This window comes from Eublepharis macularius, chromosome 11, assembly GCF_028583425.1.
Source record: "Eublepharis macularius isolate TG4126 chromosome 11, MPM_Emac_v1.0, whole genome shotgun sequence".
Classification (NCBI taxonomy): Eukaryota; Metazoa; Chordata; class Lepidosauria; order Squamata; family Eublepharidae; genus Eublepharis; species Eublepharis macularius.
The window spans coordinates 59,282,523-59,418,946 of NC_072800.1; the positions used below are offsets into that span (position 1 = coordinate 59,282,523).

At 40.9% G+C, this 136,424-nt stretch overlaps 3 protein-coding genes across 5 annotated transcripts; 1 reads left to right on the forward strand and 2 right to left on the reverse strand.

Annotated features, from left to right (window-relative positions):
- Window positions 1-28,719: 28,719 nt before the first annotated feature.
- On the reverse strand, window positions 28,720-97,483 carry UMAD1 (UBAP1-MVB12-associated (UMA) domain containing 1). Of its 2 annotated transcripts, none has more exons than XM_054991562.1 (4): window positions 97,397-97,483; window positions 93,646-93,727; window positions 54,332-54,408; window positions 28,720-33,774 (listed from the first exon to the last, which is right to left on the reverse strand). In XM_054991562.1, exons 2-4 carry the CDS (start codon window positions 93,725-93,727, stop codon window positions 33,517-33,519), a joined length of 417 nt encoding a protein of 138 aa, XP_054847537.1. In that variant the 5' UTR covers window positions 97,397-97,483; the 3' UTR covers window positions 28,720-33,516. The 2 variants fall into 2 exon arrangements, with proteins under 2 accessions (XP_054847537.1, XP_054847538.1); XM_054991563.1 differs by lacking the exon at window positions 97,397-97,483 and adding an exon at window positions 97,142-97,216.
- Window positions 97,484-97,563: 80 nt separating this feature from the next.
- Window positions 97,564-102,490, forward strand: RPA3 (replication protein A3). The gene is made up of 4 exons (XM_054991564.1): window positions 97,564-97,823; window positions 99,278-99,352; window positions 101,215-101,323; window positions 102,119-102,490. Exons 1-4 carry the CDS (start codon window positions 97,725-97,727, stop codon window positions 102,193-102,195), a joined length of 360 nt encoding a protein of 119 aa, XP_054847539.1. The 5' UTR covers window positions 97,564-97,724; the 3' UTR covers window positions 102,196-102,490.
- Window positions 102,491-110,958: 8,468 nt separating this feature from the next.
- On the reverse strand, window positions 110,959-131,343 carry MIOS (meiosis regulator for oocyte development). 2 transcript variants are annotated; one of them, XM_054991909.1, is made up of 11 exons: window positions 131,246-131,343; window positions 127,782-129,149; window positions 126,873-126,971; window positions 125,761-126,018; window positions 121,520-121,689; window positions 120,122-120,187; window positions 119,313-119,471; window positions 118,452-118,604; window positions 115,467-115,671; window positions 114,043-114,172; window positions 110,959-113,219 (listed from the first exon to the last, which is right to left on the reverse strand). In XM_054991909.1, the coding sequence occupies exons 2-11, from the start codon at window positions 129,073-129,075 to the stop codon at window positions 113,123-113,125; spliced, it is 2,631 nt and encodes an 876-aa protein (XP_054847884.1). In that variant the 5' UTR covers window positions 129,076-129,149; window positions 131,246-131,343; the 3' UTR covers window positions 110,959-113,122. The 2 variants fall into 2 exon arrangements, with proteins under 2 accessions (XP_054847884.1, XP_054847883.1); XM_054991908.1 differs by lacking the exon at window positions 131,246-131,343 and having other exon boundaries at window positions 127,782-129,210.
- Between the last annotated feature and the right edge of the window lie 5,081 nt (window positions 131,344-136,424).

The following is a 136,424-nucleotide window of genomic DNA, read 5'->3' on the forward strand; positions in this document are numbered from 1 at the left end:
GTATCAACTAAACAAGATAAGACATAGAAGTCACCGCTTACTGAATTGGGACTAGTAAATACATTAGGATCCACTTTATCCAGAATAAAATCTTCTAAAATGAAATCAGAACAAATGGTAAAACATTGGACTGGATCATGTCAAACAGGTCTGAAACAAAGTTATGTGACACTGTAGGAATAACCTCATTTATGGTTACATGAGCTTTCATAGGCAAGAATCTACTTTATCAGATACCAGGATAGTGTGGTAGTCTTTGTGTAAAGGGTTGTTCACTAGAATATCACATGCAACATAGTGGATGTCCCCTTTCCCCCACAATTGATATTTCATTCAACATAGTGATTATATCTTATTTCAGAGACTATAGTTTCTTATTTTAAAAATGATCTGGCAACTATGTTTTCTGTCTACCTGTTGCTTCAACTTAATGGAAACTATTTCCCTTTCCTTTAACTTTTTTTCCTCGGGTTCATGATTGAATGCCCTTAAACCATTAGAATAACTAGTACTGAGCTGAAAATGTAATGACTTTGAATTATATTTTAAGGGTAACACAGGGAGATTTGGTGAATGGGAAAGAGAGTTTAGGAATATTTACAAAATAATTTCTTGGTTGAAATTGACTGACAGCAAGCAAGGCTTAATCCTCACGCCGATGTCTACATACCTGTTGTGTTTCAGACACTGGGTAATAGTGTACCTTTAAGTGTACTTTTTAGTTTACCTTTTGCTGTAACATAACAATACAGATAAAAGAGCTAAATGTTTTTGTAAACTAATAACAGGGATGTATAAGAAAAATGTAATATCCATACCACCAAAATTTTGATATTTATAAAAGGAGGAACGCTTATGCACTGCTGTAGAATTTATAGCCCACCCTTAAACTAAATTAGATCCACCTAACTCTGCATAGAATTGCAATGTGAATGGTGATGTAAAAGTCCAATTCACATGTGCTACTTAAAGCATTTTGTGCTCCTCTCTCAGGATTTATGTGTATGTGTGAAAATCAGAGATAGTTAAACACACCTGTAACAGTTTCTTGAACCAACCGATAGCCATGCAAGAAAGGTTGAGATACAAATGCTTTCTAAGCTTGCTGAGTTTTACAATGCATGTTTGAGTTCTGCACAGGCCTATCTAAGAAAATAGCATAATTTAGGTCCTTTGGGTGTATATGGATAGCGGGAATGCTTTGATTTATCTTGGTGATTCATTATCAATTGCAGACAAATTTGAGGATTGGAAGGATGAAAAATTATTTTTAATGTAATTAATATTTTTATTTTCAGTTAAAAAATAAATAAATCCTTGATCCTGTTTCTCTTCCATCTTGCAAAAAGTCACTGTATGGTTTGCAAAAATTAATCATTCCTAACTATTCAGAATGATAGGAGGCATACAAGTGGAAGTTATAATGACTGTTGACTGTGTGTTTCATACATTCCACTTTACAGATTCAGTATAATCACTAATTAGCCATAATAGTTCATAATTGCATAAACAGAACATAATGGTTCTCTTATATAATTAATCCTGCCCTTAAGGAAAATTGTTTATAAGACACGTTCTGTGCTGCTCTTCCTGATTTTCCCTCAGCAGCTTATGGTTCTTGTGCAGTACTTGCCTACAGCACAATGGGCAAGTGATCTATAGATCTGATTCTTTATGCATAGCACTCGTTTGCAATGACTGTGTCACCTAATGCATTAAAAGTTTTGGGCAGTAGTCAGCTCTGGAGACCAATGTGATAGTTGGAGAACTAGGCTTGCACTTTGAAGACTAGTATTAATCTTTCTGCTCATTCGTGCTTCACCAGCAAAGCAAGACATAGTGCCCTATTTGTATTATTACTTTATTATTTTACAAGGTTGTTGTAAGATTGATAATTTCTGTGTGGAATACACAGATTATTTAATAACAACTTCAGAACAGCAAACAGAGCAGAAGGGCAGAGAGAAGGAATACAAGCACCCCCTTGTTGGAGAGGAACAAGACTCCACCTAATCCTGCATCTGTTTCACACAGTGGCCAGCCAGATGCTTCCAGAAAGCCAACTATCAGGACAGGAAGGCAACAGCACTCTCTTGCTCAGGCCCTCCCAGAATCTGGTATTCACTGGTAGGCTGTGTGGAGTATCTTAGCCCTTTCAGCTTGCCACACCAGGGAAGTGCTAACATTCAACCTCTCAGCTTCACTTTCCAGTTCCAGTTCCATTCAAGTCTCTTTCTGACATACCTTTGTGGTTAAAGTAAATTTTCCGTTGGTTGCATACCTTCTCTAAAGCCTCCTCTTCATACTTTACACTGTGTGAACCTGGCAGTTATATTTGGCTACCTTAAAATTACCTCCTCTTCCTCACCTACTCTTCAGCTAGCAAGTCCATCTTCCAGATATTTCCACAGAGTAGATAGTCTTATGGACCCAACAGTTACTTACTCAGGACCCACACACCCTGGAATTTTTCAAATTAGAAAGATAATGCATTAGGCCATGCGAAAGACCTCCACCTGAGATGCCAAAGCTGTTGCCAGTCAGAGTGGACAACCCTGACCTTGATAGACCTATGCTCTCATTCAATATAAGTGCCATGTGCTCGAGCAAATCAGTAGCAGATCCCTATATTAGTACCTTGCAAAGAGTGGTCAAAAAGAAGCTATTTGTTGGCTCAGAGGATTCACATAATGGCAACCAAAAATGCAGATCCGTGAACTTGAGAAACTGCAAACTAAACATTGTCCGAGCAGAAGTTCACTATACGGGCTTCCATATGTGTAACATCACTGGCCAATCAGATATGTCAGCATTATCAGAATAAGAAAGATCTGACAAATCTGTAAAAGAATCTGTGGCATGGCAAGGTATGATAAAGGAGAAAGAAAGACTGCCACCTTGTAATAGGAGGCATGCAGATTTACACTGCACACATTAACAGTGATGAGATTTTGTGCTTGCAAGAGGACCAGGATGTTAGTAGGAACTATTTAGTTCTGCTTGTGAATATGATTTTCTTGTTCAAATATATAACAAAACAAAAAAGCAGCTTTTCAACTTACCCCCCTCTTTTAAGGCTGTGGTTGAGTCATTAGTCATTAGGAAATCAGTGCTATAATAAGCAGTGGCATAATACTTACTTAAGTGTTCCTCAGCATTTGTGTGGGAGCTGATTAATAATGGAGGCAGCTGTCAAAAGAATTGTATTTTTTGTCTTGACTTATAAAAGGAAAAGGTGTGTTTAGATGAAGGACAAGGGGGCAATTTAAAAGTTTTAGTTTCAAAAGTAAGTGAACGTATAGCCACTTATCAAATTGCTCAACATTTTTGCTGGGATCATGCCCAACTTACTCAGATGTACAATTGTTGCATCAATTCCTCTCTGCTATTTCCAAATTACTACTCTTCAACGATAAACAGCATGTCTCTGTTACAAATATCTACTGCTAGACTCTCAGTAGACTATTGGAAGGTCACTAAGATAGTATTACTATTATTTCCCTTAGCCAGCTATTTTTCACATGTGTATTTTAATTTTGCAGATTTTCCTTGCAACGGAGAACACTTGGTAGGTTCTTCTCATCACCATGCTCTACAGCACGATTTTTCCACTTTCAAGAATCGTTAGTTTAGATCACACATGTCCTTTCTCCTTCTGAACAATCCCTCAAAACTGGGAAATATGACCAAACTTTGACTGAGGTTCCCTTTCAGCATTTCAGCAGTGGCATGGGAGATGCTTTTCCATGGGATCATAGAACTGCTCTTGTAAGAATGAAAGGCGTATCACAAGGCCAATCATGTGGTCATTATTCATTCAAAGCCTGGTCAGGATTTGGGGCAGGTTATTAGAACCTGTGGAATGGCGCCATCCAAGCGTTGGTGGAGCAAACAATTACTGCCTCAAACAATTACTGTAAAGTCTGTAGGACACACAAGACTAAGCATTAGAGCTTCAGTTTTCAGCTGGTCTAATTCATCCTTTATATTGCTCATTAGTGCTAACATTACAAAATTACCGAAGCACGGGTGACACTTAAATTACCTCCCTTTCCAGATCTTTCCTCTGTCAGGAATTAAGCTAATGGTAGCTTATACTACTGGCAACAACAGTATATATTATTAAGAACGACTGAGAACAAAGAGTTCTCAACATGCCAGAGATGGAATCAGAGAAAAAGAACTCAAAGACCTCAAATGTTGGACTCCACAGGAGCACCTCATGTGCATGAGATGATTTGCAGCCCAGCAGTAGTACAGCGAAGTCCCATCTGTGATAATTGGCGACTTACATGCGGTGCTACATTGCACAGTGGCAGCAATCCTTGCATGAGCCATCGTGATCATATACATTGAAGGGGTCATATCACCATGAAGTTGCCAGCTCTCAAAGACAGACTGGAATTTTCCAGGTGTTTCTTTTGCTCAATAATTGGGCAGTTGTTTCTCTATTGTGTAGCAGGCAGATAGCATTTCTATCGCAAGAAACTCAAACTAAAACATATTGTTGTAGGTAAATGTAACCACAACCACCAACACCCACTAGTGCATCAGTTACAATAGTAAGGGCTGTGCAGAATTGGGCTGTATGAATTTCATGGTAGGTGGTGGTCATGATGACATCACAGGTGACGCTTGCAACTGTTCTATTCCTGCATAAAGGCTTTACAAACGTTTATTCTTTTCTTAAAGCATGCACCTGCTATAGCACTGAAGCGTAGGAGCACTTACATATCACTTGAAAAGATCTTGAGTGGTGAACAATAGCAAACCCACACCTATTCCGCCCAGCAACGCTCTGCCATATCATGAGTCTTCAGCTTTGTTTCTTATTTCCTTTTAGTTCTTAGAATATTGAGCTCACCCGATCTCCAGCACTGCAGTACATCTCTCCTGATTTTTAAAAAGTCCAACAAATCAACACTGAAAAGCTTTATCACCGCCATAAGGAAAAGCTATCCATGATGTGGGTTTAGGAGGATCCTATGTTGGCTTGTGACCAGTGCAATGGTCACTCTAGAGGAAAAATCCATTTTTTCCTCCGGACCTCACTTGAAAATGCCATTTAGCCCCTCTTATGTCTCCTTATTTCATCCTCCCTTTAAAAAAAGCTTTAAACAAAAACACAGAATGAATTATTGAGTCTTGCCTTATTATAAATGAGTACTCCAGCAATCAACAGAAACCACTACTAGACTAATAGAAACAAATTGTCTATTTCTTCTTTGAGTCATATATGTTAATTTAGAGTATATTCAAAAACCTAGTTAACTTATTTGTCCTCTTGAGTTGTCTGTTACTGGCTCCCTCTTGGACTTCTGTCTTCCTGCCATGTTGGTCTCCTCTCCTGTTGAAGTTTATCAGTCTCAAGCTTTTTGAACAGTTGCAACTCAGTATGAGACATTGAACTGTGCTCATTTCTGCATATGGCAGTCAGCATGCACATGGGCTGACTCAAACAAAGAAAAAAACATGGTGACCATATGCTTAAACTGTTGTATCCCCAGAGGCCTCAAGGCTACGCTTGAAAGAAGAACTTACTTCCTCCTGCTGGGTGAGAGTTGCTTTCTTCTTGAGAAATAAAATAAAGCTTATTTTCTCCAAAATCACCTGAGGATTTGGCGGGGGAGGGGTAGTTTGTAAATATAATGTTAGTAATTTTTGTTAAACCTCTTGATGTCAAAAATGTGTAACTATTACACATCTAAATAACTAATAGCTTCTGTTGCTTGCTAACATATCCTTGTTAACAAAGGTCACACTTCCTGATTGCTCCTCCTGGATCTACCTGCAGTCTTTGATACAGTTAGGGTGGCCAGGTCCCCTTACCCTCTGGGCGGGAGACCTGGCTCTTACTTTATGCTCCTTTTCACATGTGTGCAAAGTGCGTGCCATGATGTCACTTCTGAGAAGTGATGTCATTGTGCAGGCTGAGTGATGCCCGGGGAGCACTCCTGTGCTCTGCAGTGGGCCAAATTGGGTCTCTTTCAGGCCAGACTGGGCTGCTGCAGAGCGCAGGAGAGCTGCCAAAAGGGGCACGGTGGGCCTGGAGTGCTCCTGCACTCGTGGACCAATTCAGCCCAAAACGGCATGATTTGGCCTGAATTGGGCCTGATTTGGTCCCAATTGGGCCGCTGCGGAACCTGGGAAAGCTGCTGGGGTAGTGCAATGGGACCTGGAGATCTCCTGCGCTCTGCAGTGGGCCGAATCGGTCCTGTTTTGGGACAAAATTGGCCTACTGGCACCAGGGTCGGCGCCAGCGTTTCTGGTGCCTGAAGCGAGAAACCTGTTCTGCGCGCACGTGCTCCAGGTGCGCGAGCTCCAGCCCTGCACGATGACATCACTTGCGACATCATCACACAGGGGCGTCACCCTCACCTGAGGTGGGTGGCAGCGACAAAGGGGCGGATAGGCGAGCGGGGACACAGCCTGTGTCCTCACTTGCCTCCCCACTCGCTGCCGCACCGCCGGGGCGCCTGATTTGCCGGGAGCCGAGCCGAGGCAGGCAGCAGCAACGAAGGGGTGGAGAGCCAAGTGAGGGCAGCCTGCTTCCCCACTCGCCTCCCCAATTGCTGCCACACTGCTGGGGCGCCCGGCTTACCGGGAGCCGAGGTGAGCAGCAGCAGCGAAGGGGCAGAGAGACGAGCAGGGCGGCCTGCTTCCTCACTCGCCTCCCCGCTTGTTGCTGCACTGCTGGGGCACCCAGGTTGCCCGGAGCCAAGCTGAGGCAGGCAACAGTAGCAAAGGGGCAGAGAGGCAAGCGGGGATGGCACCTCCTTCTAAGTTCAGCTCTTGAGGCAATTGCCCCCATCGCCTCAATTGACGCACCGGCCCTGACTGGCGCATGGGAGCATGCTGTGCCACCAGGGAGCGCAGCGAGGTAAGCAGGGGTGGGGTGGAGGATGGGAGTGGGGGATCCCTGCCCCCAGCGGGGGACTAGCAACCATAGATATAGTAGACCATGCCATTCTGTTGAAGCATTTGAAGGCAGAATTGGGTATCAAAGGATGTGGCTTGGACTGGTTTAAATCATTCCTCATGGAATGGAATCAAAGGGTTGCTGTTAGAGACCAGCTATATACAGAATGGGAATTATCTTGAGAGGTTCCTCAGGGCGCAATCTTATTCCCCTTGCTAGTCAAGCTCTATATAAAGCCTTTAGGAGAAATCATTTGCAGCTATGGAACGACATGCAGCTCTATCTCTCACTATCTGAATTACCAAGTGTTGCAATGGAGGTCTTGGGTCGCTGCCTGACCGTTATGGTCAAATGATTGAAAGGGAACAAATTGAGACTGAACACAGAAAAGTTGGAAGTGATGCTTGTTGGGAAGGTGCAGATCTTGAAGGACACTATGCCCTTCACTGTCAGTGGGTTTCACTTAACCCTTGCTGACTTTGTTAAGTGCCTAGGGGTTATACTGGATCCACTATTGCTGCTAGAGAAGCAAGTTAATGCAGCTGCAAAGAAGGTTTTCTTCCAACTCAGTCTAACCCAAAAGATGGCTCCCTACTTGGCTTAGCCGATCTAGCCACCTGGATCCACGCCATGCTAATGTCAACACTGGACCACTGTAATGCGCTGTACATAGGTCTCCCCTCTAAGTCAATTCAGAAACTCCAGTTGGTGCAGAACACCACTGTCAGGAAATAGGCAAAGCATGTATATTACTCCCATTCTGCAGTCACTCCATTGGCTACCTAACAGTTACCAGGCTCAATTCAAGTTATTCACTATCATATACAAAACCCTTCATGGTCTTGGTCCCTCATATCTGTAAGAACACCTATGGTACTCCACACCAGCTTCACTCATCTAAACAAGGCTTTTGTGGGTGCCGCCCAGCAAATGGGCAACATAAATAACTGCCCACACACATGCATTCTCTTTTGTGGCACTCACTTTTTGAAACAACCTGCCTGAAGAGGTCAGGCTACCTGGCTTTCCACCAAATATGCAAAGCTGAATTATTTAAGAGAGCTTTTTTATACAGGTAGGAAGATTGTACTGTAAGGAAATGATTCATAAATATTTTGGTTAAGGGACAAGGACTGTGGACTATACTTCTGTGTCTAATTGCTTATAGTTTGCTGCTTGCTTATGCTTTGTTTCATCATTTCAGCTCTGTATCAGATATCTGGGTGTATACAAATTTCTGCAATCTATACCCTACTGCATTGTTATTGTATGTTCAGCCATTGATTGTATTGACTAACACAGTGTTGTCTGCCTTGAGTCTCAGTGAGAAAGGCAAACTATAAATAACAAATTAAGTTAAAATAAATCCAAGTAGTGCAGGAGCAAGTCATACTGCATGTATGACTTGTAACCTGCATGTATAACTGTAATGCAACACTATTTTTTTTAAAAAGGTACATAAGGGAATTCAAAATACAGAACAGACTTGTTATAATGTGCTTATCAAACCACCGACTTCCTTTCCATAACCGCAGTACACACCTGCATATAGAGAAATAACTGTAAAGAAAGGGCATCCCTCTTTTCTTCAAGCACTTCAGCACTCAACATATCGGGCAGCTGAATTTTAGAAGATAATTTCCCTTTTTAAGGAGAAATCATGATTTGTGTAACATTAATTTTATTATATATATATATATATATATATATATTATATATAATATAATAATCAATCACACTGTCAAAGTAGATTTTTTTATGATCACACCAAAGGGGTTCCCATGAGTAAAACATAGACATGCATTCAATCAAGCAATGCGTCAGCATGTCTTAGAAATGATGAAAATATCTACAATCCTTTTTTTCCCTTTTTGCTGTAAACCTAAATATTCCTTTAGATAGCTATGTACTGAATTGTTTCTCTTTCTATCTCTGATAGGCAGGGAACCGTTTTTCCCTAAAGGAATCTGTTCTAAAGCTCATGTGAGAAGCAGAACATCAGGATCCAAGTGCTCCACTCAAGGCAAAGGAGACTGACATTAATTTTAAAAAATTACTAAGTTTGTGCTTTATTTCATTTACAGTAATCCTTGTTGTCGGCTCACAAAGATATTTGTGTAAAATTTCAACAGCTCAGTACTGTCTGAGGTTGCTTAGAAAGTCCTGCTGTATTCACTGGGCCTTGCTCACAGGTGTGTTCAGTTTTGCAGCATAAATATACAGTATGAGTACTAAATCAGAAGCTTAGCACTGGAAAGGATAGTGGGGATGGGCTTCATCTATAGCTGCAATTTCTCTTTCTGAACATGTAACATGAAACTTAAAAACAATGGGAGAAAAGAATAAAAAGCTACTCTCTCTGTGCGTAGGGACAGCCCATTTGTTGTGCAACCATTGTGATGGCAGTGATTACAGTGCTTCTTTCATGTGGCTATCTTAGAGGTGGTCTTGGAGACAATACAGTTGCCTTACCACTTGATACGTTTTTCAACCAAGTAGATGCTTCATTCTCTCTTTTAGGACAAGCATGGCAGAGTTTTTTTCTGCCATGTATACAGATTAAGTTAAAATAAATCCAAGTAGTGCAGGTGCAAGTCATACTGCATGTATGACTTGTAACCTGCATGTAAAACTGTAATGCAACGCTATTTTTTTTAAAAAGGTACATAAGGGAATTCAAAATACAGAACAGACTTGTTATAATGTGCTTATCAAACCACCGACTTCCTTTCCATAACCGCAGTATACACCTGCATATAGAGAAATAACTGTAAAGAAAGGGCATCCCTCTTTTCTTCAAGCACTTTAGCACTCAACATATCGGGCAGCTGAATTTTAGAAGATAATTTCCCTTTTTAAGGAGAAATCATGATTTGTGTAACATTAATCTTATATATATATATATATATATATATATATATATATATATATATATATATATATATATATATATCAAACATATGGCAAAAGTTGGTGAAATTGAGTAGGGAAGGTGATAAAGTGATTCATGATTATTACTGTCTTGTAAGGAACATCTTTCGTTCCCTGTTTTTCTTTCATAGCTTTCAGAATCCACAATAGACAGAGAAAGTGTGTGTGTACTTTGAAAGATGTCAAAACAGCAATGTTCAGGGGGTTTGGGATTTTAAAAAATCCATTAGGTTTCCTCTGAAGAAAGGCCCTTAGCCCTGGGGTGGTAAGGCTTGGAGCATTGGCTGAAGTTTGGGGCTAGAGGAGAAGTTTGGAAAGCAGAGCTTATGCCTGCTGGATCAGATGATCCATCAAGGCTGTCTGTCCAGGCCTCAGCCTAAATAGACTGAAAGGTAATTGACCCCAGCTGTACTGCAAGCAGGTGCTGGAGCACCTCAGTCTGCACTGTGCTTTGGCCAGGATCCTGCAAGAAAGTACTGCCATTGGTGCACTGTTCTAATTCAACAGTAGGGTTGAGTGCAGCCAGCCTAGCACTTCGCCTCCCCTGTGCCACTTTGGCCGGGTTTTCTGCCACCGCCATTCCTGTGGAATGGGAAAGTCAGGAGAGCTACAGGCATGGGTTTGAGTCATGCCCAGCAGAGCCTTGGCGAAGTTTCCTTTGCTGGCTCAGGCAGGATGACATCTGGCACTGATGATGCATTATCTGCAGGTGCCTCTGTAGTGCTGATCCTCTAGTCCTCCTCAGCCACTAACCTGAGCTCCTCGGGCTCTTCCTCCAAGTTGAAGTCATTGTGCTGGTTGTAGGGGATCCTGTCATTCACCAAGAAATGATTTTCTTTCATTGTGTGATGGGAGGGGGGTATGCACACAATGGAGATGCCATTATAAAAGTAGCAAAAACAATTTGAGCCACAATTGCATGTGGAAAGGTAAATTATACATAATAGAGATGTATTTTAATCTATCTAAACATCTATTTCTGAGTAGTGACAAAACACTGCAGCAATGCATGGAAGAACTGGTAGAACTAATGTCTTCACTCCAATGTAACAGAATGCATCAGTAGATAAGGACTGATCAAAAGGAACCACTATCAGCCACATTCAGTTTATGCAAATATTTTTAAAATTCTGTTTTATTTTTATTATCCCACCCTTCCTCCAAGGAGCTCAAGACAGCATACATAGAATTTCCATCTTCCATTTTATCCTCACATCATCTCTAAGGTAAGTTAGGAGAAATGGACTGTCCCAAGTTCACTCAGTGAACTTTATGGTGAACAGGAATTTGAGCCTAGGTCTCCCCAGGTCTAACCCAGCACTCTGACCATTACACCATTGGAAGGAATGGACTCATAAGCTCTCTCTGTTCCTTTGAGTTGGTCCCAAGGGGGCTGGAAAATTCCACAGCTGTCTCAAGTCTCCATTTAATTATGCCACCTTTCCCCCTCGCTCCCCGAGGGTGCCAAAAACAAACTAGATAACAGCTTTATCTCATGCTAACCAGGGTTGCATATCTACTCTGTATGTTGCCATTTAGAGGCTCCACCTAGTTATCATATTTTCCACTTTTCTCTTACAAGCTAGGATGGGGGAGATCTCACAACTTCGCAATTTTGAGCTATCATGCGCCAGTGATGTCCAGCCTACTCACTTCCCCTCCCTGTTGTTGCATTTTAGATAGTAAGACTGAATAGGCATGGTGTGTTTCCAGAGATCAAGCTTAGAGCATTCAAAATATAAGTTTAATAAATGAATAAATATATGGTCTGCATTCAAAGTGAGTAAGGGTAAAAAGAAAAGGTGAAAACATGGTGTACCTTTACCATACATTCGATGCTTATCCTAAATGACATTTAGCTAGAGCAGGCAAATATTTCTTGAAGTTGCAGTTGTGAAAAGTTCAGCATTACCTTAGTTCTTAGTGTTGGGACTTCTCCCCATTGTCCTTTGCCATGTGGACAAGATGGAGGAGTCTCTAGGTAAAAGCTTACACTGTGGACTACATTTCCCAGAAAGCTTGGTGGGCAGATTGACACCCCACCTAGGGTGGTGGAGCAAGCTGGCTGTGTTGTCCACAATTGGTGGTTGCCCTGCTGTGGAAGAAGCCGCTTGCTTCACCGTGGGGGTAAGCAGATGCCGACCCAGGAAGGGCTCTAGGGTAGGGATCAGAAAAATGGAGTGCTGCGGGTGCCGCTCAGGGTTTAATTTCCATGAGTATGTGTCAATTGGAGGTCACTATTGGAAGCTTTCAAATGTTCTTGTTTAAGGTCTGGTTGTGCTGGGAATGCATGCTCAGCTACACTTCCAGCTGTTCTGTTGCTTCACCAGTTGCATATATGAATGCAGGCAGAGATTAAGTCCCCTGAGCCAGATCAATCATTTTTCTCTCTCCAGTTAAGTGGATTTCTCATTGAATCTCTCATTCTTCTGAATGAGGGTGATAAACAATTTTAATACGTTTTAAAAATACACACCTTTTTTAAAGAGTTAAAAGATCAACAAATAATCAAACGTGCTTTTTACAAATATTATGCGAAATTATTTCAAAAGAAAGCAATAGCTCAAGAGAATATTGATCAATACCTACAGAGAACAGATTTACCAATTATACCAACGAATATGAAGGAGAGGTTAAATGCTCCAATAACAGAAGAAGAAATCAAACAAGCCATAGATGTGGCAAAGATTGGTAAAGCACCAGGACCGGATGGAATTACAGCTAAATTCTACAAAGTAATGAAGGAGGACCTTGTACCAATACTAAAAATTGTAATGAATGATATATTGCAAGGAAAAGGACTTCCAGATACGTGGAATGAAGCGACTATTGCCTTGAAACCGAAGGAATCACAGGAACTGACCGACGTTAAAAACTATAGACCAATTTCGTTGATAAATAATGACTACAAAATATTTGCAAGAATACTAGCAGACAGACTTAAAATATGGCTAATGGATTTTGTAGGAGAAGAACAGGCTAGATTTTTGCCTAATAGACAACTAAAAGACAACCTGAGGGTGGTCATAAACACCATTGAGTACTTTGACAAACGTCCAGACAAAGAAGTTGGGTTCTTCTTCGCAGATGCAGAGAAGGCCTTTGACAACTTGAATTGGGATTTTATGTTCGCATCGATGGAGAAGATGGATTTAGGAAAAGAATTTATAGAAGCAGTAAAGTCAATTTATAAGAAACAGACAGCGACAATCTGTGTCAATGACGACTTGACAGAGAAATTTGAAATAAGAAAAGGAACAAGACAAGGCTGTCTACTATCACTGTTACTGTTTGTTATGGTCTTAGAAATATTGTTAAGGCAGATTAGAGATGATGAAAATATAAAAGGAATTAAAATAAAGGGATCTTCATACAAGTTGAGAGCTTTTGCAGATGATGTGATGTTTATAGTAGAAGACCCAATACAGATTCTGCCAGGATTACTAGACAAGATTAAAGAATTTGGAGACTTGGCAGGTTTTTATATAAATAAAAAAGTCAAAAATAATAACTAAAAATATGACCAAGAAGAAGCAACAAGAATTGGGGGAAGTAACAGACTGTGAGGTGGTACACAAAACCAAGTATCTGGGAATAGAGCTGACAGCTAAAAATATTGACTTGTTTAAGAATAATTATGAAAAGCTTTGGACACAAATCAAAAGGGATATGATAAAATGGAACAAATTAAACTTACCATGGTTAGGTCGGATTGCCACAGTTAAAATGAATGTGCTGCCTAGAATTATGTTTTTGATGCAAACGATACCAATGATTAAAGACAAAAAACAATTTGAAAAATGGCAGAGGAAGATATCAGAATTTGTGTGGGCAGGAAGGAAACCTAGAGTTAAAATGAAAGTGCTCTGTGATGCGAAGGAAAGAGGAGGAATGCAGTTACCTGATCTTCGATTATACCATGAAGCAATATGTCTAGTATGGTTAAAAGAATGGGTGTCTTTATCCAATCATAAATTGTTAACGTTGGAAGGATATAACAAGCTTTTTGGATGGCATGCATATTTGTGGTATGATAAATATAAAATGGACGCAATGTTCCAGCACCATTATTTGAGAAGGAATTTGTTTCTAACCTGGCTAAAATATAAAAAGTTCATTGATCAAGAGAAACCACTATGGATTGTTCCAGCTGAAATAATCAACCCGAACTTAGAGTATAAGGGAAAAGAATGGCTTACCTTTAAAGAGCTTACAGAAATAGAAAATAATGAGTTGAAACTTAGGTTAAATGAGGAATTACCATTCAAATATGGCTGGCTACAATACCAACAGATCAAAGATTTATTTGAGTCAGATCAAAGAAGGACAGGTTTTAGAATTAAAAATTCAGAGTTAGAAGAACTATTGCTGGGGGATAATAACAAAGCAATTTCTAAAATATATAAATTGTTATTAAAATAGTATACAGAGGATGAGACAGTGAAAGTTCAAATGGTAAAGTGGGCGATAAATTGTAATAATGAAATTATGATGGAAGCTTGGGAGCAATTGTGGAAAAATACATTAAAAATTTCAACTTGTACCAGTATTAAAGAAAATGGCTATAAAATGATATATAGATGGTATTTAACACCGAAGAAGTTAGCCATTGCGAATAAACAGCTTTCTAACAAGTGTTGGAAATGTAAGGAACATGAAGTTTCTCTATTTCATATGAGGTGGACTTGTGGCAAGGCTAGAGACTTTTGGTCTAAAATATGTGCTGAAATGTCTTCAATACTCCAATATAATGTTGTCAAGAATCCAGAAATGTTATTATTATCCTTGCATTTAGAGGATGTTAATAGAAAAGACAGAGTACTATTGTATTATATGATAACAGTGGCAAGAACGTTGTATGCACAATATTGGAAGAGAGAAGAAATACCAGAAATTGAAGAATGGACACAAAAATTGTTGTACGTGGTGGAAATGGACAAATTAACAAGAAAACTGAGGAATCAAGATCCAAAGGGATACTTTGAGGATTGGGGGAAATTGAGAAAACATTTAGAGAAAAAATGGGATGTTAAAGGACAATTATGGTCTTTTGAAAGTTATTAAATAAGATATAGTTTAGATCTTTACCAGTAATAAAAAAGTGACAACTAGGATTTAGAAATAAGATTAGAAAACGGGGGGTTGGAGTGCTGTTGGAAGTCAGCACAGAAAAGGGGGAGGGGAGGGGGTGGGAAGCATATAACCATGGGAAACGAAGGAAAATGTAACTGTTATAATCTTAATTGTATGTTAACCCATCCAATAAAAAATATATTTAAAAAAATACATACCTTTTATTATGTAATAATATTAGACTGGAGTAACTCTGCTTAGGATTTCACTCTTAGGGAAGGAAAAAATACAAAGGCCAGTGTGCCATGAGCAAATGTGTGATTGTTTTCTGCTGGTTGTGCACAGTCCTCATATCTGTCATCCAGAATTTTCGGGGGAGGGGGCAATAGCTAGTAATCCCCTCATTAAGCCTCTGTTAAAAGGACAGGATATTTTTCTTCAGGCCTGTTGGCAACTCTGACCGGAATTAGGCATTTCCCATTCAAGCAAGCAGTAGTTTACTGTCAGAAAGAGCTCAATGACCAGTCTTTGAAAGGACTGTGAAAATGTGACTAGAAAATCCTCACTTTGCCTATAAGCATGCACTGAAATGGTGGGGGAGCTATCACGTGGAAGCCCCCTCCCAGTCTAAAACCAAAGAATAAATCCTTTGTGTCTTACCCCAAACCAATGACATTAGTTTTCTATGTAGTCCCCATACAAACCAGTAACCTTGCCCTTTATTTCAGAGAATCCTGTCTGTGTGTTTCTCCCCCATTTCCCTCTTGAGAGTTCCACCACCTCTTTTCCCAGAAAAAAAAGCCCTGGTTTTCAGGATTCTTTTTTGGAGTACTACTGTTGCTCTAATCTAATGGAATTATATTAAGAGCCTCACAGAATGTGAAGTACCTTGAATACAGTAAGCAGACTCCCGAAATAGAGCACTCCTAACAAGATTAGATTGCCACTTCTCAGTAGTATTTGTTCTTCTATACTTGGGGGAAAGCATTACTGGGTGATAACCAGTACACTTGTCTGACTCTACAGAAAAAATGATATATATCCTCAGAGTTTCATCCAGTTCATTCAAATGGCCTCCAGGTAAAGCTGTTGGTGAAGGGATAGTGCCAGGATGCTGAGGAGACTTCTTCTGACTGGGGAATGTGACCATCTCTTTCACGATAACCTGTATAAGAACAGTACAGTCTACAGCAGGAGCAGGCAATCTTTTTAGCCCCAAACACAAACACACAAAAGCATTGTCTACCAGAGAAGATGTTGGTGTGTTTGCAAACAAAACTGGGGAACGGGAAGAAATAAAGGTTGCATTTGGCCAGACACGCTTGGAGCAAGCCAAGCCCCAGGGGCAACTGCCAGCATCTCAGGAAAGTTTGTCTCCTTCCATGTGATAAAGCTGAATGTCAACATGTATGAGTCACTAATTCAGTTGTGACACATACATAACTGTGTGTCTGTCCACACAGTCAAACAATTTGGATTGAAGTTCTAGTGAATTTGAAAATGCAAAGACTCTCTAATTCAGCATGGTATAAGAATTAGCAACCACTATGACTCAGGAATTTGCTTTGAATCAGTATTGGCACCATGAAATTTAGCTTATGGCTATTGACTCAGAGCCTGATGTATCATGAGGCAAAACGGTTGCCTCAGGTATGGAATTGAAGAGCCACCTCCCATAATGCCCATTACCAGCCTCCCATCTTGCCCCCATCATTCCACTTACCTCCACCCAGAACCCTGAGAAGGTATTATTCCTTATTTTATTTACTTCCTCCCCAATGGGAATCCAAGGTGGGTTACATAATTCTCGCCTCCATTTTAACCCCCACAATAACCCTGTTGGGTAGGTTAGGCTGAGTGTGTGTGACTGTCACAAGATCACCCAGTGAGCCCCAGTGAGTGGGGGTTTGAACCTAGTTCTCCCAGATCTTAGTCCAATACTCTAACCACTCCACTTCGTTGGCTCTCCTTGTCTCTTCAATCCTGCAGCCTCTTTAAAAACTGTAACACAAGCCATATATGGCCTACAGAGTTGCCCCAACTCTTAGAAGGCTCCTTCCTCTTCACCCACCATTTTGGTTGCTTAAGCAGTTGTGTTTAGGCGAATCTAGATGATAGTTGGACTCCCAGAAGAGGAAACAACATTCTGAGAATTCAGGAAGTTCTATAGGGCATGTGTCGCTTGCCACTTTGTTTTTAAAGAGGACAGGAGGTGGGAAGACAGGGAAAGAATTAGCGCTATTCCTCCCAGGGGGAGACTGGGGCTGTGAGGTGCGGGAAATCTCAGGCAGCAAAATATCTTGAGCCAGCACTGCATTAACAGGCCTCTATCCTTCATGGAATTGTCCTATCCAGTACATTCTCAGAAACCAATTTCTATTATTACTGTAGATAAATATGCATCATGCACTTTTCCATTTCTGCTTTTGATATGTTTTTCATGGAGACCACACAGACCTTCCTGACCTTAAATGCATAAACGCATCATGCTGTGGTCTTTATACTCTGCCTATATCCAGCAATACAAGGTTCATTCTCATACCTTCTTCTACAGTGCAGTGTTACAAGATGCATCCAGGGTCTTGATCTGAGGGCAAAGAATGGCAAAACATATGTGGATCAGTGTGATGTCATTTCACAGTACTGACAATTGAAAACATTAAAGCTTTATGGTATTAATAAGTTGCAGAAGCTGGCCCCTAGGATGAGTTATTTCTTTTGCTAGAAAAAAAAATCCTTCTGCTATTATATTTAAAAAACCTTCCTTTTCAATGTACTTTGATGAGCACAATATACTTTGCCATAATGTAAAATCAATATTGCACTTAAGGAAAAAAACCCTCAGAAATTCTACTAGGAATTGCAATTAAGGTAAGTAATTATTCTCAACTGGAAATGCTAATTTAATCTCTTTGATCAACGGCAACAGATAAAATATAGAGAGACTCTTGTGTCCTAAAGCAGTCACCTGGGCTTCTGAACCCAAGGCAAATATTTTGGTTGGTGGCTGGACTATTCACCTGGGTTAAGAATTCTGCTCTGCTATTTATCTACATAGTACATTTTTATCACACTTTTCTCCATGATGCTCGGAGTAGAACTGAGATAGGTAAGGCTGAAAGTAATGGTCTCAAGATGATTCCATGAGCTTCACGGTAATGCAGATTGGAATCTGGGCCTCTTAGATTCTAAGGGCCAAACTAGATAATACAGGCATTTGGGCTTTTAAAAACAGAGTGTGGGATGGCGACAGGAGACCCATTCCCCCCAGTCAGGATCGGGCCCCCATAGTGTTTAGACAGTGAGGGAATTCGGACAGTAAAATGGCAGCAGTGTCCCTGGAGATACCATATCATCTAATTTATCCCTTAGCCACTGCATCTCACTGACTCAACCATGAGTTCATTGCCTTTAGGCATATCACTGATTCCCAGTCTTTAGAACAATAGTGGGTTGCCTAATGTGGATTTGGATCATCTTTACAATTTGGAAAATTGTGATATAAAGATTTTTTTTAAAAAAAATCAGAAGTTGAGTGATATTTGGATCCAGAAATTATAACAACTACATCTCTGTGTACAACAAGGTTTCTATTAAACCTTTCTTTTAGGCGTCAGGCCAGAGGGTTGATTTTTTAAACAGTACTTTACCCTGGAAACTGTTATTTTAAGCTGTCTATGGTCTGGTTTTATGATCTATGTTTTTGTGCTGGGCTGGGGCTTTTTAATGCTGGATTTTAATTAAGTATCTTTTAATTTTTTAAATTATTTTTATTTTGTAAGCTGCCTCAGGCAGGCTCCTAGAGTGGTGGCATAAAAATGTTCTAAATAAATAATAAATAAAATCAACGAACACAATGAAGTTTGGAAGATTCGAAGCCTGCTTTAATTTTTAGTGTGTGTGCCTTGAAAGAAAGCAGCTTTCATTTTTCCTTTCTATTTCAACTTATGTCAAGATCTGGTCCTTAAAGACCATCTAGATTTCCAAGGTATGAGCTTTCAAGAGTCAAAGCTCCCTTTGTCAGGTATTAACAAGGCACAATAAAACTGTCCATCTGTTGACTTAATCACATGAGGCAATTTGCACATTCCTTTAAATCACGTTAGAGAATGCTTTTGAGAAAGTTGAGGCCCAAAGTGTGATCCTAATAAGACAGAATAAGCAGTGCCATTAATGCAGATGAAACATACTTAACCGCTTGTGATATCTAAGTGGCACAGGCCAGAAACTCACATAGTTAACTCCATACTCACAGAGGGTAGCTTTTTTATCATCTACATGGGAAAGAAAAGTTCAGAAGGCAAACAATATTGTGAGAAATTACAGCTACCAGACATCTGAGTTCTTAAGAGCACAGGAGCGCACTTTTATAGCCAAGCATTTTCAGGCATTAGCATTTATATTGTGACTTCCAAGGAAGCTTTCAAATAGCTTCCAGTATTTCAATTTAGTACAATTTTGTAAAGTAGTCCAATATTATTGGTTCACATCCTACCACTCTACTCAGGGGCAGTCAATGAGCAACCACAGTGTCCTATGGTGCCCCAGGCACCATGCTAGGTGGAAGCCCCCAACCTGCCACAACCCTGAGGATGAGCAGACTCCTACAGCTGCCACTATTCATAGTGGCCCTATCTACAGCTTGGGCAGCCAGCTTATGGTAGTGGCAATGCTTCCCACCGGCCTTGCATAGGGTGAGGACCACCCCTTCATTGGCCCCAGTGGGGAGGTGGGAGGGATCAGGGCCCCAGGATCACTAAGACCTCCCCTGACTCCATGGATGTTGTTCTTGCAACAGAAAGAAGTGCACTCTTAGCTGATCTGAATAGCAGGATGCAACACCATTTGCTCCATAACACCAATGGTGGCATATAACTGAAATACAGTGGCTTGCCTACGGATAAGTTCTCACCTGGAACCAGGTTTGGGTTGACACATATCAAAACATTTTCGCAAAATGGGCTTCAAGATACTTGCACCTTAGCTTCAGGTTTTGTAATTATCAACTTAAGTACTAGCCCACTTATTTAAAATACAGTTGTACCATTTCAATAGGACTTCAGTACCCTCCCACCAACACCCATATTTAGAACCATGAATGTGTTTATCTTTGAATAACGTTTATTTTTTTGACAACAGTTCAAACATACAGAGAAGCCCACTGAGCATCGTACACCCAAGATATTTCCATTCTTCTACTGTGCCTTTGAATGGTGGGCATATTTTAGTAAACCACAAGGAATATATTTTCTTAAGGGTTTTGTGAGAGCACTAACCTATTTGCATGCGGCCTTTCTTGTTACTGTTGGGTGCAGACAAGTCTGTTCAGTTAGCAAATGTGAAAGAAAGCTGAAGACACAGTGCATTTCATGTCTTGTTTTTTATCCTTAACTGGCAATTTTGGTCCAGAAGACTGAAAGGAACCAAAAGGCTACCCAGATATAATCCCCTATCCTACAGCAAGATCTCCAACAAAGTACTCTGCAAACTGTATCAATTATCTTCCTGGAAACTACCTTTAACCTACATTCATAATGGGCCCGAGTTAATTTTTTGCACTGTATACATCTTTTCTTTTTCTAAATTTCTTCATTCCTGTTCCATTTTACACTCTTCTCTTTAAATACAAGAAAACAGAGGCGGCCCTGGTTGTGACCTATCTTACTGCAGTCCTGTAGTGTTCCCCACTAAAGTTGTTCTGCAAAAAAGACCAATTAGTAAATTTGATTAAAAAGGAAAGAATGGACAAATGATGCTCTTTTTAATGAAATGTATGTTATTTTGCCTGCTGGGTTAAACGTGGCATTTATGTACAAACAGAAATGGAAGAAGTGTGGGCATGAGTGAACCACTATTGAAGCCTCCATCAACATGGCTTTCTAATGCAAGGGAAAGGAATGCTCTACAAATCTTAATGGATATCCACTTATACAAGAAATTATAGGTAGGAGATCATTACAAACTTACCAAAGCAGTATTTGAACACTAAACATGCGATCCTAAACAGTTAACTCTTTTTATGCCCGCTGATGTCAATAGAAGTGTTAGGATTGCATTGTAGATCTTTTGAACCTTTTAATGTACTAAGCAGAGTATAGGTTGAATTCTATGAGTGCTTCATTTCTATATTAAGTCTTAACTGAATGTAAAAGTGCTAGTGTTGGTCTTCAACCCTTCTCCAAACTGTGTTTACCCAATAGTAAAGGAAAGGCCAACTTCAGGGGTTCATTTCCTTGTTGATACTTGAGATATTCCAGAGTGGGACATGCCATAACTCAGCAGTAGAACATATGCTTTTATGTGGAGATGTGTCAACTTCTGGTATATCCAGTTAGCTATTAATGGATTTCAGGTACTGACAAATGAGTCCTCTCTCTCTCTCTCTGCAAGATCAAGCCACTGTCAGTTGACAGTACTGATATATATGAATCTATGGTCTGATCTGCATAAAGCAGCTTCATATGTTCAACGTCTAAGGGCCAGTAAGCAAAGCAGAATCATCTTATATTAAACCAAAGGTGACTTCAAGTTATTTAAGCACCCATTTTAATCTCCCAGTACGTTGTTTTGTTTTATTCTGCTTTGCATTTGCTGGGACAGGGAAAAATCTTGTGTTCTATTATATAGATACACAAACAATGATAAATTTGCACAAACCAAGATCTTTCTCCAAGTTAGAATCCTAATTCTAACTGAAATTGGTGAACTGTAAGACACCTCTTTAACTTTCAGAATGATTAAGTACATTTGTCCAGAATTTTGGTCTTAATTATATGGCTGTCTCTAACATCAGATTTTGGCAGCAGACAGATAAATTCTTCTGAAATTCTCTAACCATGAAGTGTCATGGAACATTAAAAGTCCAGCATTTTTTTCTATCACATATTTTACATCTGCAGTCCAGCTACATCAGAAAGTATGTGCTTAACAGCAAGCAACTTCAGAACTGGAGCCCTCTATGTTCTAAAAATGATTGAAGAGATAAAAGAACAGTTAACTAAGAACAATCAGGGTACCATGTAATGAGACTTTCATATTAAATCAGAGAAAGAGACCTCCAAGGAAGTTGTAGGATGAAACAACTGAACCCAATGTCAAAGCAGTCTCTGAGACTTTTGGGAAGAGGAATGATATTTGCTGCACCGGAACAACATATGATTACAAGCAACTTTCTGGATTAAAGTGCACAGCTATGGCTATCATAACTATGACATCTGTGTGGCAACCTCATGCTTTGAATCTGGTTAGGGAACATCAAGGTGGTAGTATAGGAAAGGACACTTAACTTGCAGTCAGGGCTAGTGAGAAGAGGGCAGGAGGGCAATTTGGTCTGGGTCTCACACTCAAAGGGGACCTCCAATTTAGACACTTGTTTTTTGACATAAGTTTTGCAATTTGTTTTTATTAGCCATTTTGCTACCTTTTGTTTTCATGCGTCATCATTTTTAATGTTTGTTATGGCTTGGAGCCTCAAAACTTGGAGTGGCCTAGGCCTCTCTGGACCTCTGAGAGAGCCTGCTTGCTTGACAGCTGCTGTAGCACAGTGGTTAAGTGGTTAAATCAGCATTCTGCTGGTTTGAATCCCACTACTGCCATGACCTCAGCAGGTGGCCTTGGGTAAGCCACTCCTCTCAGCCCTAGCACCCCAGCTGGATTGTGGGGATGATAATAACATTGACTTTGCTCACCACTCTGAGCCGGGCACTAATCCTTCTAGAAGAGCAGTATATAAGCGCACTGTTATTATTATAAATAATCTTTGTCACCACAACCATCTGATGTTACACCATATGGTTATTTTAAATATGTTCTATTTGGTTTTTATCTGAAACAAAATGCACAGAATATGCACATGAAAACTTTTCACATAGAAAGAAATCAGATTATTTATTAAAAGCCTCTGGTGTGATTTTGAGTTTTGTATTTTTGCCATTTGCATCTCTATCTTTTTGTGTCCTTTGAATGAAGTATATGTTGCAAGTGACTTAGTAAGACAAGCTTGTAAATGGCATCTTTGATCTCAAGCATTTATTTTCACACAGCAACAAATAAAACTAAATGACATTGGGGCTGAACCAAGTCCTCTTTCATCTGCACTGCAGCTGCTGCCGACATCTAGGACGACATCTGAGCCCGTCTCTCTTAGCTGCCGCCCACATCTCCAGATGCTGTAATGATTTGCAAATAACCAGGCTTTTCAGGCTCTTCTGGAAATTAAATCTTCACATTATTAATCCTCTCAGACATTTTATATTGTGCTGTTCACCATCTTGCCTTTCCATACACAAAACCATCATATGAGTAGCCATCATAAATAATAGGATATCTACTTGTCCACTTGCTTCAGCTGTTACTAGGAGAAAATGGTATGGCACTCCAGAAAGAGAGTTCTTGTAATTAACAATACAAATTCTTTATGCTATAAGACAGTACAATCCAGAGGATTCATTTTTTGTACACTGATGGTCATCTAAAATTTTATATTCTTATTAGTTTTGTAATAATCTGAAGAAATTGACTCCCTTAAAAAGAAGTTGTGGCTTGAGGCTGCAATTTTATTTATTTAATACATTTTTTATCCCAACCTCCCTCTGACAAGCTCGGGGTGATAAAACATTGGTCTCTTCTGTTCTGTTTTACTTTCACAACTACCCTGTGAGGTAGGTTAAGATAAGAAAGAAAGATCAATCCAAGGTCCCCAATGAACTCTGGCAAAATGTGAATTTGAACATAGTCTAACATCCTCACCACTACACTATACTGGCTCTCCTAAGCATCCGTACATTGACACAAATCTAAATGAAATCAATTAGATATATTTTCAAGTCAATATAGGAGGAAAGAACCCTGCTTTACTTCCAAAGCAGACTCGAGGAAGACTACTTGAAAAGTCTTCATAAGGGATTTAAATATTTTTCTGACCATGGAGATGCAGCTGGCTTTGTTGAATGCCCTATGCTATCTTTTCATCAGTTTTCTTTACTTGGTTTTCACAGAATCACTCAATTACTTGAGTACAGCTGGGATGGCAAACAGAAGACTTGGCTGGGAGGTGCAGCTGTTGCCCCAGTTCAGCATGCCAATTTTTGTTGGGGACATGGCCTGAATGCTTACTGGATAGCTGAGGAAGTGTGGTGGCTAGAGCTTTGTGAGAAAGGAAAAATATATTTGTTTTTCCTATTATAAAACACAATGACTACACAAGCCTATTCAGACTATTCCTAGAAGCTTGTAAGCTTTTGTAGATTTCCCCAGGGCTCTAGCAAATTTGCAACACAGTCCAGATCTCCAGGTTAGACTTCCCATTCCAGTGAGTTTCCTTCTTATGCGAGGACACTGAACTCTTACAGACTTGCTCCCAGATAGTCTAATGAATGTTAGCTCATGACACAATTGTCTCTTCTCTTCTTTCCACACCCTTCTACCGGTGGTTTCTATTACAATTTCGAATACAAAGTTAACAAGGCTTACACAATGGACCCAAGCTCTATGGTGCTCAGAAGCATATTGTTCAAAACTTATTCTTTATCACACTGGCAGAGGATGTCATATCAATATAGGAGTATATTTTGGCATGGCTATATCCACAATTGTCACTATCTCCAGCACAGCAGCAGCAAACACAGTTGTTCCATGACACAGAAAGGAAGAGTGTTAGGTAGTGTTCTAACATATTTGGCCACCACACTGGGATATAATTAATCTTGTACAACATTATGGGCATGCCCACACTGCCAAACCAATTCTGTTCTCAGGACAGGCCATGGGGTGTGCTGCTATAGTTTATGTATATCTATAGGGTTGGGTTCTACAAGACTAGATGCATGGAAGCTCAAATGCAGGACTTAGCTTAACTGGGTGCAATAATAAATGCACTAGAAACAAACAGCAGCAGTGAGCATCTGATGCACTGAAAGATGACGATTAAAATTAGCCTTTCCCCAGCAAAGTCCCAAAACTTTCCTCATCACAGTCCAAAAACTATCACCAATTTCTTTTATAAAATGTTTTGTATTCAAACAGAAGAAAAGTCAAACAGCAGCAAGTAAATAAGACATTCAAGAGAACAAAGGATAGCTTTGCTTTGAACCTGACCTTGCAGAAGGACCATAGCTCAGAAGTAGGTCACATGTTCACAGATTCAATCAACAGCATCTCCAGTTAAAACACACACAACCGGAGCTAGACCTTCAAGACCTTGTAAAATGTGACCTCGCTATAATGTCATATTACATCCTCCCTGTTCTAAAGTTCTTTGCATGTGATTACGTTGAACAATTCCATCCTCAGCACACACAAAAAGACAACATCGAAAGAGACAAAAATTTTCAGTGGCAAATTGAAGTCAATCTGCAAGTTTAATTGAATGCAAATATTTGAACAAATTTTTAACATTCTTTTTTAAGATATGAGAGAAAATGAAACCCTACTCAACAATGTAGAGAAAGATGTGCATTTTCACTCTTAAATAGTAGGTCTTAAGAATGGAGAAGTGCTTATCATCTCTGTAATTTTGAATCAAGAGCAGACTTGACTTCTAGAGCAAAGAGCCTTTGAAGACTTCTTTATAGCCTTGGCAAAGATTATAGTTATTTTAATTTTTGCCAAATTGTGGCTGAACATTTCTCTGCTGGGCCATTTATTCCTTCTTTCCCCAAATCCCTGTGCTTAGGAAGATAGAATTAAGAGTATAAAACATTAAATTCCCTAGTGACAAATTTGGTTCCAGCCCTTAGTTGCACATAGATGGTGAAACACACCAAAGGATTATGAGACATGAAACACTGGCCAATATACATTTTCTGAGATAAAGATAGTTTTACTTCTACAAAAGGTCATTTGAAGCTTCTTCAGACTAGAGCCTTATAATTGATTGTATCTATTTACAGGCCACTGTACATTTGAACTGTACCATTTTTAACTGTGGTTTAATATATTCCATGGTACCTTTATAGGACACAAATCTATGAAGCAATAAGAAAGTCATGAAACACACACACAATACATGGAGGTCAGTACTAGATCATACTTTTCTAAATAACTCCCATTTCTATGGGATGTGAGCAAAAAGAGTAATCCTGGATACTTCAGGATTGCAGATGTAATATAGCATTTCTCAAACACAAACTCACATTTATGCTCACAATCTCCTACTCCTTGCTGGTATATATCAGATTTCATTAGGTTCTTTGTTGCTAATGGCTTGAAAACCAAGTGACAAAACTTCCTGATGTAGTTTTTGCAAATTTATCTTATACTGTGAGGAACCAGCTCGCTTTTTGTTTGTTTTAAGATTGTTTCAGAAACTTCTTTCAACAAATCTAAAGTCCACTTAAAAGGAAATGGGTGCTTTGTTGTGCTTATGATGTCAGAGTGAGACTGCCATACTCTACAGAAAACAAAATCCTCACAAATTATTTGGCTATATAATTTCACAGCCACACCTACACAAATGTAGCTCTAGTGTACTTTCACACTGCAAAGGAACAGTCCATAGAGGATGCAACACCCTCTACAAATCTTCCTTTTGTCATTCTAGTACTGAACCAGTCCTCCAAAAAATGTGCCTGAACATACCTTCAGAGCATATATAATTCTTCTTCAGCAACACTGCCTCTGCACAAAGCCATCCAGCAGTTTCTCTAAGTGGTGAAGATCTTCTCCATAAGAACTCTTGCAACGCAGATAATTGGGAAGTTCACTGTGACCTATTCATATGGCATTTCACAGATAAAGTTATTCATGTCTGTTCTAGCTTGGATACCACTACCTTCACAGGACAAGTGCAACTCAGCCTATTCATAGATGCTTGAATGAATTTCAGTTGTTGAGGTCTGAGAATGTGGACATACTGCTTGCAGAGTTACAACTTACAAGCCTGATACTTGATATTAACTCACTCTGGCTTGTAACAATTGCCACCGTTGGGTCTGCTGTGCTATTTTCTCTTTCCACTCTGCATATGGTTAGGATCAAACTATTCCTTATTATATAAATTTGCCACTGGGACTAGCAGCCCATACTGTACCTGCAAATTTCAAGTTGTAACTCCATTTAGAAGCACCACAGGGTCTGGATTCTGATTATGACCACGGCACAAGGGGAGGAGGAACTTCTGCCTCCCCCCTGCACCACCTTCCTGAGCTCAATTGTGCCAGTTTAGGGCCCCTATAGAGAAGCCACTGGAAACTCATGGCTGCAGTATAGCTGCTAATTCCCAAGGCAAACACTTGTAATTTATATTTTGTAATTCAGCACTTAGTGTGTTAGTATTTATTGCCTTTAACAGTTTAGAATAGGATCTTTTTTTCCCCTCAATGTGACTGACGATCTTATGGAGGGGAATTTTAACACAAATTGGGTTTTTTGGATGTAGATTTATATATAATTTATTATTTTACTGTTGGAAATCACCTCATGAACCTTAGTTAAAAGAAACTGTTATTATTTAAGTTATTTACAGTCTGCCTTTCATACTGAGACCCAAGGCAGATTACTCAGTGTCAGACAAATATGATCAACAGCTGGGATAGCCAATCAACAATGCAATTAAAAAATCTGAAAACAGAGAAAAAACAAGTGTAAGCATATTTATACATGATAAACAATGCAGAAGTTACATAGTGAGCGTACACTTACAGCAACAGACAGTATAAAATAGTACAATCTATAGTCTCTAAAAAAACAATTGGCCCACTATAGGTATAATTTAGAGACAATTTCACAGTATACGTATTTATTTTAAACACACATACTACTTTTCATTGTCCAAGACAAACTCAAAGCAGTTCACCACAAGCATCACAATCAAAATTGCAGTTCAAAGATCAACTGAAAACTTTCATTGCACCAAACATTGACATGGGTTTCACAGTAACAACATCTATCTCAAATACCAGATCTGGAAACATATCCTCTTGTCTGCACTTTATTCAACTACCAAAGGATTAAGAATAATTATTTTAATAACTAAATGGGGCTACATTTGAAAATGAACTGATCTCTATGCAATTAAATACATTGTATGTATATACTAGACTGTAAAACAGCAATTTCAAAGAGTGCAAAAGAGGCTCTATCTATGAAAGTTAAAATCAACAGCAATGTTGTTTTTGAACGAATCAAAATATAATCTCTCACACTCAAAGCCCTTCATGGCCTTGGCCCTTCATATCTGTGTGACTGCCTTGTCCCCTATGCTCCACCATGGCACCTTCACTCATCTGAATAGGATCTTCTGCAGATACAACCCTGCAGTTGGACAAAAGAAACAGCTACTTGTACTCATGCTTTCTCTGTGGTGGTCCCCACTTTATGGAATGATCTGCCTAAGGAGGTCAGGAAAGCTTCCACGCTCCCGGCTTTCCATACACTATGAAAAATGAAATTATTCAGGAAAGCTTTCTACGCAAAATATAGTGCTGTGTCATAAGAAATAGCTCAAAGAGATGCTTTGGTATGGACAGGGACTATATGCTACCCTATTGGACACTGTCTGCTGATGCAGATAAGCACTACCAGGGAGTTTCCATATTGCTTAACATGCTATGTAAATTAGTTATGCGCTGTTTCTGAAGATTTCATCTCTATGCTCGACTTTATGCTTATTTTCAAATTTCTTGCTACTGTACCATAAGTACCATCACTGAATAGCCTGTTGTTCATTATGGTACTTGCTCAGTAAATGTCCTAGCTGCTTATTATATGGTATCTCACTTACATTGCATAATCCACCTTAAATCTCAGTGAGAAAGGACTATAAAAGAATAAATAACAACAACAACAACAACAACACCTAATTTTAAAGTAAGCACAAAACCCAGTTTAATGCACAACAATGATTAGGGTTAATGTTCCAGCTTCCAGGAAATTCAGTAGACAAGAATTATAAGTACAGAACTAAAGCTGTTTATTTACTTCATCATGTATAAAAGGACAGCCTAAAATTTAGAATCCTATTTTGCTGCTGGGGTACATGCAATATTATGAAGAAATTAGTACAAATTAGATTAAGACTAATTATTAAATGTGAGCAGTCATCTATCATTTACAATTATACTTTTAAAAAACTTCCTAGTATCTCCTATGACATCAGGATAAACTTGGTTGTAAAGCAGCTGATATGGAAGAATAAGGTGTTACCATTTTTCCAATATCTAAAAGGACAGCATGTTTAACCATAGCTTTTATTTATCACATACACAGAGAAAAATATTTCAAGGCATGACATACATAGTTCTACCAAACTTATGAATAGGTGTTCCAATAAGTTCATGCACACATGAACCTTTTAATAAAGTTACCACTGACTAGACCTGTGAATCCATTCCACCAATAGCAGCACTTTTCCAGTGCTTTCTCCTTGTTCTGCCTCAGGCTTCCTGGTCTCCCTGAGAGCCATGACTAGAGGTGTGTGCTTTGGGTTTCAAATTTGAGTAAAATACCCAAATCCAGCCTGATTTGGTAAGATTCGGTATTTCCAAAGCAATTTGGGTCACTTCGGAAAGCTTCGAGAGCAGCCGTGGCAGCATTTTGCTAGCTGTTTGCATTTGCTGGCTGTTTGCATTTGCAAACAGCTGGCAAAGTTCTGCTGCAGTTTCAAGCTTCCCACTCATTTTTACAATAGAGGAGGGGGAGGAGTGAGTGACTCACTACAACCTCCTCCTTCCCCCTCCCATCTGGTAAAAAGGCAGGAAGCTTGAAATTGCACTTTTCTTGCTGTTTGCAAAGTTGCTTGCAAACAGCAAGAAAAGTACTGCTGTCAGAGATTCCCACCTATTTTTATGAATGACAGGGTAGTTAAGGAGGGATAGTAGTACAATGGGGAAGAGAGAGGGAGATCAGAGAAGGGAGGGGGGGAATTAGGAGTGTCCAATCCTGCTGCTGCATCCTCCTGCCACTGGTATGCATGTTGCTGTTGTTTATTGTTGTTAAATGTTGTTAAATGTTTTTAAAATGCTGTTAGATGCTGTTAAATATTTAATTCTCTTAAATGTTGTTAAATTCTGTTGTTGCTGTTAAATGTTATCAATGCTGTTAAATGTTGTTTTTGAAGGGGTGGGCGGGTGCCAGCTGATGATGAAAGCTAGTTTCCAACATTGCCTCATAAGCAATGTTCAGTCTGAAGCTGGCATGGGGGAGGGGGGATCCTTTGCAACTGTGGTCCATGAATGCTATTGTGTTGTGCTTGTGGCTTGGTACTATCTGGTTCTACTCTCTGGTGTTTCCCCACTGGCTGAACTCAGAGCCTTGCTGCAGGAAATGACAATGGTTCTGCTGGACTAAGTTGCAAGAGTGTCCCCTGGTTAGATTTGGTTCGGGTAGAATGGATGATGTGATTCTATGGTGAAAATCCAAGAAGCACATTTTTAAAGACACTTTTTTGTGTGTGCGATTCTCTGGTGTGATGTTATTTTTTTGGTTCAAACTGGACAGTATGTTGTGATTTGAATGTGCCACTAATGCTGTTACATGTCCGCAGCCCACTTGTGAGAAGGGAGGGGAAGGAATCGAAGAAATAAATTTTAAAAGAATTTTTTTTGGTGTGTTATTCTCTGGTGTGATGTTAGGTTTTGGTTCCACTAGACTGTATGTTGTGATTTGAATGTAATGTAATGTGATTATACTGCTGTAATGTAATGTAAATAACGCTGTAATGTGGGGAGGGAGGGCAAGAAATCCAAAAAATAAAATTTAAAAAAAATTATTTTTGTTGCGTGTGTGTTTCTTTGGTGTGATGGTGGGGGTTGTTTTAATCTAGGACTGTAAGTTGTGATTTAATAGTGATGATGTGAATTGTGATGTTTAATGCCATTATTAAGAAATAAAATTTTAAAAATTATTTTTGAGAGGTGTGTGTGTGTGTGATTCTCTGGTGCGAAGATAGGGAATGGAGAGTGGCTGGCCAGGAAGCTCTGGGGGTGATGGAGGATTTTGCGGTGCCTGTCTTTGATTCTGTTTTTCTTTCCCAGGGATGAGCTAGCAGCAGGGGTGCATACCTGTGCTGTGTGGCACCTACCCTGTGCATAAGTACCCCTGGGAGCAAAATCTAAAAAGTTCTCGCCATAGGGAGGAATGGAGAGTGGCTGGCCAGCCAGCTCTGGGGGTGATGGAGGATTTTGGGGTGCATATCTTTGATTCTGCTTTGCTTTCCCAGGGATGAGCTTGCATCAGGGGTGAATGCCTGTGCTGTATGGCACCCACCCTGTGTATAAGTGCCCCTGGGAACAAAGTTAAAAAAGTTCTCATCATAGGGAAGAATGGAAAGTAGCTGGCCAGCCAGCTCTGGGGGTAATGGAGGATTTTGGGGTGCATGTCTTTGCTTCTGTTGGGCTGTTGCGGGAGGTGGATTGTGAGTAGGATTGTGCCTGTGGCCACTGGCAGCAACAATCCATGTGTTTCTGCTGTGTGGGAGTTTTCCCCACAGTAGAAACATGGTGTGGGATAGAAACCACCTTTGGGTGGGAGGAGAGGTAGAAGCAGGTCCCCTGAAAACTGGGTGTGTTTTGCTTGCAAAATGCCACCCCATGCCACCTAGAAAGCCCCCTTGTTTTTCCCCACAGGGAATAATGAAGAGTGGAAGAGGACAGAGGCACCTTCTTTGGGGGGGCATAAAATGGCTTCCTGCTTTGGTAATTGCTTGATTCTGTATTTTTTTCCCAAATTGGGAAAACCGAATCGCCCTGGCACTGCACACCCCTAGCCATGACTTGCTGTACAGACTATCACTTAGCAGGGATTGGAGCAGGCAAGGTCCAGAACTGGAGCTGGCACACAAGAGTTGTGGCCTTGTGAACTAGGTGATCCAGTAGTGCTCCTTTGCTTGTCTTCAGCTTAAACAGACTGAGGAAGAGCAGCCCCAGCTGTTCAGGAGGCAGCCTCTAGAACTCTTCAGATGCAGTCTTAATTAGGCCAGAATTCTGCAGAGAACTAGGTCTAGTCTGGCTCCATAGCTACTGCACAGGATGCTAACCTAGCACCGTACCTCCTCTCAGCTGCCTCAACACACGCCCACTGCCACAGTGCTCCTACTGGATGGAGGCAGATCCTGGTAGGCACATGAGCAGGGTCCTGTTTTATACTTAGTTTCCCCAGCATATGGAGGGATAGAGGAAAGTTCCAGTGAAGGAGCCTCAACTGGAGGCTCTTCGGTGGCAGCTGAGTCGTCTACCTTCTGGGGGTCTCCCCGAGTTTTCTGTTCTCCCCAGGCCACATTTCTGACTTCCCAGGCTCCTCCTCTGAGGCTTCCGAGTCGGAGTCCAGGACAAATTCAGCTGGCATCAGACACTCCTTGTGCCAGGGAAAGTGCTGCTCTTAGCAGAATGAGTCCACAGGATCCAACCCATTGTAAGCAACATTTGTTTATAGAGTATTAATGTGGAAAACCCTTGTTTATGCCTTTTAGATATCTATACAGAACATTTCTTATGAGAAAGACTAATCTTTGGCACAGTATAGATGTACCCTCTCCTCTAGTCCCTCAAAATTAAAAATAAATCTTGTACGTAACAAATTATTCATACACATCACAATAATCACATAAGCAAGCAAAGAGAAATTTTGCTAGATTTTAACTAGAAGAACATAACCAGAACTTAAAATGAATACTTGGATAGTCTGATGTCTAATTTATTTGGACAAGACTGTTTGATCTTTCCCCAGAGCTAAACCCTATCAGTTTTTATATCTGATGCACAAACATTTAAAAAGTGGTGGTAAACCAGTAAGAAAGCATACACAGGAAAACACACACCCAGATTTCTCTCTCTAGTGGGTACAGAGGTCTGCAGTGGGAAAAAATCCCTGATAAACATTTAAACAAGAAACACATGTGGAAAAGAATACAACACAAGTGAAAAACTGCTGAACTCCTAGTTTATGAAAAACCCAAAATCTGAACCAATAATATGGCAGCAACCGTCCAACACTGTTGATGTGCAAAATCCATTGTGTACAGAGATAAAATAGAATTAGGCAACAAACATTTCTACAAATATATACAATGCTAGAGATTTTGGAGGTTGTGCCAGTAAAATTAACTGATTTAAATACTTTCATGTATATATTTTCCATTTACAAAATTAAAGGGCAAGTGTAACATAATGTTATATGTAATTCATCTACCATTGAAATAGCAAACTGAGAGTCTCTCTACACAAGACATCTTACACAAGTAGGATCAAGTGAAATATCTTACACTTGTTCTCCCACTGTGGATATACGTGCACTGCTAGGGAGAGAGTACACTTGAATATAAGACCACATAGAAAGTAAGTCACTTGAGCATCCCCGTGTAAGATGACTTGTGTAGAGAGACTCTCAGAAATAATATCAGCACCTGGATAATATGGAATTAAAGGATAACACAAACTCTGCTGGATTATTTTAAAGGAGTTTCATTTGTAGCCTGATTATTGTAACCGAATTTCCAGTTTTGGCTTAGCTGCTTCAATATATTTTAAGTAATTCCACAGGATGGAAATTATTAATTTTTAGCTTAACATTATTTAGATGATGCATCACACAGAGTTACATAACATACATTTACAATTTTACTTCAAGTGATCAAGGTACATATTTAAGTGACTCAATGACTAAGATTCACATAACACTGAATTTTCAAGAGTAAAATCATACCAAAATCTTGTTAGATTATCATTAACATCATAGGAGAGTAACTGCTGGGGGAAGTCACTACAGGCGTCTTGTGCAGCTAGCACATGTGGTGCAAGAGTGAAAGGTACATCACTGAGAAGTTCTGGCATAAAAGGACTGCTTTCCACATTGTGATTTTTCTCTGTCCCGACTGCAGTTCCTGCTTCAGTCAAATTTGACTGGCTGTCAGAATTATTCTGAGGAAACAAAAGAGAAAAAAAATGAACCATGCATTTGGAAAGGTTCATAGCAGCAGTAACTGAAACTGGCTGGAACAGCCCAAAACTGAAGTGAACAATTCATGACCATATGTCAAGCTAATCTTGAGCAATAATAGTAATAAAAATAAATATATCTCATTTATATTGAACAAATACGTTTGAGGAGGCAAGGAAAAATTGTGCAAAAGAGAACATGCAATCTTGCAGCTAAATGACATTATGTCACTGGTACTAGGTTTTAAATCGATGAATCTCTTTTAAAAAGCACCCACACATGCCATCTCTTTGAATAACACCTGATTCAAACTCTGCTATCCATTTGCAATGCCCAACTCTGTGAGAAGAACAGCAAGGCTTAAATCAGATAAACAGTATCATTCTATATGATCAGTTTACTGTTCAATAAGTGTGCCTTTGTTTAGCTTTGTGGTGCACAAACCATAAATTTTCACTCAAGATTGTGCTTGCATTATACAGCATTTAAAACATTTTCAAACTACAATATTTTGTGCCCAGACAGTCCATTCGTTAACATTGTGATTATTATGCCAGGTAAGACAGCCAAAAGGAAATAACTCAAAGTACAACTCTGGAAGAGTTAGGGCTAGTGCCACATTGGACCAATCTAGTTCAGCATCCCCCCCCCCAATAAAAATGAGACAGCATACATGCTGTCCTGCTTTACAGCACAAAAGACAATAAAATCCCCAGAGTCTTGTTTGTTTGCTAAATTACACTCCTGAGAGCACCTGTTTGTAGCTTAATTGAACACAAATGCAGGACTTCAAAAAAACCACCCTGATAATATATCATGTAGGGGAAAGAACTCTGAGTTTTAAAATTAACTATTCTTTGTAAAAAAAAAAAGGTGGAAAAATGCAAGCAACAGTATATATTTTTCTTTTTCCTCTATTCATTGCTTTCCTTTACAAATTGAATCCAGTAATTCTGAAGAAATGCTACAGTGACATGAAGTTAATATTTTATGCCTAAGCCACAGCAGCACTGCAAGTAACAATGATTTACAAAACACTATTCCAATCTTTAATACTTACAAACAAAAAGAGGAGTTTTTGTTTCTGAAACTCTATAAACATAAACTGATTATGTTCTGTTTGCTTTTATGTGCAATGTTGTTCTCTTATACTGGATAGGCTGCTGAAAGCAAGAAGTTGATGTGGGGAAAATTTTGAACTCTTCACGAAGGTGCTGGGTGCACAATGTGTGAAGAAATTAATTTGGATAAACAAGGACCAACATGCCAGCCACGAAAACAGTACATATACTGCAACTAAATTCTAACAAAGTCACAGACATTTTATAAGCAACCGAGCTCATCTACAAAAGCAGGAAATTAATTTACCAGAAAACTACTGCTAACAATGTAAGATTGTGTGTATATATGTGTAAAGTGCTGTCAAGTCACAGCTAACCTATGTTGATCGTGCAGGGTTTTCAAGGCAAGAGCTGAATAGAAGTAGTTTGCCATTGCCTGTCTCTATTTAGTGATCCTGGACTTTCCTGGTAGTCTCCAATCCCAGTGCTAACCAGGGCTGACGCTATTCAGCTTCTAAGAGCCAGCAAGACTGAGCTAGCCCAGGCCATCTGGTCCAGGCTTAAGGTTATAGGCACACTTAATTCAACCCACAAAAGCAAGGAAACATGAGTTAAACACAAGACAAATATTTGCTTCTGTACATGTTTTCTGGGGATACCTTACTCTATATCCCACTATCAGGCTGCCACATCTCTGAGCAGAGTCTTCTTGCTGGTAATGCCACATCTGTCTGAACTATCTCCTTGCTCAAATACTTAGAAGTGCTATTAGATTCACATATTTTTCAGAATATTATCGAGAAGTGTCTAAGATTTAATGAGCTAGTTTTTATACATCTATATTGGCTTGATTGTAATTTTAATGTACTTATTAGTATTTTGTAACTTGCGACGGGTTTATCTCATTTGGAGAAAGGAACAAGAACTTAAAAAAAACCCAGCCAGTTATTAGTTGTGAGATACAAACTATTATGGACACCACTGTACAGCAAGAAAGGAAGCTAACAGTGCTATTGGGTGGAAAACTAGTATCACACTTGTAACTTTAAGCAATGCAAGATTGCTGGCTTGCAAATCCATAGTACAACTCTGCATCTACAATTAAATTAAATAACTATTTTTCTTGATCTCTTCAGACTTGTTTTCTTTGTCTGAACATTTACAGTGTCCCCCAAAGGTGTGTAATATAGGGCTGTTTAACTGAAGCATTTGATAACCATATCATTAATTAAATTATGGACTTCTTGTAAGGAATCTTAATTATGTAGGCTGGCAATACATTGTGTCAAAGTTATGGCTGTGTTATGTTGAAATCTCTCTGCGCAACAGCATCAAGCATAAACCACAGGGACATTTAATGCTCTGGCTCAGCTTGCAATTTTAGCTTTTGAGGGTTTAGGTTTTGAAATGATCCATATAGGAAAATACACCAAACAGAAATTTGGGGTCAGCTATTACACACTGTAGTTATGTATTCATGTATGTGCATAAATTGACTGCAACTATACGAACTGTATTGGATTCCTATACTGACACAACCCTAGAATTGTACATAATTCGTTACTGCTGTATTACTGAGCCCCATCCCTTCTGTTTCACTATTTATTTTGTGTATATATGGATAGTCTTGCCTTTGTGACATTTTGTCCACAAGAGAGATGCATTTCTCTGCATGCTAGTGTCCTTCTTTTTCTTCGGCCTTTTGTTACTTATACAAGGAAATGAAGGGCAACATTACTATCACTGCTGGGTGTACATCCTTCTGCCCTAGTGATATTTCAGTTTGTTAAAACAGCAAAGCTCAATAACATAGGGGGGGAAGTTCTAGGGACACCATCCCATGGTGTTCAAAATGTTAAATAGGTATCATGGCTCTTTCCAGTTCAGCCTTTGTGGGTCTTGACTGGGCTAGGAAGGAGAGTATTGCTTTCCCCTATGGGACTTGCTTCTAGAAAAGCATTCTTAGGATTGCACTTACTGGCTCTTAGAGATGGATGAAATAAATTGTAGGGAGTGAAACAGCTGGAAATCTGTACTGAACCCAGTGCAGCACCTGTGAAGGAATGTACTCTCAAACCCCACTCCCTTGGGTCCTGGGAAGTCAGAAACCCCTCTGGCTTTCCCAGGTCTCCACTTGATCACTGCCTCTTTCTCCAATTCCTAAGGGGTATCAAAATCAAAGCTGACAGCAACTGCTGCCACCAGCAAATCTTGGAATATCTCCTGTTGGACAGATTTGCACATCCAGCACTCTGATCATGCACTGCCATTTAAAGGGCCTGCCTAGTGGGCACATCTCCTGCTTCTCTTCTACAAGCAACTGTGGGGATGATCAATTGCACTTTTGAATGTTCAAGCCAGAGCATTCAAGAGATTGCAAGCTTTACTTGCTGCCCCTCTCCTTTACCATACTTCAGATAGCTAGACCAAACAGGCATAGTGTGGTTATAGACTTCAGACTTAAGAATATTCAAAATACAAGCAAGTTTAATAAAAAAAAATAAAAGAATACTCTTGTCTCTTCAAGCATCAGGCTGAGTAAGGATACAAAGAAAAGGTGAGAACATGCATTCCTTTCATCCTACACTTGGTACTTATCCTAAACAATGATTAACTAGCAGAGGCTGGTAAAACTTGAAATTGTAGCATTTAGAAGTCCATCATTACCTTAGTTCTCAGAGATAGAGGACTTCTCCCCACTTGTCACTTAGACAAGATGGAGTCCTCAGGTAAAGATTTAATCCTTCACAGGTCTTTTCTGTATTGAACTTTTTTGTTGGTTCTGGCCCTATACTGCATCAATTTCTCACCAGAGCTCTCCATGCAAGGTCAAAATACTCCAATTCAGTCTCCAATTTCCCCCCGATTTTTTGGGGTTCTGCACAGTGAAAAGCTGCATCAGCTGCAGAGTCAATTTTTTCATTGAGGTTTCTCTCCGCACACATATCCCATTTTTTCCCCCAGTGAAGTCAAACCAGGGCCTTTTGAAGTGCAGAATGCTTTCTTTGGTGTGAGGCCTGGCCCTGCATTTCACCCTTCCCCTTTAATCCCCTGATCAGCTACCAATCCAGTTGTTTCTGTAAAAATTTAAACATTGGAATGTTGCAGCAGTTAAAAGAAAATGAACTTGCAAGTTTTCTAAGCTTATCAGCCGCAATATAGCTAAGAGAAATTTTAAGAATGGACTAAAAAGTGTGTTGAGTATGCACGCTAACCTTGGCAATAAAAAGTAAACTCCCCTTTTATTTTTTTAAACAGTGCTGCAAAGTTGCTGCATTTAAAAAAAAAAAACCAAACTTGCAAGTTTTCTCATCTAACCAACTGAGAAACTGACCTGTCCTCAGCAGATCAACTAAGGAAAACAGAAAGTCCACAGCAGAAATGGGGCATTTTTCTAGTGCAGAAAGAAATAAACAGACACCATTTCATTTTGACTCCCAAAGCAGATCCGATCCTTGTGAATCACATACCGAGAAAATTCCGTGTGTGCATGCAGAAAACACCATCCCTTGTGCATTCCTTTCCCCAAGCTGCAAAGAAGAGAGAACTTCTTCCCTGTTTCCTGAGAATTTTTAATCTCTTCTTTGAAAGCCACCCCCACCCCACCCCCGCCGATCATTCTGATCTTCCTGCCTCAACAGGAAAAAAATCACTATCCAGCCATCTGGCTGTGGGTGCGACATTCTAACACAGTGAAAAATAGTAAACCTATTGCTCTTCTTCAGCCAGAACCATTAGCATCTGTAAGCACTAAATTGCTCTGCGCTTGATGGCACAACCTCCAGTCCTCTCTTTTCTGCCAGCTGCAAATTCGCAGCCAGGTTCCGACTCATGAACAGAGTGTAGTTCGAATGGTTAAGCTAAGTCCTAACAGAGGGCATTTCTCCACATCTACCATTAAAATATTGTCACATCTTTATGCGTAATAGGCAAGGTGTGTAGAATGCAACTACTTCAGTGAGCTTTTAAAATTTGGTTGGCAGTCCAAATAATACTACTCACAATGTATGTGTACTTAAACTTCACAAAATTCAACAGGATACAAGCTGTGGGACTCTTGATACTCTCAGGTGACCCCCTAAGTACACATAATTATAAGTAAGTGCCATTGAAATTGATTACCAAAGAAATGAACAGATCCAATTTGAGATCAACGGAACTAGTTCTCTGTTTCTTGAACACTGCAAAAGTCAACTGAAACTGAGGTTAGTTGCAAAAGTAGTATGATACAGTAGTATGATAAAGACGTACAAAAGTCCCTTTGTGTGATCTGGAAACTAATCCACAAAAATTAGTTTCTGGGCATCAGAAAATCCATACTGGCCTCAAGATTTAGATCTCTAGGTCTTAGCACTTGCTTAATAATGTCTGTGACAGCCTTCCTGACCTCCTCAGCCACCTGAACAATGTCATGGGGGTGCAGGGGAAGTATAAACCACAGTAGTTTTTTTTTTTCTTGAAGTCCTTTTAAATTTCCAATGGAAAACTGAGAAATTTTGGGAAGCACTGAAGAAAAAACTGAAAATTTTCTTTTGGCATAAATGAAAAGTTTTTTGAAACACAAGGATTTGAGTTCAGTGGCACCTTAAAGACCAACAAGATTTTTACAGTATAAGCTTTCAACAGTCAACGCTTCTTCAGATACAAGGAGGAGAGGAGATCCTTTATATCCTAGTCAGGAGGTGGGACAGATGACGCAAAGAGGGAGTTAGGAGGTAAAGGTACAATGCAGCTTGATTAGAGCAGAAATTACCATCTGTGGTGAGATAAGAATCCCATGTCTCTATTTAGCCCCAAGGTTGTGCTTGACATTGTGAGAGTCCAGTGTTTTCAATGTTATAAAGGATAAATATATTGATCAGTATCCCAATGATCTAAAGCTGAGTCTAGATCAGGCTGTTTCCTTGGGAAACATAGAGGCTTCTGGAAGGTCTTAGTCACTTGAACATTTTAGAGTCATTTTGAATATCCAGTGCTTGCAACCGGATGTCTGAAAACCATGGATCTCTAAAATTTTGTACAAATGTTCAATTAAACAGAAATTCTTGGTCAACACTGCACAGGGGTGTGCTGTTTAAAATCCCAAGAGATGACTATAAACTCTTGAGCTAGCCTGCAGCAGGCCTATGAATCCAAGTCAAAAATTATTTACCACTGGAGTACTGAATGCCTGTAATTAAACACATTCAAAACAAAAACAAATCCACATAAATTAAGGGCTAAACAAGGTGATTAAAGCCCCAAACCCTAAAACTCAAAGCCACAACCTACACAGCAGCTCAAGCATATTTAAAAAAAATACAGTTCTGAATGAGTTTATCTAGGAAGGTAAATTAACTTTTACTTCCCAGTCCTATCCAGTCACTATGCTTTTTCAACCTCACTTTAAACAAACGGTATCAGTGACAAGTTTAAGTAAGTACAGTATCCATCAACCCTAAGATGTTATGCCAACTCTAGCAAACTGACTATGGAAACTTGTTATCAATCTGGTCCAAATATGCATATCTTAATAAACTGTATTGCACAATGTCAAGGTTATATTAAAAGGTTTATACTCCCATCTGTCTATCTTTCAAGCACATTATTTATAGCAGTACGTCTTGAGAATTTGATATTCTACATTAGGCATGCTGGCCTGTATCCCGCCATGCAGTTCTTCCAATGGAAGGGCATTGTCATTAGAGAAGTGGCAATTTTCACTGATTCCATCTTAACAACAACAACATTTGATTTATATACTGCCCTTCAGGACAACTTAATGCCCACTCAGAGCGGTTTACAAAGTATGTCATTATTATCCCCACAACAATAATCACCCTGTGAGGTGGGTGGGGCTGAAAGAGCTGTGACTGACCCAAGGTCACCCAGCTGGCTTCAAATGGAGGAGTGTGGAATCAAACCCAGTTCTCCAGATTAGAGTCCTGCGCTCTTAACCACTACACCAAACTTGCTCCTACTGCAGATCCACACTTTGCCCCTTATGCTGTTTGAGGGTCTATTGACCCACAGCAACAACATTTGAGGGAGCTCACTGGGCTGCAACAAAAGGAAGAAGTGGGAAAGTCCTCCTCTACAAAGTCCATGGATGGTTGAATATATGTTGTTGATTATATTTAACACTCTTCTTTATTTATCTAGCTCTCGCCACTGCTAAAATACAGCACATTGAAACCATATTCTTCAGAACACTACAAGGGCTTAACATAACTTCCTGATAACGTGGAATGTTAATTCAAATATTCTAGAAAATGGACTAAATTTTTAGATTTAAAATTCATAAGCCACAAATCAGTTAAATTTACAAGCAGTGATAAACATTTATCCACATAAACAAGCTTTTCTCACCTTTGCAATGACTACAGCACTCAAGTGTTTAAATGTTGTTTTAACAGACTCCAAAGAGATGTGCAACAGTACAGAAACCTACAATGACAGGCTTTTGAGTACAAACTGAACTACTGTAGAAGGTAGTGCTAATTATTTCTCAAACTTTCAAAAGTTGTACTGTTTTGTTATTCCACTGGGTTTAGGTACAAAAAAACTTGACTGAAATTCCTCTTCAATTAATGAAGTCAGTGGGTCAGGGGCTAGAACTAGGGATGTGCATCCCAAAAAGATTCAGGTTCGGAAATCCCAGAATTCCAAAGTGGCAAGCTGCTTTGGAATTCTGGTATTTACTCGCTTTGGTATGCTCCGTAAAGATTCGGAGCATACTGAAGTGAGGGGGAGCAACCCCCCACCTCCACCTCCCACCCACCCCCTGGGCAACCCCTCCACCCCCACTCTCTTACCTGGCTGGCAGGGAGAGGGGGAGGGTGATCAGCTGGGCGTTAGGCCGCTACTGCCACCACTGCGGCAGCGGCAGCACGCACAAGGCTGGGTCAGCCCGGAGCCAGCTCTGCCACTGCCGCCGCAGCCTGTGCAAGGCCGGGACGGCCCGGAGGCGCCTCCTCTGCCACCGCAGTGCCTCCTCCAGGCTTGCAGCGGCTCGTAAGGAGGTGAGGCAGGCCGGAGCCACCTCCTCTGGCCCTTCCTGCCCCTTTCTCCGCCTCCTCCACTGCCCCGCGACCCCGCAGGGCGGTGGGGAAGGCGGGAACCTCCTCCTCCAGCCCTTGCTGCCCCTCAAATGGCCACCGCGGCGGCCATTTGAGAGGCAGGAAGGGCTTTCTCTGCCTCCTTCGCTGCCCTGTGGCACCGTAGAGCAGCAGGGAGGGCCGGAGCTGACACTGCTGCCGACGCCGCCTCCACCACCACCAGCAGGGCCAAGGTAAGTGGAGGTGGGGGCTGGGGGATGTTTAAAGGGCCCTGCCGCTTGTAAGCAGCAGAAAAGGGGCCCTTTCAACTCAGCCCCGAAGCTTTCCGAAGCATTACGCTTCAGAAAGCTTTGATTCAGGATTTCCAAATGCTGGCCCCAATTCAGAAATCCCAAATCTTTACAGATCGGGTCCAATTCAGGTATTTTACCCGAATTGGAAACCCAAAGCACACACCCCTAATTAGGACAGTAAATGGGTATACTGTGAAATATATATTTCTTTGCTTTTACTTCTCACCTTTCTGCCTTCATGGATCTCAAAGCGGCTTACAGAATTCCCAGGTGGTCTCCCAAACACTTAGCTTCAGTCAGGTGATTTTATCAAGTGCCTTCTACCCATATACTGAAACCAGGGTATACCACAGTATACCGCAGTAAGTATTCTCCAGCCCAGAGCCTCAGCAATCACTTTATGGTGTTAGGGCTTGAGTTAGAGCTTGGAGCATCAATAAGCATTAGTTTGTTGACCAAGGAACAGTAGAAGAACAGATCTTTCTTGGTATATATGTACTTGACCTGACTAATCCAGAAGACTTATACTGCCTGTTAGTTATACCACTTACATTACATTATGTCTTATGTCACAAAAGCCTGGATAGCCTCAGACCATATGATTCCTGCTGCAAGCCTCTGATTTCCTGATAGGCACTGTGGCTTAGGCTCAGCCTAAATTTCTCCAACCATGATATTATAAGTATAAAAGAATATGTGCTGCTTTCAGATTCTTAGAGGGTAGAAAAAATGCAACTTGGAATGCTGATAAATGATCATAACTTAAATTGTTTCTATAAATGAATCTTTTATTTTTGTTTTGTATTTCCCCTTTCCTCTGGCCTGGAACCACGTGTAACATTATATGGCAAGCATAAATTACATGGCTTACAAGGAATACCAATCTAATATCACAGCATTTTCTTCTTAAGCAATCTGCATTACTGCAAGAAAGGAAACATTTAAAACACAGATGGCCTTGGGAAGATTTAATTTACATTTAGGTGAATCATGAGAATGGTTGCCCTTTCGGGAATCATGGAGTACAGTCAGCACTATACTTAAGAACCTCCTCTAGGAATGAATAAGCTGTTCCAATAGCAGTGCTATAGTGCCATGCTAATGGAGAAATACACTGAGGTCTCCAACATGATGCCCATCAATACTTTTCCTGATTCCTGCCCAAGTGATTTTAGACAGTGGCCAGGGCCAGGTGGGGCTTTTGCCTAGCAAGGCTTCTGATTGGCTGTGTAGATTTTTAAAAATGTTTGTTCTGGATGATTCTGGTCAGGCCTGATTTAGATATAGCATGCACTTAAGAAGTCCTAAGCATCTAGTTAGCTGTCCTATATCAAATCATTTAACTCCTAGCAAGAGATACACCTCATATAATGTTTTAGGTTCATTACTGGGTATGAAGCACAAGTAATATTATTACAGAATCTCTGCTTCCATTCTACACCTTTATAAAAACATGATTATTCAGGATTCTTAATGTTTGCTCAATCAACAGAAAACCATACTATCCATTATAACTACACAGATCATTAAAAGAGAGCAATTATATGAGTCCAAGAAAGTATCTTACTCAAAGATAACCAAGCCACAGGCAAGGAGCCCCTTCTAGGAAGAAACTCCCAATCAATTCAATTTCTCCTATTTATAGGATTTCAAAACAATCTTTTTAAAAATAACTATCCTGCTTGATTAAGGCTCACATTCTTAGCTAATTCTCTTATAACTTGAAACACCCTACAAGATTAACTATATTTGAAACATCTTTTTAAAAGTACATAAAAATTGTTAGTTCATTCTTGCTACTTTTTAGTTTATCAAAGTCTATGGAAAATTAGTGATTACAAGATTCTCACACATCTGAACATCTTTTGGCCTTCAATTAATACACCCAACTTTGAATCATATCTTCAATTTCTGTGAAGTTGGACATTCCTGTCATTCTCAGACGCTCTCTGTACCTGAGCCTTAATACTTAGTATTTATTGATATGGGTTATACTGCTTTTCTAATCTACACAAGGCCAAGCAACTGTGTTACTCCTTTATTTCACACCCTCTACAAAGTTGTTCTGTTCTGGGCCTCTGGACTTTCTTTCTAACGTGTATAATAGCTGCAGGGCCAGGCTAACCCCGTTTCTGTGTATAAAGTCATCTTCTATAATCTTGATCAAATCCAGCAACAGTTCTAACCACATCCATGATACATTGCTTAGGCATCAGTTGCCATTCACAACATAATGTAAGCTGCAGCAGCCATTCTGTGGCTAGTTCTACCTCCTGCAGCAGCCATTTTATGGCTGTACCTGCTACACTGTCAGAATTCCAAAGGTACTCACAGGATCAAAAAGATTGAGGACCCCTATACTACACTATATTCCATGTATCTATAGAGAAAGGGGTACAAGTCATTTTATTTTAAATCAGACACAAAGTTGGAAATACTGAATTGAATCCTGTAGGTCCAATTGCTCTTTCCTCTGATAGAAGAAGCCTTTCCCAAAGAAAGAGGCTTTTCCAGTGATGGAACAGCCTCTTGCATCAGTGGAAGGCTCCTTCTATCAGAGGAAAGAGCCCCTCACCAGAAGCCTCCAGCCCAAATAATGGCCCCCTAAGCTGCACTTCAAAAACAGAACAACTCTTCAAAAATTAGAAAGAACCCACTAAACAGCTGCAGATAGAACGAGCTACTGCAAAGAATGACTAGTTTGGACTGTTCTTAGCTCAAATATCTCAGTAGGGTCAGCAACAGGGAGCTCTAAGAACATAAAATTACTTTTAGAGACCATGAAATTCACCTCAAGAGTAAATCAATGAAAATGAAGTATATCTAGAAATTCCTGATGATGTTCACAAAATGATTGTTCCTCTAATTTCTCGCAATGGGTTTTTGTGGATACTTTGTGTATCTTCATTCAAATGTTATTTATTGGACAAAGCATGAGAAGAAGGTGTCCGAGATGCAGATCAGAGCTTAGCTTTAAAAGTCAGAAATAAGACAAGTTATAAAAATATTAGAATATTTAAAGGAGTATTAACTACTGGCCTTAATGGGTATAATGTATCTGAAACAAATATTAAGCAACATTTTTTCCAATACTTATGCCTCATTGATTGGCTACATGTCTCTCTCAATAACCTTGCAAGTACCAATGCTCTGGAGCTGGCCATAATTCATACCATAACTCAAAGTTAAGGATCCTTTCCAAGAGCAACATAAGCTTGCAAATTTTAGCAAACAGCAGCTTTTTTAGTTCCCAAAACTGAGTGTGCCATCACTTTTCTGGTCTATTTAGGGAACTGGAAAAACCAAATAAAGGCTGAAGTCATCGTCTGGTTACCAAATATTTGGAAAGGCTGTTGCCAAATGGGAAGACATTGTGATGACAGAAAGTCAAAGTGTTGGGGGAGATTACATGCTCAATCATTCCTCTGCTCCAGCTTAATTATTACTAGGAGGTAGGGGTCAGAAGAGGAAATGATAGGAACCTTTAACTATGTTGATTAAATGGCAGTAATTTTTTGTACCCTCTAATTCTTTAGCCTGGACTTACTCTGGCTGTGGCTAAGATTCCTTGCAACTCCTCCTAATCCCATACGTCAGCTATTCAAGAAGGAAGGTTCACCACACTGACCTCAATCCAAACTCAGCCTACCTCAATGCTCCACTAGCCTGTCAACAAATATGAGATGTACCTTTTTGAATAGTTCAGTGTACATGCAGCAGAAGCAGCTGCATACTCTTAGCTAACAAAGACAACACAAAAAGCATTGAAGCATGGGTGTAACATGCAATATCTTGAGAATCTCAATTTTATGACTGCAAAAGCAGGCTTCAAAATTCTGGAAGTCAGAGAAGGCCTTCAGTACAATTTTCAGTGACAAGGAGCAGGGCTTCAATTACTTGAATTAACCTGTGACCTGAAGGTATCTGAAGAGAGCTTTGACTCTAAAAAGCTTATCCCCTGAAAAATTCAGTTGGTCTCTAAGGTGCCACTGGACTCAAATCAAGCTGTTCTACTGCAGACCAAAATAGCTACCCACCTGAAATTAACTGAATTAATGCCTTGCTCCTTCTAGAGATAGGAAGAAGCAATTATGTGAAGTATGCACATTTGCTTAAATGGTAAAAGTCACCACATAGGGGTATGCACCAAAAAAATTCAGGTGATCCAGGTCCAGGTTTCAGGGATACAAAAAAAAAAAAAAAATTAGTATCCCTGAAATCCAGGTCAGTCTCTCTAATTCGGTTAGATAATTCTGAATTTATCCAACCATTATTCCCTATTCCTGAACCACTCTCCATGTTTCCTATGGGAAACACTTCCAAAGCTTTCTGGGCAAAGGAAACCTTAAGTAAAGGCAACCCCTGGCAAAAAGCAAGTCCCAAATGCAAGCCCCACTCCAAATTCAAGCTGAACCAATGAAGCCCAACAGAACCAAAATGAAGGGAACCAATGTCAAACCAGAGAATCCCCCAAACTGAAGAAAGGGTGGAGGCTCACTGTAGCCACAGAGTTTAAAAGACGGCTGCCAGTGGCTTAAAGGGCTATTTCGGAACTTGGGTGGGAGTGGAAGAGTGGGATGGGAATCCACTCTACCTGTTGCTTCCTGTCCCCTGCCACCTCGTATCATTCACATCCTACCTGCAAGCTTCGCTGCTCTCCTCCTGTATGCCAGATCTCCTGCCTGCCAGTCTTGCATTGTTCTCTTCCTGCCTGCCAGCTCTCCTGCCTCCAGCCTCGTGTCACTGTCCTCCTGTTCACCAGTCTCATGTTTCACTCCTCCTGCTTATCAACTCTCCTGCCCACTAGCCTTGCGCCATTCTACTGCGGCACAGAACTTCTCCCCACTTCACAAAATGAAGGCAAGCTCTGCACTGCTTGTTGCCCTTTCACTCAGTGCTGTTCTGTCTCTGCTGCAGCTACCTCTGCAGCCAAATAACTGGGCCCAGAATCAAAATTCCCAGAGCTGATCCAGGATTCTCCAGTTTATGCTGGATCAGCATAAATCCAGCTAATTTGTCGGATACCAAATCCTGGATTGCACACCCCTACATTCAGATCTTCTTGGCATACAATTCTGGTTCTGCATGGTAGAATTTTGATTTGATTACCACAGAATGCACATATCATTAGGGTGGGGAGACTGCAGCACCCTGGAACCACCAAGAAGAGAAATGCACAGTAAGTGAATCAAATTTTCCACTCTCTAGTGGTTCCTGGAGTGCTGCAGTCTTAACCAAAAGGATATATAAAAGCCGTCATTCCTAGGGAGGGACTACCATTTAGTCTCATTTATCATTTGTTTAAGAATCCTCCTGCTAAATGCAGCATCCAAAGACATCCGCTTGTCTATATGGCAGTAACAGGTGAACATATATACAAACTTCCAAATAAATCATTTCCAATGAAGTGAATGATAACCACAGAGGTGCCCTCCCTCAAAGAGTGAACAGATATGCCCTCCAGTGAGACTTTGCCTATGGCTTTGTTAATCAAACCTACCCAGTCCTTAATACAACGTTCTAGAGTGAAAAGTGAAACCCTAGCCACCAAGGATTTCCAGAAAAATACAAACAAGGCCTCAGACTTGTGCAACCCTTGGTCCAGTCCATATAGAAGCTAAAGGATTACTCAACATCCAAACAGTGCCATTCCCTCTCACGTTGGCAAGTCAGTTTTATGCAAGAAGACTAGGCTAGTTCCTTTGAACTATGGAAAGTGGAATTCACATTTGGAATAAAAGTTGGGTTTCTCCTAAAGACACCCCTATCCTCATGAAAAATATATATGTTCTTATTCATTAACAAGGCATGTCATTCTGAGATTCTACACAACGATGAAATGGCCAGAAAGAAAAATGGTATTGAGAGTCAGTTCTCAAAGAGGACACGTTCCCATCGGTTCAAATAGAATCTTAGTCAAAGTGCTAACCATTGTGTTCAAATTCCACATTGGAAATACGTGAACAGTCGGAAGATGTACCCCCTTCAGAAAATGCCTTATCAGACATCCTGTCTGATAAGCCAGTTAGGGTTGAACTGGGCTGGAACAGTGGCAGAAAAAAGTTCATGACACTGCCTGAATTCAGAAAAAGTTTTCCCAATAGCTAAGACTTTCACACCTCAAGAATCACTGGAGAAGTGATGGATTTTCTAGTACTCCATCCTCTTTTCTAAAAGATAATTTCAAGACAGACCAAGGTGGGTAGCTATGTTGGTCTGCAGTAAAACAGCAAGATTTGAGTCTACTGGCACCTTAGAGACAGATACTCTGAAGAAGGGAGCTCTGATTCTAAAAAGCTTATAGTGTGAATATCTTGTTGGTGTCTAAGGTGCCACTGGACTCAAATCCCAATATAACCGACGTACCCTCCTTCACTGTCCCCACTGTGAGGCCAAAATTCAGTCTCCCTGCTTTGACTGAGCTGCCTCAAATAGCTGGTTAATACTTGTGGTTTAGAAAGTCTGTTTGTCTCACCCTGACATGCAGATATAATTTTGGCTTTTAGCCCAGCCCAAGAACTTGATGGGGTAAAGCAGGAGCCCTATAATCTTTTGTGCCTGGAAACGGCACTAGAGACTATGTCACATTCAAAAAGAAATAACTTTATTTAACAAGCATGGATTGGGTAAATGTAGTCAGGGTATGGAAATGCAGAGGTAAAATTTGTTGGTATTACAGAATATACATTGTGTAACAAGAAAAATTGTATTTTTGCAGCTTATTTTCATATATTCTTGGTTCTTAACAGTGAGAGGTGTTTTACTATGAATTTAGTTACAGCAACAACGTTTCTTCAGGAAGTTTCCTATGACAGTTCAGATTTTCTGGAGTTAGTCACTTTCTTTATGCACCTAACTCACTCTTTTCTTGAAACTAGAGGGTATTTCTATCTCCTGAGTAGTTTAAACCCATTTTCCCTTTATAACAGACCCGGGGGCCTCCTCAGAGCCAAACTCCCTTCAAAACTGGGCAGGAATTAATCTTCTCAGAAGATAAAACCCTCTTCTTTTTGGCTTGAAAGGGAGTCTCGAGCCACTACCCAATCACTCTTTCACAAACACTTAGATTTTGAATTCTTAAATAGAAATCTTCCTCAGGACAGTAATACTACAGATAAGGCAAAGGAGCCTTCTTCCTTCACTCCAAAGGTGAACCTGTTTGACTTTTCTTGTCAGACTCCCTGACTCCAAATTCTGTCAGAAACCAACTGACTACTTTCAGACTGGTTCTAACTGACAGCAACTCTGGTATGGAATAAAAATAAAAAAATCCCACTCCTCAGCACTCGTTTGATCATATAGGGTCCCCCCCCCCAATCTGGCGCTGACCAGTCAGAGAAGAGGGAGCAGCCTATCACTCAAGCTTTCCATTCTAGGGAACAGTTAACCCTTCCCCTCCAAGGTCTCTGATTGTGCTGCACTACAGAAACCTGCTGTTTAGTGCAGTCCATCATAGCATTCTACAGACAGAACAAATATTTTGATTCTTGACCTAAGATAATTCTTATTGTATCATTTTATTCTTTAAAATTTCATTTTTGTGAAAATTTGAGTGTAAACTCCAGAAGCGAACAAAAGCCGTAAGAATCTCTAACATGCCATATATGCGTGATCATTAGCTAAATGCAGAGATGCATAGTTTCTTGCTGAATCTCATCGCAATACTTTTCTAGTGGCTTTGATTCAGCCAAATGAATTTATTTGTGCATTATGGAACTTTGTTCTTTAGTAATTAGAAATTACTACTTAGGAGAACTTGTTTATTGCCAGCTCCTAGTAAGAGAGCAATACTATCACCTTCTAAACCCAGGAAAATTACTATCTTAAAAATGTTAGTCCTTCCTACAGACAATAGAATGGAGATGGAAGCAGAAAGCTTTCTTAACACTTACAATGCAATCCTATGAAGAGTTACACCAGTCTAAGCCCATTGAAGTCAATGGGCTTAGACTGGAGTAACTCTCCATAGGATTGCACTGTTAGTGTATGAAGGTGACACAAATTAGTACATTTTGTGAGGACGGTTGCATATTTAATGTAATCCCATTATGTGTAGCAGATTTGTGCACGTTAAGAAAACATTTATAAATCTGTTAGGGTACAAAACTGGAAGTCCTGTGTGAATAATCTTGTGCAATATTTTTCAAAGAACTTCTTGACATGCAAATACACAAAGTATGTCTCAGTAGCAGTTATACTTTCCTGTTTATTCATAACCACACAAACATGTTGCCTCCTTTTCAATGCATAGCTGACAATACAAACATTTATTTTACAGTTTGTTCTTTATTTTTGTGCTTCTGGATCTGCAAGATTTAACCTCAGTCAGTGCCGCAAATTTTCCATAGAAAGTGATATATGTATATTTATGCCACCATCATAACATGCTGTTGCCTTATTCCTTATGCTTGACCATTTCACAAATAAAATGCATCTGTCATCTTTCTATCTCCACACCTTTAATGGCTATGGACTGACTTTCATTCTCACATGTGTGCGCATATATATATATATATATATATATATATATATATGGTATATAAAAATGGTATACAAATCTGTGTAAATTAATATTCTCTGAGCTGCATCAAAAGACTGTGCTAACAAAGGTTGAATTTCATGATGTAGAAGTTTGTCAAGTCTGAAAGCCAGAATTTTTTTTTTTAAGCACCACAATAGATCTGAGATTCTCTGGGTGCTGAGTCACCCCAAACCATTTTCTGTGTATTTTATTTATTTATTTATCCACTTTTCTCACTGACATCCAAGGCAGATTATAAAGTTTGAGTGAAAATACAATATAATCGACAGCTAGAACATCCACTAAGCAAAGTACAATAAAGAACAAAGTTAGGACATTTCAGGAAATGGACACAATAGAGAATGGTAGTGGAAAAATTAAAAGCATAAAGCCAAGTGTAGAAATGAAATTTATCTGAAACAAAGCATACTAATTTCCATGGCATGTCTGGCAGTGTAGAAATTCTCTAGAAGGCGCATATCTACAACTGCAGACAGTAACCAACAGCGTAGCGTTTTGTATATGTAGTAAGAATGTGGAATGGAAGAGTACACACAGCTTTTGCTCATAAATTTACAGCGCTATTTTAGGCAGAATTACTCTAGTATAAGTCTGCTGAAATTAACAGCCATGGGCTGGAGTAACTCTGCATAGAATAGCACAATTGCTGTGTTTATGTTTCTGGCATGGTCTTATGAGCAAGAGGTAGCAGAATCTGATATTTCTGGTCAGGGAAACCTCCCAGAAAAAACCACGTGAATAAAAGTCCTAAAATAATAATTTGCACATGTATTCTTCTGTGGGAATGTTTCCAAAAGCATCAACATGATGGCGTAACTATTATGTAGAAACTGGCCATCAGAATCAAGCAGTTCCGTTATCAATTATTCTTCTATTACCACTGCTGTCTGTCATCTTAATTTTTCTTTGTTTTGCATGAGCACAACAAATAAAACATTACAGTAGCAGCAAACAACTTGAGAGTTATTGTTGTCAAACAGCTGCAGTAGGATTTGAGTAACAGCAGCAGAAAAATGATCATATTCATTTATGAAGCTGGTTCTGTAATCTGGCTGTTTGAATATATTGAAGTCTTGCCTGAAGCTATGCCTACAACCTGAATTCTAGCAGTCTTCATCTACTCGTAATTCATTCAAGTTTTTTGCCTTCCTTGTTTTTCCTTTGTATGAAAACAGTTTTCTGAATGCAAAGCAATTCTTCCATGCTTCTAGGCATGATTTTTTCAGATCACCAACAAATTATCTGAGCTTTCTAATTTGTCTAGTTTGCTTTAATCATGTATCTAAAAGAGAGGTATTACCACCACCCCAATAAAGAAATTCACAAAGGTGGGGGAGGTGGACACCAAGAATAACCTATATGTTTGTGTAAACATATTTGTCAAAGTTTACAGAAAAATATCCAACTTTATTGTCGCATAAGCTTTCAAGAACCACAACATCAGATGCATCTGATATTTTTCTGTATCTGGAGCAGTTAGCTGTGTTAGTTGGTAGTTGCAAAATAGTAGAGTCCAGTAGCACCTTTAAGACTAACCAACTTTATTGTCGCATAAGCTTTCAAGAACCACAACATCAGATGCATCTGATGAGGTGATCTGGGATTCTTGAAAGCTTATGCGACAATAAAGTTGGTTAGTCTTAAAGGTCCTACTGGACTCTTTACTATTTTGCAACTACCAACTAACACAGCTAACTGCTCCAGATACAGAAAAATATCAGAGTTTATAAAAAGCAGCGGATTACACCCCACATAACCTGAAACAAAAGATAGGGAATGACTGAAGTGGATAAAATAGGCAACTGGCTGTGTTAAGAATTCAAGGAAGCAGGAGGCGGGGGAATGGGGTGATTTTACAGAGCAAGAGGGGAGGAAACAGGGGCCAGCAGAAGAGATGGGATTCCCTCTCCTCTGAGAGTTCCTAAGAGTCCCTTCTTCTTTGTTCTAATATTCTAATGACTTTTGACTGGACTAATTTTCCTAGGTGACTTTCAGAAATTGTCATTTTTTCTAGACATATTAACTTTAAAACTATTTAAGACTTATTTATTTACTAACAATGCTTACTAAAATTAAGGCCATCATATTTATTCAATTATATTCAATGGCACTATTTTCTTTGAAATATGTCTAACATTTTTTATCATCATCTCTCTAGGTGGTGGTTGAGGTGTTGGCAAACTGCCCGGTTGGTCTCTCTGCTGTGGCCTTTGCTCGCTTGTTTTACATTCTGGTGGCCTGCCTGCCCTACCTCCATAGTACTGGTGTGTGGAATGTATTATGGTTAACCATTACATGCTGCATCTTAGATTGTGATTTTAGCTTTTGTATCGGAATTGTGAAATTGTGTATTTTATATTTTATTGAGTATCATTGTTTTAATTTATTGCACTACTATATAATGTTGTAACCTGCCCTGTGCTTGTTTGTGGGAAGGGAGGGCAAGAAATCTAATAAATTAAATAAAATAATTATAATGTTGTTGATGCTCTAATCCTTCCCTGCTGTAATCCTTCACTGTGCTGAGGTGACATCACTTCTGGTTTTTCAGCTGGAAATGATGTTGTGGCATTGCACAGTGCCATTTCTGCCCATCCTTGCTGCTGGTGTCTCCCACTACTGGAGCCTCAAAGTCTGGCATCACTAATTCAGATTGGCAGCAGCTCTTCAGTGCCGCAGGGAGAGGGCCTTTCACATCACCTACTACTTGAGTCTTTCAGCTGGAGATGCTAGGATTCCTTGCTGAACGTTATGGTGCAATTTGTATGGAACATTTTGTAAATACTTAAATATGATGTACAATATATTTCGTCATATGACTGGAGCGCTCCTTCAATATTTAACATAGCTTTTCATTTTTTAACCGCAGAATTTTGGTTCCTGGAACCATCTTAACATCAGAAATCTCACCAATCACAATATCACTAAAATATTAACCATATTGAATAGCATTTCTCATTTAAAAGCAGATTAAAAATAACAGTCTTTTAAAGCATTTAAAACAAGCCTTCCCTGAATCTAGAAGTAGAACAATGGTTTGTATATAGCTGTTCTTTCATTTATTCCATTAAAGATTTATTCTCAATGCTTGGACTTAATTTACATATGGTAGATCTCATATTTTGGTCTGAAGCAGCTGCGATGCCAGTTTATAGTCATCTGCAACTGTCACATATTTTGGGCTCAATGTACAGAAGAAAATGGCTGGCAAAAGTAATAGTTCAGCGCGCGCACACCACAAAAACCCATTGCTCTTTATGCAAAGCAACAGAGTCATATGTAGTGGCTTAGGACTGCATGAACAAGTGGAGCTCCACCCTTTCATAGTAAAGTTAAGCCAGCTTTCCCAAGCATCATCCCCATAGTATGGGTAGAGCTACTGCTGAGATGCAGAAGTGTGGCTTCAGGCATAACTTACACCAGCTACCTCTCACTGTTTACAGTAAAGCCTTATCTTTCCCCTGAATGGCTTATAATATTGAAGAAGGAATTATGCTTTTGAGGCCTTTATATACACATTCATATCACTGGGTAATAATTCAGATTTAGCAGCCCCTGCTAACTGATATATTTTCTTGAAAAGGTTAACATGAAGACTTTCTGACCTGCAAAGTCTGGTCAAGCCCAGTGCTGCAAGACATTTTATCTTTAAATTCATTTCTTTCTTCATTGGTTGTATTGTCTAGAAGATATAATATAAAATCTGAGTTAATATTCCCTTTATGATTAGAATATTCCTTACCAGGTAAGAGTTATACACTTCTTTCTCAATTGTTTTTCCATCAACAAATGAAATGTTGTAATCAACAGTTAATGCAATCTGCCAAAGGAACATAGCTCAAGCAAAAAGTTATATTCTATGTACTTTCACCACTTTCCCTTTGATTTTTCCCTTGTAATGTTATCCATATAGTGGGTAAAGCATTAACAAATTCAATATTTGTTTAAAGCAGTTTTTTTAAAGGACCTATCGCATCAAATTTAAACAGGAAGCTTTTATATTTGCAAAATATAATACAAATATTGTTTTATATCATAATGAAAGTAATTTTCAAATAATGGGGAAGGAAGTAACAAGATAGGTCAAACAACCAATTTAGGGTATTTCACAGCTTATATTGAACTATATTCCTGAGTAAAGTTATTTCAGTTGAAGTTGCAAGGGGTTTGGCACTTCAGACACCTAGAAAAACAAGTCAAAAATCTCTTTTCTACTTTTAACGCTGTTTATAGTGTTAAATCATCTTTCTCCTCTCTGGCTTGAGACCAGTTTGCTGCCAAAACAAGACATTGTCTTCACAAATAAGTCTCAAATTATGGCTCAGCAGAAAAGTGTTTCCAAAATTTCACAATGACTCTTTCTCCAGCCTCTTGGTTTGCCATGACTATTAATGAGAACCTGCCCCAATTCTTCTGTTTCTATCCCTATCCAGAAACTAGCTGAGAGTAATTTAACAAGGGTCTAAACTGCATGATACATATGGCCAGATTCCCTACAGCTGATGACAGCTGAAGGGAATTTATCTTCTAAACATCGTAAAACCCAATTAGGATTGGGACTGTGGCATGGAGCGGCAGGGGGAGAGAAAGGGGATGCATGTGTAGCCTGCCATGAGGCTGTTTCAGGTTGGGAAAGAGCTTAGAAAATGTTAATTTTACTTATTCGAAATATTTTATCCCACTTTCCTACCCAACTTGGTCCCTCGATGTGTTAAACAGTTAAAAACATTAAAACCAACTTCAAAAACATACATACAATACATAAAAACAGTAAAAGATTTTCACCCACTGGCAGAAGATAATGACAAAGAGGGACACGAGAATTTCCCTGGGAAGGGGATTCCAAAGTTTTCATGTCACAACTGAGAATGCCCTTTCTTGGGTTGCCACCTGCCTATCCTTGAATGACCAGGGTACAAGGTCCTCAAAAGTGACCATAACGGTCTGGTGTATTCATATGGGAGAAAGTAATCCTTAAATTATGCTGGTCCCATGCTGTATAAGGCTTTAAAGACTCTAAAGACAAACACCAGCACCATGAATTGGGTCTGGAAGCATACTAGAATCCAGTGTACATGGAACAAGGTCCCTGCAGCTGCTGTCTGACTATGGAGCATGCAAGTCAGGTTACAGGAACCCTGACCAAATTCATGTCCAAATATTACATGTAGTTTGGACCTAGGTGATTTCCAGAAGCTTCATCTGATCTAATAATAGTAATTCATTTGTATACTGCTCTTCTAGACAGATTAGAGCCCACGGTGAGTGGTGAACAAAGTCAGTGTTATTATCCCCACAATGCAGCTGGGGAGCTGAGGCTGAGGAGTGGCTTACCCAAGGCCACCTGTTCATTGCAGTAGTGAGATTTAAACCAGCGAAGCGCTGGATCGCAGTCCAGTTACTTATCTAGCACACCACACCAGCTCTCTACAGTTATATAGTTATGTCTGTAAGATAAACTTAGCAACAAATTAAAAGGAGTTTGCGTGTAACTCAACAGATATAAATTACCACTGCTAACAAGTTTATTTTTATTTATATAGTTTATTTTTTCCACCAGCTATTATTTTGCTCTGCTTATACAACTTCATTGTATGGTTGAGAGCATGTACCAGACCTTTTTTTAACAATCACAAATTTATAAAAGAATAGCAAAATACTTTATTTGGCATTGTACTGACCCTATCAAAATCCCTAAATTTACTACAATAAACAAAATATCACTTCAGCATCAATACTCCTAAGAAGTTCTCAGCCTACAGACTGATCCAAGAGTCTCTCTCTAACTGAAACCAAATGTCTTGGGCTGCCTGAATAAAACCTCATTTGTATTCTGTGATTCAACAGGAAGTAGGGACAAAGACCTACAAAATAGTCTATAGTACCCTTTTAAATATTAAAAGTGACATTTTTGCTAATGGAACAACACTATCAAATAGATCTTCCAGTTCCCTTATGAGAGCTCTGAAAGGTATACTCAAAATGTTTCCATTGAGGCAGCACTTCTAACAATACACTGATGTAGAAACAGACTGTTACATACAGCATTTAAAATTTTAAAATTTGTTATTGTTGTGGTATCTCATTTTAAAAGCTAAGCTATATTGCCATGACTGTTCTGTCTCCATGCTGTGACCCTGTCTTTACTCCTTTCTTTATATTTAGATGGGTAGCCATGTTGGTCTGCAGTAGATATGTAACTAGCACCAGTTGACCTGTCCTGCCATTTAGCTAGCAAGTGTTTAAAAGTTGCTTGCTGAATCAGATGAGCCCCAGGTGGAATGTGTCTGTGCAAGACAAAGGAGACTAGAGTATCTGGGAGTTACAGGCAAGAGTAGAGTACTTTGCACAATTTGAAATCTGGGAATGATTCTCTGTTTACGACAGACCAGAAAATCCCAGATTTATTCAGACATTATTCCCTATGGTGGAAACATTTCCAAGCAGGCTGCCAGGAAGAAAGACACAGGGTCAAGGTTGCCAGTGGCCAAAGTCACACTCTCAAATGTAAGAGGAAGCTGAACAGAACCAAACTGAAGGAAGGGAATGAATGGAATCCCCCCAGAACCAAAGGGAATCAAGGAGACACTATCAAGCCAGAGAATCATGTCAAAACAGAGAATTCCACCCAAACCAAACTAAAGCAAGGGACACTGTTACAACTTAGCCCAACTAAACCAGTGTCACTCACAGAAGCCAGGCAGACAAGGAGAGCTGCCAAATGATTTGGCCACTCACTCCCCATTCCCTGCCTCATTCCCCCTCCTCACTCCTTTTTGTTGTTGTTGAAAAAAACAGAAGCCCAGGGGAACCAGCCAGAGGCCACATTTCCCAGTTTTACCTGGATGTATCTGTTGGTCTGGATAGAGGTTCCAGATTCCAGATTCTCTGATTTGATTCAGGAAAGCCAGATTGGAAAAAATCCAGTCTTTATCCTGAATACTGGATCTAGATTGCATACTCCTAGTTAAAAGTGTTGTGTAGAATAATCAGTATGGAATGTACTATGGCTTTCAGTTCGTAGTATGTTTCCAGGCACAATTCAAGGTGCTGATTCTGACATTTATGGCTAGGGACCACTTCCTTCCTTACAAACACATCCAATCACTAGTCATCTTCCAAAGCCCTGCATTGTGAGCCCCTGCTGTCTGAGATTAGGTGGGTGGCAAGCCAGGAGAGGGTCTTCTCCATCTTGGTACCAAAACTCTGGAACCCTCTCCCCAGGAAGACTCATCTGTCCCCTTTATCATGGCCCTTTGTCCCACAAGAGTGAAAGTCAAGAACAAAACTCAATACTGGGGTGTGTGTGTGTGCGTCAGTGTGTGTGTGAAAACTTCACCACCATGCATAATGGAAGCCATACCAGTTCCTCTTAACCGACTCTCAGCCGAGAGATCAAGGAACAAGGTTTCCGGTCTTACTAGGTGTTATCAAGAAGTCAGCCCTGCAAGGTAGGACATCAGCAGGTTGAGTGTCACCAAACAATTACTCAGTAGTTGCAGCCAAACAGGCCAAGGTACTAGATTTGGATTGAAGCCCAAAAATTCAAACATCACCACATAAGTATAATTAATAAGGTTTATTATGAAGAGTGCAAAAGATTACAAACATAGAAGCTGTATAAGACAAGAAAGAATATAACAAGACTACATGAACAATCTGAAGTATTATACAGGCTTTGGTCCTCTGACACAGATGTCACCTTATCAGACTAGAAGTACAAAAGTCCAAGTAGAACTTTAAAATCCAAAATCCAGAGGCAAGAGTCTTGGACTGACACCTATCCTGGCAGTCATGTCCAGAGCACAGAATGGTGTGTAAGCAGTCCAAACAGAAGCAAGACCCAAACTAGAACACAGCAACACTCAAACTAGAATCAAGATCCTTGCTTTATGCCAGGCTGCCTGCAGCCTGATCCTGCTTAACCAATTGATGGGTGTTACTAGGACATGTGACCACATTCCTTTGTAGCTGGAGTGTGTGTATTCATAATCAAAGCAACTTACTCTCAACCATGGTTCCCTGCACTAATAGGATCGAATGCAATTGCAAAACTCCCTTTTGGTCTCTGGCCTTGAAGCAATGTGATCCCATGATCTCATTTGCACCAGTGTGCTTTAGCTCCATCTTCTACCTTATCTCTCTGAAAACTGCAAAGTCATAGTGGCTGTACTTTTCCAGAGATGGGTCTTCTGTAGCCTAACCTGACCTAGAAACCTGAGAAAAAGATTTGAAAAGCCAAGGAACAGACTAGGAAAGGCCAGTTTCCCGTCCGTTTCTATCTTCTGCCAGCAGGTGAAGCCTTTTGTTTCAACTGGTGTTCCCTCAGTGATCCCCTCCTTCCTGCCCAATGTTTTGTTTTAATTGTTTTTCTGTTTCTGTATGTGTATTTTAGCTTGCTTTTGTTTTAATTACATGGTGTTTTTTTTTGTTTTCATGGTTTTTAATCTGTTAGTCACCTTGGTGGTCCTGATGAGGGTAGAAAGGCAGAGTAAATGAATTAAATACTGTAGCCATGTAAGACCTTTTCATTTGAATTAGATTAGGCAATAAGAAGCCTTGTCTTACAGTGACCCTGCCCACTTTCTGGAAAGCTCACCATGGTGCCAATAACTGGGGAATCCTTCTACAATGCATATGATGATAACACAGTACACTATTGGAAAGTCCAGTGTTTTTGGTGTTCTAAAGTTTAGCTTGATATTCAGATATGCCACTACTCTTATTTTGACTTTATTTTTCTTTGCAACTAATACATTCCCCATAGCTTCCTACAAAATTGGGATGTTCCATTTGCTTAACTCTCAGATGGCAAAAACTAGGACACGAGACAAGGTAGTATAAGGTGCAGCAGACTGCATTTCTTTTTTTCTTTTTTTTTCTTTTTAAAGTTTTTATTTAATTATGCACATTAATAGTTACAATATTAAGAGAAAGTCATTAAACATGGATAACTAAGAAATCTTCTGTTACATATTAATAATAATTTACATGCCCTTGAAACCATGAATTTTCTTACAAATGAGTATTTCAACTTGGATTTCCATTAAAGGTTGATATACTAAATGATAACAAATCTTAACCTTATTATAGAGGATTTATATCATAAACATAGACGATTGAACTACTTTGATAATTAGATTATGAATAAAAATATTGTTTAAGGAAGATATTTTCAATATATATAATGATTAAATAAGTATTATTATGAAGTCAAACCTTTTACCCATCGTTTACAGATATTAATAGAACCAACAATGATAATATATACTCATTCTTGTAACTCTTATAAACCTTACTAAATTAACCCCCTTTCCCCTCCCCTCTCCCTCTGTCCCCTCTTACTTTACTAAATAGTGCTATTTAAATTGGATTAATTAAGTTGCTTAATAACAGTTCTCTATAGCCCAAGAGTAACCCCCTATAGACTATTTGGCCTACTACTACCAACTTGGAGAACTGTAAATAACTGGGGGCCCTGTCTGTGAGCTCCATTCCCTCCCCACCATGCCTCTAATCTGATATTACATATATGCATTTTACAGTCATAACATTTTACAGGATATTTTAGTTTGCTATCAACTTGGATTTTAACATTTCAGTCTGTTTTTTCTTTCTTGTTAAATGTGTCTTGCTTGGGTCTTGTTTTCCTTAAAGGGTGATAACGAACTGAACATTTTTCTTTTCTGTGATGCTGTGACTGAAAAAGTCTCAATGCCAAGATCTTGCAGTAATGTCTTTCCAGCTTCCTGATCTAAAACTTGGTAGATTGTATCTTGTATTTTGACTTGAAGATGTGTACAATTAAGTCCATTTATATTTTATTTGGGCTTTTCTCAATGCTTCTGTTGTAGGTCTGAGTTCTTTTCTTTAATATTGTGGATGGCAAGTCTGTAAGTATTTGAATATTTGTCCCTTTGTAGGGGATTGATTCTTTATTTCTTGCTATTTCTAGTATTTTGCTCTTTGTCTTCCAGTCTGGGACTGTGGCTAATATATCTCTTGGTTTATTATACTTTGGATTATTTTGTGAGCCCAGGCAAAAAGCCTTGGTGATTATAGGAGTTGCTCCCTTTTCAAGTTGTAAATGCTGTGACAGCCATGATTCTAAAAAGGAGGGTAGATCTGCATTATCAGATATCTTCTCATCAAAATTTCTGAATTTAAGGTTAGATTGTTTTGTCTGGATTTCCAATTTTAATAGTCTTTCTTGTAGCTGTTTATTTTCTTGTTGTAAAATGGCTATTTCAGATCGCAGTGAATTGCTTAATATAAGGGCACGATTAGCCTTTTGTGCTACTTTGTCTATAGCTGATTTTATTTCAGCAAGTTGTTCCTCAAAGGGTTGAAGAATAGTTGAGACTTTATTCATAATTTTTTGCTCCAATTGAGCAAGCATTCTGGCTAGTATTGGATCTGCTGAGCTAGATAAGTTGGGTAGTTTATTCTTACCCTTGCTGTTTTCAGCAGCCATTTTGGATGTTGCACTTTTCTTCTCTGCTGCTTGCTGCAAGGCTGGGAAGAATTCCTGAAGCTTTTTTGAAGTGTTTGCCTTCATTTTTTCCTTCTCAAGGTTTTGTTTGCTCATATTTCTTTCTTTATTCACTTTTGAGTTCTGTTATGACATTTTATTTTGAGGCTTTAGGGTGGGGAGGGATGGAGCTAACTTTCCAAGCTTCCTTCTCCCTTGGAGCCGAAGCCACGGCCCCCAACAGATTGCATTTCTCTTTCTTTGTGTTACTGGATATATTCACAATGTTGCCTGTAAATATATCATACTGTCAAGTTTTTGATTCTCTAGTATAGATACATTTGTGCTGCTGAAGCAACAAAACAGGTTTAGGTTTGCTAAGTATGCACTGTATGTACTGCAATTTCTTCTGACAGACAAAACATACAACAGGGAAAAAAACTTGGTTCCCCCACCCTATGGGTTCAAAATTTCAAGAAATTTTACACCTTCATCCTAATTGGTGACTCATTGATGTCTGTGACAGGATCATATCAGTCACTGAAGAAAGCACTGAGGTGGCCATATATGCAGATAGAGACCTGAAGCAGATGGGCAGAAGCCAGGGAAGAATATGGGTTTTATTAATTAAAATATTTATACCTTGCTTTCCCTTGTGGCACAAGGCATCTAAAATAGCCTGTCTCTGCTAACCTCTCAAGGCATCTATATAGAAATAAACATAAATCTGAACAGATAATTTTGATTCAAATCCAAATTTTCTGCTTGCTAATTACTACTGGGAAAAGCACGATCTTGCTCTTTTAGATTATATTAAAAAGGGAATATTAATAGAATTCTGAGCACCAACTACTCTGCCTGAAGACTGAAAGAAACGATACATGAAAGAATTCCTAAAAGCCTTAAACATGAAGATACTGGCAGAAAGTTACACCATGAAAAAAGCAGGCGTAGCCCATAGGTGCCCATTGAACAGGAAAACTTGGGCCCCTCTCCCTGTGCTCAGCCCTGGCCCCACGGCCCGAATGGGGCATAGGATGGTGTCTACCAGGTGGACCAATCCACATGCACTTCTGGGGTGGGCGAGCCCCCTCCCTGTGCCCAATCACCTGCCCATGCACCCTACAAAACTGCACCACCCACGAACTCAGGTAAGTGGGCAGCGGCTGGAAGCTCTGGCCGACAGCGTCCTTCCATGGGAACTTTGTGCATGAGGCAAGAGAGTGGATACTCATGGTGGTGGGCCATGAGTGCACTGGAGGAACGTAGCAGGAAAACTGGGAGAACTTTGCACTCGCTCAAGGGAAGAAGAGCAAAGTCCAGAATGTCTGACTAACTAGCAATAACCACTCATGTCCCCTTGCAGGTTATCTGACTCTGGAGTTCCAGCTCGGTAAGGAGCAAGGGAGCACTGACAGGTAAGAAGGAGCTGGGGTGGCGGCTAACCTGGCTCGCTGATTTGTGCCAGCTGCCCCCCTCACCTGACTGCCAGCCTCTTTAGGTGAAACTAGGCAGTTGCCCAGAAAATTACTCATGACACAGCCAATTTTGGGAGGGCAGCTACCCATGTGGGTGCTCTGATCAGATTCCCTCAGCTGGGGCCCCTCCCAGCAGAGGAGGACATGCGGCCAGTGGTCAGGTTGACTGGGTATTCGTAACACCCTGTTGCTGGAGGGTGCTCAGCCACTTGATTTTCTTCCTCACAGGATAAGATCATCCCAAAGCAGAGCACTGTCTCGGCAGAGGTTCATGCATCATGTGGTTGCAAGCTGCACCTGTGGAGCTGCTGTCACAGCTCTCAACCAATGAACACCTTCCCAGACATTGCAGATTGGGCTTGGCCTTGGCCACATATCAGTCTGGATGATGAGCAACGTATGTGTCTTTTTCCTTGCAGGCAGATCGCCACTCATCCGGTAGACCAAGGATCATGGCTGTCTGAGCCCCCGTAAGCCTCTGCAAGTGCCATTCAGGCCCTGCCCTGGGAGCAGTTTACCAAGGCAGCCTGCGGCTCAGCCACATTGACAGGAAATACTTCCAGAGAACCTCTGCACCTTTTCCAGTTTAATAAAGTATGTGGTGAAAAACAAGAAACTGCTTTCTGTTCACTCACTCCCCTGACATTGACAGTAGCTGCTGCCGCCGCCCCCAACTCCCCATTGGGACATCTTCTCACACATCCCCACAAATTTTTCCTGACTTGGGGCTGGGGTCAATGGGGTGGGGTCTTCTGCCAGGAGGAGTAGGTGTCAAGTGGCGCCCTGTTCAGCTTCCCTGCCCCCTCCCCTCAATGTAACTTCAGGCAGTGGGGTGAGAATTGAAGTGTGGCCCATGAATGTCTGGCAGGGCAGGGGGAAAGTTCCACTGAGGACATTCATTCTCTGACAGATTGAGCTGCTGGCGTCAGATAAGCCAGGCAGAGGAGAAGGTGGAAGTTATTGCCAGAAGGTGGGGGATGTGGAGCAACATCTTAGGGTCTCTGGGGCTCCTCCTCTGGGAGGATGGACCACCCTCCATTTCGCTGTTTGCAGAAGCAGGGATGGACTTGGGAAATCTGGCATGGGAAAGGGGTGAATGGCGGCCCCCAGAGCAGTTTTTCTGCTCCTGCAGGCTGTCAGTCCACTGGGGGGGCATCACCCCTGGACTGGGGTGTGGCTCCCAAGGTCCAACTCATGTTCTCGCATCATTGTGATGCAGTGATGTGTTCAAATGGCATTGCCACAAATTGGTTGGCACTTTGCACTCCCTTCTGGCCTCTCACGTGGTTTCCAATGGGTATTCCTGTCACTCATTGAAGAACTCACCCCCCCCCCCTGCACCTGCCTCTCCGGATCCTGAGGGCTGCTCCCAAGTGCTGTAGGCTTTCTGGTCCCAATTTTCAGGGAGGGGGAACCTGTTTCTTGCAGTAGTGACGACAGTGGAGGGGATTTGCAGGTCCACCGAGCTGCGGCCACCAGCCTGGCCCTCATTGGAAATGGGGGCTGGAAGGGCAAGAGGGTGAGTGTTTGATCCAGACCTTCACTGTCACCTCTGCTCCCTTCCCTGGCAGGGATGCCTACTCCCTGATGGGGGAGGGGCTGTTGGTGGGCAGTGGGGATCATGGCATCCCCATTGGCTGCACCCCTGCTTGCCCCTTGCCGGCCTGTCAGGGGAGCGGTGTGGCCTTTGGCTGGTGTGAGTGGGGTTGTCAGGAGAACAGCAGGTGGGTGCTCCTGGCAGCGGCTGCGTCTTACTTTGCTGCACTTGGGCACCAGTGGGACTCTCCTGCACAAGACCATATGGAGCGGCAGACTGGCACCCCATTTACGTAGACGCACGAGCAGAGGTGTTGACTCGGGGCTTGGGAATGAGCTGCCTGTATCTATCCTTTCAATATTTTCAATTATAGAAGTTTTAGATAAATAAATTTTTTGAAAGGGGTAAATAACCTCCATTTTCCAAAAGTAAAGACATAGCAGCATATCATTTTCATGCTTGATTCAGCCATGTAAATGTCTTTAAGAATTCAACTGGGAACATTAAAGGTGACTTCACTTTTTCAGAAGTTTTTTTTTTTTTTTTTACAAATTATTTTAATTTTGCTGGCATGTATACTATCAATTATGCTACAGCTGCCTACTACTGTCCACTTCTGTCATGAAAAACTGTATTGGAGGACTGTGAAAGTCTTGATTAAAAAGCAAATGTTAATGTGAGACAAGCTAGACCGGGTGCAGCTGCTCCATTTCACTGAACAGGCACCTCTTCTCTATTCAGCTGTAAAGAATGGCACTGACTGTAAATTGTTCTCTGCCGATAGATTCCACAGTAAACACAACCACCCTATTTTCAATTTTGCAAAGCCATTTATAAAAGGGCTCTAATATATATGGGGCAAAGTGTTACGTTTTGTTGGTTCCCATCCTTCTGCCTCGATCCCTTCTATGCATACAAAGACACAGCCATGCAAATGACAGACAGCAACAGTTTGTGTTAATTTTCCAGATGCACGAGATGGAAATTATGCTTCCTAACTTGAAGCAAGAATACCATTTACCAGTTCCAGCCAACAATGAGATTAGTTATATTACTGCCTATAACTCTTGATGGAAAAGAATTTGTGGATATAGTTATAAGTACCACAAAATTAAGATTCTCCCTCTCCTTCTCTCAAATAATTAACTAAACAAAGATCTCCACTGCCCTAAAGCACTCATTCTGATTTACTGATCATAGTAGTGCCGCTCCAGTATAAGCAGCCATTGAATCATTTCCCATAGTGAAAAATGAGATGGATTCCATGTAAAATGCCAGAAGTGTTCTGCAACCACTGACAAATTAGGAACATCTTTTTTTCTAGAATTCTCATCACTGCTACCAATGGGCCCAAAAACATGCCACTGAAGAGAACTAACAAATTTTCAATAGCTGAAGTGAGACGCCTGCAACAGGTAACTTTAGAAAAATAACTTAGGCACACTATTTTAATCAAAAACTGGTACTAACTTTCAGATTATATTTATTATATTCTGCTCTTACATTGGTTTCTCAATTATCTCCTATCCAAGGAGTGGACTGGGTCCTCATACATTTTACCTCAGCATTTCTGCAGCATTAGACACTCCCAAACCATTCACAGATTACATATTCATTCAAAAGAATTTGTACAGTTTCACTGAAATCATGGTCTTCAAGACTAAATGAATGAACTTGATTAAATTCTAGGAGAGATTACTGAATGAAACAACTTTCTGAAAAGAGATTTTCATTATTTAATTCAAATGTGCTTTTGCATAGGGTCAAGAGGGATAAAAAAGTACTTGATATGGACTAAGATGTACATTACATGAAAACAACGAGCCTTTTCTAAAAAAGGGAATTGTTTACCTCAGTGATCACCAGCATGATGCCCACTTGCTTCTTCCTCAAAGAAGATAATCAAACCTGGCTTTTGTTCACTTCAGTATAATAGGAGGTATTTCAGATGACCACAGTAGCGAACATCCATTTGGAAACAGTTGCTTCCATCACAGGATGATGCTTGACTTGTTCCTCCAAACATTCTGTAATTGATTCCACTCCCACAGCAGACATTTTGCTGAGGTACTTACCTACCTGCTCTCAAAATTCCAAAAAATGCTCATAGGATCAACACACTTTTAGACATGAGGTTTATTCTATTCCAATCTCTCTCTTCATATATGGATTTCTTGATAATTCTAGTAGGTAGCCATTATATATACTTGCATATGTTTGTATATGTATGTTTGACCTCAGGAACGCACAAAACAGCAAAAATGTGTGTTATTTTCTGAAAGCACTTTAACTTTCCCAATTCCCATATAGGTTGGCTTTGATGATGATGGTTTAAGATTAGAGAAGTGCCAAATTTTAGATCTCAATACAGTTTTAAGGTGATACCAAAAGGCATCCCACCCCTTCCTTCTACTCTGTGATGTTTTCATGCCTATTTGAGGCTTTGGTGACTTTTAAATAACCCAACTAAACAGAGTTTCTTCTTCCCTCACAGTATGATTTAAGCCTGAATCATATAAGGAACATGATGTCACAGAAGGATCATGGTTCAGTGTTACAGCACTGTGCTTTGCAAGTAGAAAGCCCCAAGTTCAACCCCCAACAGTTAAAGGATCAGATAGTCTATGACCTGTATTGTAGACAACAGAGATTTGCAGCCAAACAGTATGCAGCTTGAGAGACTTATGGCCTTAATATGCAGCAGGCTCACGTGTTCACAACCAATCAGATTTAGTTACATAGTGACATTAGCGAAGGCCAACAAAACTACACTACCTTCATCTGACACATATTCAAGCACACACCCCACGGAGAACAACACAGCTTGGACATACAATGCAGCAAAATATGGAGCTCACATCTGATTGCAGATGCTTCTCCATGGACACTTGCATCACAAAATTTGGAGAGAGGCAAAACGTTCACAGAACTTGCTTCCCTTGAATGCCTCTGTTCTAATCAAAACAGCAGCTAGGACATTATCTGGGAATTTATGTACTGTAGGGTTGTAAAAGTAGTAGTAAGAAGGGTACATGCCAGAATACTAAAGAATCAGCAGGTCACAGAATCATATGCAGCTTACAGAGTTAGCAGGTCAAAGTGATAAACACAGCTAGGGATTTCAACAAAAGGCAATTTAGTGGTACAGTTGTGGATAGACATGGGCACAAATCAAAATATGAATCAAATTTTGTGACGAATCAGGCCAATTTGCACATCGATAAATGCATTTTGTGGGGCTGCATTTTTCATGAAATCCACAACTTTGGGGGCCAATTCATGAATGCTTTGTGATGCCAGATCCCCTAGGCAACATAGGCCCGGAATGTCTGCAGACCTTTTGTTGCCATGGAAACCCCAATCTTAGCCCACATAACCTTGATAGGCAGCTCTCCCTGCCAACCTGAGAGCTGAGCAATGTAGGTCTGTGCAAGTTTACCTGGAAACTGTAGTTGGAGACTCCTTCCCCTGTGTTTCCCTTCTCCATTTTTAAGAACGGGATGGTGGAGTAGCGGCGGTGGCAGCCTCAGCAGCTCCTTCTGCCGCTGCTTGCTGCTTGCCAGCTTCATGAACCCTTCCCTGACTTTTTACCTATCCTCCTGTTGCTGTGACATGCCCTCCCACCCACCCCTGCACCCAAGCTCCCCAGAGCTCTGCTCAGCTTTTCCTTTGAGAACTTGGAGGCGGGGGGGGGGGGGAGGGCATGTCAGAGCAGCAGGAGGACAGGAAGGAAAAGTTAGCAAAGAGAACCTGAAGAGAGGAAAACCCAAGCAGATCCACTCCATTTGACTTTTCTTCCAGCAGTGGCAGAAAACAGGAGGCCAGGAGGGAAAAGTCAGCAAAGACAGCCTGAAGAGAGCTACTTGGAGGGTGGCTGGAGGAGAGCCTGCTGAAGTCTCCCTGGGAGTTTGGCATCTCTGGGTATGGAGGCTGTTGAAGTACCCCAGGTTCTGACGAATCACAAAACTAACGAATCGTATCACGAAACAGGACAATTTTGTGGAAGTTCGTGTTCCGTGATTCGTGGAACGCGACAAAATGCGAAACTCTTATTTTATTTTTTTCCCATTTCGTGCCCATCTCTAGTTGTGGCATCTGCATGCCTCAAATACATGGACAAGAGAAATTATTGCAAACATGAGGTATATATGAGAAAGATCCCATTTTATTATTTTGCCAGGGTTGTATATGAATTTACACCTGCAATACGTGGCATTTCAGTAGCTGATACAATGCATTCTTTTGATGGTTGTGCACGTACAAGACTTGAGGAATATTTGTAGTTTTTTGTTCAAATGAGATTTGGGAAAACACAGAGTCACAGGTCAAGATTATAAAAGATTTCCTGTGAATCTGTGCAAAATTCAGTTATAATATTAGTAATAGTGGAAGAAAAGAATAAACAAAACATATCCCTCTGTAAATGATTAGTGACACATGGAGAGCAAGACAAGCCCTCAATATATCAGGAACCATTACACTGGGAGATAGCATTCCAATTTTTTTTCCTTTCCCAAACATAACAATATGAAATCAGTGCACGGACTAGAAGAAGACTCCCCCTTGACTATTAAAACACATACTCAGTGATCCATTTGAGTGTTCTTGATCTGGAGCAGTGGAATGCATGCAAACACTCTACTCCATTTCAAGGTCACCTAACTTTACATTATGAAGGGGAGAAAATACTGCCACCGTAACAGATTGTAATCTCAATGTAGTACATTCCAGAAATACTTACCCAAAAGGAGACTATATCATGTATAGTGCTACCAAGTCTCACTTAGGAGACCGAGTAGGAGAGGCTTTCACTAATGAATGAAAAATAACTACCCAACATTTACAAGTTAATTTTAAAAGTTGCCCTTTTCTGTTGTTTTCCGGATGTGAACGTGCGAGATTTATTCCTATTTACCTTTCTCTCACTTGTATTTGCACTTATTACACACAGAAACTATGTTCCTCCTTTTGCCACATACTGGCTGGGCTCAAAAAGGCTATTTTAGGTGCACTCTATGGCTTTGAAATGTCCAGTGGTATTTTTACTTCCTCTCCTTGAGTACCAGCCCCTCTCCCAAATATGAAATCAGAAACTGCTTCTGAAAGTCCTGATATTTTCTAATGTAGTTAAACAATTTGGCACATGGGACTGCTTTTTGAGAATCCTAGTGCCCTGACCTGGATGGCACAGGTTAGCCCAATCTCATCAGTTCTTGGATACTAAGCAGGGTTAGCTCTGGTTAGCACATGGAGGGAAGACCATCATGGAAGTCCAGGATCACTATACAGAGGCAGGCAATGGCAAATCATTTCTTTCACCTCTTGCCTTAGAAAGCTTATGGGATTGCCATAAGCAGGCTGCAACTTGGCAGCTCTTTACATACACATAAGCCAATAGTCTCCTTAGGCACACGTAACCAGTTGTGCTGTTCCTGGGTCCCAGTCATTACCTCTTGCAAAATATGTATTATTAGCTCCCGCCTTTCCAGGATTCTTTCTGAACATTATGAGTCCAAAAAAATTCAAACACTCACCAAGCAATAATTCTAGGTTGAGTAGGTGGTCTGTTTGCAAGTACAATAGGAGGTATTGAAAAACAGGTACAGGTACAAAATAAGCACAGCTGCTATGCTTTTGAAAGCTGGTCAGAATTTGGACACTGCAGTTATGGAAATTCCTGACAATGTTTTTGCGTCCAAAGACAGACTTACTTGGAATGGGATCCAAACTTGCACATTTTGGATCCAGAAAATCAACTGGAAAACATCTCCATTTAAATTTGTCTGCTACAGTGGTGCTTGTACTATTTTAGTCCTGCAGTCACTAACTAACCAAAACTCAAGAGCACTACTTATTTCAGGTACACACCAAAATACTGAGGAACTAAAAACAAAACCCTTGTATCCATGTGATTGGTACTGTCATTGGAATCTTACGAAGACTGCACACAATATCATCCTAGCATGTAAATTGTATATATGATGAAATGGAAATAAATGTTCATGCTACTTAAAAAATTATGCAGCTAATAATTATCAAATTAGCTTTGTTTAGCTCTGTCAAGATTAGCAACTGCATAAAAAAGAAGAAGAAGTAGAGCCCTGAAGGAAAGATCTGAAGAAACAGGTTGGGTTGGATCCATAGATTCTCCTTTATGGAGTGATTTTCTTTGAAATAAGACTTCCCCAAATGGAGAAAGACTTAGTGGAAAAGGGCACTTATATCCAAACCAATGAGCGGAACTCTTGAATAGCAGGGAAAAATACAGTCAGAGTAACTGAACAGCACACGGTATTCATTGGAAGAATGGCGTAATCTTTTTTCCTGGGCGATGCTAAGATGAGAACGCATTAACATTATTTAAAGCACAATTTCTTTCCTACTGGACTAGGGCTCACTACCAATCCTCAAGATGTGGCATTTCATCTTTGAAGGAATCATATCCCTATCTCTTTATTTAAATATTTTTATACTACTCAATCTCTGTACTTAAAGAGACTTGCAATAAATCTTTGCCTAGCTCCAACAGATAAGCCAGCAAGATCTAACAGCTTGGTGAAAAGAAGATGAAACCAAGATCAAAATACGCTGTTTTGGCTAGTTTTGCTGCTATGTAGCATAGACATTTTGCATTCACACAAAGGATGTAAATATACTGGGGCACAGAAATAAGTTTTGGGCTTGTGTGTTTTTGCTCACAAACTTCTGAGCAGGATCTACTCATCAATTTTTGCCAAAAAAGGGTAGACAGATTGCATAAACGAAGATTGTCCATTGGCAATTACTCCTGTGGACACTGGTTCCCACTGAAAGTTTTACATGGACTGGGGAAGAATATTGAAGTCCAAGGCTTTCTTCACTTCCATCCGGCTTAAATACAAAATTTAAAAACTCAGTTCACACAATGTTTCTTATGTATCAAATGAATTATAGCCTGTTTTCAAATACAAAATTAAGGCAGGAAATGATAATTTTAAAAAACAACAGAAAACCAAAAATAAATGACTCTAATGATTTTCTTTGTTTTATATCTTTTAAAACCTTTGTCTTTGGACCTTTAATCCAGCTCTTCCTTACTTTACCCTGAACTTATACCTCTATTCACACAAGAGCTTCAGGTGTTCTCTACTTTACTCAATTAGCACAAAATATAGAGCAACACGGTAAGTATAGCAGCAACAAAACACAATTTCCCGTGCAATAACAATGTCTCCCTATTTTATTTACAGTAGTTGCATAATTTAACAGAAAACTATACCACATGTAACCAGTCCTAGGAAAAATTATTTGGCAGGCGTCATATATGCTCCAAAGTCAATACATAAAGTGTCCAGTGCTTCAAGTGCTCTATTAATATTGCAACAGGTATTAAAGTGCAAATGCTTCCTAGCACCATGTACACACTAATTCTTTCATTCAAGCTCGCCTTATGTTCCAACTGGAATTGGGTATAGTCCAAGATTTAGTTCCAATAAACTGTGTAGTAGACCTTTGCGTGTATTCTTTAGGTGTACATTGATAATTCTGTGACATCAGTATTCTAACGGAAGGTCCAGATCACCATTGTATCTGTTTCCAAGCTCTTTCTCAAAGAACACAGTTGTCAGGGGTTCATGCAGCTACCACTCCATACTAGTCATCAATTTTCCAATTTTCACCATTTGGCAAATGGTGAACCAGTAATATGGGAAGGCTAGATGGTAGTTTCAAAGAACAGTCAGAGCATGAGGGTAGGTATGAGGTAAAAAAAAAGGATCTTTCTTTTTTTAAACAAAAGTAAAATTATTTATAAGTACATAAGTGTGATTGCTGCAAGAGGTTTTTTTTAGAAAATTTTTATTGGTGAGTATACTTTTCAAATTCAATACATACATTCCCTCAATATCTAATTAACCCTATCCCCCACCCTTTCCCTCCCCCCTCTCTATCGACTTCCAACAGCTTTCCAACCCTTACCCCCTCTTATTACTTGATAATTCCCTTAGTCTAAGCACATTCTAATTTTTTTTTCAGGTATTCTATCATATATATCAAATATCCTATCAATATAACATGCTTCTATCAATTATACTATCAAATATTCTATCAGTATAATATACATCTATCGATTATACTATCAATATAGTATAAATCTTATACCCCTCAATATAGCAGACCAGTATAATATAATATAATATAATATAATATAATATAATATAATATAATATAATATAATATAATATAATATAATATAATATAATATAATATAATATAATATTCTTTTAAACATATATTCTATCAAATATACTATTGTCATTATAATATGTATTAACACCCCTACTGTGCGCCCTGCCACCAATGTGGCACCGCACACAGCACCATACTGCACATTCATTATATAATATACAATCTGATCTACCAACATAATAGTATATATAGTATGCCCCATCAGTATATTTATTTAACTATTCCCTTATTCATATACTCTGAGAAAGGTATTACTTATCGTAACCTCCCTATCTTATTCTTTAAAAAATCAGTTCTAAATTTCACCCCTCTTCTGCTATGTTATAATCCAAGCTTAGATTAAAATAGATATAAATTCTTAATGGTAAAGTCACTTCTCTCTTCTGTTTAAAAAGTCTTATTTCAAAAGTTCTCAAACTGCCACAGTTCTCCTTTCACATCCCATTTTTTTTCCAAAAATTGTTTCAGTTTCGCCCAGTCCGCCAAATACTGTCCCGGATCCAGGTCTTTAAATTTTCTTGTCATTTTATCCATCTCTGCCATGTACAGCAATTTGTAAATCCAGTCCTCTACAGTAGGTACTTCTTGCACTTTCCATTTCTGCGCATACAGTAATCTTGCTGCAGCTGTCATATAAAATAACAATGTTCTATTTTGCACTGGAACATTCTCCATTCCCAAGTTTAGTAGCAGCAGTTCAGGGTTCTTATTTATTTGGGTTTGTAACACCTCATTAATTACTTCTATTATATCTCCCCAGTACTGCTTCGCTACTTCACAAGTCCACCACATATGGTATAATGATCCTTCGTGCTTTTTGCATTTCCAGCACTTATCTGACATTTTAGCATTCCCCAGCACAATTTTCTTCGGTGTTAGGTACCATCTGTATATCATCTTGTATACATTTTCTTTAATATTCGTACACGTTGTAATCTTAATTGTATTCTTCCACAAGTGCTCCCATGTCTCCATTGCTATTTCTTTATGAAAATTTATTGCCCACTTCACCATCTGTACTTTCACTGTTTCATCCTCAGTGTACCATTTTAAAAGTATCTTATAGATCTTTGAGATTTGTTTCTTGCCTTCTTGTAGCATTACTTCTTCCAATTCTGTATTTTCCATTCTTATTCCTCCCCTTGAACAGTCCGATTTGTAAAGATCCCTTATCTGTCTGTATTGAAACCAACTATAGCAAGGAGACAATTCTTCTTGTGACTTTATTCTTAATGTTGAATATTGTATTTGTGTTATCTCCTTGTAAGTTAAACGTTGCTGTTCGTTCTCGACAGTTCTCGGGTCTATTACTTCATACGGGACCACCCAAGAGGGGATTTGATCTTCCAGATACATCTTATATTTCTTCCAGATTGTGAAGAGGCTTCTTCTAATATAGTGATGCAGAAATAGAGAGTCCGCTTTTATTTTATCGTACCATAGGTATGCATGCCATCCAAATATTTTCTTATAACCTTCCAATGCCAGAAGCTTGCGATTTTTCAACGTTATCCAATCCTTTATCCATGTCAAACAAATTGCTTCATAATACAGTCTTAAGTTGGGCAGTTGCAAGCCACCTCTTTCTTTCGCATCCTGTAACACTTTCATTTTAACACGTGGTTTCTTGCCTGCCCACACAAAATTCGAAATTTTTCTTTGCCATTTTTCAAATTGTTTAGAGTCTCGGATAATTGGAATCGTTTGTAACAGAAACATCACACGAGGTAGAACATTCATTTTTATTGTCGCGATTCTGCCCAGCCATGATAAATTCAACTTGTTCCACTTTATCAAATCTCTCTCTATTTGTATCCAATTGCTGCAAGAGTTCTGATAAGTGTATTGCTTTCAGAATAGTACTTAAGTTTAGTAGTTTCAAAAATAATTATATCCAGGTTTGAAGCTAAAATTCACAGACTCAGACACAGAGACTAATTTTTCACACAGATCTTCACTGACAGAATAAACTAACTTCTCATCAACAGAGAGATGGATTTACTCAGATCTTTTCACACAACTTGCCTGACCTAGGTAGAATAATCTCTCTCAGACATATAGCAGCTTACCAAGGCATACACACGGTTTGCTTGACATGAACAGAATTAAGCTCTCAGGCTTCCACACAGTTTGCCTGATCTAGCCAGAATCCTTTCTGAGATATACAAAGACTGACTTAACCAGAATCTCCTGTCTGGTTAACTTTCTTTCATAAGCACTTAGGCTTCAACAGTTTTCCTGACCAGAATGAACCTCTCTCTGAGATATACAAAGGCTGACTGAATACCTTAGCTCTCTGACTAAAAACTGAAGTTCACGTCTCCTTCTAGAGTACAGCTACCGTCCACAATCACAACGGACCCCATCCACCCATCCATCTCCCCTCTTCTTTCCTCAGAGGCCTGCATCAAAACCCTACAGTAACATATATTCAAAAAACCCATATTAACAAGTAGAAATAAAATCCAAACTTTTTACATTCAAAACATTACACTGTCAACAGAATGAACTGAATTCTAAGAATTATGTAAAGGAAAAAAGTCTTTAGAGATCCTTTCGAATGGCTAAGAGTCTGAATGCTGTGATCTTCAGAGTTAAGCAATTCTGCTGTGGGGCCACCACAGACAACCAATACACTCTTTTCCCATTGTGAGAAATTAATAGTTTATTACTGTCCAGAACAAATAGCATTTTTACTGTCCCTTGCTAATTATGCTTCATTTGTGTTTTTCATTACATTTCACACAACGTTTATTTTTCCACTTTGTATTTTAGAGCAGCCTATTTGTACGAATGTGCATTTATGTCCAACATTATCTTGTCCTATAGACCAGATCCAATTGCCTTGTTTTCAAGGTAATTATTTGCATATGTATCACACACACATGATTAAGGATGGGTACAGAGTAGATGGATATTAAACTGGCCCAAGACTTATATGCCAGTTTTGGGAGAGTTGCCAAAAAACACAAATGAGCACTGATACAGTGAACTTTAGTTCACTGTATCAGTGCTCATTTGTGTTTTTTGGCAAGTTTGGGTGGGTGAGCATCTTTGATAGCCTCTTTTGGTTTGAGTTTTGGGAGAGTGTCTTATATATGTTATTTTAAGACATATTAAATTGAACCCATTCATAATTTTCTAGCTGATGCTTATAGGAGGATTTCAATTAGCAACACTATTTCAAGTTTTTTTGTTAAAAATAAGTTCAGAAATGATACGAAGCTCAATTTTTAAAAGTTAAGGTTAATTCTCTTAGTCTTCAAACTAGTTGCATCTGTCTTTAGTCTTACAAGCCAATATGCTGCTCTCTTTCCTTATCCTCATCATATCAGATGGTAACCAAAGCAATTGCCCATAAGCAAAATGGAAACATCAGAGAGATTTATATGCTTACCCACGTAAAAATTAGACACAGGTACAAAAAGGCACTCATCAATTCCCACTCCCAGACTTCAAACTCCCCACCCTCATCCCTCTTGATGAAACGGACCTTTGGACATTTACTGTGAAGGGTCCTTCTCCTCTGAGGAAAGGAGGACATCTTGATGGGTGATTCCAACCCTCTAGTGAGGGAGGCAGGAACAGGTTTTCTACTTCCTGTCTTCCTAGTGGGAGTCACCCTTCCTTTCAGTTTTGGCAACTCCGTAAGCAGTTATAGCATCATAACCATGAATATGACACTCTAGAATGGAATAATAAGGAGAAAGGTGAGAACAAACATGTTAAAGGGAAACATCAGGACAGGAAGTAAATTTGTCAGGCAGAAGAGTGAAAAGACAATGACTTCAGGAGGGGAAAGATGTCCTCCTTTCCTCAAAGGAGAAGGACCCTTCACGGTGAGTATCTAATGGTCCATTCTCCCTCTGAGGCGGAGGACATCTTGATGGGACCTCCCAGAGAAGTGTCCCTATTTTCTGGGTGGGTCATTGTCATCTGGTCATAAAATATGTTGTAATACTCTTCTGCCAAACGCTGCATCAGCCGAGTCATAAGTGTTCAGCTTACAGTGTTTAACAAAGGTAGATACAGATCACCAAGTAGCTGCCTTGCAAATCTCTTAAATGTAGCATGTCTGGCAAATGCTGCGCTGGTGCAGCACTTCATATTGAGTGAGTAGTAATCCTAGCTGGTATGTCTAGTTTTTGAATTTTGTGTGCTTCGATGATGCATGCCTTGAAGTTACTGCTAATGGCAGATTGAGACATCCTTATTCCTTTATTTGGTGAGGATAGAAAGATGAATAAGGAAGCTGTTTTCCAGATTTGCTGTTCTATAAAGAAATGCTTTTAGAGTAAGTCTTATATCCAGAGTATGCCACATTTCTTCTTTGGGATGAAAAGTATTTGATCAACTGATAGTAGACATAATTCCAGTGATCTGTGGGAGAGATCACTTTTGATATGAAGGTAGGATCTGTTCTCAGGACCGCTTTGTCCTTGTGTAAAATACGTAGCTCAAGTTAATTAACAAGGTATCAGGTTCCGATACCCTTCTTGCAGATGTAACTGCGGAGAGGAGCAAAGTCCTCAAGCACATAAGAGGAATTTCCTTCACTGGCTCTCGAAGAGGTGTCCAGTATCAGTATACATTTTCCAAGTCAGAAATTCCTGTATGCATTTTCCAAGTCAGAAATTGGTGAACCTGTGGCAGATCCTTTAGTGTGATACTCTGAAGGATCTGCCACAGGTTCACCAATTTCTGACTTGGAAAATGCATACAGGAAGCTACATATGTGAGCATACAGGGAGCTACATATGTGAGGTGTCTGGACAGATTCAGACTCTAGTACCGTGGCAGTACTGTTGTTAAGACTGTGACGTGACATCTTAAGATTGAGGCTCTGAGACCGCTTGCATGACCAACCTGTAAGAAGTATAGAATGGATCTGGTTTGGGGTTTCATGACATTAAACCCTTTTTCTTTTGCATCTCCTGCGAAGGCGTTTTATGATGTATTATATATCCTGTTAGTGAACTGTCTCCTACAGGCCAGTCGCATGTTGGTTACTTCTTGAGAATAACCTAAGCCGAGAGAGTCTCGCTCACTCTCCGTGCAGTTAAATGTAGCTATTCCAGGTGTGGATGCGGAACTTGGCATCGCTGGAGCATATCCAGAGATATTGGAGAAGTCAGTGGTGGAAGTGTTGACAGCTGTTGAAGAGCAGAGAGCTGTGGGAGCTGAGGGCAGTAGGGTGCTACCAATATGATTTCTACTTTTTCTGTTTGTTTTTGTTCTCCTATCTTCCTGATTGGCTTCAGGAGAATTGGAGTGGTTGGAAGGCAAACAGCAGAATGCTTGGCCACTATGATGTCAACGCATCGGTTACTCTGGGATGGAAACACCTGGTGTAATTGGTTGACATGCTGTCTGTTCTGATTAGAACATGTTCATCTGGTATTTGTGGTCTGAAGTGTAGTAGGGCTAGATAAATTGCCCAACGCTCCAGTAGGTTGACAAAGGGTATCTTCTCACTACTGGACTATCAACCTTGCACTGGTGGATCTTCTAGTGCAGCTCCCCATCTGGACAGACTGGTATCCATGGAACCTGTTCCATTACTGGAATGCAGTGTTGCTTACCTTGCAGAAGGCTGATCAAAGCCACCATATGAGGCTTTAAAAAAATAAATATTATTATTTTATTTATTTATTTATACTGTGAGGGGGAACTGAATGGAAAGACCTTGCTTGTTCATAATTTGTAGTTGGAAGGGTCTCAGAAGTCTGTAAGGGTCTTGTATGTAGTTGACCTCACTGGATGGCGTCAATACTCAGAATCAGTATAATAATAATAATAATAACATTCAATTTATATACCGCCCTTCAGGACAACTTAATGCCCACTCAGAGCGGTTTACAAAGTGTTATTATTACCCCACAACAATCACCCTGTGAGGTGGGTGGGGCTAAGAGAGCTCAAGAGAACTGTGACTCGCCCAAGGTCACCCAGCTGGCTTTGTGGAGGAGTGGGGAATCAAACCCGGCTCTCCAGATTAGAGTCCCGTGCTCTTAACCACTACACCAAACTGGCTCTCAGACCCATCAGTTTCACAAATGTCATCAATAAATATCTGGCCTTGATGATCCCTTGTGACATCTCCTTTCTCTTCTTTGCCACTGCTTCAATTAGGAACATACAATTGTGTGTTGTTCTAATAGGGCTTCCAGATGTTCTAGTCACTGTTTGGATTATAAAGAACTTCTCTGTAAGTTGATCAGGAACTGTAAGCTTGTAGGCAAGCAGAACTTAACCTGATCAGCAAGTCATCCAAGTAAGTGTGTAGATGAATGCTTTTCCTCCCTTAGCTTTACAATGGGTTGATCAAATTCTTTATGAAGGCCTTCGGTGCCCTAGAGAGGCCAAATGGAAGTACTCTAAACTGTAGATGAAGCCCCATTGCAAAGAAATGGAGGAGTCTTCGGCGCTTGGACAAGATCGGAATGTGGAGATATGATTCCATTAGATCTAGTACAGTAAGGTACTCCTTGGTGTAGGTCGGCCCTGAGATCCATGAACAACTGATGCCAGGGTCTGAACCTGTGTCCTTCTGTATGCAAGGCAGGTGATCTGCCACTGTGCTATGGGCCCTCCATTAGTAGGGATTCTGTGATAGATCTCATTGTCTCCAAACTGAGATGCCTAAGTTTTATGAACTCGTTGAATATTTTAAGTCTAATATCACCTTCCAATCTCCGTTCTTTTTGGCAACTGTGAATATGGTGTACACTCCTTTTCCTCTTGTCCTGGGGGAGTGGAAGCATGAGAAAGGAGGGATGCACTTACCTGTAACAAGAGTGCTGTCTATTTGGACCGAAGAATTCAGAGTCTCTGTAAAGTCACAGCAACAGTCACTATGAAACACAGAGATATCTGAAAAAGTAAACTGAACTCACAAAAATACATAGCAAATAAACGTTAGTTCTTAGTGAGCCACTGGGTTTATCTTTTCCTACAAGGATGCAATCTGCTATTAGAGATGGTCAATGGCCTCAAATCAAAGCACTTTGGCCCATACCCTTTATGCCCTAGGATAGGGTTAAACATGTTTCATGCTCCCTTCAAGGGGGTGGCAGAGAGATCATAATGACCTGTTCATCAGTAGCTTAAAGGAAAAATTGCAACAGAGAATTCTGGTTCTTACATAGACTAACAGTTTATAGCATTTGCTGTCTACAGAAAGTGAAATAGAGATGAGGTGTGATTTAATCTGTAGATTCTCAACAACAATAATGACCACTGGAACTAAGAATATATTTGCTAAGGGTTACAGCAGTGGCCCTGCCAGTAGCCAATTCAATGAAAGTTTATTCATCAAGGACTTCTTGTCCCAGGGCACCTTTCTGAGTATAAAGATGGTTGTGTTTATCTAAACCCCAGCTTTCAGCCCCAGTGAGGGCTCTAAGGCGCATACAACATTTCATATCTTTCCATTCTAGCCACACAACAAACCCACAGGTAAGCCAGGCCTAGAGAATGCAACAGGCCCAAGGCCACAGGCAGGTCTCCCAAGGAGAATGGCATGAGAATCTGGATCTCCTATATCCCAGCCCAACACTCCAGCCATAACACCAAACTGTCTCTTGTTAGAAATGGTGTCATACAGGAAAGATTCCAGACATAGGATGAACACAATTGCAGCAAGAACTGTCTCAGCACAGGCAATTGTAACGCTGTGGAGTCTGTTTCATGTTTTATGTTGGTTCCAAGACACTAAAAACTGGAGCAGTTCCACTCCAGTCCAGGGTTTACTCATGTCTATGTAAGCTGTCTGAAGGCCTGCTAGGCCTTGTGCTCTTTTTGTTTCTACAGAATAAAGTTACTCTGTGCTGATTAAAAGAGATTGAGAACCCTGGGGAGAGCAGGCCCCATTCCCTGGAGGAAAAAAGGGCGTGTAGGCATATATGGAACCAACAGGGAGAAAAAACTTCACTATCTGCATACGTTTCAGTTTCCCTTTCTTTTTCTGGTAAAGGTTTCCTTTCTAGCTGCCTCAGAGGGCCTGCTAGGATTCCCTTTGTAAGAAATGTCCTCTTCCACAGTTCCCTGTTTGCGGGGTGGAAGGCCTAGAGGAAGGACCAGAGGGAGGCCTGTCTCTTCCCTCAGCACTCTGACAAAAATTGGCAGTCTGAGTTTATGTAATCAAGTTTAGGAAATCTGGAAATAGCATTGCAGTGCCTGACCCAATTGCTTTACTCACAAGTAGACCATCAGCAGCACTGGACCCTGGGGCCATTGCTATTTGGTGCTCTCACTGGGTGCTGCGCCTATTGATTGCTTTGGATGTGGGAAACCACTCCGAAGCCACCTCCTGGTCTGTTGGCAAGGTTGCCAGCATTGGCAAGGCCAGAAATGGCTACGTGGCTTTCTGAGGTAAGATAAGCTAGCTTTTTAAAATAAATAAATAATTTGTCTAATGACATTTAGGAATTCCTGAGGTGCTACCATGGGTCCCGATCCCATCACATTACTCACAAGTAGCCCTCCTTTGTTCTCCATGGGATCTGGAGGCACGAATGATTGTTGAATCTCAGACTGGCTTGGCTGCCCCGCACTGGGTCTTACGCCATTAGACTGGCTTAAGGATGTGGAGAAATCCACTCCATAGCCGCCTCCTAGCTGGTTGGCAATGTTGCCCTCATTTGCAAGGCAAGAAATGGCTGCCGTGTTTCCTTTGCCCACAGAGGAATAGCGCCTTTTGTGCTTCTGGTGTCTTCGCAATATGAGTGGCTGCAGCTGCGGCTTCCTCGTGGTTTGCCCCACTGTCTCTGGGATTGTTGCCAGGAAGCAGTGGTGAGGGGGGCTTCCAACTCTCCTTCGGCGAGGAATCCTGTTGTGATGGAAGAGCATGTTCTGCTGGTCCATGATTCTGTCTTGGCGTGAAATGGCCGCCACAGCCAAAGGAAGGAGAAAGCTTCCCCTGCAAGCTTTCTAAGCAGGCGTGCAGGGAGAAAGAGAATAGCAAGGAGGTAGAGTAGAAAGGAGTAAACAAGGCAAGAATCAGGTTCTGAAAAGTAGAAGCAAAGGAAAGGAAGAAAAACAGTAGAAAGGCAAGGCAGTGCACAGATGAAGCTGCTCTCCCTGTTGAGGCAGGAATGAAACTGAAAGAAAGGGTGACTCCCACTAGGAAGACAGGAAGTAGAAAACTTGTTCCTGCCTCCCTGACTAGAGGGTGAGAATCACCCATCAAGATGTCCTCTGCCTCAGAGGGAGAATCAATGTTGTTTTACACTTGGCTGTGCTGTTAGAAAAACTGTGGTGTCATATGCCCAAACCAGCAATAGGTCAGCTAAAAAATATCCTGGGCACAGAAAGGGGAGCATCGGATTTTCTGTGAAAAGGCCCTTAGCCTACTTGACTCTAAAGCAGGCACATGTATATATCTTTCTAACTTTATGATGATATTCATGGGAGTAACTCTCAAGAGCCTTAAGTAAAATCTTTAAAATAGGAATATTCCTGATACATATTTCTCTTCTGTTATCTTCAGAAGTCACAAATAGGGCCATCAGCTGGTTGTTATGTATACACGCATAAATCTGAGAGAGCTGATGGCATACTGACTAAGAATAAGCATGACTTCCATCAAGTTATGCCTCTGTCAAACTCATAAGGGGACTAAGGCAAGTCAATTCTTCAAAGATCCCCCCATCTGCAATGAATTCCAATTCAGCAACATTTACATGACCCTTACTCCCTGCACCCTCTCCCCCCTTCCCTCACCACCTATATATCTCTGGCCAATTTCTTCATACCCTCCATGCATCTGATGAAGAGAGCTGTGGCTCTCGAAAGCTTATGCTACAATAAAGTTGGTTAGTCTTAAAGGTGCTACTGGACCTTTACTATTTTGCTACTGCAGACTAACATGGCTAACTCCTCTGGATATATTCACATTAAGAGTATTCCAGCAAAGGAATCGGTTGCATAGGGATGTGGTGGGTTCCCTTCACTGGCAGTCTTCAAGGAGTGGCTGGATGAATACTTTCCAGCAATGCTTTTGGCTGTTCCTGCATTGGGCAGGGAGTTGGACTAGATGGTCTGTAAGGCCCCTTCCAACTCTGATTCTATAATTAAACAGAGCTCTACATTGCAATATTGTAGCTGCACCTTCTCCTGGAAACTTCTACTTCCCTTTCAGATCACTGGAGAGTCACTTACCTGTTAAGTCCTGCTCCCTGGATGAATCTTACAGGCATTTATAGGGATCAAAATATTCTTCTGTTCAGTAACCTGATACAGACCTCAGCATGTGGTGAGTTGATCTCCAACATTCATATGATAAAGGATATATTTAGAACCATATCAATAATAGATTATTAAAACCTGAAGAAAATGGAATTAAAATTGCTGTGATTTCACTCCAGGCAGGTCCAATACATCAGTTATTGAATGGAAACAGAATATTAAAGTCCCTAGCTACCTCCAGCCAAACATACAGTATCTGCTTACTTTATTTCTATATCCTTTTTATGTCAGCATCAGAAAAGGCATTCAAAACTTTTTAAGACTGCCACCTTCTCTCCCCTGCCAGTTCAACTGCTGTTTTTCAACTGTCATATTCCACAAGACCTGGAATCTTGGTTCATACAGCTTTGAATAATTTATAATCACATCATTTTCCTTAGCCGCCTCCATACAATCAGAGATCCCCTTTATCCTGACTCTCATCTCCTAAATGAAAAACAAAAATAAAATTTGGCATTCTTTTTAAAACCATAAATTAACACAAAGCGCACTGTTAAATGATTATTTTATGGACCAACATTCTTACTTATAAGGAAAATCAGCACTATGCTCACCATCCTTACCCATCTATATATCCATCAAAGTTGTGTCCCCCCAAAATCTGTGTAAAATACTAACTGTAATAATTTATTTGTTTTACTTGTTTTTATAACCATTGATTCTGGACCTTCAATTCACCTCCTCCTTACATTACCTTAAACTTTACCTCACAGGGGCCTGGTCACAACCAACACTCTTTTTACTTCCACTCACACAAGAGCTCCAGATGTTCTCTACTCTGTTCAGGCTTTTACCATGAGAACACCGTCCCTTTTTTGTTTGTGTGACCTATATATTACTGCCTTCCTGATTCCCCCCAAAGTTTTCCACTGCCACCAAAGGCTTTTGCCTTAAACCTCCTCGGTTTAACTGGTAATACAGGAAGGCTTGCTATAGATGATAGTTTGAAAGAATGGTCAGAGCACGAGGGTGGTTATGAAGTTTAAAAAGGGATATTTTTTTACCTCAAAAAAGGGATCTTTCTTTCTTAAAAGAATTTATTTATAAGTACACAAGCATGATGGTTACAGAGTTTTGATAAGTGTGTTGCTTTCACAATAGTTCTTAAGCTTGGTAGTTTAAAAAAAAATTATATCCTTGAAGGTACATTCACAGACTCAGTCACAGAGACTAATTTTCCACACAGATCTTCACTGACAGAATAAACTACTTTCTCATCAACACAGAGAGAGATTTATTCAGGCCTTTCCACACAGCTTGCCTGACCTAGGTAGAATTCTCTCTCTCTCTCTCAGATTTACATCAGCTGACCCAGGTGCACACACAGTTTGCCTGACTTAGCAAGAATAAAACCACTTTCAGGATTCCATACAGATTGCCTAACTTAGCTAGAACTATCTTTTTCTGAGATACCCAAAGACTGACTGAAAACCTCTTCCCTCAGCTCTCAGTTCACTCCACCTCCACCATCCAATGAGATTACACTTCATACACCCATCCAGCTCCCTCCTTCTTTCTGCAGAGTCCTGCATTTAAACTCACAGTAACAATTATTGAAAACCTCATATTAGCAAGCAGAAATAAACTCCAAATTACATACATTTCATGCAAAGTATTACACTAATCTTGTAGTTTAACCTAACACTGACACAGAAATTTTTATTCAAAGCTTATGAAGACTAACCAAAACTGATCTGAATGCTAAACTGAATGTCTTTTCCAGAATCTTAGCAGAACCTGTATATAATTATTTGAAAATCTCTTTTGAACTGGATGTTGCTGGTAGACAATGCAAAGCCTGACTAGAAAACAGATATAGCTGCACACTTACTGGCTAAAACTAGAAAGAATAATGCATGCATAAAACCAATATCTAAGAAAATGTGTATCATTTGATGTTTGCCCAGGTTTCTTTAATGTGCCCATTGTCAAAGACTGGAAACAGTATGCAGAATAAGGCTTTGTATAGTAAGGATGCAGTCACTCTTACAGAATGTGATGAAGAGTCTAGGGGAGGACATTTCTTTTCATAGAAGCCTCTGATGTGAACTACCATAGTTTTGGCAGCTGGTATGGTAAGCCAAAGTTTTTCTAAAGGCAATAGTGCCATTTACAGATATGATAAAGAGGAGAAAAGAAGAGGAGAAAATCTTGGCACCAGTTAGTGACTTACTTTGGGATATATCCAAGATTAAACTGCAAAAATGCAAAGTATTCTAAGAGCATACATTGAACTAATTTTTGTACATCTATATGAAGAGGCTGTCAGGAAACCTGATATGTCATCAATGTGCTGATGATACCAGTTCTCTCTCTCCTTTTTAATAAATCTCTGGGGATGCAGCAACCATTCTGAATCAATACCTGGCAGCCACAAGAGGTTGGATAAATTAAAACCTAATTTGAACAAGACTCAAGTAATGGGGATTGTGGACAAAAGTAACCACAGAAGAGGTATATAACCTGCTCTGGACACAGTTTGACAATGTTTTTGGATTCATCATTGTTACTGGATAAACAGGTCACAGAGGTGGCCACTGGCCAGGAGTTCTTAAGCTAGTTCACCAACTGCAGCCATTCCTGGAAAAGGCAGACAAGGCCATTGTCAAAATATGCTACCTAAATAACTGTAGCTACATTATCAAGCACTTGCCCTTTATCATTTTGAGCAAAATGATTTCTATCTTTGGCAGAGGAAGCTTGCCTCCTTTCATACTGCCCAACCACTAGTTAACATCTTCTCTACCAGCCTTACTGTCTGTATAACCAGTTGTAAAGGTGAGCAAGGGTGGACTGGGAAGCAAAAATGACCCTGGAAAAAGACCCTGCACTCTTATCCACAAAGTGATGGCTGCCAATTCCTGCTAATCTGCCAGCTTCCACCTACCTGCCTTATACAGGGTGAGAGGCAGCTGGAGAGTTTCTCCCTGGACAGTGGCCCACCAGGACTTTCCTGATAGCTTTAATGGCCAATCTGCCCCCAGGAGGTGAGGCAGATTGTGACCAGGCTTCTTCAGTGATGGCATGAGACCTTTGGAATACCCTCCCTCTTGAGGCTTGTCTGACACCTATCTTACTATTCTTCAGGCAATAGGCCCAAACGGGACCTGGCTTTTAATTGAATGGCTCCATCTTTTGTGGCTGTCTTTATGGTCTGCTTTCAGCATGAGGACTTTTTAACGAATATTTAAGCTGCTAGATGGTCTTTATAGTCTGTTTCTTAATGATAATTCTGTTGTTTTTATTATTTCATTGGTCTGGATCTAGTCTAAATTGGCAATTTATCAATGAGGCTGGATCCAACCTACTATACTGATGTTACTTTGTGAGTCACCTCAAGCAGGTCTTTGAAAAGACAGCATATAGAACGAATGCGTTGGTTAAAAAAACAGATCTTCTGAGGAATAAACATGTGTAGCCTAAACCATAAAGGTCAGAGATATCTGCTGAAAGGGCTGCAACCTCTCCTCAGATTATGTGGGATCCTATTGTAGTTTGCATTAATATATCTCAAACCACACAGGACAGGATTCTGCCAAATTCCTGCTGTTGCAAGAGGGGCAATCTTGCACAGTTCCCCTTACTGCAGCCCCTATTCCATGCGGCTTTTTGTTCATGTGTATCCAATATCACATAGCTTTTGCTAGGATCACTGGGCATTGCCAGCATATAATGGGTTAGATTCACCAATCCATTAGAAGACACTGATTGATGTGGATATGTCTCATCCTCCCCAATCCTTTCTGATCCTGGGAAAGTTGATTCCCAGGGTCACAGGATCTGCAATAAAAGGAAGCGGCTGACTCACCAGCAAGCTGGGTTGCCACCTGGGGCCGGACGGAGTGGAGGCGGGACGAAGAGGGGAGGCGGAGCATCCATCCCACGAAGATCCAACCACATGGTCAGCGCCATTGCTGTTCAGTTGGCATACCCCCGGCAACAGCCGGGTGTGCCCCCACTGGGGCGGTCCTGGATAAGATGCAGGGCAAATTCTGGCTGATTCGCCACCTTCGCGCCCGGAAGGAGCATCAGTGAATGAAGCAGTACCAGCAGCGCTCGGCACAGCACGCTACTCATCGTTAGCCACACAGTGACCTAGGGGCAGGCTCGCGGCCAGGGCGCCACCCGGGGTCTGATTCCACGACGAGGGTGGGTGGACATGGCCACGCCCAGGGACCGCGCGGGGCCACGCGGCCGTGAGACCTTCGGCGCATTCCACAAAGGGGGCGATGGAAGACCGGTGTGCCCCTCAGTCACTGCTCATGGCCTGGGATCTCCGGGGCGGTGCTGGGTTGGCAGAGGAAAGACTCGGGGCCAGGAACCCGCAGGCTGCCCCCTGATTAGGGGAAGGGCCGGCCGGATAGGATGGGTAGGCGTTCCAGCCAGTAGTCGACGGCGAGAGTACAGAGCACCAAGAAAGTTCTCTTGGTGGCGGCAACCAAGCAGTGGCGAGTCAGGGACAGGCAGACGTTTCGCCCAGAACGCGTCAAGCTTCTGGTGAGCAGGTCAGTTTGGCGGTCTGCAGAGCGAAATCGTTTTGGAGCTCGTCATATTCCTCGCTTCCAGGGGATAGGCTCGTGCAGATGGCACCTGACACAAAGCAGCGCATCGATCCCTGCCCGGAGGAGCTGGGAAGCGGGGGAGCACCGGCAGGGCTGGGAGGAGGGCTGAACTGACTGTGCCTACGGCCGGGCGGGCCGGCGGGGCTGCACTCACGGCCTTCCTCTCGGAGTGGCCCGGCCAGGCAGGAGGGGTCATGCCAGCAGAGGCCCCGTGGGAATGCCCGGCGCAAAGGGGGAAAGGCATGATCGCACCTAGGACCATCAGGCTGCACACGGCAGCTATCTCGCATTGGCGGGCGACGGGCAGGGCAGAATCAGGAGTCAGCTTCGGGCCAGTGGGGCCTGGCGGGCGGGCCTGCCGGGAACACATTACAGGGATGCCCGGCGACCTATTACAGCTAACGTCTGGCAGGTCACGTCAAAACAGCCGGGCGGGTTAGGCATTCACCTCGGGAAAGCATGCTGTTTGAGGCGGCCCTCAGCCTCACGTGCGGTGGGGACATGCCGCATTAGCGAAGGGGCGGTGGCCTCATCCTGGGGCCAGTCCAACAGGGCGTAGTGCTGGCAGACGTGCCGAGCAAGGGGGCGCGCGAGTGGTCAGGTCCAGCTCAAGACCGATCCAACAGGGTGCGGAGCAGCAGTGCGGCTCCATCACGGAGCGAGGAGCGCCCCCGCGCTACGGGGGGGCCTCTTGCCCAGGGCAGGCAGGCTAGGACACAGGGACAGGCGCCCGGCCATTGCAGGCCTGCTGGCTAGTCATTACCATTCGCAGCAGGCAGGCGAGTCAGCCTTCGAGCAGGGGGCTTCCCGCGAAGGGCAGACGGGCCCCAATCAGTCTGCATCGGAGGAGCCACCGCAGCAGCAGAGGGGAGCCTGGCCTCTGGCAGGGCAAGGGTGCGGGCAGGTGGACGTCCCGAGCCTACCTGGGGTATGGCAGGAAGGAGAGTACTAACGTTATGTGTTCAGCTGCAGGCACGACTGCAGGCATGGTACCCCTACCGCGAAGAGGCTGCACGAATGATGGACAGCTGGAGTAATAGCGAGAGCAGCGCAGGCGGAGGGATCACCAGGGCTGTTGTGCCGGTCGCCTTCGGGGGCCAGGGAGGAATTTTTCCCTCAAGGAGCCAGATTGGCTGAGGACACTTGGGGTTTTTGCCTCCATCTGGTCATCAAAGTTGGGGCCCCCCGGGGGTTGGGGTGGCTCCACCTTTGTGGTTACAGCAGCTGGAGCGTTGGTGGGGAGGCGGGCCTTTGGCCTGCCTCCAGTGGCGGTTTTTGAGGCACTGGGCTGGATCCCAACAGGGTGAGCGGGCCTGCGAGCTGCTCACCCCGACGGATCTGGAGGCACGGGTCGCCAGGCGGGGCCGGCGACGGAACAGCAGGTGCCATGGTGGCCAGCGGGAGGCTGGCGGGTGATGCATCGGTTCGACAGTGAGGCCTACGATGCCAACGGGGATCCAGCCCAGATGCCAGGCCAATGCTCCATATAGCTGTAATCAATAAAGTTGTGGCCATTTATAACCCACACAAGTGTCCGGTGTGCTTACTTAACTGCAACGCAGTCCAACATAGCCCCTAGGTGGCAAAAGGAAGCGGCTGACTCACCAGCAAGCTGGGTTGCCACCTGGGGCCGGACGAAGTGGAGGTGGGATGAAGAGTGGAGGTGGAGCGTCCATCCCGCGAAGATCCAACCGCATGGTCAGCGCCATTGCTGTTCGAGCATCTGCAGGATCAACATGCACCCTCCCACCCTCTGCAATTTCAGAGCTTTTGAGGGGGCTGTCACAACTTTAGGGGTTGGCGGGTTTTGAGGCATTGGGCTGGATCCCAACAGGGTGAGTGGGCCTGCGAGCTGCTCACCCCGACGGATCTGGAGGCACGGGTCGTCAGGCGGGGCCGGTGATGGAACAGCAGGTGCCGTGGTGGCCAGCGGGAGGCTGGCGGGTGATGCATCGGTTCGGCAGTGAGGCCTACGATGCCAATGGGGATCCAGCCCAGATGCCAGGCCAATGCTCCATATAGCTGTAATCAATAAAGTTGTGGCCATTTATAACCCACACAAGTGTCCGGTGTGCTTACTTAGCTGCAACGCAGTCCGACATAGCCCCTAGGTGGCAACTATTAGTCATACTGTTTAGGGACCCATACTAAGAAACTGTACGGATGGAAGAGAGCAATTTCTCATCATTCCTCCTCTACGTACAGCTCCCCCTAGCCAGATAAACTCAAGAATCAGCTTTCTGAGGGTCAGAAAAGACTGGGGAGGGGGACAAGGGAAAAATCTGCAACCGTAAACCTGTGGATTGCCAGATCCAACCCTAAAAGTCTATCTACAGCTAAGTTATGTGTTATATTAGAGAGGAATGCAGTTTTATGATCTTAGATTTCAACATACTTAACAAACTCTAAGATAGCAATGTGATAATCCAAATGTTCTTTCATATAAGCTATACTGACTGCATATACAAAATAGCAAGCTATATGATATGCTGAGCCTAAGAACAGAATTTCAAGGAACAGACAATTGTGTCTACAAAAAGCTATGCCAAAAATTAGACAAAGCACTATTCAAACTCTCGAAAAAGCAGTATTTAACATTCTACACCTAAGAAACACACCTGCGTATACTAAACATCATTCAGTTCTATTGTTCTGTAACCTAATTCGCTTAATCTGCATAGGAGATGCTGACTGAGCTCATTCAGCCAAAACACAGTTATAGTCTCAAAGTTAGCCAACACGTATTGTTAATAGTATTAATACAGCACAAGGCTGACGCTTCTAGTTATCTACATTGTTACATCCTGTTATTTACTTTTTCTTGTACGTCATGCAAATTCTATTTTCTGTGTTATGCTGCTACTATGTTACTTGTAGCAATCTTGCTTTGGAAGGAAATAAAATACAAATCAGCACGTGGATTTTAGGGGTGGCAATTTCATAATTATTAACCAACTGAAAAGGGGCGTCATATTTATGCAGCAGGTTAACTTCTAAAATATGGATTCTACAATCCTGAAACCTGCAGTAGGGAAACTAGTTAACCTGATAATTAACACTTTATTCAATTTAGCAGAAAAGCACATGAGCATGAAGAAAGATGCCATCTAATGATGTAAAAGCATACTGCACTTTGTTTTTGTGTAAAACCAGCACCCAAGAGGATTATTTTGCCTCTGTGCTGAATGAAGGGGTAGCAATTATCTCCTTATGCGACTAGAAATCATTGACACTGGAGAGGATTGTTTTTCTGGTCTCCCTTTATCCATCTTGCCCACTGAACTCAAACTACAGTAACATGGACTCCCCCCCGCCCATTATTTGCAAAATAAGCAAGAAAAAGAAAGCCACAAGCCTCACTTCCAAGATTCAGCTAGTATAAAGACAAATCTATAGTTAAATTCTGAACGGGCTTTATATGGAATGGTTCACGGGTTCTATTAAATACACCAAAATACATGCATACATTCCAGGATATGTATATTTGTTAAGCAGAAGAAGCTGTACAGCATGTGAAAGGCAAAGAGGACATATGGCAATATAAAATAGGAAGAGTGCTAATAAGAATCTCAAATAAGAAAACTATGTGCTTATTTTCTACAACTTTATCCATGAGGACAATACGTAAGGGTCTGTAAATGACAATGATCCCATGGGTTGAATCCAAACTGTGAATGAGACACTGTTTAAGAAAAGGATCTTTGCTGATCTCCTTTTTCTGTCCTCCACCCCACCCCTCAAAGCTGCTGCTGTTGGTGAAAACCATCCTTTCTTAATTCTTCCATGAACAAAACAAGACTTGACACAAAGCCAGGAAAGACACAACAGCAACCAAGTTCCCTCTTAAGCAAGGTTTCCTAACCAGTTTTGTGTCTTGGTAAAGGGAATTATAATGAATGCCAATATAACAACATTTAACCATAGTTAAGGCAACACACCTAACATCTAGCATGAATTTCAGAGGGATTCTCCCCAATTATACCAAGAACTTTTGCACCAGTGCTGGGTGTTCCTGAAATGATCCAGTGTAGACGGTCATACTCCAGTATATTTTAATCCTTCTTTTTATCGGTTATTGTTGTAATGTACTTAAAAGATAGAAGAGGTTTTACAAAAATGTTAAAAATCTGTAGGCTTTTAAAAATACTAAAACTCTCTGCATGAGCAGGATAATCTATATGGTAAACTCTGCCAGACATTGCAGCCAAGGTGTGGAGACTGCCACACAGAAGCAGCCTTCAATAGGGATAAGGTGTCACACAGGCGAGCTCTTATTCAGTCTGCTAACTGATAAGGCAGAGTAATATCAATTCAGAACACTCCACAGGAAAATAAGACAGAAGAAAAAAAACACTGCTAAAGTCAATGCTGACTCCTTTAACATACTAGAAATTCCTACTGTATTAGATATTATCAATCAACTACAGTTATCAAGCATAACTATATGAATAGCAGATAGTACAGCTGAACACAAACAAGCTACAAATGGGGGGAAAGCTAAAATTCCATTTAACTGCATGGAAAACAACTTTGGTTTCTGGCTCTCCTACTAAGTGAAGAGTTCTTAAAAGTTTCTTGTTTGGTATATCAGCTACAGCATACCCAGTGGGATGCACATGAGAACGCACCCTCTTGAGCACACACACTCAGGTACTAGGTGACTTTTACTGACAAACAACATGCAGCAAGAAATATTACTATTTCATTCCCCAGGCACAGGATTGGAATAGATTCCACTTTCTCACCAGAGGAAAACTCCACAGAGAGTTGGAGGATGACGCAGCCCACAAATTCTCATGAGAAAGAGTTCTGAGAACTTGCTAACTTACTAGTTGACAAAGTCTCACCCAACGATTACTGAAGAAGAAAAAGAGTGTCATTCCTCAGGGAGATAATGTAACGGGCAAATTAGAGATGGAAACAATCAAGTAGTGGAATACTCCCTGTTTACTCTCTTGAGTCCGTGACTGAGTTGTCATTCAGAGCAGATTCTATACTATATCTAGATCTCAATAAAAACAAAGAAAGACATAATAGCCTTGTCACGGTAATCCCTATGCAAATAGGGGCAATGCAATAGGTAGCAAGAATCTCATGTCACTTACAACCCACTTTATTTATTTATTTATTTTATTTTATTTTTAACACGCCCTCCCAACAAGCGGGCTCAGGGCGAGGTACAACATGGATTTAAAATACAGCTTAAAATCAATTATAAAAACAGATAAAATACAGATAAAAACAGATAAAATACTGTGCCCCTTCCAGGTGGACTCTCCATACCCCTTGTAGAGGGAGACCGGTGGAAAGCTCGGCAATGATGGGCTAAAATTAGCCTCCACCATATGCCTGGCGGAACATCTCCATCTTACAGGCCCGCCTAAATGATACAAGATCCTGGCAGGCCTGAGTGTCCAGACAGAGAGTTCCACCAGGTTGGGGCCAGGACCAAAAAGGCCCTGGCCCTGGTAGAAGCCAGCCAAGCTTTTTCATTTTTCCACTTGCCAAACCAGTGCAGTTGTTTATCTTATCAGCTGCAGCTGTAACAAATTATACATTGGCAGCACGACAAGACCGGTTCGTGTCCGAGTGTTGGAACATCTTTCTAGGATTAAAAATAGAGTCATGGAAGCTCTACTGGTTGAACATTTCTCTCGATTCCATACCAGGGAGACAGAATTAAAACTTACAACATGAATGTCACACTGGTGTTAGACATGTAACACACGGTCTAGATATTGTATAATAATTTACAGTCGTTTGGTTGGAAATGTATGAATGTTTCGTTGAATCATTTATTTGTATATTCATACATTTGTAAGAATACTTTGGAAGTGAATATAATTTGTACTGAGAGCTTTGTAGCTACAGTAGTCCTGTGAGTTTTTCACTTGGGTTTGAGATATAACATATATGTTATATGTTATATAACATATAACATAAGAGTTTGGTTTATTTTGTACCTTGGGATTTTTGTGGTTTTTACATATAAAGCCAAGCATTCCACTACTCATTACTGAAGTTCACTGGGTTCAGATTGAACTACCTCAAAGGCTTGAGACAATACAAAGGAAGAGGGGAGAATCACGTGCACCATTCTGAGCTCCTTAGAGAAATTTTAGGGTAAAAAATGTGATGTGGCTGTTGTAAGGGACCCAGGAGGACTGGGTAAGCTCCTGAGTAGCAAAGAGCAAGGAAGAAATAAACTTATACCAAAGCTGACCATTTTTCCAAACAAATCTCTGAATTACTACTAGATGTTTGCATTTACTTTTCAACTCAAATGCCTTTCAGAATTATTTTCCAGATATTTCATAAGGTCCCATGTTTCAACAGTACACAGAACCAGTTCAAATATCCAGAAAATCATGCTTATTACTATCTTAGAAACACTTACCCAAGAAAACAAATCCATCTGCTTCTTTTTCATTCACCAGTATCTTCTTAGTATCCTGGCTTTTTCGGAAGAAGCTGAACATCTTTGTAAAACAAAAAAAGAGGGCAGTATGGTTAGTAACCTTTTAAAATTAAAGAACTAAAACATGTCAGAATTCAAAGCAAAAGATCAAAAAGGAGCCAGTATAGAAATGGCTATAGCGGAGAAAAGGCTAGGAAAACATACAACTTAATGTTGCTGATAATTGACATGTTGATCAATGATCCAAAACATTTTGTCAGTCCAAATACTGGTTGTCCTATATTATGAAGAAGCACACACAAGGTGTATGTAAAAACATACACAGTAATAAGTAAAAACATACACAGGAGCACCCTGTGTAATTGATTTAATGCCCAGGCAAAAAAAATTAAACATGGTTACTGGCAACTGTTCACTCTGATAATTTACCTTTCTGTAAAGCATCTGCAAGATACACTTTCAGTGCCATGAAAATTTCATGCCATACACTTTGTGTGTGAAAAACCTTGTCTTAATATGCATTTCACTCATTCTGAAAGAGAAAACACTTCATACATTTTTCCAATGTTTCTCCAAACTTCCATTGAAAAAATTGATAAAAAGTCCTCAAGGAAAAAAATGGAAATGTTTCTGAATTTTTCAAGGCCTTCACATCTCTAGTCCAATCACATCTCATTAATTTCAACAGGTAGACCACAGATTATTTGATTAAAACGCTATAATTTGGCATAAGGAAAATAGGCTCCAATTTTTATTTACTGACTCCATTTATACCCCCCCCTCTCTCTCCAATGGGAAACCAAGGAAGCTTTCATCACTCTCCTCTCCTTCATTAATGACACTGAAAAAAGTTCTCATATTTCTGTTACAAGAAACAGAGGCTGCAGCTACATGCAAAAACTCCAAAATACAACCAACCAAATTCCTCCCCCTGAACCATCAGCAAAACCCCACAGTTGGATTTCTATTTATATGAACGGATTTTGGATTATATTTATTGTAACTGATTGAATATTTATTTATTGTATTTTTGATATTTAATTATTTAGTGAGGATTGTTATATGTGAATGTATACACCACTAACACTTCATGCACTATTGCACTTTTAAAAAATATATAAAAATTTAAATAACTGTGAAAAAGCATATAGGCCAGAGGGAAAATTGTAAGCAAGCCAACAGTGACAGCAGCTTCTAATAGCAGTTCAATTCTAGCCTCAGTAGTTGAGTACACCTTAGGCAAACCTGTTCCAGCACTCCCCCCCACCCCCACCACGATCTACAAGATGGGTCTAATATTAACTAACCTTAAATGGTTGTTTTAAGGAATATTGCAATTATATGAATGAAGTACTATGAACATTTTAAATCACCATATAAATCATAAGTACTGTTATTCTCTTTGTGAACATGTGGTATATACCCACTGGAAAGCCAAACTCAACTGCAGTGTGCATGTGTGCTTTACGACGTCATTAATTACTCATTACTGCATACGTGTAAAGCACAGTGTGTGAAAGAATCTCATAATATATGAAGCAGCAGTCCTCTGTGTCTTACTCAATACCCCCATAAAGCTAAGCAGATTGTTTCCAGATTTTTTTTTCCAGAACTGCTTCATCACAAACAGGAACTAACAGATCTTTGCTGTATTTCGTCTCCCCTCCTTTAGTGGCTGACGCCATCTAGTTTTTATTTGCCAGTATGTGGCTACATCAATATCCTTTCTATAAATAAACATTTGTACTGAAAAACTGGAGTCATGATTCAGAGTAGCAGTGTGGCATGAGAGGGATGAGAGGAAGGCTACACAGGGGGATGCAGAAGACAAAAAAAATGGACATGGGACAACAGCGTTTGAAAAAGACTGCAATCTAGGCACTGGAAAGAAAATTTGGGCCTCATTTTTATCTTTGCCATTATATAGTTTGTAAAAACCACTTGCCTGCACCAAGAAGCAAATAAGATCTGCTTGGAGTGATCAGGCAACACAAACAAATGTGGTCCCCTTCTCCTAGAATACAAATGGCTACTACAGACAGCTACTGCAAATATGTATGATCAACACAGGGCTGTATTATTCATAAGGCTGACTACGCTGAAGTCTATGGGCCCTGCAGGGACTAGGGTCCCATCAATTTTTTTTGCTGAGGCACAATTAACTGATTCTCTTATATAACCTCTATTCATAAGATAATTAACTGCTTCCTTATTGAAATGAAACAAATGGTCTCTTATATTAAAACAATTATCCATAAATTATATATTTTCAATAAATAATATAAATTTTATTCACTTCAAAATATTACAGTATTGAACAATTATACTGTGAAAATGTGCTTTCCTGAACAGTTTTACTTGCGCAATAAAAATATTTTAAAAATTGAGAACAGAATCCTTCAAGAGACCCTCAAAATGGATATAGGGCGATGTACTGCGGTCTAGTGCCTACTGGACCAGGATCAGGCTGTCAGCTGTAGTGGGGTGAAAGACTGACTTGCTGGAGGGGACCCAAAATACCTGAAAGCCTGGGGGCCCGGCCATTTATTAATATAGCCCTGCAAAGAAGCTCCTGGAGTACAAAACAACTTGAAGAATATATTGATTTTGACTGTTGGGGTGCAAAATACCTGAAAGCCTATGGGCCCCACCATGGATCAACATACAGGAAAAACAACAAAAAGGTTTTGTAGATGTGTTTGAAGAGCTATTATAGCCTATAAGCAGTGGAAATACCAGACCATAAACTTTATTCTTGGGCCAAAAAGTATCCAGTGTCAGTGGAAATAAAATTCCTTCACACAAGTGCTTAAAAGCATTTTCTATCCATGAGTAGTTGTTTAGCAGTAAATCCCACTGTTTTCAATACTATTCGCTTCCAAGTAAATAAGATTAGGATCACAGTACTAGAGAGCCAAACTAACCGAGGATACAGTAGACAAGGCTACGCTTGTTATGTCCCAAACAACTTCGCGTTTGTTTTGCCATGCCTAAACGAAGTGAGAAAGTGTGGGTGTCACAGTATATCGAATCTAGAAAAAATCCATCTTGCGATCTTTCTACTCACGAAAGCAGTTCCGGCAAATTAGTGACAGACCTTAATTGGGTACACCATTTCCTGCACAGGGGCTCTTACACGTATGAGGACGGCTAATATCAACTAATTGCTGACATGAATAGCTTAACGTCTGAACCAAACCCACATAAACGACTGTAGCAGATGCATTCTTGATTAGAAAAATCACAAGATTACTTTTTTCTATTTAGGGCAGTAGCCAATATCATACACTAGTTTCCACGTAACGTCAGCTCCAATCGCACGCTTATTCGGAAACACGTCCCACTGAACTGAGTAGGCTTTAGGTGGAAGCAAATCAACACAGGCCACAGCCAACCCACTTAAAAAAAAATTCTTAAAAAAAAAACTCAACAGATAAGCGTTACGCCCCCTTAAAAGTAAAAAAAGGGAACTTACGTCACATGTAGGCTAATTAATGAATGTATAAAAAAGAAACGACCCCGCCCCTCAGCCGACGAGGGACGATGTCATTGCTTCATACCGCTTTCAAAACACAGAGCACGCATGCGCATGTTCCCATTCCTTCACTTAACAGATAAATAACGGTGTCAGTCTTCAAGCCCCTAAAGCTCATATAGTTTATAAGGGATGAGTCGATTTCTCATTTTCACCACGGGAGAACCTAATTTAATTCTTCCCTAATACGCTTACCTTTAGCGGCCGTTTTTCCCCTCCTCAAAATCTTCACTTCCGGGTTTACCACCGACGTATCCTAAGGACTGAACTACAGTAACCTTGGAGACGCAAAGAAATTGTGCGTGGGCATGCGCGAAAACTCGTATGCTACTCGGGCTTCGCTACCCGGAAATGACGTTTCAGTTGAGAGCATACACGTATGGGAAATTTTCGCAGATGATTCGGCAGGAAACGTTAATCTTCAACGCGTCCATGTTGCTGTGGTAACTTGGCAGTGAAGAGCGGAAGTAGAGGTTTCCCGCCAAGGCTTGTCGGAGGAGAGCATCGGTCCGTTTGGCTTGTCATGGCGGACGTGTTTGAAGGGCCTCGGCCTCGTATAGCCACAAGTCACCTGGCGCAGCACATCGGGAAACCGGTTTGTTTTGTGGGGCGTGTGGAAAAGGTAGGGGCTTCACTTGACGATTTTTTTTTAGAACAGTTTAAGGTTGGCAGGCAGGCAGGCGTATTGGCCTGCAGTAGAATAGTGGGATTGGAGTCCAGCGGCACCTTAGAGACCAACCAGATTTTTCAAGGCTAGAAGCTTTTGAGAGTCAGAGCTCCCTTCTTTTGTTCTTGACTGTTAAGTGCTGCTGAGGAAGGCCTCGGTCGGCCCACGAAACGTGACCCCCCCCCCCCCGCCTTGGTCTCTGACTGTCCCTATTTTATAGGAACGGGACCCCTGTTTCGGCTCCCTCCCTCTGGCGGACAAATTCCCTCATTTTTGCTTTTGGGGAAAACCTTCGAAACGTGTATGAACTGCTGAAGTTTGTGTTTTTCAGGGTTTTAGTTCTTTCCTCCGAACCTCTAGAAATTGTGTGATTTATGTATGCTCAGAAGTCCCACTGTATCGCGAGGCTGATTTGCAGGTAACTCAGCACAGGATTGTGTTATATTTGGTTGGAGCTTTGCCCCTCGTGTTGAGGGACCATGCATAAAACTAAGAAGCAAAATTTTCAGCCCCGTGACGTTTTGGAGAACTTGAAAGGTTGCACACTGCTTTGTGTCATTTTGGTTAGGCCTAATGAAAAGCATTGTTTATGGATATTGTTTTTAACCTGCTCTTTCTTTATGTGTAAATCTGAAGCCTGCTCCTCTTCCTGCTCCATGTGCTTTTTGGTTCCCTTTTTAATTGCTTATAGGACTGTAGAGTAATTATGCAAGAAAACATTTTTAAATCTAAATGTCTTTTAGAATCATGTAGGTTTATTCTATTTCAGAGTAAAAGAATGCTGCATTAAGTTAAATTTCAATTATTTTAATTTTTTTAAAACACACCTCTTCTCCAAAAACCTGTATGTGGCTCACCTCCTTTACATTTTATCCTAACAACAGACCTGTGAGGTAGAATAGGGGTGAGTGACTGGTTCAAGTCATACAATGAGCTTACTAGCTATGTGGGATATGAATCCCTGCTACTAGCCTATTTTATATGTCTTTCATTGTGTTCCTTCAGTTTCTCTTGAAAAAGGAAAGTAGCTGTTACATAATTAACTGAATGATGATAGAGGTGTTTGCTTGGATGTTTGTGGGTGCAGGTTAACTAACAGTGCAATCCTGAGAATACTTCCTCCACAATACAGCTGGGGAGCTGAGGCTGAGAGGAGTGGCTTCCTGAAGGCCACCTACTGAGCTCGTGACAGTAGTGATATTCAAACCAGTAGAGTGCTGATTTGTAGCCGAACCACTGTGTTGCAGCAGCTTTGGTGCTCCTGTTACTTCATTGAAGCACTTGGATGTAATTTTGCACGACAGTGGCAGGCATTCATATAGCCAGTAATGTTACTGTGCTTGATATTGAATGTTTCTCTGCATGAAATATACGTATTTTGAAAATGATACCCTTTTTACTCTTTGTAGATTCACCCATCTGGAAAATTTTTCTTTCTGTCAGATGGAGATGGAAAAAATGCAACTATTGAGCTGAATGAACCTGTAAGTAATAGCATCTTTTAGAGGCACTGTTATGACCCTTTTCTTCTCTTGGGTAGATTTTACCTTTAATCTTTCCCTTACACCCTCTGGGTAGTTTGCTGCCACCAGGAATATTATATTCCAAGATATTTTATTTAAATGTTCCCTTTGGTAACGTGCCTAAGCGTCAGCCTCCTTCGTGGTTCTATGTGGCCCTGAGGATAGGAATGGGATATAGCAATGACAGTTACTCTGGGATATAACAAAGACGAAATAAACTTTTATTTAGTCAAGAAGCGTATCGGTTTCATAAAAGTAGTTCTCGGTTCTTAAAGTTACTTCCTATAAACGCATTCACACAGATCTCTTCTAAGGCTTCACACAGTTAGCCTCTTTCTCTGACTCAATATTTCTCTCACAGACGTGCTTAAAGTTACTCAGGCTGCACACAGCTTGCCTGCTTTCTCTTGACTATTATTCACAGAAATATTAAACCTGCTCAGGCAGCACACAGCTGGCCTCTTTCCCTGACTGAGTGTTCTTTCGCAAACATGCTCAGTTCAGGTTCCATACAGGTTATATTTCTCTCATAAATACTTCAACATACTCAGGCAGCACACAGCTAGCCTGCTTTCTTCTGACTGAAACTTCTCCCTCTCTCTGTCTAAACTGCATTCACTCCGCCCACACTCTCAGTCATCAACCAATCATATCACTCACTTATCCCTCTCTCTCTCACCCCCACTCTTCACCTATCTCACACCAAGCATTTAAAGACACATGCACACGTTTACTTGAAATCATTACAGGCACTTTTATATTTAATTTGTATCAGCTTTAGGGATTATATTAATTCTAGAGAGGGAAAGGTGCATCAGCACAACAGTTTACAAGAGAAGGTTTTGAGGTCTAAACCTCCATTCAAGCAAACTGCTGATGTACTACTGTGGCACAACAGCATGCATTAGTATTACTGCATTAGTTGTTTTCTCACCAAAGCAAATACAGTGACCTGCACCAGAGGATGCATCCTAGGATATGTATTGACTACATTTTATTGGGTTGGATCCTAGGGGCAGGAGATCCTCAGGATAAACATGAGGGGTAAATTGTTGAAAATCAGAGGGGCTTCCATTAATAGATAAACACCTCTGCAAGAACAGGAATGATGATGGAGATTCTTACCCAATTCTGCTCCTTGCTGGGTTTATTTAGATTCATGTCAGTCCTATGACCCCCATAATAACCTTTTTGGTCAATGGGTCTTTCTGCAGCAATAGAAAAGGTAGAATCCAACCCCTCATCTATAAATTTTTATTTCAGCATCTTTTTAGCAGTGTATGTATTCCATCAGTTTATGTGATGCCCAATAGGTAAATCCCTGGTCAAAGAAATTCACTGTTGAAATGTAAAAGTGGATAGTGGGTAGAAAGAGGTAAGTGTAGGAGTCAGCTTCATGGAGAAGATGGATTTTTAGATAGGATTTAAAGAAGGAGAATGTGTAGATGATCTGTGCGGGTGTATAGGGCAAGAATTTCCGTGCTACTGTACAAATGCAGCTTGTCCTTTCATTTACATAGCTTGCATTTCCCCCCCTTACACATATGTAAAAGATGAAATTATTTTAAATACCTTGGAAAAAATCTTTTAAGTAAGTAGGGTGTTAATCATTATATTAAGATGTGCATCTCTTTGTGCAAGAAATGTTTATGGAGTTTGTAGAATGCATTTATACATTATATATTTTCTGTGTTTCAGCAAACGTTGACTATAACGTTACCAAAAACTGCAAAGAGGGGAAAAATTGAAAGTTGACTGTCTAGTTAATTGTCTGCAAGCTTCTTGATATTTGGAGACATTAATTGGTTTACTTGGTTTGGTAGCTAGATGAAGAGCTCTCAGGAGTCATTGAGGTAGTGGGAAGAGTTACAAATCAAGCAAACATCTTGTGTGCATCATATACCCAATTCAGAGAGGATAAAAGCTTGTTTGGTAAGTAAATCAAATACTTCTGAATTGCAAACTGTATTTTATTAATGGTTACCATATTTCTGATTGAGTTCCCAACCCTGTAAAGAATTGGTTCCACAAACTGATCTTGAAAGCTTCTTACATTAAGGGCCAACTTTTACATAATATTTTTCTCCATGGAAGGGTGTCTTGGAATCAATCCATAGAAGCAGATGCATAAAAGACGTGTCAAAACTGAAAATCCATGTGGATTTTCATTTCCATTATAATGTTTTCCACATGCATGACTCTATGCTTAGGCACTCCAGTGATAGAAGTCATTTACTGGTGTTTTTGAATAAGTGTTTTCAGGGTGCAAGCCTGCTTCATAATTGTCACCTCAAAATAATTAATCTCTGCACTTGTTTATCCAAACTGGGGCTTGGATCCCATATAAATGTTCCATGGGTGGTATCTGATGGTACTGGTAGTATTTGTCATTTCCTCCTACCTGGGCTTCCCTTGTTCCCAGAAGCAGCTTGAGGGGGGGAGGGATATTATACTGCATCAGGAGGAGGGAGGTCGGGAAGTCATGCTCCACAGACTGAAATCTTTTACGCCTGTTGAAATTTTAGTTGAGATCCAAGCCAAAACGATCCTGCTTATGTACAATATTGTGATAATGCTTAAAATACTTCTACCTGATGAAATGTCTCACTGGGGAGAAATTTCTATAAGAACAAGATGTCAGGTATAACTGGAACTAACCAATTATGTCAAGTCTTTTTTAATTGCACTAGGAAATTCACTTCTCCTTTTCCCCAATCTTTTTTTCAGATCTTCCACTATATAATGAAGCTCTGAAAATTATCCATGAATTTTCTGAGTACTACCCTTTTGGCACTGAGTCATGACTAATTGCTTTTTCTTACAACTTTGGAATGGTCAGCTCTATGATACTTACTATGCAAGAATGTGTGGGAAATACAATAGCTTAAAATGTTTGGGGGGCAGTCTAGTATGCCAATTATGCAATGCAGAAACTGTTGGATTTGTATCTTTTCTAATGAATCTAAATCGAAATCTAGTTTTGGGGAAAACCTGTTTCTAGCAAAAAGCAATAATTTTTGATAGATGAGCATTTGAATATATTTTTTTTAAAGACTAACATTCAGGCGTAGTGAGCTTAGTAAATATGTACAAAATCTATCATTTTTTGTCTGGCTTTTATTGTCATTCTTCAGGTGAGTTTGTATATATTAAAAGAACCAGAAAAAGTATCATTCTCTCTAAAAGCAAAAACATGATTCAGTTGCTGTCATAAAAAGCTACCCTCCCAACAAGTCTGAGGTTTCTGTTTACTTTGGGCATGGGTGGGGAGGGAGACAATTCTGTGATTATTCAGGAAATATGTTAGTTTGTACATTTTTTGTACAAAATCCCCAGATGGTCTGATTGAACCTATTCAGTTTCTCCAGAATTATGAGTCAGTTTAATTGCGGGGGAATAGCCTGGAGGGAGGAGGGTTCTCTTCCACCCTCTGTGATTCTTCCTGGGTACTAGTTTGTTTTCTGTGCTATTGCGTTTTATGGTGGAGCGCCTAGAAGTAGTGTAGCCATCTACAGATAACATTAGGGGGTTCTGCATACTGAGAAGACTACCCAGGTATGCAGAAAAAGTTATTGTGATTTGAAAAGGCCCACTCATTACTCCATGGTCTGGCTATGCTCATTTCTCTGGGTGGCACTGAATGTTATGGGTAGTTGAGCATCAAGTGGAGGGGGTAAGCGAGGGGAATGAATCTAACTTGGAACAGCTTCTTGCCCATCTAACCTCAGATCTGCAATGTGTGCTATACAGTTATCATGCAATAGCGTTAGACAGCTATGGCAACACAGGAAGAAAGGAAGCAACAGTCCCAAGTCTTTCACTGTGGGGAATCCCAGTTGTTGCCCCAACCTGTGATTCTTTGTGGGACTGCAACAACCTGTGTTCTAAATGGCTTACCACAATTCCAGTGAGAAGTATATTTGGTTTTTTTCTGTGACTAAGTGGGCGGTGCGCCGGCCTGCCTGACTCTGACTTCAAAGGGGTGTCAGGGATGCTGCAGGACCCTGCTCTGGAAGGAGGGGCGGTATACATCACCCAGACTCCCTCTCAGTCCATTCGCTGGCCTGCTCGAGCTGCTCCCATCATCCCCCTTAATCTCTGTCAACTTTCCTCCTTGCCTCCTCACACTCTCTCGCTCCTCTCCACTCCATCACTCCTACACAACCCACCCTGAGCATTCTCCTGAGGCAGCTTTTATAGGGTTTCCTTTATCTGCCCCCACCCTTCCTTCCAAGCTCCTTCCCTCTCCTGATGCTGCCCAGCTGTGCCTGCCCTCAGGTGTTCCTTCCCTTTCACTAACACCTGGCCTTCCTTGCCTCTCTAGCAGGGTAGGGTTAAATGTAAATGTATCCCAGCTGAGGCTCCCCCAGGTGTGCCTCCTTCCCTCTCCCTTAGTCTTCCCCGCAGGACAGGGCTGGCAGGGCCTTTCCAGGTGACGTGCCTTAGCTGTCTCTGCTTGTGGTTGTGCTTCCCTGGCCTTGCTCATGAGGTGCCGCCCCGGCTGGCATCTGGGCTGCCTGTCCCTTGATGCTGGGCATGGCTGGCTTCCCCCTCTGGCTCTCCCCCTCCCACACTTGCCGCTGGCTGTGCTGCCTTTTCTGGAGCTTCTGGGCACCCTTAATCCACTGCTGGGGTGCCGGGACTGCTCAACCCCGGACATCTGTCTGTTGAGGCAGCGGGGCAGTTGTCTCCTGAGGGTTTCCCGTCGCCTTCTCCAGGTAAGTCCGGGGGCTGGGCTGTGGACCCCGGACAAAAAGAAATCGCTCATCTGATTTGCCACATGTACAGGCCTTCTTTCTATCGCAATTATTGTCTATTTAACTTTGGGAAGGAGTTTATGGAAGGAGAGAGGACTGTTTATTAGATTTATGAGAGCATTCTGGTCAGTTGAAGTAACATATTTGTTAGAAATCTATTACCAGATGGAGTAGTAGAAAACCAGCACTTGGTATGTAACTTCAATGTGTGCTTCTGAAGCACATAGCAGCGCCTGGATTATGATTGTACAGTGACAGTTGGGGCTCTAAAGACTTGCCAACAACAATGAATGAGGCAGAGAGAGATTCATGCACATTAGTTAGAGAAAGGGCTAATAGGAAGGAAATGGAAATTGAGAGGCCGAAGGAAAGCACCCTGTAGAGTGGATGAGAGGATGAAGCTGGGTTAGAAGTCAGGATGATGGGGAATCAAACAGGCAAAAATGAGCTAGAGGCAGGGAGGTAAGAGAAGTTGCAGGGATGGGCAATGTATCCATAGGCACATTTCAATTATCATTAGCTTCTTGTCATTTATGACTGGGCATTAATATGAGAGTTGCATATTTTCCCAGAAGACACGTGTGGGCCTGTTGTTTCACTGTTCATCCAGCTGTAGCAAATAAAGTAGGGGAAGCAGTTATGGTTTCACAGCCAAGAGATGCTAGTCTGGCATACATATATGGGAAATCCATATATTAAAACACTTTTATCGTAGTTAAAGATTTCCAAATAGACAAGAAGCATGGGGAAATACTATGTCAAATGAATCAAACAGCAGAATTGCTTCTGGATGTGGAATACTTGGGAGGGGGATAACTCCCAAGTCGCTATAAAATTCAGCATGTGCTAGATCTGTCATGAATCTGCATGGTACATACGATGGCTGGAAGAGGATAAAAAGAAGTTGGAGGAGACGGCTACCCGTGCTCTCTCCTTACAAAATTGTAAAGTTTGCTTAACTGTTGTCCTTACAAAGGCCAAATAATGAACTGGTCTCAAAAAAATGCAATAAGGCATCTTAAGCGTTTTGCTGAAGAAAAACATTATTTGAGCTGAATTGAAGTCCTTAATAGCCCTGTGCAGATGCAAAAAATCCTACTCTCCTTTAAAACGAAAAGAGTCCTGTTGTTGATGTCACAGAAATGGCTCCTAAAACAGAAAGGAATTTTTCCAACCAGAGTTTTTCATAATGAAAAAATCCCCTCTCCTGACTAGCCATCTACACAAACCCCGAGTAGCTGAGCCTGATGGAGAGGTAAGGCCTACATCTGTAATGATGACAAAACCTGCAGAAATTGATCTGATCAACTTGACTGAACAATCCCACTGCCTGGGAAAGCTACCCATTTGAAGAACTCTGTGGAGCCGGAGCTAATGCTATTCTTCACTAATCTTCCAAAAGTAGAGCGCTTAGAAATTATGGACAGATTAGCGGGGCTGATGACTAAACTCCCAAGAGTCAGCGAAATATGCTGACATATCAGAGGGATATGTGCGAGCCAGTAGCAGTCTAAGGGACCCAGATGTGGAATTCCCAAAAGCTTTAGAATGTAATACCTCGAACTGCATGTAAGAGATTAACATCATAGATTTCAACTCCCCCTTTGTTGGATATGCAGGACTGTGAAGAAACAATCATTAGCACAGCCTCTCTCTTGCAACTCTCAGGGAACAACAAATGAGGAGGGATGTAACAAGAAACACCGTTCTCTGCCATCTACTTCAAATGATAGGAAGTGTCCCCAAGTACAATGGTTGCAGTTTTAATGATCCAGAGAAAACTCTGGATAACATTGGAAAAACAAACTGACAATCACTAACCCTCCTTTCCTGGAATATAGCAGGTTGGAGGTCTAAAATTCATGATGTGGACTTTATTAACTATATAAGGCAATTTGATACCATTTTTTTTTACAGGAGACATGGATGAAAGACGCCCTTAAATTGTCAAATTATTGGATAAAGCTTGCTACAATTGGCCCAAAGGGGGAGGGGAGGCCCTTTGGTGGCATATTCGTATCAACAGCCTTGAAAGCCTCCATAAAGAATTTGGACCTCGATAGGGCTTGGGGAATAGCTGTTGTTGTATCCTTTGTGGAATATAGCATTTTATGTATTAATGTGTATGTATGGCCCCAATCTTCTCACTTTTATACCAAAACAATCTGGAAAGAAGTGGAATGGTATTTGCGTGATCTTACAGGAAAATTCCCCTTGGCAACAATAATAGTAGGTGGTGACTTCAATGCAAGGTTGGGCTGAAACAATGACCAGTTAATGAGTTCTGTCTGGTGAGACCGAATAATGAACTACCACAGGTACCAGCAACCTGACTATCACTAAACCCTGTGGCAAAGTTTGTGGGTGCATGCCTATCTCAAATGGCATATAGACTAAACCTAACTATATTGAATGGCTTGTTACCAGATGATCACCTGGGCCAATTTACCTTCTGGTCTGGTTTAAGGCATTCAACAACTGACTATATACTAATCTCCCATGATCTGCATGATAGTGGTATCAAATTTAAGATTGATAAAAGAGCAGAAAGTGACCACTTGCCTCTTAACTTCAGTTGGATACTGTTTCTAGAAACCCATCATGATAGACACAAGCTGGAAAACGATGTAAGAGAACAGTGGGAGGATGAGAATCAGATGGGATACTCAACTTAAGAAATTTCCTAAGTGGTCACAGATAGATGAGGGAAAATCCGTCACCCAGGCACTAACGTCAACAACAGCAGTCTGTTGGTAGGGTAGAGCTACCCTGTTAAAATCGTATGATATGCTTATTTCAAGACTTACTCCCCTCTTATCGAGACCTGGTAATCTCAAAGAGAGAGAGAAATCACTTAATAAAAAATGGTTTGATCACAAATGTGTACCAGCCAAAATAAAACTCATAGAGTGCTTTAAAGCATTCCAATTACACCCAACCTAAACACGGAAGCTGAAACTCAAATAAGCAAGAGCGAGTACAAGAAATTATTGAAGGAAAAAAGGATTACTGCTGCACATCTTGCATGGAAATCAGTTATAGAGGCCACTTAAAAAAAAAGTTCATGTCAACTTTTGGAAAAATGACCTCTGGTCACCAGGGGACTAAAATTAACATGGCAGGCACCATTCAAGCTGAATCATGGGAAAGTCATTTCTCTGTGAATATGAAGACTAAGAGTACATATCCCTGTCTCTTAATCCCTTAGAAACAATACCATCATGGCCTATAGTTATGGCAAGAGAAGTCACTTCACTAATTATGCAGATGAAAATTGGGAAAGCACCGGGAAGCAACTTCATTGCAGTAGAACTGTTCAAAGCACACACAGAGTGGTGGACTCCAATACTGGCCAACCTTTTTATGCACATAGATGCAACAACGCAAATACAGAAGGACTGGGGCTCAGCTATTATAGTGCCCATATATAAGAAAGGGAATAAATCAGACCCAAACAATTATAGACCAATCAGCCTCCTAAATGTTATCTGTAAAATATTCACCAAGCACTTATATTTGAAGTTGTGCAAGAGGCTAAATCAAGAGAACTTACTGGAAACTGAGCAAGCAGATTTTACCCATCATTAGATCATTGTGTAGTCCTGGATTATCTCATCCACAAACACACAAAATCTCCCAGGGGTAACCTATATGCAGCTTTTGTGGACCTCAGGGCAACCTTTGATACTGTCTCGTGTGGGAGGCTATGAGCCAAGTTGGGAGGTACATCTATCGACACAAAGTTGTTATATCTGATGGTTGAACTTCATGAGAATAATAATGTAACAACAACATTCGATTTATATACCGCCCTTCAGGACAACTTAATGCCCCCTCAGAGCGGTTTACAAAGTATGTCATTATTATCCCCACAACATAGACCCTATGAGGTGGGAGGGGCTGAGAGAGCTCCAGAGACCTGTGACTGGCCCAAGGTCACCCAGTTGGTCACCCAGCAGAGCCATTTTAACCCGAAGGGCTTTATTCCCCTCCTCTTAGCTGCTAAGCCCTTGGTCCACGAAAATAGATAAAATCAGAACAATTGGTTTAAACCCAGAAGAGCTCTTAGTTGTGGGATTGAGCACGCAGAACTTCTAATCTCACAAAGACTGACTGATATAGAATCCCAAAATAATGATGCAATGCTTCCAATAAAGTATAGTACCCTAAAAAGGCAGCCATGTCACATAGCCCCATCATACTTGTCGGATATTATGTATGAAAGATAACAAAAGAGCTGTCCCAAGGGCACCAAACAAGCAGAAAATACGAAGAGCCCTTAGGAAAATGCAATCAGCAATTATCCCAAATTCATATATTTAAGGTGCTAAAAGTGCTCAGTGCGAGTAAATCCATCATATGAATTGTTCCATCATACAAATTGTCATTTAACAAATATCAGCGATGGTATGAAATCACATATTTCCTTTAGACATCAACGGTGGTATACAAGTCACAAAATTTCTACAAGCAGTACATGTAAACAGTACATAAGGTGCTTGGAAGCCCTAATAGTCCCATATAAAGCCGGAATTTTCCACAAGAATGTAGCTTTCAAGTCATAGAAGTCTTCTCTTGAGTAATGTACGCTGCCTACGGGGTTCACCGGCATGCAAAAAATCCAGTCCCGTTTCGCCCCAAAGGCTTCTTCATAGGCAAGATATAGACCAAGTAACAGTCAATCTCATTCCACCATTGCAATTCCTTCCAGTCAATCTAGTGTCGTGATATTACGTATGAGCGGTACAGATGGGCCTTTTCGAGAGCGTGTTTTGACACATATCCCTCTGCAGTATAATATGGTAGGTTCTGCCACCTACCTTTCAAGCAGCATTGTTGTCCCTGCTCTGATAAAGTGGCTGAGTCAATTGTACACATCCTACATTGTGAGTTCTACCAAGAAGAAAGAACTCAATTGATTATTCCACTTCTCACTAGATTTAAACCTTTGCAATATTTTATGAATTTTAAGACAAACTCTTCAGGAATATCTCTTAGAAGACACGCAGAAATCTATTTCCTATGTGGTAGCTAAGTTCTGCTCATTAGCAATTTGAAAACAAAAATCCTTGATTGATGGAATTTTGAATTAGTGTGCTCATTTAAAGATTTTAGATGTATAGTAGATTTTATAACTTGTAACTTTTTTTCTAAATGTATTTTAAATTAACCCTTAGTGGTTAATTTGTAATTGCTGTTTTTATGACTGTAACAATAAATTGAAATTGATTTGATGGCTGGAAGAAATCTATATTCATCATTTTTAAACCCTTGCTGCAGAATTCCAAAATGCAGGTTGACTTCTTGTTCATTAGTAAAGAGTACTCACATCTGCTAAGTAGATCATAGCATGTCCTATATTTTTCTGCATCTTGAGCTCAATTTCTGCCTGGTGAAGAGCCATTGCATTGCATCGGAAGCAAGCTCCAGTACACAAAAGCTTATGCTAAAATATAATGTCCTTCGAGTGCCACTACTCCTGTTTGTTTTTTGCTGGAACCTGAATTGTTTTCTGGAATTTCAGTTCAAGACTCTCTGGGAGAATTTCTCAAATTGTATTTAAAAAGGAACAGCAGCATGACTTTTGGAAAAGTTAGGGTTACTACAATAGCAAAGAACTTAACATTATTTTTTCAGAACTTTCTCTTACTAAATTTATTTTTCTCTATAACTTGATACTGCATTTACAGTACACTACAAAAGATGATGCAAATGGCAACTTCCTGGATCATTAAAAGTACACTGAAGCTATATGAATATTCTGAATTGGTGAGCTTGATCAAAGTGTGTTCTTGTTTTTTTTTTACAATCTAGAGAAAGCAGTAACAGAAACGAGTGATTGGAAATCCTCAGAACCTGTTACAAAAAAAATATTTACCTAAATGCTCAACAACATAATCCATACTGAATAGCTACAGTGCAGCTCTTAACCACCGATAGAAAGCAGGGACTGCAACTTGCTGCTATTGGGCTTCCCTTACCAATAAAGACAAATGCCCCAGTATTTGTTATTCGCTATTGGGCTTCCCAGCAGTTTCTTTCTCCTAAGAAGCCAGTTCTCTGAGCAAAGAGGGTAGAAGGGGAAAAGAGGTGGAGGAGATAGACCATCATGTTCACACAGAGGAAGTGGCAACATGGGAAATGGTCATGCACTCTTAACATAACCTTCCTCATAAGGTTGTGAGGATATAGGCTGCTTTAGGTCCTCACTGGGGAGAAAGGCAGGGTATAAATGAAGTAAAGAAGATGGTCCACACAGGGGCCTTTTTGTGTTCCCTTCCCAAGGTTGCAACATGCAGGAGGAAAAAAATGCCGTATGCCTTTAACAGAGGCTTAATGAGATGTTATTTACCTTCATCACACGCTTTCATTCCTCTAGACTGAAAGTTTGTTGTTACAAAATATTTACAAAGCTAGGCCCAAAGTGCTGTGGGTATGTCTATATGAGAATTGCCCTTTGATGAGCTGCCTGCTATTCCTATAGCCCAGATTTAGAGTACTTAAGTACTTGCACAGAACCCAGGTGTCTAAAGACATCATTAATGCCAATGGCAAGAAAGCTCCAAATCCTAGCCAAGAGTAGGTATCTTGATAACGTGTCTCCCAGCTGGGTAAGATCTGAACTGAGCTTCTGCAATGGTTCTTGACCCATGACTTACAGACTATAGCTCTGAGTGAATTGGCCCAGTGGATCCAGAAGCTGCCCTGTACATTGTTTCTCTAAATTGTATTTTGTTTTTATTATAAGTTTCCCCAATGGGCTGAGAACTGGGATAGAATTACATAAGTAATACAGATCCTCCAAAGATATAAGCTGTGGGTGAACTGGTGCAAGCAATCTCACAAGAACCAGGTTGTCTTTATTTACTAGGCTTTAAAAGAGTCATAAAATACAGTTATTTTACAAAAATACTGCTTCTAGACTTCCAGGTTAGTAACAATTCATACATATACATTTTACAAAATCTTATAGCTAGGAAGAAGTCAGTGAATTAATATCCATGCTCTCTTAATACTTCAAATATAACACAAACAAAAATTAAATCTACAAACTGTTCTTGTAATTGTTTAGATTCTACATTGTTAAAGCAAATATTCATCTTTTTCAACATTACACAATGGGTACTGTGATGCACATCTCACTATAGATTCAATAATAAAAATGCAATTCGGACTGGAAGCAGCCTTTGACCAAGGCAATATAATAAAGCCCAGCACAACTGTGTACATAGACATAAATAATAGTTTTCAAAGATTCATTTTTTCCCTTTTCAGTGCTGTACATACAAATACAATGGCCTGGCTCCAAAGTGCCCAGTGTGCAAAAGGAAGGCATATCCATTCACATACTGAAGAAAAGGGAGGGATCCGCTGCTTTCTAATTACCTTCTCCCCAGCTGTGTTGCCCAGTCTTCCAAGAAATCTCCCAACCCTCAGAACTGGCTTTAGGGCAGGGTGTGGGTGTGGGCGAGTGAGAGAGCAAGGGACTCCAGGGGGAAAAGGGTCAAGAAATCCCCTGGTATGTGCACAGACCACCACATGCATCCAAGCTCTTCTATTTAAAACTGTTTTAATGATTGCTATAAAACCTTAAATAATTACAAAATTGCATCAAAAACACACAGAGAAAGTTTAGTATTCATGGATGTGCTGCAACTTTGGGTGGCATGTTTTCACCTTGCTGCCAATTAACCAAAGGAATCTATACACTAAGTTGTAACGTAACTTTATACTGACTATATTTACCGATTTCACCATATTCTTAGTGTTTTTTCTATATAGTTTCACATGTAAATAGACATATTTCCCATACTCCAAGAGCTCTTGGTTGTCACAAACTTAAATAATCTTATTTAGGGGGAAATCTGATAACAGCTTAGATCTCGCTTAGAACTTTCATACTCTTAATTCTTCCTCCCCACCCCAGCAATTCCTGGGGCCCCCTACTCTGTCCCACAGGAGCATTTTGGCCTGCCTTGGTAAGGGGTAATCAGCAAAATCACACAAAACCACCCACAGAAATTCTAGGGGAGATCCAAGCCAATGTTTGTTAGTAACTACTGCCACAATGATGGCAGATGACATCTAGTATTAGTCAAAGCAAATTAACCTTTAGGGAAATATCTCTGTCTCATCTTAATTGCACATTTACACTGCAGTTTTCTAAAGGAAGTGAATACCCTTTTGTCCCAAAGTAAAATTGGGTGGATACAATTCACACTGCAACACATTTTAGGTTTACAGCCAATTCTTGCTTTTTCAAATGCTAGCTGCTTTGTCCAATATTGGCTATTTTGACATGTAGCTGACATCTGTCTCTCTAACAACTGATCTGAAACTTCTTGACACATAATAATAGTGGATGCTCCCTAGAAGCATGTTCTATTGAAACTGGAACCTTAATATTGAATCATGCAGACTGAAAGAGACCTTGATTCACCTGAACAGTGTCACAGGAGTGTCACAGAACAGCACTGCAGTGTGAGGAAACTACCTGGAAGTGTAGTTGTGTCTCAGCTGAGAAAAAAGTGGCAATATTATCTGTGTATAAATCTACAGCATGACATGGGCACTGTCTTTCCAAGAGGCTTTTGAAGGCTCGAAGTCCATAAAATACAGTAATACGATGCTGGTTCATCTCAGATGGAAGATACAAGGTATGGACAGCATAATGCTGAAAATCTTCCTTAAGGCTACTTGGAATATCCATGAAGCATCTATAAATGCCTCTGAAATGAACTGCTTCACAACCCATTGAACAGGTCCACATTACACACCTGAAGTATAACAATATCTGGCTATACAAAACACATCAAAACCATCCATACATCAAATTGCTGATGTGACAGAACGATTTATTTTTCTATTACAGATGAGTCATGAGTGGCTTGTTTTGAGGTATGTGTTTTGTCTGTGAAAGACGTCTATTAGAGACAGCCCCTGTTGTGAAGGTTCTTGTTCAAGCTCAGATATTTTATGGCTGGACCATCTCTGCTGGGATGAGATTCCCTGTTGTATCCAGCTGCATGCATTTACATGAACAGGCAGAGACAGGGCACTCGGTATGATCCCTGGATAAGAAGGGAAAGTAACATCATAAATTTTTGTTTTTAAAAAATCTGCTGCGTCTCAGAAACTATCTGTTCAGCTTAGCAAAACTAAGATGTAAATGTTCATAAAAATAAAACAAGGATAACGAAAGGTGTTTCACAGAAAGGGTTGTGAAATTCAGTTCCATCTGTAATCCACAAGGCATTTCATTTTAACATCCCCCTTGAGCAGCATTTCACGAGGCTTTGGAAGAAGGGGAAGCTGTGCTTCTGAGCACAAAAAGCCAGTTTGGTGTAGTGTTTAAGAGCAGCAGGACTCTAATCTGGAGAACCAGATTAGAGTCAGCTGGGTGACCTTGGGTAAGCCACAGCTCACTCAGAACTCTCTCAGCCCCACCCCCCTCACAGGGTGATTGTTGTGAGGTTAATAACATACTTTGTAAACAGCTCTGAGTTTGGCATTAAGTTGCCCTGAAAGGAGGTATATAAATCGAATGTTATTATTAGTATTAAAAATTTAGATGGGATCCAACACGGTATTTTTAAGGGTGTGCCAAAATATAAAAAGGGTGACTCAGTCTAGGCATGGGTCCAACTTCAAAACATTTGGTGTAGTGGTTAAACCATTCTGAGAGGGTGTTAAGTTGTCCTGAAAGGTGGTGTATAAATCAAACATTGTTGCTGTTCTTATTATTATTTGAGAACCTTCCCAAAAATGTTACAATGAGGATTTGCTCCCTTGCCTGTTGCAGAACGAGTCTTTTAGTGGGAGACGCTGGCCTACAAAATCCAAGGAACCATGCACAGACCAAGTTTATGCAACACATTAATTTAGCTGCTTCACCTGAACCAGCTCAGCATGTGTCCAGCATGACCACCATGCCTGCAGTTGTGGCACCAAGTAAACCAGTTGTTGAACTGAGCTAGCTTCTTGTCTTTGCTGAGATCAACTTTTTCATCCAATTTGGATCCTCCTGTGTAAGAGACAAAATTATCCAGAGTTTCCATAGTAATTAAAATAGGGTATTTAAAATGAGCAGAAACTGAGCTCTGATATAAAATTGGGGATTGGAAAGCAACCTGGTAGTAAACAGCTCAGCACTAAAATCAAGATGGTTAAATTTCTGAGGCTAAAAATAATTAACAGTGTAATTCTAGGCATAGTTATTCAGAAGTTAGCCCCACTGAGTTTAATGGTACTCTATTAAGAGTATATGGGATTGCAGCTTTAGTTAATTTCCATTCTTCAGAGAAGAATCAGTTTAAGAAAACATACATGGGTGAAAGTTTTAACTTTTTGTTATATTTCACCTCTTAAAGGCATCAAATGTTTTGCAAATATTGTACAATAATCAGTAATTATAGCTATTTGACTGCTGTTGGGATTTTGGGATTCACAGGTATTAATGGAATCTTTGTTAAGAAAATAATTAGGTTCCTTCAAAAATTACACATTTTGTATGTAGGAAACATTTATATAGAGAGTTTTTTAAAAAGTAGTTCTGTGTGGCCACAGGGCCATTTCACTGTATGTACACTCAGATATGAACGGTCAATGGTCCTTTCCAGCATCTGCAGCAAATCAGATGTGCAAAACAGCTGTACACGAACTGGGATCTACAGAACAGCACAACTGGTTCCTTGTGCCCCAGAAAGCTTTGGACTGGTTTGTTGAAGAGCTGTTCTCCAAGCCACATGGCAAACTGCTTTTGAAGCCAATGGAGGTGGGACAATTCCTATTCAAAGGGGGGGGCATGCCTAAATCCTTGAACACACCTAAAAGTAGCTCCTTGGATCTCAGTAATGATTTATACACTTATTCATGATTGACACAGAAAAAGAGTAACTGTTAGATTTCTCTATAAGAAGTCAAGAATCCTTAACTCTCAGTCAGATGCACTAACTTGTATAAGAAGTACCTGCTTCCTCTAGGCCCAACTCATGTCATGTAAAATGAAGAAGTCTATTCAGTGGCATCTAACCAATGGTCTGGAAAAATTCATTGACGGAGGGGGGCACACAGACTAGGCCAAAATATCACCTTAATACTTTAAGAGTCTATATCCCAATAACAACAAAGGTTGATAAAATGCAGATCAAAGCCAATAATAACTTGAATTGAGCAGCTGATCCTAAAAGATTCCCATTCTGATCAGTCTTTTAAAAAGCCAATCACCCTAAATAAACAAAAATCACTGACATATCAATACATCAATGCTACAGTCCTATGAATTAATACTGAGAAACTGATCAAAACCAGAGCCATACCTGGGCAGCTGGAAACTGGAGTTCCCATATTTATTAGACAAAGGGCACATCGAGGGAGGGGCTTGCGGCAACCAGGACAACTCGTGACCTTGGATTTGGTTGGGGAACCACTAACACCATATTGGCTAAAACCTCGGCCTTGGTGGGGAATGGCTGAGCAGCTGTAGGAAATTGATTTTCCACAAAAATTGCAGCTTACAAATACCTTCGCAGATAGGGAAAAAAGATACAGAAGGGATGTGTTATTTAAGATACGAAACAATAAAAAGCTTACTCGCTGCAGCTTTGTTGATGGGTTAGCACAATAAATTCTAGAATTGATGTAAATTTCAATTAGGTTTCTTATACCAATTATAACACACATGAGATTCTACAGGAAAGAGGATTGTTTTCGAACAGCTGAGAGAGGAACTGGAAGAATGCAGCCATTTTGCCATCTAGAAGTTGGAGCAATTGGCAATACTTGTTTGAAAAAGAGCACAGCAGTCAAATGCAAAACTCACAGTCCATCCTAGGCAGTAATGAGAGACTCATGTCTCAAACTCAAAAGTACTCAGAAGTCAGTAGAAATCATGCATGTTCTTATATTCAAAATTATCAAAATTCAGTACCTGGATATTTGAATGATACTTTTGGATGTGTAAGTACAACAATATGTGTAATGTAAATTTTATGTGACTTAGATTGTGGTATTATTTTAATTAAACTGATTACAGAGACTGTGATTCTTTGATAAAGATTTATATTGAAACAGGAAAATGTGGATCTAGACGTCCTGTTGGGACAAGAACATTATCACAGCCTGTTCAATTTACAACAGAATGAACTACTAATACCATCTTTCTACACCATGGCACCTCTATCATTATAAGGACAAATAAGGACAATTAAATATGGATTTTGGAACCGCACTGTGAATGTTTGAGTATTATGTAGTAGATTAGTGCAATATAAAAAATATTGAATGATAAATCAACTGTTTATACCTTCTGTGATGTGATTAAATTTTGTCTTGCACATGCCACTTTATTATAAATTACTACCACAGGACACTTTAATAGGAGAGTTCTCTGTCAATATACTAGTTGCATATTGCTTACACTCAAGACTGTAACTTATGAATTGAATTTTGATAATTTTGAATATAAGAACATGCATGATTCCTACTGACTTCTGAGTACTTTTCAGTTTGAGTTTAGTTTGGGGTTAGTAGGTTTTCGCATTTTTTTTTTGCATTGCCTCTGGACTCGTGATTCTCTCTTGGTTTGTTGTTACTATTGGAGCGGGGCGGATCTGGTGTTAAGCTATTTTAAAGCGTTTCCAGATCACACAATCACACAGAGTGTTTTCAGAATGATTCTAACATAATTGCTGAGAAAATGTAACACACTTCCAGCCACAGGTCCTGAGATGCTCGGAAGAAAAGTAAGCATATAAATATTTTAAATAAATAAAAATAAAGGAAAAAATAAAGGACGTATTTCTTTGAAATCCCATCTAGAAGGCTGGTATGGTGTAGTGTTAGAGAGTCAGATTAGGATGTGGGATGACTGGATTCAAATCCCTCACTCAACCTGGGAAGCCTGCCAGCTGACCTTGGGCCTGTCACAATCCCTCTGCCTCATCTACCCTCACAAGTTTGCTGTTGTGAGGACTGAGTGCTGGAGGGGAAATGATGTGAAAAGCCACTTTGGTTCCCCAGTAAGCAACTTTCTTGGACCTTCCAATTGAACACAGTGGGTTAGATCCCGCCAGCTTTGCCACTGGTGAAAAAGAAGGAAGTCCCCCTTTGAACACTGAAAAGGCTATGTAGAAGATCATGGTACCTACATGGACAAAAGTCATGTATGACAGGGGCTGGAATAAGCAGACAGTGAACTGGGTGAGACTGAGTGAAAAAACTGGCTGGATCCAACACAGTGGCTTCACATGACATCATTCTGTCAGCAGTGGATGAAACAGCTGCATTTCCTTCTTACATCGGGTAAATACTGCAACATCCTCTACCTGCCAGGAATGCTACCTTGGGCAACAGTGACTCTTTGGCCAAAATTTAGCAAAGTCAACATTGCTGAAGAACATAGACTGAAGAACACTAGACTCGACTACTGTAATACAGTATGCATAGATGTTCCCTCAAAGTCAACTGAGAGACTCCGGTTGGTGCAGAATGCTGCAGCCTAATTATTATCAGGAGCTAGGCAGAGCATACATATTACTCCCATTCTGCAGTTACTTATCATCTACTGGGCTCAATTCAAGGTTTTGGCTATCACATACAAAGCCCTTCATGGTCTTGATCCCGCTGATCAACAACAGCACCTCTCTCCCTATACTCCACCACAGCAGATTCACTCATCTGAAATGGGTCTTCTGCAGCTGCCACCCTGCAAATGGGCAAAATCAACAGCTGCCCATACAGTTGCACTCTCTGTGGTGGCCCCAACCTTAGAGAACGGCCTGCCTGAAGAAGTCAGGAAAGATCTTACTTTCATGGCTTTCCACAAACTGTACAAAACCAAATTATGTGGGAGGACTTTCATACACAAGTACTAGGGCTATAAGGAAATGGTTCAAAGAGGTGCTTCGATAAAGGGATGGGGGCTGTAGACTTTACTACTGTGCAGTGGCTGTTGTTGTTTACTGTGTCATGTCAAATTTCTTATGTTTTGTTTCAAATTTGTTTCAGCTCTGTATCAGACTCGTGCTTGTTTTCAAATTTCTGCAATTTATAGCCTATTGTATTGTTTACTAAATGTTCCAGCTGTTGATTGTATTGAATTACACTGCCTGGCATTTCAGTGAGAAAGGTGGACTATAAATAATGCAAATAAATTAATAAGAGTAAACAGTATCTTGGGCTGCTTTCACACACTTGCAATGCACTTTAGCAATTGTTTGCAACTGAATTTTTCCAGGTTTTCTCAATACATACCACTTTATGTGTCAGCAAGACTTATTCAGGACTATCAGAGTTACATTTACCTGTGCTAAAGGTTTTGAGCTGGGATCCAGCTTACTCCTATGGATGTCAAATTCTGCTCGTTTGTGCCAAAACCTCCACGCATCCAAAAGATTCCTGTAGTTTTCAATCCAATACTGAACCCGCTCATCTTTAAGCACATCAGAGGGTGAACCCTAAAAGTAGGCATGTATCAATGAAGAAAATATAGTAACAACTGTGCTTATATACCACTATTCTACACAGATTAGTGCCCCATTCAAAGCAGTGAACAAAGTCAGTGTTATTATTATCCACACAATACAGCTGGGGAGCTGAGGATGAGAGGAGTGGCTTACCCAAGGCCACGTACTGAGCTCATGGCAGTAGAGGGATTCAAACAGCAAAGCGCTGACTCGCAGCCCAACCACTTAACCACTGTGCTATGGCATGGGCAAAATGAAGTTCCGATGAAAGGACAGGTTGAGGATACAATCCTAAGAAGACTTACTAGGGAGTAAATCCCACTGAACACAATGGGATTTAATTCTGAACAAATATGCTTATGTACTGAAACAATCCTGCCACTTTTGCTGACAGAAAAAAACGAGAAGTGGGATGAAGTTCTCAGCAAGCAGATTTCTGCTTGCATTTTGTGGATTTAAGATTATTTTCTGACTCTACCACAGGCACTACAAAGGAAAGGCACATTTTGAAACATCTGGAAAGAGACAAAAGAGAACTAGTGCCCTGTCAAGAAAACCATCCCCTACCTAATCAAATATAGCAGTCACTCTAAGGCAGTATAGTCCTGGGCAATGTGCACAATAGAGTTTAATAAAAAAATAAGTATGGAATTGTTACAAAAGTTGTGATCTGGATTTATTTCAGAGACGCATACAAACCTGTAACATACAATAGCTTGCTGTCTGAACATCTCCCGTTCTGTCTACGTAACTTTCCATTAAATCCACTCCATCCTTTGTTAGTCCTGTCAAGAGGATTCCTTCCAAGTTCCCAGCTTCTTTCATTTCACTCATTAGCTTCTCAAGGAATCTATTCAACTACAAAAACAAAAGACGATAATGATAAAAAATGGGAATTCCCTCCCCCCTACTGTACATGCAGTGGAGCTGAGCAGGGTAGCTCCATTAAAGCACCAAAAGCCTTGAGTTGCAACATCCCATCATCAATATTTTGCAGGAAGGATACAAAAAGAAAGATTATCCATCATCAGATATCTCCAGCAGGAAATATATTAGCACCAGATCCCACATTCTGCTATAAAGGCAGTTTTGCAAATAGATCCACAAAGATGCTTCTTTACTAGCCTGCCAGCTCTCAACGTGGGTGTTGGGTTCCAGTTGCAGAGCATCGATGGTCTAACAAGATGAAAACAGTGGGTTCTTAACAAGCATTTCCCCTTTTAGTCACCCAGAGGCAGTTATCATTTGCCACAAGGAAGTGCCTGTTTACAATCTTGTGCAAAAGGTTTACAAACTTGTGTAAAATTGAAAAGTGAGCCCTTTGTCCATATTTGATTTCATAATAGGTGGAGGGGAGTGCCCATCAAAGTCTGTGCATTGTTAAATCCCTCTTTCTTCCCTGTCTTAAGAGAACAACAGTCATGGAGGTTTGGGGTGTTCATACCTTTGTTTTCTGGAAAGAACCTAAACTTAAGGGGGGGGGGAATAATAGCAAATTTGACGGTTACCTGAGCATCAGTGAGGAATTTACAAGCAAATGCCACTCTGTCTCGTACAGCTACATTGTTTTCATACTGAAAGAATACAAAATATATTACCATTAGCCAAACAACAGTTACTGTCCTTAAGAACAAGCCAGTGCGGTATAGTGGATGGTCGCAGACTAGGATCGGGGGGACCCAGGTTCAAATCCTCACTCTGCCATGAAAGCTTTCTGGGGGGCTCAGTCACGCATACTCAACCTAACCTGCCTCACACTGTTGTGGGGATAAAACAGAGGACAGGAGAATGATACAAATCCCTTTGTCTCCCCATTGGGGAGAAAGGTAGGGTATAAATTAAGTCAATGCAATAAATATATTAAAAGGCAATTAAATATGATGACGATTACACGGTACACCTTGTAACACTAAAAAAAAGTACACTGCACAAATTAAATCAAGCTAATCCAAGTCAGCCTACTATCACCATTTTCCTTTTTAGCTGCTTGCCCATTGCTACACATCTTGCACCAATTCTCTTTGGTTTCTTGAGCACCTCCTCACCAAGTTGGGAAAACTTCACAAGCAAATCTGCCAATACGTAAGGCAGGAGTAATAGGGGGCTACCATCAAAGAATAAAGTCAGTGTGCTGTAATGGTTGGAGAGACAGACTAGGATCTGGAAGACCCAGTTCCAAAGCTCCATCCTGCTTTGGAAGACTGCTGAGCGATCTTGGACCAGTCACCCTCTCTCTCAGCCTAATCTATCTCACATGGTTGTTGTGAGAATAATATGGAGGAGGGGAGACCAATGTATGCCACCCTGTGCTGACTGGAAGAAGGGCAGGATAAAAATGTACCAAATAAATCAATAAAAATGAAAAACTCCATCCCCAAATCCTACTAAATCACACTAACCCTTGCACATACTTATACCAAAAGAAAGCTCTGTTCACTTGTGGCTACAGCCACATTAATGTGTTTGTGACATTTTTACAGTGTACTGGGTTGGATCCTAAGAACTACAAGTGAAGCGTTTCTCACTTTTCCCCTCCTTTTGCAGACTTCCACTTCCCTCCTCTGTCTCCAAAAGTTCTCCTGAGCATCAACAAACCCTCAGGAATAGAGCAAGATGCAGCCTCGGAGTCTACAATGGTGTGTGTGGGGGGGGTAGGTGTGTGTGTGTTAAATCTGTGGAAATTGCAGAACCTTTGCTTGCCTGAACAGAAGTGCCTTCCAGTTGCACAAAGGAACGTGTGGGAGGGGTTTGAACCCAATGTACTGTTTGTTGAACAATACTTAGGAAGTCCAATTGCTCCTCAGGACCCAATTTTTTTAAAAACACTAACCAGCTGGTCAATTTCCCCTTTCAATACCCAAGACTTCCCAGATCTCTTCTTATATGTATTTTGTGGAAGGACTTACCAAAACGCCATCATAAGAACCTGATTCACTTGTCAAAAATGCAAACATGGCACACAGATAAGGGTTGTTTAGCTGCAGCCGCAGAGTGCTGCACATCTCTCTCCACAGGGAGTTCTTTTCGTCTGTGTAGCCTGATAGTGCCATGGCCACGACATTGAGATTGAGATCACCTGTGCAAGCAGAAAGAAAGAACAGCATGGCAATCAACATTTCAAACCAACAAACCCCACAGTTAAGTACACACTTTTCCATTGAGAGCTTTTGTTTGGAATGAAATTAAGTCCTGTATTTGCCCCACATGCATTACTCATTAACTATTCAATGGTAACTGACATTTATTCTGAAAGAGAACTTGCCCTACAAGAAAAAACAAAACCACCTTAAGAGTCTAAATGTCAAAATGTGGGATGTAGATATATCAGGGATCCCTAAAATGGCACCAGCTAATGGATTTCCTGAAGCCCGTTGCCTTCTTCCTCAAATTATTCTTTCCCAAAGCAAATAGCCAGCCCTGATGTTCTTCCACCTTAACGGAGAAGGATGTACTTCAGAAGAACCCAGGATACATCACCTTCATGTCTGCAGAAAGCACCTTTGCAGTAGCTGCCTCCATCATAGACAGGTGCTTGGTTTGTGACCACCCAGTATTTGGGGATTGGCCCTAGCTCCCCATGCACAGGTGAAGTGCCCAATCCCTGTTCTCAAAATTTCAAAAGTGCCCACGAGCTTACCAAGATTGGGAACCCCTGTAATAAATAGTTTGTGTACAGCTACATGATCAAAAAGAATTGTCTTGCTAAGTTAGAGAGAGGGAATAATTTCAACATGGCCTATTTCACATGAGGCTATCACATGTAATTATTTATTTTAGTTTTGCCATTTAAAATGGCTACAAAAATTTGATACACCAGATGAAGTTGTCTGGTCCCTCCACTCATATGGTATCTATGGCCTCACCACAAAAGATTGAGCAATGACCACCCTGCCATTCTAGTTATTAAATGGGAGTTTGCCTTCAATGGATGACTGGATTGTGAAAATGATGGAGTTAGCAGAGATGGTTAAACGTACAGCTTTGATGAGAGATAAAATATTGTCTACTTTTATAGTTAAGTGGAAACTCTTTATTGACTTCCTGCATGAGACAAAAAAACCCTGATGATTTGCAGATTTGATTTCTAAGAAGATAAATTTGGGAAAAATAAATAGAAGGGGGGCAATAACGAAAAGGCAAATTCTGGAGGTATCAGAACTATAACTACATAATTTGTAAAGGTATTATAGGTGTTGTAAAATGGAAAATGAAATATGTATTGTTTTTCTTTGTTTTTAAATTTTTTGTTCTTTTCTTCTCCTTTCTCTTTTTCTCTTCTTTTCCCCTTTACTTTCTCTTTTTCTCTTTGCCCTTTTTATTGGGCTTTTATTCTTATTAATAAAACAGTAACATACTTTTTAAAAAAAGAAATGGGAGTTTGCGAATGTATTTCAGTACACCAAGCTGAATCCAATGGAAGTGAGGGGAAGGAAGAGACAAAAGCTCTGTTCTGCAGATGCTGATGTAAGCACTGGAAAATGTATTATAATAACAGGGAGCAGTACCGACACATACAAGCCTCCCCCCACCCACACACACACAGATCTCCAAACTGTCAACTCCTAGAGATCTTCTAGCTAGATTGCCAGAGGCCTAGATAAAATATCCAGCTAGATATTAAACTAGGGGGGCCTGAAACTGGCAGGAATTTCCCTGAACACTGTCAAGGACTAGCCCACCTGCTGGAATGATCTATGGAGTACACTGATGAAAGTCCTTTCATCTCAAGCCTCTAGAACTCCTTCACACTCTGGCCATGAATAAATGACTCTAGCTTGCAGAACAATAAGCAAGCTTCCCAGCCTAGACAGACCTCCCTTCCCCTTCAAACCGGATTCAGTCAAGAGCCTGAGATAACCATCTGGCCTCCGCTCAGTCTTTTGTTAAAGCAGCCAAAGGTGGTATTTGAGACAGGTAACCTAATCACTCCACCCCAAGTTGAGTTTGCCCTCTAAAGTTGAGTTCATTCCCCTGAATTCAAAATCTGCCAATGAGATCCAAAGACTGCATACCACCAAACCCATGGTTGGTCTATTGCCTTACTCTTGCCAAAATCATTGAATCTTCCTGCCTTGGCCATCCCTGACGTCTTGTAGCTTGTTTTCTGGATCCAAGTCAGATTCCACAACCTTATTGCTGGTTCACCTTCTAAACCCCCATTCTTTGGCTGAAATCACTGACCTTTCCCCTCCTTTGAATTCTGGAACTTCATCCCCAAACTTGCTTTTCATCAACTGCCCTTGGTTTGGACTCTTGCCCCTCTTTTCAGGATCAGGATCTTTCTCCCCAACACACCACTGGTTTGCCTGATAGGCCATGCCCCTTTTCCAGGTCCATCCCCCCTGCCAATTAAACAATAGCTCATAGACAGGTAAGTCTATGTTACAGTTTTGCATTTGTTTATTGTACTGCCTCATTTTGCTATTCTTGGCTTTCCATTTTTCCATTTTGTATCTTGTTAGAGGAATAAAGATTTTTCTTATTTGAGATCTATTTTCTCCCTCATTTGTTTGGATGGTTGCCTGAAATGGGACTCTGATATACACAGGCAGAAGATCCCAAAGCCAATTGTCCAGGTGATGTGTGCTGGGTCTTACAAACAGGTACCCATACAGGGGCTATAACATAAATATAGTCATGGGTGCCTCTTGGGTAAATTTCTCAGAAGGCTCCTCTTTTCTCACAGGATGCTCTTGCACACAATGTAAAATGGCTCTCACATAAGCTGAAGGGAGTTGACCTACACACAGAGTGTCTTTGGAACCAATCCTTGTTAAAGTCAGTATCTAGGGAGTGTGGTCCTTCCTGAGCATCTACTGGCCTAACCACCACCCTGCCCATGCCAGCCATTTTGTAACTTAGCAGAAAGGGAATGAGAAAAAGCAAGGCTCTTTGCACTAACTTGTGAGGCCCTAACCACTGCCTAACTTTAATCAATGTGTATTTAAAGTCAGACTGATGTTTTATTTATTGTAAGACTCTATATGTCTTTTAAAATAGAAGAGTTAAAATATCCTAAAGACGTAACGTACTGGCAGAAAATAAGTATCTACTATATCTTACTTTATGAGCAGATACAAACAAAGGCTTGGACTCCATGCAGTGCAATTGGAATTGTGCTACGTTAATGACAAACTTTCTTCCCCCAGCCTTCCAGTGCAGTCTTCTATAACCAACAAAACTATGCCTCCATAGGCCAGGGGATCCCTAGGAACAACATGGGTATTGAAGTGGGGGGCTGCAGAGACAAAGGTGGGAATTGGACACCCTCACACACACACGACTACAAATGTCTAGTGCAAGTGGAAAGGGAGATCAGGATCCAAACCTGAATGATGCATATGTATACATGTATCAGGACTTGAAAACCGCAGATGCCATGTTAACATGGCATCCAGAAATTTCATTACAACACCTACTATTTTCAGCAATGATTTTATTGTAGAGGTCTCTCAGCTATTCTCAATGTAAGTACAAAGAGCTGCATTCAACCAGTTTTTCCACTGGTGAGAAGGGAGTCCCTTAGACCACCAAGAGGGCTGTTTGAGATCATGGCACTGGCATGGACAAAACAGGCTGCAATAAGGCAGGGAATTGGCCAAGGTTGAGTGAAAAAAGTGCCAGGATCCCATCCATTATATATGATTTTGCATGGTTTGTTGCATAACAGAAATGTACAAGAAACTCTTGTCATTGCTTAAATTTTACACTATTCAATGGTGATAAATTTGTTTCTTAATCAGCTGCATTATACTGGCTCCAATATGCAATTAAATGAAGCTTTTAAAACAAATAATGGAATTATGAGAAATTAGGGCAAAGTTAAGTTAGGAGGTTAGCTTTCTGTTGTGGTTACAACAATCAGAGCTACCCCTATATTCATTTATATACTACAGCACTCTTGTCAAGTGCTGTAGTACATAAATGAATAAAATTACAAGAAACTATGAAGAACTTAGGTTTAGACTTTGTGGTAGCAATAATTAGAAAATAGGGTTATAAAAATACAAAACCAGAAGCTGAAAAATAAGTCTGGTTCCTGAATTTTTGGGCTGGCTCCTAGATCCAAAGAAAATTTCTCAAGGCTTGACACCCACACGGGACAGAAGGGGGGGGGGGGAGATAACACCCAATCACAAAAAGACACCTTTCCCTGAAGAAGCTCCTTTGTTCAGTATCTGTATTGCTCGTCGGATGTCCAAGTTGAACAGTGCAACAGCAGCAGCTCGCTCCCAATCTCCTTCTTGTTCCAAAGAGCTTAGGAAAGGCTCCACGTCGATATCTGTGCCCTTCTTGATCCAGCCGCAAAGCTGCAAAGCCAATGATCTCTCCTCACTTAGATACTGAATAATATCAGCCTGTCTGTCAGACCCACTCCGGCTATGCCTGAGGTTCTCGGTTGTTCCTATAGAATTGTTTGCACAAACAGAACAATGCAACCTTTTAGAATACAACAGGCAAAGCTAAAATGTTCTGTAAAATACAGGCATCACATAATTCCCCCTTTTCTTCACTGCATTCACAAAATGCCTCTTACTTTTTGTTCTATTGGTAAAAAATGTTCTAGATCAAGAAACAGCCATAATGATTAGATCCCATAGATCCATTCCATTAATGGAGGCAACTTCCTCTGCCAAAAGGCATCTTCCCTGACGCAAGATGTTTGGAGACCAAATCATAGGGCACAGTGTATCAACACCCTCAGGCATGCTTCTCATAATTTGGATTTCCAATTGCTGTGGATTTTAGTTGTTGTTGTGGCCACACTTGATTAAAAAAAACTCATCTCCGCATTAAAATCTATTATAGGAACCTGGATCTGAGCAGGCTTAAAATGCTGGTTTGAGATAGCAGGAAGCCAATCACTGTTTCTTCTGGGCCAGAGGAGAGGCTCAGAAAGCACACTTGGAAAATAAGGACTGAGTGGTCAAAGGACAAAGAAGAGGAAAGTGTATTTAAAAACGTATTCCCCCGAGAACCAGAGTAGTATACAAGGGTTATTCATTTTTCCTCTTAAAATAATTCTCTTATGTAGGCTGGGCCAGCCAAACCCCTTCACTCGTTTGGACCACATGAAGCTGCTTTATGCAGTCTGCTCTCCAGGGTCTCCAGCAGATGTCTTTCACATCAACTAATACTTGATCCTTTTAAATGAAAATGCCAGGGATTTGAGCTGGGACCTTTGGCATGATAAGCAGAAGGTCTATCACTGAGCCACAAGCTTGAGTATTATTAAACAATCACTCAAGATGTACTTACCCATAGATGCCTTCACAATGGATTTGATGCCAGCGTAAACTAAGGAACCCTTGTTTCCTGTGAATTTCTGATCCATATCTTCCGTATACTGCTTCATAAGTATTTTCAGGTATAGGAAAATTGCTAAATTATTAACAGCATTTAAGGGAATGGCGGGGGGTGGGGGAGAGTTGTGCTGCTGTGAATGGTACTGTATGTACTTGGGAGATATTCCTGCTGAGGATATGAATATGTTCATAATAACCTTCTCCTTCCTAATTTTTGTTATAAGATCTGCTAGTAAAAATTGTGCTGGTTGAGTAATAAGAATAATGGAGTTGGATCCAAAGGTTCCATTCCATTAACTGTGGGCATTCCTCTGAAACAAGAAACCTTCTACTGCTGGAATACACCTTATTCAATGGATGAAGGCTCCACTGTCAGTAGTACAGAACATTTGGATCTTTACGAGTTATTGCCCAGGGTCAATGGGAGCCTTCCCTCTTGTTGGTTCTCTGCCTTCTCCTCGCCTCCGTGGAGCATTAGGCCAGCAACACTTCCCCCTCTAGTCTTCCCTTCATTTCTGAGCAGCAGAAATAAACACATCAAGGAAATCAAGGGAAAGGAACATCACAAACCACTGGAGTATAAACATTGCCTAAGAAATGTCCTGTTGGTTTTTGCAGCATCTTTCCAGCACATTATTTATTTCAGCATATTTTTATCCAGCCAAGATGGTCAGGGCAGTGTGTATTATTTTCCCTGCCTTTTTATCCTTACAACAGCCCTGTGAGGCTAAGAGAGAGAGAGAGAGTAATTGGTCCAAGGTCATCCAGCAAATGAGGATTTGAATCTGGGTCTTCTTGGTCTTAATCTGACAACCACTACACCACACTAGCTTGTAAAAGAGAGGGCACTTTTAAAGGATATAATGCAGAGTGTACCAGAGTGACTTGAGCTGTGAGTCTTCATTTCCTGCTAGAATATGGTTTCTCCAGATCTGTTCCGTGTCAAGGCCGTACCTGGATAAAGCCCTCAGACGCATTTTGGTGGCAATGTCTTTTTCTAAGGTACTGGCCTTTCCTTCTTCAGTGCACTCATACAAATGCCTCCCACATGCCCACATTAAAGAGGTAACTGGACTCCATGCAAGGGAGATCCTTTCAAACACTGTGAAGTCAGACATGGTCCTGTTTGGAGTTACAACAACCATGCGATTTTGAATTGTGGGATGCCAAGCAAAGGAAGCAATATAATGTTCACAGGGCTGCACGCCTCTTTCGATTATCGTAGGTTCAGTTTCATCTATTGGTGTAGGAGTGTGCTGCATGTCATAGAGTTTAATGACATTACTATCTCTGGTCAAAGTAGCTAGCAATCCAGTCCTTGTAGGACACCACGCTACTTTTGTTAAGGGTTTTGGTTGTTCTGTTAGTGTCAAAACAGGCTTTTCAAACTTTCTAAGATCCCATATGGCAACCTGGCCTTCATAGAAGGAAGCCACACGATCATGGAAGTATGGATCAACACTGACTCCTTGAACAGCCTTAGTATTCACAAACATTTTTTGGCTTATATTCCTAAGGTCAAAGATAGCCAGGTTCCGATGCATTCCAGCTAAAAGAAGCTTCTGGTCCCGTGGAAGCCAACAGAGAGAAAGGCAAGCATCGTTCTGCCCGAGTTCATAAAGTGGCTTTGTCACAACCAGTCCTGCTTCACTATCTCCAGAGGAAAGCCTTACCTTTTCAGTTGCAACTGGAGTTTCTGGAGTGTATTTGCTACTGATGTCCCAGATCAATACTGAGAAATCAGCCCGATGTTTATCTAAGCCAGCAGCAAGCCAATAGCCGTCCAGTGGATTCCATGCAAGGGTGTTGCACTGCCGTGCATGTTTTGGAACAAATTCTTTTCCTATCAACTCCTTGGACTTTGAATTGTGATCTTGGCCAAGACTAGTCAGTACAACTCGGCCATTTGCCTGTCCAACTGCCAGAAGACATTCAGGATCATATTTGGGGTACCAAGCCACACATTTCATATACGGGGTGTCAGAATTAATGGACAACAAAGTTGCTGTAGTTTCTTCTGATAAACGCAGTGATCCTGCTTTGGGTTCAGAACTTACAGCAGATTCGATGTGGTAGAGGCTCAACTCAGAATCACACACAACAAATCTATTCACATGATGTGGAGCCCACAAAATGTCTGGTTTGGAGCCACTCATGACTGCTCCCACTAATCGGCATAAGAGTTTAAAATGGTGTTGGAAGACCTGAGCCACATTCAATGATCTGGGCACTGTTTTAAAAAGAAAGAGTATCATACAGTAACAAAGCAATTTTAAGCTAGAATCTACAATTCTCTCAATATCATTCTGTCTTTTCCTTTCCCAAATCCTTCAAGGAAATCAGTTAAATTTTTCACAATTTACTTTTGCAAATACAATTTTCTGTAGCTTTTCCTTGTATTAGGGACAGATTATTTACATGTAGCAAGAACAGAATATCACCACTGATAAAATCACTGTGGTTTCCAACGCCTTCACAACTTTTATTAAATGAAAACCACATATGCATATTAAGGATTTTTGCAATGGTAATAGCTAAAAGTACCAGGAGCATACAGATGGAACATACCCAATCACTGGAGTCACATAATATGACAGATATGAGATGGTTCATACCAACTGCAGATCAGGAAATAATGTTTATTTTTAGAATAAATGCAAGGTTAGCATTTAAATAAAAAGCCCACTACCACAGCACCACCTGGTCAAGTCAGAGGCAGTATGTGTGTGTGAAAGAAATGTATTTGCATGCTACACCTCTTCTAAGTTCAGATGACTCACTGACAAAGCTTTGCCCAAGATTTTCCAAAATCCTGGAGATTTATTTCATTTTTTATTTATTTAAGTTATTCCATGTCTATCTTAAATTCCAAAATGCACTTTACATGACATTTATGGATGTATGCTGGCATTTTGTATGCTGATCAGCACAAGATGTGATGAGAATACTGGTTATTTTCTAGTAGGTAGCCATGTTGGTCTGCAGTAGAATAGCAGGATTTGAGTCCAGTGGCACCTTAGAGATCAACATGATTTTCAGAGTATAAGCTTTCATGAATCAAAGCTCCCTTCAGAATACCCAGAAAAAATTGTTGGTTTCTAAGGTGCCACTGGCCTTAAATCCTCGAGATTTTCTGGAGATTTTCATTTTCTGTAATTTAGGTCTTTGTGGTTTAATCAAAATATTGTTTCCCAACAGGTATATTTATTCACTTATTTTTACACAGCCACAGGAGATAGATGGTATTCTCTTTGTGGGGAGGTGGTGCTCTGTTGTCTTGGTGCTGGAAGGAAGGCAGTGGGAGGGCTTCTGGTGTCCTGGCCTCACTGACAGTCCTTTAGATGGCACTGGATTTCTAGCCACTGTGTGTGACAGAATGTTGGACTGGATGGGCCACTGGCCTGATCCAACATGGCTTTGCTTATGTTCTTATGTTCTTACTGTAATTGTTTCATATTTTACCTCTCTTGATAGCTTAAAAAACCTGTTAAAGGAATCCTCAGGTGGAAGAGAGGCATATAAATGATTTACTAAATAAATGAATATGAGAGTCTCCATACTGTGGCCAGGTATTAAAGAACAACAATCAATTGCTTGCTATGTCATGCGACCAAACAGTTCTCACTATTCTCTCAATGAACCCAGTGAGTCCAAGCGATGATTTGCCCGCAACGAACATGCCTCCCAAAGCATAACCTCAGATCTGTATGCATTTGTTGCTTACCCGGCACCTCTGCTGGTTTGTACTCACAACATTTGTGCTATTTATCGGAGTACCTCTTCGTATTTAATAACTAATCTTCTAAATAAAACGCCCGCTCGTTTCTTTCCCCGCCTATGCACCTGGTTGTGAGAAACGGTCTAAGGCCGAAACCCCTTGGTATCATGGACGTGTGTCATCTATTCTATTGCTAAGATATAAGCCAGCCTCGATAACAGGTTATAAAACCATCTCCACCCGGCCTCCTGACAGTGTAGCGTCTAAATCCTCCCTCAGGGATTTTCGAGGCCAGCAGAGTAGTCAACTTCCAAGTGGGGCTGAAGATCTCCCAGAATTACAACTGCTCTCCAGACTACAGAGACCAGTTCCCCTGGAGCCCATGGCTGCTCTGAAGGAAGGTCTATGTGGTATTATACTCTGTTGGGGCCCCACCCTTCCTCAAACCCTGCCCTCCCTAAGCTCCAACTCAATTATCTCCAGCAGTTGGCAACTGTATCTGGCGACCGATATTGCTAACCCTCTTCAAGGGAAAGCGACGACGAAGCCCATTCCCGCCCCCATCGCGCAACACGTCGAATCTCAAGTGACACGCGCAAAGGACTCACCCCCACCGACGCGGAGATCCCCGGAACTGAATAAGCACGGGAGGGGGGGGGGGAGAAGCGCAGAAAACCCCCACAAAGGCCACCCTGTGCAACGTCCACTTCCGTCTTCAGGGAGAGGACCGGCAAGAAAATGCCACCGCCACTTCCGGCGCGCGCGAGAAACACTTCCGGTGAAGCCTGGGGAGGGGTCCTATGGGAATAGAAGTGTCTGTAGGCTCCTGGGGCGCCTTCTTTCGGCTACCTGCGCCTTTGAGGTTCGCGGCCTCGGGACAAAGCAGGCGGTTCACCGGATGGGGGGCTGCTGCAGGTCCCCTGTTGGAGAGGCTGCGCAGTTCCCGGAGAAATACAGCCGTAACCTGATTGGTCCAGATTTAACCTTCATGCATATTAAACAGTTTTCAGTGAACCCCTACTCAGACTCCAGTGTAAGCCCGTTGATTTCTTTGGGTTTAGACTGGAAGAACTCTGTTTAGGATTTCACTGTATGGCTGCAATCCTGCACATATATTGCCGCGCATCTTTTTTTAGATTGCTAAAAGTGCACATGTATGTTGTGAGGCTGGAGGCTTTGTTTCACTAGTGGTGGAGTCTTCCTCCAGGAATTTCCCAAACCAGAGAGTTGGCAGCCCTGTCGAGGGCAGTCTTATGTGTACATCTCTCCGTGTATTTATTTATTGTCCACCATGAGACTTAAGGCAGATTGCACGGTGTGAATAAGTACAATCAATTTCAAAATCAGTATAGTTTCAGGGGGGGGGTACCCATATTGGTCTGCAGTAGAAATGCAAGATTCGAGTCTAGTTGTACCTTCTAGTTGGTCTCTAGAATTGGACTCGAATCTTTTCTAAATCAAGAATCACAAGTGTAAATGTTTTCAGTGAGAGGTTCAAGGTGAGTCAAAATCCAGAATAGGAATGGGGATGCACATCTCGTTGAAAGCAGTTCAGTGTGGATAGATGGCACCTGCACTCAAACAAATAAATATGCCTTTGGAATGGGATCACATTTATGCCTATAGTTCCAGATCCAATAACTGTTACGAGCATGGATCTACTTAACTGGATGTCAGTATGAATGTTTATAGGTTTAGGTGATGTTCTTCTCAGCAGCTCACAAACAAGCAAACCGACAAAAAAAATTAGACCCGTGTGTATGTTGAAACGGAAGAGTGGGAGAGGATGCTATCCATTAGGCATTCAATAGTTAAAATCATTGATATTTCATAATCCGTGAATCAAATGATGTACCACTGAGATCCACAAGGTGGAGCCCACACCACATCGTTTTGCCAATAATAAAATTATAACCTCCCCCCCCCCTCAAAAAAGCCATTTGCCATGGTCAAACCATCAAGAAATAGAGCAGTTTAACATAATTCATGTATTTAGTTGGTGCTTAATGTCTAAAAAAAGAGTTTCTAGGATTCAGGTTTACCTGGAAGTGCATACTCTGATACAGAAGAGCCATCTGCTGCCTAATCTAGGGGGCAGGTTGTGGTCACAGAATATGTCCTTCTAAATTAAATAATGTAGAACTATAGGATTTACTATGGAGCACTTGAAAACAGCTTCTGAAGAGTTTCTGTTCTTGGTCCTGTAGATAGGGTCTGCAATGGATACCATATAGGCACATCATACCTAACTTACTCAATAAGTTGGCAACTAGAGATGGGCACAATCCACATTACGATCGGAAAAAACCCACGATAATGGCGATCGCGCGATCATGAACCGGCGGATCGTGATCGTCCACGGCCAACGATCCAGCGATCGGGAGGGGCCCAGACACTCAGGCGCCAGCAATCTATTCCCCTGGCAACAGAGCCAAGGGAATGCCTGAGCTGTGTTTGCCCTCCTTCTGTCACCCTGGAAACCCGAATGGAAGCCCAGCTTTCTTTGATCCGCAGGGCTTCCTTCCAACCACGGAGCAGCAAAGCAGTTACCAGTTGGGAGAAGACACCCAGGGGAGGGAGGGGGAAGGGGGTGTTCTGTAGCCATGGGCACTCCAATCTCATCCCTGCAAACCCTGATAGGCAGCTCTGATGGCCACAGACGAGCGGCCAGACCCCCCGCCCCCTGAGGGGAGGCAGCTCATCGCCGTGTCTCCGTGCCCGCCAGGCCCAGCAGCTGCCGCCACCACCCACCTTCCCACATAGCTGGGAATAGCAGCGCGCCCCACTTTGGCCTCCACGATCCACAATCCACGGATCGGGCACGGGAGATGATCGGTGTGGATCGTTAATTAGGGATCATCGCCGGCGCCGATCCACGATCATCTGGATCGTTAATTTATTTTGGATCGTGCCCACCTCTATTGGCAACATTTATTCAGTGTTCTCTTTCCTATTTAATATTATGATTCTCCTGTGTAAAATCAGATTTGTCTATATTTGTTGCTTATCAAACATTGATAGTGGATTATGCTGCTTACATGAGAGTTTTATAGTGTAAACCCAAGTAGAGTTGCACCCTTTTAAGTCCATTGAAGCGAATGTTTAGGAGTGCACTGCTAATCTGGGGAAAATTCTCCCCTCTGGTTCCATTCCAACTGTAACTGCATAACTAGTTCATCCATACTTGCATATTTGTAAAGAAATGCACTCTTCAGCAGCAATGTATGCATCCATTTATGCTTACAGTCAAGGCAGCATGTTAAGAGGCAACCCATGTGAAATTTGTTTTGAATATGCGCCCCAAGGCCCATTCTTTAAACTAGAAAGTGTTATGAAAGTAGTTTAATATGTTGTTGGTCTGGATGCCTAATCCAGCTTCCCTTTTTAAAATACAAACGTTTCAAGGGAAATGATCTGTCACATGAATAAGATTTGTGAGGCCGCAGCACCATGCCAATCCCTGCTTTCCATTAGCCACACGTTAAAAGCTGCCAGATTGGCAAGGGTCTATTGTGTGTAAAGAGGCCACCAGGAGGAACATTTCTGGAGGACCTGGGCACTGGCTGGATGTTATTATGTAATGTTAATTAAAATGTAAAATAACCACTAACATTTTTATGGACATTATATTGGTTTGCATACTATGAGATCAGCAAGCAAAGCACAGCTTATGGAGTAGCTCTCTCCCACCCACCCCCTTGCTGCAGCTCCCTGAGACCTCTGAAATTTTGCTTCTAGGATTCCTGGGACCCTCATGAACAGCAGAGAGTTCAAAGTGGGATCTATGCTGGGAGAGGAGCATCAGTGGAAATGCACCTCCCCACAATTGACGGACATAGGGCTCATTTCAAGGGGGAACACACAGGAACGCAGTTCTGGCAGTTCCCCAAAGAGGTCACATGTCAGATGGTCCCGCCCATCTGACTCTCGGCCATTTGGGCCTGTTTCAGCCTGGATTGGGGCCAAAACAGCCTGGTTTGGGCCTCTGACGGGTAGTGGATCACTCTTCCACTCAGCAGCGGCCCAATCTTGACCATTTTGGGCCCCTTTGCAGCCATTTTCAGCCCCCTTTTGCCATTTTAGGCCCAATTTTGCCCCTGAATGGCCAGGATTGGGTCCAAAACAGCTGGAATAGGTGATGTCAGGGGGTGTGGCATTTGCAAATCAGTTATGCTAATGAACCACTTCTGGCGATGGCAAGGGGTGTGGCATATGCTAATGAGTTATGCTAATGAATGATGCTAATGAGCTTCTCCAGCTTTTTTTCTACAAAATGACGCCTGGACATGATGTGTTGGGATAGAAGCCATTATAAATGCAATGCTTTTCTCTCTGGACAAACTAGGCCAACAGTTCCTATCCTCTTAAAAAAGCATCTTTCTGAAACATGTTACAGGACAACCCCAATTGCCTGTACAAGAAAGCTCTCCTGAATAATACAGTTTTGCAGAAAGGCAGGAGGGTGAGCCTTCCTGACTTCAGCAGGCAGGCCATTCCATAAGGCAGAACCACAACAGACAATGCATGTATATGGCCAGGATAGCACCTGCAGAAAGCCCTGCTCTGATTACCCAAGCTGTCATGGAGGAGAAAGGCGGTACCACAGATATGCGGGACCACGTCCATGAAGTATGTGATAGTCAATACCTTGAACTGAGCCTAGTTATCAATAGGCAGCTAGTGGAGTGGTCACAAAATGGAGTAATATGCATGCTCCAACTAGCTCCTGAGAATAACTGAGCTGCAGTGTTCTGCATCAACTGAAGTCTCTGAGTTGAGTCTTAGGGGAGACCAATGTAAAGTACATTACAATAGTGTAGTCTTGATGTTACTGAGGTGTGGTCCAGGAGGCCTGGTCAGCCATGTCAGTGTAGAGGGCCATCTTTCAGGCTAGGCTGAGTTGAAAGAAGAGTTTTTTTTCATCTGCCTTACCTTTTTTCTCCAACAGCAATGCTGGGTCCAGTACAACCCTGAAGCTCTTAACCACATCAGCAAGGTCAGCTGAGTCCCATCAAAAGCAGGAAGCACAATGCCTTTCAAGATCTCTACCTTTCTAACCAGCATTATGTCCATCTTGTCTGGCTTCAGTTTCAGTTTGCTCATTTTAAGCCATTATCCATAGCAGTTAGGCCTTGGCTCAAGATCTCTTACTGCATCACCAGGGGATTTAGATAGATTATAAAGCTGGGTGCCATCAGCATATTAATAACATCTAAGCCCAAAGCTAGCCACCAATGATTTCTCCCAAAGGCTTCATATAGGCATTGGGAAATAATGGAACCCCACAAGACTGCTCCCACACTGAAGATAGCTGGTCTCTGATGGCCATCCATTGATTCTGATCTGTGAGATATGATTTAAACCGGTCCAAGGCACATCCCCGGATACTTTTTTCTGCCACCAAATGCCTCAACAGGATGGCATGATCTACTGTATCAAAGGCTACAGATAGATCCAGTAGGAGCAACAAAGAAGCATACCCTTTATCTACATTCAGATGCAGGTCATCAGCTAAAGCTACCAGAGCTGTCTCTGTCCCATAGCCCAGCCTGAAGCTAGCCTGAAAAGCATCCAGAGTACATGAGTTCCAAGAAAACCTGGAGCTGGAGCTACTGCTTTCACAATCACTGTTCCTAGGAAGAGCAAATTAGAAACTGGGCGATAATTGACCACATCATTTGTCTATAGGGATTTTAAAATAATTTTTAGTAGTAGATGGTTAACCACCTTTGTGAGTGGCTGTGGGAAAGTGCCCCAAGGTAGTGACTGATTTATCAGCCGGGGCTT

Bases quoted from the DNA above. Each gene is read 5' to 3' on its own strand.
- RPA3 (XM_054991564.1), top strand. From the start codon at position 97,725: ATGGCGGACGTGTTTGAAGGGCCTCGGCCTCGTATAGCCACAAGTCAC. The intron at 99,353-101,214 runs GTAAGTAATAGC...TTGGTTTGGTAG, and splicing joins CTATTGAGCTGAATGAACCT to CTAGATGAAGAGCTCTCAGG. The intron at 101,324-102,118 runs GTAAGTAAATCA...TCTTTTTTTCAG, and splicing joins AGAGGATAAAAGCTTGTTTG to ATCTTCCACTATATAATGAA.
- MIOS (XM_054991908.1), bottom strand. From the start codon at position 129,174: ATGATACTCTTTCTTTTTAAAACAGTGCCCAGATCATTGAATGTGGCT. The intron at 120,188-121,519 runs GTAAGTCCTTCC...GTATTCTTTCAG, and splicing joins GTTCTTATGATGGCGTTTTG to TATGAAAACAATGTAGCTGT. The intron at 119,472-120,121 runs GTAACCGTCAAA...TTGTTTTTGTAG, and splicing joins AATTCCTCACTGATGCTCAG to TTGAATAGATTCCTTGAGAA.
- UMAD1 (XM_054991562.1), bottom strand. From the start codon at position 93,727: ATGTTCAGCTTCTTCCGAAAAAGCCAGGATACTAAGAAGATACTGGTG. The intron at 54,409-93,645 runs GTAAGTGTTTCT...TATATCTTCTAG, and splicing joins AGATGGATTTGTTTTCTTGG to ACAATACAACCAATGAAGAA. The intron at 33,775-54,331 runs GTCAGAAAGTCT...TTGTTTCCTCAG, and splicing joins GGCTTGACCAGACTTTGCAG to AATAATTCTGACAGCCAGTC.